Raw genomic sequence first — 144,179 nt, 5'->3', positions numbered from 1 at the left:
AAAAAGATTTCATCTTGAATGTTTGTTTTTTTTTTCTGAAATGGCGTCCTTCCGGTGTATAAAATTCGAACCACATCAAGCGCGTTCAGTCAGTGTGAAGTCATTTTGATGTAATGTTGCAAGCAGTTTCAGAAATATTTTCTTGTGGTTGAAAACATATTTTGTAACATATAGTCAACAAAACAATAGGGTTTTGTGTTGCTACTAATGTTAGAACAAGCGTCAGAAAATGATGCAGTTTGAATATTTCCAAACTAAACTTACATGATTGCACTTTGTTTAGTGTTCTATAAGTGCTTAGAAATTATTCTGTTTTGTGAACTGATGTATTTTTTTCTTCATAATAAACATCTAGTTGAATAATTTCACAATGGTGAAAGGTATAATCACTTGAGATAATGCGATTATATCAGAAAACAATAGTCCAGCCGGAGACTTCTCTGCAATCGTCGATGAAAAGGTAAAGCAATAGACACAAAAAGGAAATTGAACAAAAGCGTATTGTGCTGCGTCATTGGGTTCCCCAATATCCTAGCAAGCAATAATGCGACGAAAAATACTGCGAGTGATCAAATTAACACTTTGCTCCTCAAAGGGAGGGCAGATTTGCCCCCCCCCCTCATATTTCCTTTGATTACTTGGAGCACAGTAACGCCATGAACTTGGTTTTTCTTGACTTTTCCTAAAATTGCCAAGCGGATCTGATGATATTAACTTTGATGCTGAAAGTTGTGTAGTTTTCTTGTAAATTCAAAATTTTAGTGAATTTTTGCTGTTTCTAGCTAACTTCCAGCAAAGCGTGAAATGGATTACATTGCGATAACAAGCCATAAGCTCATAATTGCTTCGTGCATCGATATGCGCGAGCAGAGAGAAACATCCTCTTGTTTTCCATTGTTTGGTTTGACCTCAATAACACAAAGCGCGTTATTTCTTATGCTACAAAAGAAAATCCAGTGATCACAAAGTTGTTAATTAGAAACAATAACAGCAAACGTTTTTTGCGTTATCAGCTCTACGAAGAATAGCAATCCACGATCAAAATAGTATGCTATGTAGGCCACAAACTATTCAAAACAGTTGTTTCAACCAGCAAATATCCATTGACGAATAAAAAACTACAATAAGAAATCTTCCCTTAGGTAATGACACGAAAAACCTGGTTTCGAAATAAACGTTCTATGGAAATGCTCTCATTGACAAAACTTGCAATTGAGGAAATGTATTACTGCAAATGCTTTGAGAAGAAGCTGAAGAAATGGCGTTTTTGCAAACAGTAATTGTGAGATACTGTATACTCAAAATCATGAGATCATGTAGCAGCTTACTCGATGACTACATGTCCCTTAGCTGCTTTATGTCGCCTACTTGTTGTTATGTCCTGCATTTTTGTTTCACGGTGCACTGTGTGTTGTTCCAAAGAGCGCAAAATAAAGATGATAATGCCTCGTCTTCACACAAAATATTATTGCGTAATGTAGATGAGGCATAATGTTCGGCGTCACATAAGACAAACAACAAATCCGCTTTCTTGATCATTGATTCAACATCTGAATACGTTGCGCCAATGTATAAGAGGCCGGCTATTGTGAAGACCCGCCATTTATAAACGATCCGATTATATCAAAAGTGGGATAAACTAATGGATCAAAGAATGAATACACAATGCTGAGAAAACTAAATCTAAGTGACGAACAATACCGAATGTCTTCATTTATCTTGGAAAAATGCTGCCTAAACTTATCAACAAAAAATACCATCAATAACGCAGGGATCCCGAAAGCAGAATTTGCTCGACTTTGGCATGAATTTAGTCAGACATCTAATAAATCCACACATACAATAACGGCCACTCAACGGCTATAATCTTTATAATCATCCTGGTTCTGGACGGTTTGTGTAACAGTTCAGGGGAAGACACTACTTGAAATGATGCACCACACAAAAGATTTTCAATGAAGACTGAGTCTAAAAAGCGATGTGGATTGTGGAGCACAGTGACTTCAAGTTTAGGACAGAAAAGGCACAAAAATATCACGATAAAAACAAAGACCTTGTGGGAAATTTGCGGGAATCATAACACGATGCAAATGCCATAAACGCGTAGTTTGCATGCTGCTCCAAGCTGGCCGGCAACCACAAAGGTAGACAACAAAGGCAGTTTATAACTCGATAACAGCGCAATAAACATTATAAATACGTAACCCGACAGTTTTCTTATACAAACGTTTTACGTCTAACAGTAAAGTCTCTGCAAACAATTTTTGTGAAGCGTTTACAAACCATGGTTATGTGAAATTATTCATCATTATTATTTTTTACTTTTCAGATGTTGTAAAACGTCTTCAGAAAAATTCACAAAAAAACATTTCATTATTTCAATGTAGTAGGCCTAAGAATTTTTTGTAGAATTGTAGCCACGTTTTTTCAACCAAGAAGCCATTTTTAGGCAATATAAAGTTATAGAAAATAATTTGCAATCCTGCAAATGTTTGAAAAGAATCTAGGAAGTCTTCTTACAATCTGGCACAAAATGATTATGTTTATTGTATCTCTGCAATATTTTTTACGACAAATTTTGAAGCTTCGTTGTAATCATTTTTATCTTTGAAGTGAAAAGTTAATTTTTCTTGGCCAGAAACATAATCGCTGCCTTGCTTTTGTATCGCTTTGTCGCCTTTACGCGTATTTTTTATGTTTCAAACAATAACGACCCAGTCAGCAATTCAGTCCTTTTACATTGATTCAACATTTGTAAACATTAAATTAATGTAGGTTTGCTGACTGCGGGTTTATTTCACATTTCTTTTGTTTGCCCATGTTCCTCACTTCGCTGTTGCAAAGTTTCGACGCTGGCGGACTAAAAATGCATTTTCAAATTGATTGACACAATCTTCAATAAAAAGTGAGCTTCGCACTTAGCTTTGTTGATGTAAATGCTGTATTTTTAGTGGATGTAATTCATGAGTCATGTTTATAAACACCGGTAAGCAAAATGTCTTATGATGTAGCCTGCATGATATTTGTGATGCGACTTGACACAAATCTACAATTCCAAAAGTACCTAATTTGAACTTAGAAATTTCAGATAATTTCAACAGCTTGTTCAATTGTCTTTTCTCTACTAAAAATATTCATACTACAAACTCAATATTGTAGACCTAAAATACACAAACGAAGATGTAAACAGCTATTGAAGTAGGCTAAGGTGTTACTTATGAGAAGTTTGGTTCCATAAAACTAGAAGCTGGCCATGAGTTTCGGAAAGCATTAGTTTAGGACAAAAATTTAAAACAACAAACGCAGTTTTGTTTTTTTCAAATTCGTGTAACAATATTACTCTGATTGTAACTATTTTAGAATTAATGAGTAGCCTACAATAAGATTTGCTCGCAAGTCGTAAATCTTTATCAATGCAATGAGTATGCACACAGCACACACACTTCGTGCGGCTGATCAAGCTCTTTGTTCTACAGAACTTTGCATGAAATCGGATTAGCACGGTAATTGAACAGCGGCAAGATAAATCAAAATTGTCGTTTTTGGGTACCTTTGCAAAAGTTGAAATATCAAGTTTAACATATAAAATTTTAGAATAATGACTTTTCAAACTTATAGACAAATGATTTGTTTTCACACCAGTGCAACTTCTGTTGAAATAGACTCAGCGGATCACACGTAACAGCTGATTGAATTTGATCCAAAAACGCCCCCCCTTGAGTAGTTAACTTCCAAAAAAAGGTTGAAAAGCAAAGGGTTAAATAAGCAGAGTAAGGAGAGTTTCGAAAAATTAATTACGCACTTAACGGGTTAAGAGGCGCTCACTCAATAGGCTTCCGTATTTTTATAAATTTATGTGGTAAAATGAAATCGGAGTTTAAAACCCTTTTATAGCATTGTGAAGTGAAGTGGCTTTCAAAAGTCAAAGCTTTAAAAGGGCTATTAATGTTGAAAAATTAAGTCGTGATTTTTCCAACGAAATAAAATTCAGACTTGGTACACCATTTTTGCAATGACATCTGGTTTTTGAAATTATGCCAAATGTCAAATTTGTTTGAAAAACTAAACGAGTTTAATTTGTCCGTCCTAGGAGATAATGTCAATGTATTTACGTTATGTCGATGATATTTTTGCCATTTTTGATGATGATGAATCGTGCTCAAAATTTTTAAACCTCTTAAACTCGCAGCATAAAAATATCGAATTTACACTTGAAAAATCTAATGATACCATCGCTTTTCTTGATGTTGAAATTGAAATTAAACACAATTCTTTTGACACCTGGATTTGGCGAAAACCTACCAACACTGGCTTGCTTTTAAATTATAACGCTCTAAGCCCTAACAAATGGAAATCTGGTTTAATTTTGTGTCTGTTGTCTCGTGCTCGTTTGGTGTGTTCTGATAATCAGTTGTTTCAGAAAGAAATCAAGAAATTAAAAAAATATGTTTTATTTAAATGGATATCCCTCCCACTTTTTCAATAAAGTCTTAAACTCCTTCATGGCTGATGAACCAAATGACACGCCTGAAGAAGTAGATTTTAGTTATTTTATTAGTATACCCTTTTTAGGAAAAGATTCAACAAGCTTTGCAAAAAACCTTGCTAAACTTATAAAAAAGAAATTTTCATGTGACATTCATCCTGTGTATAAAACATTTAAAGTGCATCAATATTTTCAACTGAAGTCGCCTAACCCCTTTGCTCTTTCTTCGAATGTTGTGTATAAATTTAGTTGTTTGCGTGACGCAAACCAGACATACATTGGTATGTCAACCAGACATTTGTTGACAAGGGCCGGGGAGCACTTAAACCCAAACTTAACAACCAAAAGTGCAATTAAAGAGCACATCGCCTCTTGTGAAACGTGCACTGACAATGTCTCGATCGACCAATTTGAAATCATCTCTCGAGGCAGATCTGAATTTCAGACTAAGATCATGGAAGCCTTAAAAATCAAACGTAATAATCCGTCTCTCAACCGGCAGTTATTCGCCTGTGGCTCATCGTTCCTCTTGTGTGTGTTCTAATTGTTTTGTCAAATGCCTGTAGTTTACACCTCATGTGATCTGTTTTCCACCGTATAATTTACTTGTAATCATTCCTGTGTCACTCGTTCAGTTTGTGCTTTTCAGTCTGGAGTGTCGTTAGTATACAGTTACAGTTATAGTGCAAAGTCAAATTTACCTTACATTTTTCATTTTATGTATATTGCAGATATGTAATTCCTGATGAGGACACACGTACGTGTCGAAAACGTTAGAGTTTATTTTTAATTATGTTATATTTGTGTATGTAATACATCATGTTAAACCCGCTGAAGTTACTTTGTTTTATTTGTCTATGGTTCAACAAAGCAAACTCTCTACCAAATTTTTACTCATTAAATCTAAAATAGTTACAATCAGAGCAATATTGTTACACGAATTTGAAAAAAAAACTACGTTTGTTGTTATATTTTTGTCCTAAACTAATGCTTTCCGAAACTCATGGCTAGCTTCTAGTTTTATGGAACCAAACTTCTCATAAGTAACACCTCAGCCTACTTCAATAGCTGTTTATATCTTCGTTTGTGTATTTTAGGTCTACAATTAAGTTTGTAGTATGAACAATTGAACAAGCTGTTGAAATTATCTGAAATTTCTAAGTTCAAATTAGGTACTTTTGAAATTGTGGATTAGTATCAAGTCGCATCACAAATATCATGCAGGCTACATCATAAGTCATTTGGCTTACGGGTGTTTATAAACATGACTCATGAATTACATCAACAAAGCTAAGTTCGAAGCTCACTTTTTATTGAAGATTGTGTCAATCAATTTGAAAATACATTTTTAGTCCGCCAGCGTCGAAACTTTGCAACAGCGAAGTGAGGAACATGGGTTAACAGAGGAAATGTGAAATAACCCACAGTCAGCAAATCTACATTAATTTAACGTTTACAAATGTCGAATCAACGTAAAAGGACTGAATTGCTGACTGGGTCCTTACTGTATTGTTTGAAACATAAAAAATACCGGTAAAGGCGACAAAGCGATCAGCAAGGCAGCGATTATGTTTCTGGTCAAAAAAAAAATTAGCTTTTTACTTCAAAGATAAAAATGATTATAACGAAGCTTCAAAGTTTGTCGTAAAATATATTGCAGAGATACAATAAACATAATCATTTTGTGCCAGATTGTGAGAAGACTTCCTGGATTCTTTCCAAACATTTGCAGGATTGCAAATTATTTTCTATAACTTTATATTGCCTAAAAATGGCTTCTTTGTTGAAACGTGGCTACAATTCTATAAAAAATTCTTAGGCCTACTACATTGAAATAATGAAATGTTTTTTTGTGATTTTTTCTGATAACGTTTTACAACATCCAAAAAGTAAAAAATAATAATGATGAATTATTTTACAAAACCGTGGTTTGTAAACGCTTCACAAAAAATTGTTGGGGAAAATTTACTATTAGACGTAAAACGTTTGTAAAAGAAAATTATCGGTTTACGTATTTATAATGTTTACTGCGCTGTTATCGAGTTATAAACTGCCTTTATTGTCTACCTTTGTGGTTGCCGGCCAGCTTGGAGCAGCATGCAAACTACGCGTTTATGGCATGCGCATCACGTTATGGTTCTTGTAAATTTCCTACAAGGTCTTTGTTTTTATCGTGATATTTTTTTTGTTTTTTTGTTTTATTATCTTTATCCTGCATTGCGGGAAAGCGGACTTGACCGCTATGCATCGGTGTACGCCTTCCGACGTACACCTGACCCACGCTGCAGCCGACTGCAATGTCTGTTTCCGGTTGTCTACTCTACTTATGACTTAAATTTGGTACTACCCATTACTCGAAATCGATCACTGGGTAGAGGCAATTATCGTAAAGTTTCTTGCCCAGAGAAACAACAGCAAGTGCGGGTGGCTGGAGTCGAACATGCAGGCTCTCGACTGCGAGCCCAACGCGCTAACCACTCGGCCACTGCTGCCGACGTTTCAACATTTTTGTTCCTTTTCTGTCCTAAACTTGAAGTCACTGTGCAGCACAATCGACATCGCTTTTTGGACTCAGTCTTCATTGAAAATCTTTTGTGTGGTGCATCATTTCAAGTAGTGTCTTCCCCTGAACTGTTACACAAACCGCCCAGAACCAGGTTGATTATGTATATTACAGCCGTTGAGTGGCCGTTATTGTACAGTATGAGTTTAGGCAGCATTTTTCCAAGATAAATAAAGACATCGGTATTGTTCGTCACTTAGATTTAGTTTTCTTATCATTGTTTATTCATTCTTTGATCCATTGGTTTGTCCCACTTTTGGTATAATCGGATCGTTGATAAATGACGGGTCTTCACAATAGCCGGCCTCTTATACATTGGCGCAACGTATTCAGATGTTGAATCAATGATCAAGAAAACTGATTTGTTGTTTGTCTTATGTGACGCCGAACATTATGCCTCGTCTACACTACAAAATATTTTGTGTGTAGACGAGGCATGCTCTCTTTGGAACAACACACAGTGCACCGTGAAACAAAAATGCAAGACATAACAACAAGTAGGCGAAATAAAGCAGCGAAAGGACATGTAGTCATTGACTTAGCTGCTACGTGTAAATGGAGCTTATCTCATAATTTTGAGTATACAGTATCTCACAATTACTGTTTGCAAAAACCCCATTCCTTCAGCTTCTTCCAAAAGCATTTGCAGTAATACATTTCCTCAATTGCAAGTTTTGTCAATAAAAGCATTTCCATAGAACGTTTATTTCGAAACCAGGTTTTTCGTGTCATTACCTCAGGGAAGATTTCTTATTGTAACGTTTTTTATTCGTCAATGGATATTTTCTGGTTGAAACAACTGTTTTGAATAGTTTGTGGCCAACATACTATTTTGTTCGTGGATTGCTATTCTTCGTTGAGCTGATCACGCAAAAAACGTTTGCTGTTATTGTTTCTAATTAACAACTTTGTGATCACTGGATTTTCTCTTGTAGCATAAGAAATAACGCGCTTTGTGTTATTGAGGTCAAACCAAACAATGGAAAACTAGAGGATGCATGCTCGTCTCTTCTCGCGCATATCGATGCACGAAGCAATTATGAGCTTATGGCTTGTTATCGCAATGTAATCACGCTTTGCTGGAAGTTAGCTAGAAATAGCAAAAATTCATCAAAATCTTGAATTTACAAGAAATCTACACAACTTTTAGCATCAAATTTAATATCATCAGATCTGCCTGGCAATTTTGGGAAAAGTCAAGAAAAACCAAGTTCATGGCGTTACTGTGCTCCAAGTAATCAAAGGAAATATGAGGGGGGGGGCAAATCTGGACCCCTATGTGGAGCAAAGTGATAAACCCTTTAACCGGTTAATGGGCAATTAATGTTTTGCAACTCTATTTTACTGTGCGTATTTAATTTGGCGACTCCCAGCCTTTTTCATTGCATTGTTAGGTACTGTAGAGTGTTGGGACTGTTGGGAAGTACTCAGCAGGAAGCACAATAAGCTTTTGTTTTCATTTTGTTTTGTAATTTTTGCTTCATTTTGTCTTTTCTATTATTCTGCAGAAGTCAAAGTTGGGCTATTGTTCTCTGATGTAATCACATTATTTCTGTAAGACTACAATTGTCATTTGAAACAATGTTTCTCGGTTTCCTCACACGCTGTGATAGTGCTGTCCAGATAAACATGAAAAGCAAGAAAAAAATTTAAAAATGTCACGAAAAGCCAGGGTATACCAAAATCGACTATTGTTGTGTTGCCCACAGTGAAAACGACTAGATCGAACGACAATTTCTGTTCTGCTTTCATAGTAGTCAATAGGCGATTGCAATGATTAAACCAGTTTTGTCTACATGAGTAACACTCACAATTTTGTATCGCCACAATTATTATTTTTGTGGCTGATTGAAAACAGTCTGTAACACACTTATATGAGTCCTTTACCAAAAGTGTCAAGCGTTCTTTTTAACTAGTTTTTAAATAGAAAAAGTTTTTAGTGGTGGTTCATAGCATCAGCACGCTGGTTCTTATTGTTCGAGCGTATTTCAAAGTTGTTAAGCAAAGATGCAACATCTTTAGCTGCACTTTCATCACTTGATATTTTTTTGTATATAGCGAAACAGTGCTTTTTGGTATTGATCCAAAGCATTAGTAGGCTATGCTTTCTCATGTTGATCAGACATATTTCAATGTGGTAAAACGGGTTTGCAGCTTTTTCGTTTGAATTTTCATCACTTGATATTGTTTTGCATCTAGCGAGTTAAAACTTTTTGATATTGATCTGCAGCAACAACCTGGTAGTATATGTCAATTAAGTACCAATTCTGCTAAATGGTTGCATCATGCTCTGCTGCCGTCAATGGAAGATGTTTCGGACATAGCAAGTGCTTGTTGATGTCGAGCCAAAGCATCAGCATGCTTGTACATCGTGGTCAAGCATGATCCAAAGCTATTTATGAAATTTGCAACATATTTATCTGCACATCCATCACTTGATATTATTTTGTATTTAGCAAGTGCTTTTTGATGTTCATTCAAAGCATTAGCATGCTTGTTTATTTTGGTCAAGCATGAACCAATGCTGAAAAGTGAAATTGCAACATCTTTATCTGCATTTTCATCACTTACTACTGTTTTGCAAATCTTCTTCTTTCTTTGTCCCACTTGATTCCAAGCTTTGATTGCCTCTTACATGAAAAGTTTCTGAGATTCTCTGTTTATTAGGTATATGTTGGTGTTGGTTTTGTCGGTTTGTTGGTTTAAGTACATTGTATATAGCAAGTGTTTTTTAATGATCATCCAAAGCATCAGTATGCTTGTTCATGTTGGACAACCATGTTCCTATGCTGAAAAGTGAAATTGCAACATTTTTGTCTGCACTTTTATCACTTGATATTGTTTTATATATAGCAAGTGCCATTTTGATAATGATCCAAAGCATCAGGATGCTTGTTCATGTTGGTGAAACATTTTCCAATCATGTAAAGCGAATTTGCAACATCTTTATCTGCACTTTCATCACTTGATATTGTTTTGTATATAGCAAGTGATTTTTAATGTTGATCCAAAGCATCAGCATGCTGGTTCATGTTGGTCAAACATTTTCCAATCTTGTAAAGCGAATTTGCAACATCTTTATCTGCACTTTCATCACTTGATATTGTTTTGTATATAGAAAGTGCTTTTTGATGTTGATCCAAAGCATCAGCATGCTTGTTCATATTAGTCAAACATATTCCAATCCTGTTTACCAAAATAGTAATATCTTTATCTGCACTTTCATCATTTGATATTGTTTTGTATATAGCAAGTGCTTTTTCATATTGATCCAAAGCATCAGCATGCTTGTTCATGTTGGTGAAACATTTTCCAATCTTGTAAAGCAAATTTGCAATATCTTTATCTGCACTTTCATCACTTGATATTGTTTTGTATATATCAAGTGCTTTTTGATGTTGATCCAAAGCATCAGCATGTTGGTTCATGTTGGTGAAACATTTTCCAATTCTGTTTAGCGAAATAGCAACATCTTCATCTGCACTTTCATCGCTTGATAGTGTTTTGTATATAGCAAGTGCTTTTTGAAAATGATCCAAAGCATCAGCATGCTTGTTCATGTTGGTGAAACATTTTCCAATCCTCTTTAGCGAAATTGCAACATCTTCATCTGCACTTTCATCGCTTGATATTGTTTTGTATATAGCAAGTGACCTTTGATATCGATTCAAAGCATCAGCATGCTTGTTCATGTTGGTCAAGCATATTCCAATCCAGTAAAGCGAATTTGCAACATCTTTATCTGCACTTTCATCACTTGATATTGTTTTGTATATATCAAGTGCTTTTTGATATTGATCCAAAGCATCAATATGGTTGTTCATTTTAGTCAAGCATAATCCAATCTTATAAAATAAATATGCAAGACGTTCATCTGCACTATCCTCATTTGATATTGTTTTGTATATAGCAAGTGCTTTTTGAAAATGATCCAAAGCATCAGCATGCTTGTTCATGTTGGTGAAACATTTTCCAATCCTGTTTAGCGAAATTGCAACATCTTCATCTGCACTTTCATCACTTGATATTGTTTTGTATATAGCAAGTGCTTTTTGATGTTGATCCAAAGCATCAGCATGTTGGTTCATGTTAGTGAAACATTTTCCAATCTTGTTTAGCGAAATTGCAACATCTTCATCTGCACTTTCATCGCTTGATATTGTTTTGTATATAGCAAGTGCATTTTGATATCGATTCAAAGCATCAGCATGCTTGTTCATATTGGTCAAGCATATTCCAATCCAGTAAAGCGAGTCAGCAACATCTTTATCTGCACTTTCATCACTTGATATTGTTTTGTATATACCAAGTCCTTTTTGTAGTTGATCCAAAGCATCAGAATATTTTTTGACTTGGAACAATGTTTGTCCAATTTTACTGAATAATTTTCCCATTTGTAGATCAGTAATGCTTTCTGTGCCATCCTCATAGTTTTCGTGCCATGTATTGGATGCAGATTTTACAATTGATATTTCGTTTTCCAAATACCTCAGCTCACCATCAAATGTTTTGAACAAAATTGGGAAACTTTGCGGATAATTGGCCAACTTTTTAATCAATGTCATAGCATCACTTTCTCTTTGAATGAAGTAAAGTATGTTGATATTAGTCAAAGTTGGTGTTGTGTAGCAATGGTGATCTTCAATTTGCAAGGTATGCATGAGCATTCTTTGTAAACAAGATGCAATTTGAAAATAACTGACAATTGTGCTTTCTCCAATTGCTTCAGAAATTTCATGAGCATGTTTCCGAAACAAAGATTTATGTATCCAATCGTCTTGCCTTTGTTGCTTCTGGTATATTCTCAGTCGAACCTCACAAGCAACAGCAACAGCAAACATCAACTTGTTTCTCGTTGCTTTATTGATTAAATTGTTTTCCATTAATTTTTCCACAATATCAAAACAAGAATTCGCATCAAGTTTATTAAGTTTTCCTAATGCTGAAATAAACAGAGTTGAGCTTCTATAAATCATTCTTTTAAAATTGAATTCCTCGTAGGGTTTCAATTGAGCAAAACTTGATTTTGTTCCATAATTGTTTAAATCTTCTTTCACTTCTTTTTTGATTTGAGTTAACATCTCTTCTTGGTCTTGACTTTTAAGTATTGATTGCACTCCATTTTGAAACTGGTCACATATTTCCTTGCTGCCAGAAACAAAACACGTTTTTGTCAGTATATCACTTAAATGATAACCATTCTTCAGGTTTTCATCTGAGTATAAATATTTAAGCATCTCATTGATTGGCTGAATGAGTTCCGTGGTGAAATGTTTAGCTGAAGTTTCTTTCATTCTTCCCAATGGAAATTTTGATGCATGCGGCATCATTCCATCAAACGAAATTCCACGTGGTGTGACAAAATCTTTAAACCAACTTTCTTGAGTTTTTGGATTGGTTAAACTTGGTATACAAACACTTGGAATTATGGTTTCTCCAAGGTTAATAATGATCACATGAAAGATGACCGAGAACCACCGGAAATATTCTTTGATTTGATGGTAGTTGGGATCGTTCTGACAACCTTCCTCCAAAACAATGACATGCTCGAAATCGGAGTAAGGAGTGATTTCTCTCCTAGCGAGGGATCCCATTCCGACAAGAGAATATTGACAAGGTGGTTTTTTCATTGTTTCTTCACAAAAAGTACATATGCTAGCCATGATTTCAGTATAGGTTTTTGCAATGTGATCTTGTATCATTTGAATTGAAATAACTTTCAGTTGCTCTTGTTTGAATACATCATGCTTACTCAAAATGTCTTCTGGAATTTTATCAATTCCTTGCAATAGTGCGTCAACATCCTCACGAAGTTCAGTTATTTCATTTTTTATTTCTCGAGCATAATTTGTTAAATCAACAGTTTGATTCTTTGCTTCTGCTTTAATAAGAATATGTTCACAAAGTTGCTTCAAATCAGTTTCAATGCTTTTCACATTATCAGGATTTCTCACAATGGCTGCATTCAGCAATGCTGCACTTTGCAGCAAAGATATTTTTTCAGGAGATTTTTCTTTGTAAATCAAACCCAATTGGTAAAAAACTTTCGCGGTTGCATTTAAATCTTTTTCCTTGCCATTTTTGTAACAAATATTTTTCAACTTTTTTTCAAGCAACTGTTCGTTTTGAAGGGTTTCAGGAATTTCCATTTCTTGTCGAAATTATTGGTAAGCCTAATCAATTAAACGCATGAGACAATGCTATCGCAAGAAGTAATTGTGCAGTAGGGTGGCTCGTTTTTGAACTTTTTTTTTAAATTCTCTCGGGGTAGTGGAGAAATGGTGCCAATGAGTGAGAAAACACTCATGACAAAATTTGAGATTCGTAAAAAATTGTCTTCAGCCTCCTCATGGGGCCCAAAAATCGAAAAATGGGGTCAAAAACGCATTTTTTTTCAAAAATATTTTTAGTTTGGGTAGATACAACATTGTTTAGATACATCTAATTAGTCTAAGAAAAAAACTGGAGTCATTTGAACTATTCCTTCAGCTTCCTCACAGCTTCTGAAAATTTCCATTTTGCTGAAAATTTTGCATTTTTGTGGGTGGTTACATGATACATAATTGCGTTAGACATTTTACCAGCTATAAAACGTCATTGTATTTCTCTTTATAGACCTGCCCTGAGCTGTTGCGTCATTTTTTAATGAAATTGGGTTAATTGGGTAGGAAAAAGTGACGTCTTTTATTTGAATTTACGTCACTGACGAAGTTTGTAGTTATGTAACCACAAATAAAAATGCGAAATTTTCAGCAAAATGAAAATTTTCAAAAGCTGTGAGGAAGCTGAAGGAATAGTTCAAATGACTTCAATCTTTTTTTAGGTTATTTAGATATATCTAAACAATATTGTAACTACCCAAACTAAAAATATTTTTGAAAAAACTTGCGTTTTTGACCCTATTTTTCGATTTTTGGGCCCCATGAGGAGGCTGAAGACAATTTGTTACGAATCTCAAATTTTGTCATGATTGTTTTCTCACTCATTGGCACCATTTCCCCACTACCCCGAGAGAATTTAAAAAAAAGTTCAAAAACGAGCCACCCTATTGTGCAGTATTATGTGATATAAAATCTATACACATTTATCCTATAAAAAATATTACTAACTATACGAAAAGAGTGCTCAATGTCAAGCAAAATTCCAAGCTGAGCAAATTGAAACGAAAACGTTTTCTCTTTTTCTACACTTTTATTTTTTTAACTTTGAGTTTGTTTCAACTGTGGTGGAATATTCAAAACGTTCTTAAACAGAATCTATTTGAAGTATTTTATATCGAAACATTACTTTTGAAGAATTGTAAATTTTTTTATGTGAATAAGGACATCTTGAAGATCCCACCAAAGTAAAAAAGCTGGTAAATAAAAATTAACAAAATAAGTGGTAATAACTTATCGTCAAAATAACTGGTATTCTTATCGTAGCACCTGAGACAATATTGCCGTAGGAAATATGCTCATTGTCTGCTTCCAGATCGACATATAATCCACATGATCATAGAACTTGACAGGAATCGAAGCTTCTTAATCGGTAACTCACGTCGAAGCAGAATGAGACGCCAGACACATGGTTCCCACAAAGATTGATCGTGGCTCCACTTTTTTTCAACATCGACACCCATGACCTGCCAAGCACGGTCGCAAAAAACGCATACAGAATGACTTGGAAATTCTCCACTCCATAAAGTCGTGTAAAGTCTGCTCAGATGGCTCAGTTGGTTAGCGCGTGACTTCGTAAACAAAGAAGCTTCAAGATCAAGCTGCGCTAGTTCGACTCTCGGGGTGTGCGCTTGAGCAACGCATTCTAAGGACTGCTCTCCATTCAGCTGCACCTAATGGATGGAATAATTCCTCGGCAACAACACTTCAACAATAGCAAAACTTGACTCTGGCAATTTAGGTAATCGGCCCTGCGTCAAAAGCCTCTAAAAGTATGCGAAACTACTAGGAATCCCCTATCAAGGCTTTGTCAGTTCGAGGATAAAGATTCAAAACCTAAACTACACCTTAAACCAGGACATGAAAACCTTTTCAGTTTATCCAGAAATGGAGAATAAATCTCAACAAAACCAAAACTGTGGCAGCAGCTATTATCTGCGCTGTAGAGAAGCTGATCGTGAGCTAAGTGTCCAGAACAACAGAAAATCTTTGTCCTTCTGTCACGAACCAAATTACTTTGAGGTGACATTAGACAGATCGCTTACGTACCGGCACCATTTGGTTTCACTGCGAAAGAAACTGCCATCGAGCGCTACTCAAGCGCCTGGCAGGCTCCAGCTAGGTAGCGAGGGCTGACACTTCGCGTATAGCAGCCCTAGTCCTTGTCTACTCTTCAGCAGAATACTGTGCACCTGTTTGGTGACGCAGTGCTCCCTGCCACAACTACAACACTGCCATTAACAGCGACCGGTGCACACTGCACAGTGACCGGGTGACTGCGCCTCACATCATTAGACAATTTCGCCATTCTTGCTGGCATCTAACCTGTTGAGCTTCGTCGCGAAGAAGCCTACTAAAAACATGCCAGCCACCAGCGAAAAACATACCGGTAATTCAAGCAGGTGGTCAGTCCGGGTCCTGTAACCTAATTTTCTTCAAGCAGTCCTACTAGGCTTTGAACAACAAAAGCAAACAAGACGTTTAGAAATTTTGATACCAGCTGCTCAATTTTTTTTACGTTTCATTCCATTGCAGATAATCTCTTGGCTATTGCTATTTTACAACAAAATACGTGTTCACTGAACTCGATCTACACGTAAACTATGGTCCGCTCCTATACCTCAGTTGGTTAGCGCGTGACTTTGTGAACGAAAAATTTCAAGATCAAGCCGCGCTGGTTCGACTCTCGAGGTGTGCGCTTGAGCAACGCATTCTAAACATTTAACAATATGGTCATGGCTTATGGTCGTGTTTTGACTTAAATAAATTCTGCTTAGCAATAACCTCAGAATCCAAGCAAATCTAGTCGTCCAGAATTCTTGAAATGATCTGACATCTAAGTTAAGTCTCTTGGGAGACCACATTAAATCTAATTTCATAAGTTACACTCTGTAAATAACCCTGCTGAAAAAAAAAGAACACTGTAGATCGAACTGGAAATGTGTGCAACCACTTAGTTAGCGCTAGTGTTAGTGATGAAATAATAATGTTAGTGATGCATTGGTTGCACTTTCTTAAGGTGATATAAAGTGCGCGTCAAATCATTTGGCGTGCTATGAAAAATCATCTCACGTGCCACAAGTAGCACAAAATCATCAAGCGGCACGCGTGCCAGGAGTTGCCGACCCCTGGTCTACAGCATAAGAATGTAAAAAAATGCAACAATAATTCGTTTGATGAAACCGCGCATTTTTTCGAATTTAAATAAACAGCATTAAACAAAAATTCCTTACTGAACTGAAGTTTTCTATTACTTTTTGATTAAAATCTTTCGTGTTAGCTATATTATCTTTTCTTGAATAGATAGTTTGACATATATTGAAATTTTATATTTTAATGACCTCTATTTAATGGTTTAAAAAACGAACGCTCTGTCTTCATTACGAAGATATTTTGGTAGTTAGGCAGTTTGTTTGACACAAGCTTTTCTCGCTTTCTCTCCTTCACAGCAACGCGCTCTCTAGCAACGCTCTAGGCGTCAACGACAACGCCTGCGGTCAAATCTAAGTAAACAGTTTTGCGAGAAAGATGAAAAAAGATTCTTGCTGTGAAGCCATGAAAGCTGAAACAAAGCATTTCTCAACAGTTGAAGGTAAAGAAGAAATTGCTTTGAAACAGCGTTGCCAAAACACTTCTAAAAAGTTATTTAAACCTACACACAAAAAGTTTTAAATTTTTATAATTTTCTTATCTATTTACCCTCAAATATAACGACTTTCACCAATGCAAGGCTGACTACAATCTTTTCAGCCTATTTGGACATTTTCGTAAATGCAGTCAGGACGACATTTCACACCGAACAAACCTAAGAAGGAAGACGTCGAGTTCCTTTGTGTATTCAAAGAAGAGATTTTCCAAAAGGCAGAAACGCTCACAAAGGACGAAAAGCAGCTATGGCACTGCGCACAGTAGCGTAGCGTCTAAGGACACGTGCAGTGCTGTTGTAAGCCCTTTGTGGGCTCTGTTTTAGCCAAAGTAAGTTTGGACCCTTACCGGCAAGAAGACCTATGGTAGGCCTAATCATAGATTGGCATCCGCTACTTTAAAAGCACCGTCACACGGAGTAGGCTCTTTTAACATAGGACAGTGTTCCTTGCGAATTTCAGTCATGTGACTCAGCACGTCATATTCTTACCGCTACTTCTCTCGCTACTTTTGTCTTAACCTAAACTGAGACAAGAAGCACTTCAAAATGGATTGGAAAACGAATATCATTCGTTTACACTGCAATTTGAAAGTCGTTATAGAAAACACGTCCTAGGTGAAATTTATTACGCATTATTCAATTCTTTATTGTTTAGTTTTTGCAGCAAACTCAGACATTTTCTGAGAGATTTATTTTCTAAAACAAAACATTTCATCACTTCACTACTCAATCAAATATAAATTTCAAATTAAAGACCAGAAAGTGGAAGAATACAAAGGAAAACTTCAAGAGCTGTTTGATAATTTTAAAGCTAGGTTGAAAGATTGCAAATGCTAAAACTATGTTTTTCTTTCTTGTAAACCCGTTTAAGTTTGATATAATCACCAATGGATGTCTAATTCTGAACGATCTGTATCTGAACCATCTGTTGAGAAAATAGAAGTGTTAAAACTGCAGGAAGATCTCGCTTTGAAAATGGTCCATAAATCTTTGACTACAGTTGAGTTCTGGAAACAAGACTGAAAAGCAAAATATTCGAACCTAGAGAACAGGTATCCGACTGATTTATATTTTTTGCACAACATACTCTTGTGAGTCAAGTATTTGCCAATAAAATTTGTCAAGTTAAAACACCGTTCAGTTTTGACAAACCAACACTTGCAGGAACTACTTTGAACTTTTTTGACATCATAACAGCCTAATTTCAAACATCTCTCAGCCCAGGTCGAGGCTCAAAGAAGGCCTATCACCACGCAGCATTATTTTATTTATAGCCTACAATTCACTGTGAGTGAATAGATTCGTATTTTTTGTGTTGCGGCTAGAGATATAAAAAAACGTTTTTTTTTGTTTTTAAAAAAAACGAGCTGTTTTTTTTGTTTTTATCGTTTTTTTTGTATTTTATTCGTTTTTTTGTTTTTTTTACCTATTTTGACATTAAATGTCACAATATGCAGCAATTAGGGTAAACTCATTGCAATAGCGTCTCTTTCAACAAAGAAACAGTCTCATAACTCGTATAACTTATTTCAAATCCGACTATATGTCTGGTATATTGTTTCATTGCAATTTTGTAAATCTCAAGTCTCAACACACGAGCCATAAAGATTTCTCATCATCTCAAATAGTAGTAACAGTGTCCTATAGTTGGCACATCTCAAGTATTGTCTGTAATTTGGTTCAGCCACTTGTTAAATGCAGTACCACACTCGTGTACAGTTTCGAAGCCACCTGGGATTTTGGTTAATGGGCATGTTAGGACCAGGTGGTCAGTGTCCTGTTTCTCTGCTTCACAAAGGCACTTTTGACCAGCACACCACATCTTTTCCAGTACAACGTCAAGAGTTGTTCCAGTTGATGTGCATTTGGTGCAAACTTGATGAAAACCATCACAAGCGGTTCTCGAGTTTTAAGTGAAATAACCTTAGCCACTAGGTGGCTTCATAAATAAGGAGCAATAGAAAAACGGCAATATCTCAAGAACCGCTCAACATATTTGGATATTATAATTTTTAGCTCTACCCCCATGTTTTCTGGGTGGGCTATCTGTTTATAAACATTAAAACAAGTTTTGGCTACTACTTTTTGAGATAAAAAGAAATTAACCTCTTGTCGTTACGCACCGATAAAACCACGATGCGTAACTTAAAAAAAAAAAAAAAAATTATTGTTGGGTAGAGGAAAGATTGATGAAAAGTTTGGCAAAAGCAGTGTAGTGCTAAAGTCCCAACTTTTAGCCCAAATCACATTAAAATGTAGTGAAAGATGGAAACATTTTGATGTTTTTATTTTCCCTGAAGAGGTTCCATAGGCCTACTCCTTTGTGATGTCATAGTCATGTTTGTTTTCTTTTAATCACACTATTGTGCTGTCATAGACATGTTTAAAAGAAATATGGTTGCACTCAATCCATCCAATTTGAACTAGTTTGCAGGACTTTGAGACTTTAGCACTTTTCTCTTTTATGCCAAACTTTTCGTCAATCTTTCCTCTACCCAATAAAAAAAAAAAATTTGGTAAGTTATGCATCATGGTTTTATTGGTGCATAACGACAAGAGGTCAATTTCTTTTTATCTCAAAAAGTAATTGGCCTAGTTCCCAAATAAAATAAGTTTTCATCTTTGATGTTTGTTTTGTATTTTTATCCTACATTGCGGGAATATGGGTAAAACTTTATACTTGTCAGGAAAAGTATTATGAAGCATTTATTCACTATGTGAACACTGAGCAGTGATGAAAAACTCCACTTTACAGGGAAAATTTCTTCATTCAGGGTTGGTAGTTACCAGCAATAGTCAACTTGGGTGGTGGGCATTTGAAAGGAACATTAACCTAAACCTTTTCTGACAAATGCACTTACTTTTGACTGCTAAAAATATCAGTGATAAGATCTCTTGCATTATGTCACAAATGATCTGCAAGAAGCATCAATGACAAAGTGTCTGACCTTACAAGTTACAACACACGAAAAGAATACTTCTGTTTCAACATTTATAAAGCATAGGCCTATAGCCTACATCGTTGTTAAGCTATCTGTTAAAAAACATGTTTAAACAAGCTATTGGCAATATAGTGCAGGCCCTTAGGGGCAAAAATGAGCATCTTTAGGCTAAACGTGTTACACGTTGTTTTTTTGCATTTTTTTGTAGTTGATGAATCTAACTTCAATTTTAGTGGGTGCCGCAACTTTTTGGGTCACGTGATCACCCCCAAATCGGGGATTCCCCCCAAGTCAATTTTGAGCCCTTTTCACGGCATTTTTATGCAATTAAATACGTTATTTTTTTACATTTGGACTGACTGCCACTACAAAATACACGAGATAAAAATGACACAAAATTATGTTATTAATGACGTCATTGTGACGTCATGTATTAATTTTTTGCTTGTTTTTTTCTTATTGTAGTCGCTTGTTTGTTGTTGGTGTTACTTTTTTGGTTACAATAAGTTACCAATGGTTTTTCAACTGATTTGATTAGTATTGAGTGTCAGTACTAACATATTCAAAATTTTTAGGAATCCAACTTCCGGAAAGTGGTTATTTTCAAGATAGCTTCCAAGATGGCCGCCAAACCATTGAACAAAACAGTAAATTGACCATAACTTGGTCATCATATGACCAAAACATGTAGTTTTGGTGTCTATATCTAGGTTTTTATACCCTGTGAAGTCAATGAGACTATTCTCAGAATTGTTGAATTATCTGATAGCCTATAATTTCAATATGGTCATCCAAGATGGCCGCCAAACCATTAAAATAACATAGTAAATTGACCATAACTAGGTCATCCTATGACCAAAGCTTGTAGTTTTGGTGTCTATATCTAGGTTTTTATACCCTGTAAAGTCAATGAGACCATTCTCAGAATTGTTAAATCATCTGATAGCCTATAAATTCAATATGGCAATCCAAGATGGCCGCTAAACCATTAAAATAACATAGTAAATTGACCATAACTAGGTCATCATATGACCAAAACATGTAGTTTTGGTGTCTATATCTAGGTTTTTATACCCTGTGAAGTCAATGAGACTATTCTCAGAATTGTTGAATTATCTGATAGCCTATTAATTCAATATGGCAAACCAAGATGGCCGCCAAACCATTAAAATAACATAGTAAATTGACCATAACTAGGTTATCATATGACCAAAACGTGTAATTTTGGTGTCTATATCTAGGTTTTTATACCTTGTGAAGTCAATGAGACCATTCTCAGAATTGTTAAATTATCTGATAGCCTATAAATTCAATATGGCAATCTAAGATGGCTGCCAAAACAATTAAAAATGTATATACAATAACAATGTATTGTTTATTAAAAAACCCAGTAAATTTCTATCACAGGGATTTCTATTTATATTTGGGTTAAATGAGCAGGCATAAAGAGCTCATACGATGTGGTCATGTAGACTCTTGACATAATCAGCGTAAAGAAAGCAAATGGATCAAGTATTACTAATGCTCATCGCTGTCACTGTCGATGTCATCGTCTGTAATTATGTGATTGCTGTATGGACACATGAACCACCAGCATGGTATGGTAGCACATATCTCCGGCAACTACAGTGAGGTGAACACGATTCGCAATTGCAGTGATCATTTTCATTAGGTTGTCCGGGGCAGCTTTCATGTCCGTCATGATTGGAACCATCTGATTATTGTCTACTTTCCATCCCCAGTCTAGAGCATCCATACCATCGTCAGTAGCCTACCCATCCTGACCATAATCTGGTAGTAAACTCTGAGGCAGTGGAATTTGGTAAAGGATGATGTAGGTGGCAAACGTTCAGGGTGAACAAAGGATTTGGCTGTTTTAATTTTCTTGACCAATGTATTGTATCGCTGTGTTTCTAGGTTACTACTGCCATCGTTGCCAAACGTAACGGTCATAGCTTTGTTTCCAAGATGATGTGGTCTGTCTGATTTGGGAAAATAAAGCAATTTGCACATTCTTTGATTATATTGGTTGACTTTTCACTAGTTTCTTGAAAGCGTCTTCTTTCCGATACCAAATATCCTTGATGTTGAATCACAACCGGTGAATGCATGAATGAAGAGGAGTTGTGAGCATAATTATGTCTGGTCTGATGATTGCTTTAAGTTTGTTGATGTCGTGTATCTTGGTTGCGTAAGCCTTTTCGGAGCGGAAGTAGAGGTCTTTAATGTCTGGGTCAGTGTCAGCATAGCGTAGTATTAATATTAAAAGGTCCGTGTCTTCACCAATTAAAGTCGTACTATGTCGATGAGGGCTGTCCATCTGCCGTCTTGACGATGTCAACATCTGCATCACCTGGAGCGTTCCTCACATTGCAGCTTCTATTCCTCAGTTGAGCAGAAGTTAATCCTTCCTTGTTGGAAGCTCGAGGCAAGAACTGCTCCTTCGTTCCAATGAACTTGGTGTCTACAGTAAAGTGAACAACCGGGTGGACGTTCATGCCGCGTCTTTGATGGGTATTGTCTTTGATAGACGGACCACACCATATGCATCAAAGACCACCGTTGCTAAGCGATAATGACGAATGGTAAAATCTGCATACGACTGTGCAATAGACCCATAACTGTCTCCAGTTTCAATGGCACTCAATGCAACAAGAACCCTCCATCAAGGACGTAGTGATCGGTTTTCGAGGCAGATTCTTTCACTACTTCATAATCGGCTGACATCACACTGCTGGCATGTTCTGTGATGGCAGTAGCTATTTGAGGCTTAACTTCTGCAAGAAACAGGGTCTGGATGTTACGTGGCTGTCACAAGTAATACTCGTCTTCCTCTCAACTGGTCTGAGTTTTTGGGAAATGACAGCAACAAAACTGCGTTATATCAACTGGTTCAACAAGCTGTGATAACTTCAGTCGATCCAAACTTGTTTACGATTGTTGTAACATCGTTAGATACAGCTCTTAACAATCAAACATTGGACATGTCTGAGGTTTCCCCATGTGATCACGAAGAGGCAGACACCCGTATGTTTCTCCATGTGAAACATGGAAAATCCGATGCCATAGTCAAAACAGTAAATACTATTGTGGTAATTATTGCAATTTCGTGTTTTGATAAGTTAGAAATCTTTAAACTATGGGTTGAATTTGGAGTTGGAGAAAAAACTTGCTTCATTCCAATCCATGATATTGTTTCATTTTTACCTCAATCTCCGATGATTTGCGCTTCTTTACCTTTGTTTTATGCTATCACAATCTGTGATACTGTTTCGTCTTTGGAAAAAAAGGCTTGGGATTGTTGGATGCTTAATCTTACCGGCCGCAATGTGTGGCTTATTTAACTCTACTGAATTTCTCAAGCTCACCTAGTTCTATAAATGACATACAAAAGTATGTCATAGCTCTTTATGGCAATGGTCCTACTATCACGGATGTAGACGAATGCCGTTATATGATGTTTACCAATGGTTGCACTATTGAAAAGCTGCCACCAACGTTAGCTGCTCTGGTGCAACATACACGCAGAGCGATACATCAAGCTGAAATACGGAAATCAAGCCTCGTAAATGTTCAGCAACTACCTTCTCCTTTAGCTTGGGGTTGGAAACATAATGATGCAAATCAGCTTGTTCCGTTTTGTCAGTCTACTTGTGGCTCTCGATGTTCCTGTAAGAAAAAATCCATAAAATGCACAATTAAGTCTTTGTTCATGCGAGTACAAAACATGCAATTCGACTTCAAAATATCCAATCCTCTCTGATGTTTCATCTTCAATCCACATTGACGTTTCATCTCCAATCCACACTGATCATTCAAGAAATGCTTTTGACTTTCTAAACTCTATCTTGTAACTTGAAAAAACTTGTCGTACACGAATTTTTTTAACATCAAATTACGCATGGTAGGAATTTAACATCGAAAACCGCTAGTTTTTTCATCTTGAATTAACAGTGTTAAGACTCTGACATTGCATCATCTGGGGTCGTGTATTAATTTGATTTGTAGATCATAATTAGGCCTACATAGGCTATTATTTTAAATTTTAAAGTGGCATGACCAAAAGGGAAATTCACCCCTGGTAGCTGCTCTTCTGGTTATTCCCTTGATGACGTCGTTATTGCGTCATACTGTACTGGAATTATTGTTATTGCTTGCAATTGTAAAATTTTAAGCATTTGCAAAACTTATAATGAGAGTATTTGATCGCTTTTTTCGGAATAAACTTACCTTTGGTTCCTGAATTTGAAGTTGTCTAGTTTTAATAATGTAATGATGACGTCATAAAAGATGCAATCATGACGAAACTACTTTTAGGAATTGTGAAATGGTTTAGTAACCGGTACTCCAACTAAAACCAACAGCAAACGACCAAAATAGGTTAAAAAAGCAAAAAAATATATGTGATGACGTCACAATGACGTCATCAATCAAATTATTTTGTGTTTATTTTGTCTCACTTATTTGTATGTGCTTTTTAAGTTAAAATATACAAAAATCAAATATGTAATTGCACAAAAATGACGTAAAAAGAGCTGAAACGTGATTTCTGGGGAAATCCCCGATTTGGGGGTGATCACGTGACCCAAAAAGTTGCGGCACCCACTAAAATCAAAGTTGGGTTGATCAACTGCAAAAATATGCAAAAAAACAACGTGTAACACGTTTAGCCTAAAGATTCCCCTAAGGGCCTGCACTAAATAGCTTACATTAGTAAATTACCACAAACAAGGTAATGTGTGTTCTGAATACTGCCATCTTGTTTTTGCCAAAATTTCGTCAACCCATTGAGTGTGTACAAGAATAACCAGTCCCGGTATCAGTGCTGTGTTAAGCCCTTGGTGGGCCCCGGGGCCAAAATAATTTTGGGCCCCTTATCGGCAAGCAGACTTATGATAATATAGTGTGTGTGTATGTTAACTGCACTGATATGGAAAGGTGGTTCATTTCACTAGACTTTCTCACCAGTTGAGAAAACAATACAAATGTAAATAAGAGCAAACACAGGTCCATCAAGTCATAGCTACACCTTTGCTTGCAATGAAAGCCAAAAGTGTTAACGATTTCGAAACATACTGGCAACGGTCATGAAGCGTAGGGGTCATTCAACCCAGATCTTATATCAGTATATATCACACAGTAGAAGTTAGCATAAAAATTTGACATGCTTATCACATTGAGTTCATACAATTTTTTATATCGGACAAGAATTGACAAAATTATGAGAATTTTAAATTGGTTAGTTACATTTGAAAGCAATTTTTTCCAAAAATTACAATTGGCATCTGAAATTTCACTAACTTATTATTTTTAAATGTATAGCCATAACATAGCAAAACAGTTTAGAAGTGCAAAAAATAAAGTGAATTCACAGATGCTTTAACAAACAACATTTTAACACTTTCACCAAGTGGTAATTATGTTTTGCCTTATAGGATCACTGGGGTGGAGGCTGACTTGGTGACCTCATAAGGTCTTTCGCTTCCTTCCTCTCTCACTTTTATGTAATGTACCAGTGCATTTGGTGTAATATTTTGTGAAAAAACATAAACCAGTGATTGATTGATTAAACCACTCACCATTACAATACTTTCAAAAAGCTACCCAAGTACCCATTCAAAATGCTAACATGAAAACTCAAGTGTACTCAAAACTCAAATGTGCATAATCAGGAACTTTAGTTTGATAAAAACAGTAGTTACCAATCTAGTGATATACTTTCAATTCACAACAGAACAGTGGTAATTTATAACAGCACAGAATGGCGTACATGGTTTATTAACTAGGCCTACTCACACAAGATACACTATCATTAGAAACCTGTTGTTAATCATGCTATATTTCACTAAAACATTTTTTTTATTAATTGCTTTATTTTTGGAACATTGTGGTTGTTGAATTTAAGAAGCACAATTATTATGAGCAGCAGTTGCTGTAATCTAACTGTTGCATTAACTTTACTACATGTAATTATTTTTTTCATATGCAAACACCATTGGTCATGCTAAAAACAGCTGTTATTGGAATGGTGCATGGGCATGAATGCTGACTTATGTAGATGAAGTTTAATAACTTCATCACATGTTGCAACTACTTCACAGGAATCACAGCATACATAAGAAAATTACTATGAACTTTAACAAAACGGAGCAATATTTACAGTGCAACACTAGTTGAGGTTTCTAGGTAAGGTCTAACAGCTTCATTACTCACTGACAACTTTGCAGTACTCAGAAAGCCTTCATAGGTTACTGGTGCTTAATGAAATGTTGTAATGCTTACTGCACAATAACTACTACCTAGTTAAACTTTTATAACTTCATAAACAACCATCAACCCAGCAGTGCACAGAACACAGCAGAAATATAATTTATAGTAAACACAGGTCTATCAAGTTATACCTTCATATCTTTGCTTGGAATGAAAGAAATGAAATATAAAGCAGCAACGATTTGAAATCACAAACAAAATCCTGGCAACTGTCATAAAATACTTATTATACTGGTATCTAAATGTATGCTGGTTACACTTGCCGATAGCTACCTCTATAAAGTCAGGGATATTTATAATTACAGGATTGTAAATGCTAAAAATGAAATGCTAATTAATCTATGAGAAATGCTATTTTGTTTACTGTTTACAATTTTTTAGCAGTAAACAAAATATGACTGCAGAAATGGAATAGGCTACAAATAAGACAAACATTTTTATGGCCTACATCTAAAGGCAGGTGAATTGAAAATTACACTACTCAATGTCCGCTTATTACTTGCTGACCTTTGAGGTCAGTTTTTGAATTGTTTGCCTTACTTTTGGTGGTTGTTCTTCAGCTTGTGGCCTGCTGGTCACTTTATCTGGTTCTTACCACAGCAATTAAAGACATGGGTAAAGATCGCATTAAATGCTTCATGGTTTCTGGTACATTCAAGGTTTAACATTTGGCTCAACTTAACTTGTGAAAAAAAAAACTATGCAAAGAGCTTTGAGAAAAACATTCCCTTGTTTGGAACATCTGCAAAACTTTTGCAGCACGTCTGCACCATTGGTAATCATAGTAAACGAATATACTTCAATGGCAATAATGGCAAAGCAAAGTTTGCTTGGTTCTGACAAACCTCCATGGTCAGCCATTTCAAAGAATTCCTCTTTGAGAGTTTTGTTTATAAATCTGAAATGTTCAAAGCAAGAATGTCGCTAGTTCAAACAAGACATCTTCTTTATGAAATGCTGAATGAAATCTTGGTACATAGCAATGTTAGGTGCTCTTGCACAAGACGCCCTGTTGGTCAACCGGAAAAAATGATGACGTCACACATATTGGAATAGACTATTATGAAAGAGGAAGAGCGGGGTGGAAATGCACTGAAACACACCGGAAAGAAATTGTCTCCCATTTATTGATTTGTTGTTCAATTTCAACAAATTTGCTATCGTAGGAAAGCACAAGCATAGATCTAACCAACTAAGTTAATACCAAGTCCCAAAATACTACTAGCTCCATCTAGTGGTCACCTAAACTTGACCATCAAAACTTCAACCAAAACTTCACCAAAACTTCATTTTAAATCATAAACAATCTAAATCAAATCCAATTAAAAGAACATGTTACTGTGTATTGAAGTACTAACTTTCATTTTTATATCTTATTTAATATGCGAGCAATCGTTGTTCGAAGACAGCCCCCCAACGAAGCTTTTGCCCAATGCATTTCAATGACGAATCGATCGTCTTTCAGTTCACGCCCTATGTGATCACGATAATTAATTGTCTCCCATTTATTCATTTCTTGCTCAATTTCAACAGATTTGCTATCGTTGAAAAGCAGAAGCATAGATCTAACCAACTAAGTTAATACCAAGTCCCAAAATACTTCTAGCTTCATCTAGTGGCCACCTAAACTTGACCAAATTCAAACCATTATCAAAAGTTTATTTGCAATGATAAAAACATTTTAACGACAACCAATTAAAAGAACATATTACTGTTTATTGAAGGGCTAACTTTCATTTTTATATCTTATTCAATATGCGAGCAATCGTTGTTCGAAGACAGCCCCCCAACGAAGCTTTTGCCCAATGCATTTCAATGGCGAATCGATCGTCTTTCAGTTCACGCCCTGCGTGTTCACGATAATTAATTGTCTCCCATTTATTCATTTCTTGCTCAATTGCAACAGATTTGCTATCGTTGAAAAGCACAAGCATAGATCTAACCAACTAAGTTAATATCAAGTCCCAAAATACTACTAGCTCTATCTAGTGGCCACCTAAACTTGACCAAATGCAAACCATCACCAAAACTTCATTTTAAATCATAAACAATCTAAATCAAATCCAATTAAAAGAACATGTCACTGTTTATTGAAGGGCTAACTTTCATTTTTATATCTTATTTAATATAGGAGCAATCGTTGTTCGAAGACAGCCCCCCAACGAAGCTTTTTCCCAATGCATTTCAATGGCGAATCGATCGTCTTTCAGTTCACGGCCTGCGTGTTCACGATAATTAATTGTCTCCCATTTGTTCATTTCTTGCTCAATTTCAACAGATTTGCTATCGTTGAAAAGCACAAGCATAGATCTAACTAACTAAGTTAATATCAAGTCCCAAAATACTACTAGCTCCATCTAGTGGCTACCTAAACTTGACCAAATTCAAACCATTATCAAAAGTTTATTTGCAATGATAAAAACATTTAACGACAACCAATTAAAAGAACATATTACTGTTTATTGAAGTGTTAACTTTCATTTATATATCTTATTTAATATGCGAGCAATCGTTGTTCGAAGACAGCCCCCCAACGAAGCTTTTGCCCAATGCATTTCAATGGCGAATCGATCGTCTTTCAGTTCACGCCCTGCGTGTTCACGATAATTAATTGTCTCCCATTTATTCATTTCTTGCTCAATTTCAACAGATTTGCTATCGTTGAAAAGCACAGGCATATATCTAACTAACTAAGTTAATATCAAGTCCCAAAATACTACTAGCTCCATCTAGTGGCTACCTAAACTTGACCAAATTCAAACCAATATCAAAAGTTTATTTGCAATGATAAAAACATTTAACGACAACCAATTAAAAGAACATATTACTGTTTATTGAAGTGTTAACTTTCATTTATATATCTTATTTAATATGCGAGCAATCGTTGTTCGAAGACAGCCCCCCAACGAAGCTTTTGCCCAATGCATTTCAATGGCGAATCGATCGTCTTTCAGTTCACGCCCTGCGTGTTCACGATAATTAATTGTCTCCCATTTATTCATTTCTTGCTCAATTTTAACAGATTTGCTATCGTTGAAAAGCACAAGCATATATCTAACTAACTAAGTTAATATCAAGTCCCAAAATACTACTAGCTCCATCTAGTGGCCACCTAAACTTGACCAAATTCAAACCATTATCAAAAGTTTATTTGCAATGATAAAAACATTTAACGACAACCAATTAAAAGAACATATTACTGTTTATTGAAGTGTTAACTTTCATTTTTATATCTTATTTAATATGCGAGCAATCGTTGTTCGAAGACAGCCCCCCAACGAAGCTTTTGCCCAATGCATTTCAATGGCGAATCGATCGTCTTTCAGTTCACGCCCTGCGTGTTCACGATAATTAATTGTCTCCCATTTATTCATTTCTTGCTCAATTTCAACAGATTTGCTATCGTTGAAAAGCACAAGTATAGATCTAACCAACTAAGTTAATATCAAGTCCCAAAATACTACTAGCTCCATCTAGTGGCCACCTAAACTTGACCAAATTCAAACCATTATCAAAAGTTTATTTGCAATGATAAAAACATTTAACGACAACCAATTAAAAGAACATATTACTGTTTATTGAAGTATTAACTTTCATTTTTATGAAAGTCCACGACCTCACAAAAGATCAAAGTTCTACACCGCTCTAGAGCACACATCGCTTTCCTATTTATCAGTGTTTGTTACATTACTGGATTCGGACAAGCCATTACACCACCAATTAGGCTATTTGTGTGCCTGATCCTAATCCTTTCTATGACTTTAGCATTTTTTCAATATAAATGGGAGACAATTAATTATCGTGAACACGCAATGCGAATCCAAAAGGACGATCGATTCGTCATTGAAATGCATTGTGCAAAAGCTTCGTTGGGAGGCTGTCTTCGAACAACGACTGCTCATATATTAAATAAGATATAAAAATGAAGGTTAGCCCTTCAATAAACAGTAACATATTCTTTTAAATGGTTGTCGTTTAATGTTTTTATCATTGCAAATAAATTTTTGATAATGGTTTGAATTTGGTCAAGTTTAGTTGGCCACTAGATAAAGCTAGTAGTATTTTGGGACTTGGTATTAACTTAGTTTGTTAGATCTATGCTTGTGCTTTTCAACGATAGCAAATCTGTTGAAATTGAGCAAGAAATGAATAAATGGGAGACAATTAATTATCGTGAACAAGCAGGGCGTGAACTGAAAGACGATCGATTCGCCATTGAAATGCATTGGGCAAAAGCTTCGTTTGGGGGCTGTCTTCGAACAACGATTGCTTGCATATTAAATAAGATATAAAATTGAAAGTTAGCCCTTCAATAAACAGTAATATTTTCTTTTAATTGGTTGTCGTTAAATGTTTTTATCATTGCAAATAAACTTTTGATAATGGGTTGAATTTGGTCAAGTTTAGTTGGCCACTAGATGGAGCTAGTAGTATTTTGGGACTTGATATTAACTTAGTTGGTTAGATCTATACTTGTGCTTTTCAACGATAGCAAATCTGTTGAAATTGAGCAAGAAATGAATAAATGGGAGACAATTAATTATCGTGAACAAGCAGGGCGTGAACTGAAAGACGATCGATTCGCCATTGAAATGCATTGGGCAAAAGCTTCGTTGGGGGGCTGTCTTCGAACAACGATTGCTCATATATTAAATAAGATATAAAAATGAAGGTTAGCCCTTCAATAAACAGTGACATGTTCTTTCAATTGGATTTGATTTAGATTGTTTATCATTTAAAATGAAGTTTTGGTGATGGTTTGCATTTGGTCAAGTTTAGGTGGCCACTAGATGGAGCTAGTAGTATTTTGGGACTTGATATTAACTTAGTTGGTTAGATCTATGCTTGTGCTTTTCAACGATAGCAAATCTGTTGAAATTGAGCAAGAAATGAATAAATGGGAGACAATTAATTATCGTGAACACGCAGGGCGTGAACTGAAAGACGATCGATTCGCCATTGAAATGCATTGGGAAAAAGCTTCGTTGGGGGGCTGTCTTCGAACAACGATTGCTCGCATATTAAATAAGAATTAAATAAGATATAAAAATGAAAGTTAACACTTCAATAAACAGTAATATGTTCTTTTAATTGGTTGTCGTTAAATGTTTTTATCATTGCAAATAAACTTTTGATAATGGTTTGAATTTGGTCAAGTTTAGGTGGCCACTAGATGGAGCTAGTAGTATTTTGGGACTTGATATTAACTTAGTTAGTTAGATATATGCTTGTGCTTTTCAACGATAGCAAATCTGTTGAAATTGAGCAAGAAATGAATAAATGGGAGACAATTAATTATCGTGAACACGCAGGGCGTGAACTGAAAGATGATCGATTCGCCATTGAAATGCATTGGGCAAAAGCTTCGTTGGGGGGCTGTCTTCGAACAACGATTGCTCGCATATTAAATAAGATATAATAATGAAAGTTAACACTTCAATAAACAGTAATATGTTCTTTTAATTGGTTGTCGTTAAATGTTTTTATCATTGCAAATAAACTTTTGATAATGGTTTGAATTTGGTCAAGTTTAGTTGGCCACTAGATGGAGCTAGTAGTATTTTGGGACTTGATATTAACTTAGTTAGTTAGATATATGCTTGTGCTTTTCAACGATAGCAAATCTGTTGAAATTGAGCAAGAAATGAACAAATGGGAGACAATTAATTATCGTGAACACGCAGGGCGTGAACTGAAAGACGATCGATTCGCCATTGAAATGCATTGGGCAAAAGCTTCGTTGGGGGGCTGTCTTCGAACAACGATTGCTCCTATATTAAATAAGATATAAAAATGAAGGTTAGCCCTTCAATAAACAGTGACATGTTCTTTTAATTGGATTTGATTTAGATTGTTTATCATTTAAAATGAAGTTTTGGTGATGGTTTGCATTTGGTCAAGTTTAGGTGGCCACTAGATGGAGCTAGTAGTATTTTGGGACTTGATATTAACTTAGTTGGTTAGATCTATGCTTGTGCTTTTCAACGATAGCAAATCTGTTGCAATTGAGCAAGAAATGAATAAATGGAAGACAATTAATTATCGTGAACAAGCAGGGCGTGAACTGAAAGACGATCGATTCGCCATTGAAATGCATTGGGCAAAAGCTTCGTTGGGGGGCTGTCTTCGAACAACGATTGCTCGCATATTAAATAAGAATTAAATAAGATATAAAAATGAAAGTTAGCCCTTCAATAAACAGTGACATGTTCTTTTAATTGGATTTGATTTAGATTGTTTATGATTTAAAATGAAGTTTTGGTGAAGTTTTGGTTGAAGTTTTGATGGTCAAGTTTAGGTGACCACTAGATAGAGCTAGTAGTATTTTGGGACTTGGTATTAACTTAGTTGGTTAGATCTATGCTTGTGCTTTCCTACGATAGCAAATTTGTTGAAATTGAACAACAAATCAATAAATGGGAGACAATTTCTTTCCGGTGTGTTTCAGTGCATTTCCACCCCGCTCTTCCTCTTTCATAATAGTCTATTCCAATATGTGTGACGTCATCATTTTTTCCGGTTGACCAACAGGGCGTCTTGTGCAAGAGCACCCAATGTTACACCATTCTAGAACTAGACTACCAGTTGTAAACCAGTAACATTCACTTTGAAGTTAAGCTTAAGAAAACAAAACACCCTGTAAAACCAAAACGTTAAGCTAAAAGTGCAACAGCCTTAATGCAGCTTATGACACTTCAAAAAAGACTTTTACCTTGCAAGTTATACCAGTAGATCTAGAAAAATACTTTATTGTTAAAAGGAATATCAATAGACCAACCAAACTTTCAGCTAGTCCAGTATTACAAAAAGTATTTTATGTGTCTTGTTTACTTATTGGCAGACTTCAAAATCAATCGTACCTCACTCTTAAAGTTTATGCTAAAGAGAAGCTAACCTACAAAACATGAACGCTTTCACCTTACCCGGTATGCTAAAGAAAGGTTTCAATCTATGCTTTTGCAAAATTTAGACAAGGCATTGCAATAAAGTTATGCAAATGTCTTACATAATTTTCCGATTTATGACAATCAATTTAAAATGAGCTGTCTACATCGTGGTTTAACAGTAGCTTACAAAGTATGGTGATCCTACCAGTGTATAAAGTGGTTTCAGTTCAACAGTTGCTAATTCCAAAGTTCTACCACAAAATACGAAAAAATAAACAACCAAAATAATTAAAACACATTTATCTTAAACACACCTTTGTGGGAATTGGGCCCGTCTTGACTTCAAGTATTCAATTGCAACCAACCTGTTTTATTTCAAATACAGGTAATTTTACTATTGTTGTCATATTTTAATTTTTCTTTAAGATAATGTGGTGTTTTTAGAGATGTTTTGGTATAAGGGCCCAGCATCTCATTGGTACCGGGCCTAAATTATCTTCTTAATGGACAAGTAGGCTACACGCAGTAAACTTTAACAACTAAAAAAACACATTGTTACTGAAACGCAAAAGTCTGTTACCTGTGGGCCCCCTGAAATTCCATCACAAAATAACTACAACACATTTATTTTAAACACACCCTTGTGGGAATTGGGCCCTTCTTGATTTCAAGTATTCAATTGCAACCAACCTGTTTTGTTTCAAATACAAATGATTTTACTAATGTTGTCGCAGCCTATTTTAACTTTGATTCAAGATAATATGGTGATTTTTGAGATATTTTGGTACAAGGGCCCAGGCCCGGCATCTCATTGGTATCGGACCTAAATTATCTTCTCAATGGAAGTACACGCAGTAAACTTTAGCAGCTAAAAAACATGACACTGACGCGCAAAAGTCTATTACTTGTGGGCCCCCTGAGATGGTGGGCCCGGGGGCCGGGCCCCCTTTGGCTCCCCTTTGACACAGCACTGCCCGGTATACTAACATCGTAGGCTAACTTCCATAAAAGGAAAAAGAAATTAACTCATCTACATTATGTCATGTATCAAATTGCATTAATTCAATGTTTGTCAGGTCTACTGCCACAAACATGCCTGAGAATGAAGAAGAAAGCGAAACAACGTAAGACTATGCAAAAAACATATGCTGCTGCCAAGCACAAACACTTAGGAATTTCAGCACAACCATAAAACCATTTTTACTAGTTTAACCCTATCTGGTATTCGTTTCAAAGACACGCGAAAAGCACGAGACGTGGCCGTTTGGCCACGCCCTGATTAATGGCTTATAACTCAGCCGTTAAATATCGCACATTTGAGAAAATTGGCAAGCACATAGTCAAATAAGCTAATAAGTTGTACTGAAGAGGGTTTAATACCCGAAATCGCGATCTGCAACAGAAGAATTTCAATTTGGACTTTGTCATGAACATTTAATTTCCACCCAACATTTTCTATTTCTGTTTGAACTACATGTACTTTAAAAGGTCGTCAATATTACTGCATTCAATTTTTTTCACTAAATTAGATGCTTTTGTATCTGCTTTACGCGAATCCTCTATTGACTTTACGTTAATCAGGGTTTAAAGTGTCGAAACTCTCTTTTTTTCACATAGTCAAATGCTTTTATTTTATATTGTAATTATTTGTTTTCGAAATAAATGCTTAGTTTTTGTTTTCTGAAAACATATGTTGCAAAAAAGCTCTAAAAACGCGAATTTTGCTGGCATTTAGTCATTTTATGTCCGATTTTCTTCGTTCGAATTTTAATTTTGATGATTTATGAACATTCAAAAAAATACTTTGAAACAAATTATTTTTTCCTATAATAAAGCAGTATTTTTCATATTCATACTACATCAAGCGGTTTTGAGGTTATTGTGATGAATTGCTTCTCCGCAGGTGGTCATGGCTGCTTAGCATCGTAGTATCTCTCATGACAAATCAAGATTAATGAAAGCATAAAATAGCTGTAGCGATCCCAGCCAGCAAATCATTTTTTTCACATTGATTCAACGTTGGCAGATTGATTTTCTGGTTGAAAGAACTCTAGTTTATCACATTCTTTCCCAGCCAGCAAAATTGAATCCTTTTTACATTTATTTAACGTCTGCAGACGCGGAATCATTGTTGAAAGTGGTTGATGTACTGCCTGGGTTAGAAGTATAGGTAACACGATTTCCAGTCAGCTGTTTTGTCAGGCGTTTCATTTCATAAAGTGTAGCTTTCATTTCAACCTGCCACATTTTTTAGAACCAGAAGAAAAAAAAAAATTTTTTGATACTTTTCAATGTAGCTAAACGTTGCAACAATATAAAAGCCAACTTTTCTGCCTGGGCTGCCTGCTTTTTGCTAAATTTCCCAGACAGCAAAACCCGTTATTTTTTAGACGTTGAATCAATGTAAAAATGACGGGTTTGTCTGACTGGGTTGTTTAACTTGAGTCTGGCAATGTCGATACAATGTAAGAAAAGTTAATTTTACTTTTCAAGATTCAAAATGAAATGTACCACATTTCTGGATCAACACACACAAATGATCGTGGAGTTATGAAAAATTAAGTTTAGCGAAACACAATGCTCGCTGTTCTGTCGTGAGCAGTCAGGTAGTGCTGATGCCAGGAAGATCGCTCTTTCTCAACTGTACATGTCATGAATGGCAATAACATACATAGCTTCAACATGTGCTTTGTGCAAAAAGGCATGTTGCATTTGAGGCAACGATGAGGAACTTTGCCGAGATTATTTCTTTTTTTGGAATAACCTGTTCCTCTGATGTCGTCTACACATATGCTACAAAACGCTTTGTGGATGGCTGTGGTTGATGATTCGGTTGTGATTAGCTCTGTTTTTCTTTTCAGAAGTAGCAAAGTGTAAATACTAAACTAAAGTAACGGATCATTCCTAGTTGCCAAAGTTTGCTTTTCATGTTATGAACACGTCCTATCTTCGTAAAAACTGGTCAACTTCACTTGCCTTGCAATGACACAACAAAAACTGCCTGGATTGAGATAAAACGATAAATTGTACTATGAGTCCCATTGCGTTTCATTCAAGTTTTAATGTGTGATTGATAACTTGACTCGCGGTTGACTGCGGCCACTGTGTATACAATAGCAGAAGCGATGAGTCATTTCGATGCCGATTGCCAAATCTAGGAATTTAGACAAAACTTCTGAACAACCTGTGACAAAATGCTTATTGTGAACCACATAGTATTCCAAATATAACCAAATTAGGTTTAAACGATGCTCAAATGATAAAAAGTAAAAGTCAAGAAATATCAGCGTTTTAGGAAAATTCCTTCTATATAAAATTTCAAAACTAGTGAAGGGCGTGGCCATTTGACCACGTCTGATAACAGGTCAAGTTAACGTTTTTCAAGAGCACTGTAATGAAACTAAACTGCAAATTGTAAAAAATTTGCAACTTTTCCAGAAAAATATGAAAAAAAACAAAAAACCCAAAATGTGTTGTGTAGTAGACAGTCGCCACCGTGTAATGTTTTCTTTGGTTGTTCTCTTTCTACAACGATAAAAATTTAATTCTGATTCAATTGCTTCCCAAAATCAGAGATCAAGAGCTCTGGGGCATTAACTAATGGTGATAGCCTAAGCGTGCCGCTGTTATCGTATCGCTGTTGTAAGTTTTTGCTACACTCAGCTGCCGAGAAGCCTTTTTCGAGTTCATGAGATAGCGGCGTCAATCCCACGCTAGGGCAACGTGAGCGTTTGGTCCAAGGTTGACAAGTAATTGGGGAAACGAGCGCCAAAGTTTGGATAACCTTAAAACAAGAAAAATTGCTATGAATTGCGACGACACTCTCACGATGAATCAACGAAAGCGTTTGGTAGTAAGTTGGCAAATGGCTGGAAAAAATTGGTCAAGAGTGCACCAACGTGAGGTCCACGTTTCGCCAACCAATCATTTGCTGAAAATCACCCCCACATTAACACGTTGCTGGTCATAAAAACTATTTACTTTAACGTTTCTTTGTAGTATCGTGTCGAAACAAAGCCTTGTAATACACAAATGCATGCATGCAAGCGATGTAAAATTTGTTTTGTATTTACAGCTAGTTTCTTATTGCACTAAAAGCATTTCTGAAGTGTCCCACTGCTCCCTTCGGTTAGGTATGAGTGGGACACTTTAGTGCGGCACTTAAAAATAAACCTCAAAATATTAAATTTGTTTGTTGAAATGTTTTGAAGATATGAGCGAAAGGTGAAACTTTATTAAAAATGTGGTTTGGTACACATTGTTTGTAAATTATTAAAGAAAAAGCTATTTGTGTCCCACTGGTCCGTGACCTCCCCTAAATGTAGGCCTATTATTATCTAAATGATGTGAAATTTCTGTATTGTTATGGTGCCTTCGTGTTATTTGAGTGCTACCAGTAGTCGATAAATTACATTTAGCCTACAGTATCTACCAGACTATTGAGAGCAGTGTAGAAATTTTAATCAGGTGGTCTATGTTTTGTCGCAAAACGTATTTGGCCGCATTTAATTATACTTCAACAAGAATATTTTCGCACCCTCAGAAACTAACTTTCCCCTACGACTATTGGCCGTAGGAGAACGTGCAATCTAGAGGCCTGAGTAAAAGCGGATATAATTTCTATTTACTTTATATCTCTTTGAAATGATAGTTTTGACAATTAAAATTGCCAAGGTGTGATCGCTGAATCTCAAATCACCAACTCTTAATTTTATGTTGAAAAAACAAACCTTTCCCAATTCCCTGACGTTTTTTGGGATTTCTAGCGCAAGTGCCAAAATCTAGTAAGCTACTAGAATTATAACAATGGCACTAAAGTAACTCAAAACTATATTAACTAACACTCATACTATCAACTTATTCTAGCAATTTTGGCTACTATTTAAACAGATCGGCCTCATCAGTCAAATTTTAAGCTGCATGTCATGGTCTGTGTATAAAGGTCGCCATGCCTGCCTACCAAAGATATGAATGAAGTTGTATCGGATTGTGCATTGTACTACAATTACATAGTAAATTTACAAAATATACTTAACTCTAAACAAGTGGTTCTCAACCGGGGGTGTGTGAAACTTTCCGAGTTTTTAGCAATATTGATAAATTAGTAAGTTTAAAAATTGGTTGTGATTTATTTATTACAGTGATTCTCAAACCGTTAAACAACACATTGCAAACATTCCATACGCTTCTTATAAATCTACTAGGTAGGTCTATGCAGTTACCATGGGCTTAGTAGGCATATACTGAGCACAAATGTACATTGATCTTCATCTAGCAGAAGCAAATTTGTCGTGAGGAAAATATCGTCACGCCTTCTGAATATAGCGCCCCTCGAGTATTTCCGCTCCTCTAAAAGCCAACAACGCCCAGGTTAAGAACTATTGTCTTAACCCAACCACTGCATTGTCAAGGCTGCGACGAATTTACCAACAAACAAACTTGGTAACACCACTTGTGACGTTGTCATGGTTATCACTATCAAACCAAACCTACCTCACATTGCTAATATTCGACTCATAAACTCCAGACTCAGGTTGACATTTATTGCGCCGAGGAATGGAGTTGGAATGGAGTTCAATCAATGACAAGCCAATTTGAATTAAAAAAGCAACGAATCCAATGACATACCACGAATGTTTTGAGCAAATGCCATGAGCAAAGCACGGGAGCTACAGAATCTGTAGGAACGGCAAAAATACATTTGGCAAAACCAGTCTGGTCATTCTGCACCATTGGCTTGGTTGGCCATCGCGTAGCAAAAGAACAAGAACAATTTCATGCTGCAGCTGAATAAGCTGGATTCACAAACAGCCCCATCATGTGGCCAGTTGCTGTTGTATCGTTGTGGCCAACGCCATCAATTGAAGGTACTCGTTAGCGCCATTTGTTAAGCATTTGTCCGCAATCTGCAAAAAAAAATTGCACCACTCAAGACGAATTAATTCTTAATAACAATAGTCAACTACAGGCTAACGTCCGGTTTATCGTTACACAACAAGAGCATCACCGCACAGATAGCAACTTACTGCGATCTTCTCCACAATGCTGCACTTCTGTTCATCAGCGAGCGCAGGCATGACTACAACCTCGTCATGAACTTGGTTAATGATCTGAGAAGCTGCAAAAGTTGAAGTGTTGTTATGAAGCAACTTTCGATTTGAACGGAGCAACTGCAGCATGTTGCAGTTGTAAATTTAATATGATAATTTAATATAAAATACCTTATACAAATAAAATATTAATGATAATTGTAACATTATTACAACATTATATTAACAATAAATTTAACATTATGTTGTAGTTGTAGCGTTGCCAAGTTTGATAGCCTAAGCTCAACATGTCAAATGGTACAACGTTAAACGGTGGGGCAGAACCGGATATCAGCAGTAGTAGGTACCAATCATGACATGAATCGGAAGTTTTTGTGCGTGTTTTAAAGACATAAATTGAATGCAGAAACTTGGCTTTATGTTTGTAAACGTATCTTTTACCAAAGCTCTGTTGAACTACATAAAACTGTCAACAAATCGTTAAATTTATCAAATTTCACAAGAACCGACGTGCATAGGTATTAGGTAAGTCGCGGTAAAAGATAACGATGATTCCCATACTTGATTCCAAGTGTCGGTTATGAGAAGATAAGGTTCTCATTGTGCTAAGTCTTCAGTACTAAGGAGAGTAGGGTGGCCAGTTCCTTTCTCTCGGCCGCCTTAACTTCAGCAATTACGCCGACCCAATTTATTACACCCTAGGTAGAGGTGAGCAGTGTTTTCAACAACCAGCTGAAGCCGGGAGTCGAACCAGGATCGCAACCCATGTCTGCGTCATCCTGTTACAGTGCACGACCAAAACAGAACAACGTGTTCGTATCTAACAACCGTCCACTGATGGATCACTCACCAGGGTATCCGTCGGCTATAATATTGTTGACGATGTTTTGAATATTTTCGTAAGAATTCGATTTGGTACTTTTCAAAAATTCAGCAATGACGTCATCTGGAATGACCTGATAACACAGTTTACAATTTTCGTCATTGAGCAGGAAAAGTAGAAGTTTGATAAATGATTGACAGCTCATATTGTAAATTTGACGTCACTAGACGGAGTGGTTAAATGAGTTGATACACTCCGAAAAAAAATGAGCAACTGTCAGTTTAACAACAGACAGTCGTGTCTGACCAGACACATAAGATTGGATTCCTTGCGCCTCAACAGACTTACGCAAATTTTCAACCATCAAGCAAACGTGTGGCCACAACAAGCCACCAGGTATAGTCCGCACACAAACGAAGGAAAGCTGCTAACATCGCAAACCAACCTACCCCGGTTATGTCCAGAACATCTTTCCTATCAATACCATCCTCCCCTTTCAAGTTGTGCGCGGTTTGGAGGTAGGTTACCGACTTCCTAAGGTCGCCACCGGAGCACAGAACGAGGCTTTCCATGGCCTGTTGCCAAATAAATTATTGAGTTGGTGAAAATCTATTTTCAAGACGGTGAAAGTTACACTGTGCAGTTCTAGTAAAAATAAACTAACTATGTTCAATAAAGCGAACATTTTCATTATCATTCTTTAGTTTCTTACTTCCTCAGATATCTTTACACCTTCTTGCTCACAAATGAAGAGCAATCTTTTCTTCTGATCTTCTTTTGAGAGCGGCTTGAACCTGAATTGGGAGCATCTCGAAGTGATGGGGGCAATGATTCTGTGGATGAATAACTCATTACGAAGGAGCTGGTGAAACAACGGGAATGGCCCGTTTCGGTGAGTCCGATTCGGTGAGTCCGATCCCTTAACGGGGGATTTTTTCAATTTTTTTTTTTAAATTATTGGGTACCGCAGCCTAATTATCATTGCCGTTTTAGGGTTAGGGGGTTGGGGTTAGGGGTTAGAGGTTAGGAACTCACCGAATCAGACTCACCGAATCGGACTCACCGAATCGGACTCACCGAATAGTAGCAGACCCTGAAACAACTGGTGCTGTATGAAAGTATATGCCCATTGACTAACGCCATTTTAATAAAATCACGAATTAGGGATTGGTCAAATACATATTGCTGCAAATACTAAACTATGCAGTGCCACAATTACAGCCCCACCTGCTCACATAGTTGCAAATAAGACAGAAACGAGTCGTCTTCGTCTGCTTCTCCATCGTTCTTCTCAAAGCTTCTTGTGCAGCCTTCGTCATTGAATCGGCTTCATCCAATATAATTATTTTATAAGGAGGGCATTTCTTACCACTGCAAGTACGATGGTGGTTTTTAAATTGCGAATGGTTAAGCCTATGTAGCAATGCACCAAATACAAACCACTCACAAGCAATCAGCAGCAAGTATGTTTGAACGCACAATTACACTCAAATGATGGCTGAGAAAATCCAGTCACCGGTACACTAATTAAGCTTTCTTTTATTTTTCTACAAAATGTAGAAAAGTAAAACTTAGTTCTGGGAAACTAATTAAAATCAAAGTTGTATGAATACAAGCTTAAACAACATGGGACTCGAACCATCGACTTGCAAAAGATAGGCCAGACGCCATCTGAAAAAACATACGCAGAAATTTCACAACTGCTGGTACAGCATATCGTGTACATTGTATGCATGGGACAATATAAAGTACATATACTGAACGTTAAAAAATTGATGGATAAATAGTTGAACTGTCTGCATTAGGCTGATTCGGCTATGAAAATGATTCCACTACAAAGTAAAGAAAACGTCCAGATAAGAACCCTCTACAACAGGGGTTCTTAAACTTTTTGAGCCGCGCCCCCCTTTGACGTGCCATCCAAACTTGCGCCCCACCAAACTACAAAATTAGCAAACATTAAAGTGTAATGACTACAGGAATTTATATTTAGCTTTCATCAATGTAAGGGATGTAATTGTTTTTCGGAAACCAAAAGTTTAATTCGAGGCTTTGTAGCTGATAATGCACACCTCAGATCGGCTTCACAATCAATAAGTTTGTTTCGATGTTTTGTTTTTATGTTCAAAAGTGTAGAAAAGCCACTTTCGCACAGATAAGTGGACGAAAACGGAAGAAGTGTGCGTATCGCCACGCTACCCACTCCCTTGTATATGTGCAAATATTTAACCCAAAAATCAGTTAGTGGCATTGCTTCATAATCGTCTTTTGCAGTGGAGTTACACTTTATTTCCAAGAATTCCTCTTGCAAACCGTCGGGAAGAATGTCCTCGTTAACACGAAAGGGATTTCTTGTCATCTTCCATTCTGGAAGGTCGGTGTCACCCAAGTCTGGGAAATAGCGTTCGAATTCTTGTTTCAAAAGCTGAAGGTGAGCCTCCACTTCAGCCTTAAGCTCACCTTCCAGTTCAAGTTGCTTTTTGTCAAGTGCAGTATCTAGATTGGGAAATGAAGCTGCATTTCCTACTTGTTTTCGGCGGTGCCACAACCCCAGCTTTGCCACAAATGCTCAAATGGAATCATATCTATTAATCCGGTTAGTATTTCTGCCCTGCAAGAGCAGATTTAAGTTATTGAGGGCCTCGAAAATGTCCACGAGGTATGCCAACTCCAGCTTAAACTTCTCTGATGAAAATGGCAGAAGGAGATCTTGCTTCCCATGAGCTTCCAAAAATAGCATCAGTTCATCTCTCATTTCATACACGCGGGCTAACATATTACCTTTCGATAACCAACGAACAGATGTATGGAAGAGGAGAGTCTCATGGTTCGAATCCATATCCTTGCACAGCTTGGTAAACAGTCTCGTATTGACGGCACTGGTTTTGACGAAGTTGACGGCTCGTATGATTACTGTAAGCTTATCTTTCATTGCAGCTGGTAGAGTCCTGGTGGCCAGAGCCTCACGCAGTGAGATCCAATGGCATTGGGACTTTTTTGCTTTATCCTGGCAATAAATCCACTTCTAGATCCAATCATTGCTGGAGCACCGTCAGTGCAGACACCCACAAGTTTATCCCATTTCAGACCATTGTTGTCAAAAATGTGGTGACAACTTGGAATATGTCTTCTGCTTTAGTAGTCGTTTCGAGAGGTCTGCAAAACAGCATTTCCTGTTCAATTGACATCATGGCAAGACTACAACCTACCGACACTAGACTAAATTAAACTATTTCATCACGACCCCAAAATTTCATTACGCGACGTTTAGTCACATAGTTTGACATTGCTCGCGCCCCCCTTGTGAACCTTTCGCGCCCCCCAGTTTAAGAACCGCTGCTCTACAACAATAAGTAAACTGCACCATCTTGGTTCGGTGAAGCTATGTCCGTGACTAAATACAACAACTTTCTTTTGTGATGTGACTCTCAAAATGTGGGCTTTGTTCTAGATGCAGCTCCAATTTGACCACCACTGCATTGCTTCTTTAAAGCTACATAGCATAAGATAGTGTACCAATACGCATGTGAAGGACTTTAAGAAACAAATAATACGACAACTCAAAGAAATTAAAGAATGGCTCACTTTCGGGTTGAAAAGCAGTGTCCTAGTTTTTGAATCATAAACATGAATTTTGAAATGTTAAAATGTTACAGAAAAAAATGTTGGAAGTCAGCTCATGCGATCATGTTACAAACAAATATTTGTTGACGTTATGTCTGATATGTAGAAGAGCTGAGTAGAATATGTACTCTGGCATGATCATATTTTCAAAGATATAAGTGAAAGCATACGCGCCGACTTCCGGGGGGGCCGGGGGGCGGCGCCCCCCGTAAATTTATGGTTGAGGGGCAACAAAAATGATTATTACAAGTGGTGTTTCGAAGATAAAACACTTCGCGAAAGAGATTTAGATAATTTAAACGGACTTAAAGAATGCCGAAAGCAAAAAAACAGCCTACTTTGCTCTTTCCCGCAAAACAGCAGCTGATCGCATGGCTTTCTCATACGGTATGGAAATTTCAAAGTAGATCGTAGAGTAACTTACGCTGCTGGAATAGTCACGTAACTATTCATTGCAATATTAAGTTAACCAGCTAAATTAGACGTGGTATTTTCAACGAGGTCTTCCCGCTGTGAGATCAATTATGATTCAACAGAACGCATTGTTTAGTTCGCAATATGTGAGAATTAAATCCAAAAGCGATATAAGAAAAGGTGTTTAATGGTCTTGGTCGCAGATATTGCCTGCATTAACGACGTCTCCTACCGCTATTATCACCTAGCCAACCTGACATCATTGTTTTATGCGGCCGCTAAGGTTTGCCATCGACTTCAACGATCATGGAATGTTACGTAATAAGAACGATTACAACCTTCACGCAAAAATTAAAATATGATCTCTTAAAACAGCTTTTTCTGCTGTTTTGTCTCGTGAGCTTTGCGTATTGCTCAACAAATGTATAAAGTTTAGAATTGACAAGAAATCTTTAAATTTGAAAATTAAGTTTGAATCACTGCAAATAAACGTATTCAAAACTTTTAGTGAGGCCGACGCGATTTCACACTCCGTAATCTACGTCGACAATGATTTTAAGTGCGTTCATTTTGAAAACTGCCGAGCTGGAGACAACAGCTTGTCCTGTGTTAGTTGAACTTGTCTTTTTGAGGTGGAAATCACTTGTGAACACCTCGACCTATACTCGAGTATAGCCTACTGCAGGGGTGTGCAACCTTTATTACAGGAGGGCCAGATATATATATTTGGGTAAAACTGCGGGTCGCACGTTTATTTAACATATACTGTAATTTCTAGTAGTTGCAGGCACAAAAAAGTATATATTTTTTAATTTTTCATGTTATTCTTGTGACATTATTAGCGGTTATCTCTTTGCAGATATAATAAGTCAAGACGCATAAATTTCTGAAGAAAACTGCTATTCAAATTTATTCACACCGACTTTATACGAGTTCAGTGAGAAATTTGCAGCTGGCTTCTTTTCCTGACTGCTTTTTCCCAATTTACTTTAATAGAAGTGCTCGCAATTCGAAGTCCATTTTCGAAGTGTTCGTTTGTTTGTCATATCTTTACCCTGCATTGCGGGAATGCGGACTTGAGCGCTATGCGTCGGTGTACGCCTTCCAACGTACACCTGTCCCACGCTGCAGCCAATGGCAATGTCTGTTTCCAGTTGTCTACTCTACTTATGACTTAAATTTGGTACTACCCATCACTCGAAATCGATCACTGGGTAGAGACAATTATACGTTGAGCCAAAAAAAGCCATTATTGAAGCCATGAGTTTTTTTCAAATGTGGAAAGTTATCTTGGTTGAGATGTTTTCAGTAAAAATCGCCAAGATTCATTTCTAAATACTTTGCTTTCTAATCCGTTTTCTCTTGAAGATCAATCAGTCCAAGTTGGATATCAGATGGTGCTTTGTCGATGTCTGTGTTGAATGGCGAAGAGCATGACAAATGTTCATGAGATTTAAAGTCCTTGAAACGAGCCAAAAATTCATACAACAATTTTTCAAGTTGGTCAGCAAATTCAGTTTTCTTCTCAGGATGCATTCCATAGTCTCTCAAAGTTGGAAAATGGAAAATATTTTCTGTCTGTATGTGAGCTTTCCAAAGTCGTAATTTGTTCATAAAGCCTTGTATGTGGCCATAGGCTACATTTTTACGTTCCAAATGATTAAATACAATGGATTTGCGGTGGCCGGTGGGAGATTTCTAAAATGGTTAACAGAACGTGCAAAATCTACAGAACAATGATCCACTCCACAATGAATTGTTCACACGTAGGCCTACCAGACTAAACTAAATTATATAAACACATTTTGCAGCCGTGCACAATTCAAAATTAGCATCTTTGCGGGCCACACAATTTTTCTTCGCGGGCCGCATTTGGCCGCGGGCCGCACGTTGCACACCCCTGGCCTACTGTATTCAATAAAAGCCTATAAAGACTTTCGATAAAAAACAGAAGAGAAAACACTTCGCCGTTGTTAACGCTTTGAAGGTAGGTAATTAGCAAAACGAGGTTAATAAAACTGATAGCGAGTTTTCACTCTGCTTGAGATCATGATTTTTTGCGTTTTATTTCGATAACTTCACTGTCTTGATCGTTGTTATTCACTCGCAGGAAAAGGAAATGAATCGGCTTGTTTTCCAAGTGTTACAATTATGAGCTAACAATATCAAAATTTTTACGACTAGGCGTTTTACATGCGTAAAACTAATCGTTTCAAGCAGCTGTTCTAATAAATTCGGTTTGCGACCTGGGTGTCGATATAAACAAGACACTAAGCTTAATCAAAGACTATTTTAATTGAGCAAAAATAGCGTTATGGTTATGACGTCATCACCCTTCTCGCCCCCAAGGTTTTTTGAAAAGTCGGCGCCTATGAGTGAAAGGTCTTATAGATATGAGGAAAACAACTAGTGGACAGGGTTGTAGTGGGTGGCTAACCGGTAGGCTGTTTTTTTTTTTTGAAAGGACGAGGCTAGAATGCTAGATCTACAAAACTAGATGAGGAATTTTGCTCCAATTTGAGAACACTTAAAAGCTGTTCAAGAAAAAAATTATAGCAACAGCTGTGACGGAACAAAGGTTTTTCTAAAAATTTGCAAAGTGTTATTTTCAACAACTAATCAAATAAATACTGCAAAGTTTGGATGCTTATTGGGATTGTAATCTTTTCTAGCATTACAGTATCATAGAGAAATAAAACAGAGTAACTTTAGCGGGTTTAACATGATGTATTACATACACAAATATAACATATATAACTAAAATAAACTCAAATGTTTTCGACACGTACATGTGTCCTTATCAGGAATTACTGCAATATACATAAAATGAAAATTGTAAGGTAAATTTGACTTTGCACTATAACTGTATACTAACGACACTCCAAACTGAAAAGCACAAACCGAACAAGTGATACAAGAATGATTAAGAGTAAATTATACGGTGGGAAACTACAGACATTGGACAAACAATTAGAACTCACACAAAAGGAACGGTGAGCTACAGGCGAATAACTGCCGGTTGAGAGATGGATTGTTACGTTTGATTCTTAAGGCTTTCATGATCTTAGTCTGAAATTCAGATCTGCCTCGAGAGATACACGAACACCTGTAACTCTTATAATCGACCAACGTACTTCACTCGCAGCTTCTCATACAATTCTAATCTAACCACAGCTTATAATAGCAACAACTCTCATCTACTCGTATTCAGTAATTTCAACTTCAATTTAATCATCTCAGTCATAATTACGCCACTATTTATAGCCGGTTTGTTTTGAGCTGCAGGATATACTTTGAGCAGCCTCAACAAGACACCAGCAGCATTCAGGTCTTACGGTATAAAATAGAGTCATTCATACTCGCAGGCATAAGGACTTGCTACACTACAAAGATGCCAAAACAAAAACTGTGGAAAAACAACACCGTCATGGGTTGGACCTGACCAGTACAAAAGCAGAATAATTAATAACACTGGTCAACACAACGTTTCTTGCATGGAGTTTTTCAATGGATTTAGGGTAATTTTGGGGTGCTGAATCCGAATCTGACCTCAGATTTATCCTATCACGTCAGGTTTGTGAGATATGATAACAGCAAATTGTTACTTTTGTCAAAAGTGGAAGATTTGACGTTGCGTTTATTGCACATACACATTGTGCTATATCTAGAAATCCAGGCCATGTAGTACATAAGTAGCTGAAATACACCCACCAACTATAATTTTGATACCAATTTGTTTTCTCAGCAACATTATTAACCATGCAGTAGTAACAAGCTAAAAGGGAGGCTAAATGTATAACTGACCCCCACCCCCGTCAATGTTTTGCATGAAACAACAAAGATTTAAACAGGCCTATAGCAATGCTTGTTCAGTAACCTTATTTAAGCTGTTTTGGCCTGTCTAACACTAACCTTTCGTTATAGCACTGCATATTTGGTGGTAAACGCAACGTCAAATCTTCCACTTTTGACAAAAGTAGCAGTTTGCTGTTATCATATCTCACAAACCTGACGTGATAGGACAAATCTGAGGTCAGATTCGGATTCAGCACCACAAAGTTACCCTAAATCAGTTCTCAAAGCCCATGCAAGTAAAAAAAATTTTTTTTTGTTGACCAGTGTAATTGACCTTTAAAGCAGTGCTTTTGTGTAAAAGATGAACTTACTCTTCACGTAGTGCGTTTGCGGTTAATTGAGCAAACTGTTTAACTTTTTCTCGAACAACATTTATCCCGCGCTCATCTGATGCATTCAACTCCAAGACTCGGTCTAAATGGTCGAAAACAAATGCAATTAGTCAAAGGAATCTGTTGATCTATTTAACAATATTATGCTGTAGTAGTCATGCTCAGTGTTGTGTGCACATTGTTCATGTCAACATCAATATAAAAACATTTATTGTTCTATCTTTACTACCACAGCAATTGTATGTGGTTACTTTTTACCATCATAGGTCAGCAACCACTGGATCAAGGTACAATACAGGAATTACCGAAATGCACAGAAAGAATTGACAGTTAGTGCATATTGCTCATGTAAGAAGTATATTTTGTGCAGTTGTATTTACTGCATCACTTTTAGAATTATTTTTTCTGCCATTCTTTGATGACAAGTCCATGGAGGTAATTATGCCAACCTTGAATCAGATCAAAGTAGATAAAAAGTCTCTTGTTTCAAATCATATCTATATCATTGCATAGTGTATACATAGGCGTCGAAATTGGGTGGGCCGGGTGAGCGGCGCCCACCCTGCTGTGAAACGAGGGTGGGCAAAATATGTTTCGCCCACCCTGTTTTCATGACACTTATAAAGTGTTCGTTACAATTATTTCCGTTTTTGTTAAACGCTGAATTATCCAACCAACTGCAGCGCAACTTCTTGTTTTGCGCTATGTCTCTCGCTTGCATTGAAAAAAATCGTTTGGGTACGATTTGATCTTTTCTCCGAATGATCTCACTTTCGTTACGTCACAATCAAACTTCACAAATCAAACTTTTTCTGTTCAGGACTACTTTACAACTGAACTCGTGCTGCGTGATTGAATGACCACATTTGTTTTTGTTGACGGCGGACAAACGTGTCCGGTCTGAGCAGCTATCTCGGCGGACAAATTAAGTCTTACGGCGGACACACCAGTTTTAGCGTCGATCGTCATACTTAATCACTTTATCTTGATAATTCTTCGCCATTTGAGAACTATAGCCTAACTATAATTTAGAAGGCTTTTTAGAATTTCAAGAGTCAAATGCGCCTCTTAACTGATTAACTTCCACCGAACGAGTTCGTTTGGCTTCTTGTGTCACAATGCTCTGGGCACGAGTCGGAAAACTTTTACACTGACGTTACTATTTTCTGCTGTGCAAAGTTTTACTAGGCTTTTTTCTTTGGGTTTATTTTTGCGTGTCATGTGAGCGAAAGTGAATTTTCCCTGGGCCTTTTCTTCCTTACTGTAACATCAAAACTTAACAAATTTTGTTGCATCTTGCTGTAATAGCCTATTCGTATAATCTAATTTTATAACCAACCTTGCCATCAAACAATATTACTCGGAGATCAAAGCCAGACATTGTGACGAAAGACTTGAACTTAGTTGCGCGTGATCAGTGTCGAAGTACCCGTCCCGTACCCCAATCGCTTTTTAGCGAAGAATTCACCTTTGTTACGCTAATTCAATGTCACCAATCATTGAAGCAATGTAAAAATTGAAAGTTTTTCTGCTTCAACGGAAGCTAAGAGAGACAGTATTTATATTTTCTAGATGCGTGCTAGAATGCGCGGGAGATTATATTCTTGCAACAAATGTTCGTGCTATGCAATGACGATTTATATCGCCATTTCTCGGCGGACAAATATGACCGATCACCGATTTAGATGGTACTTCCGGCGGACACCACATGCTGTGACGGCGGACATGTCAGCCGTGAATTTCGAGGCCTGTTGTACATAAGCTTGGCACGGTACAAAACCGCAATATCCGCACAGTCAGCAGTCACCTGTCCGAACATTTTGCGGCAAATCCGATTATCCGAAGGCGCCACTTTAAAGATAACAGGTCACGAGTCACGCGCTTTTTAGGTTGCAGAGGAAAACACATTTTAAGAAGTTTGTTTAGTTTAGCTGCGCTCATAAGATCGCAAGGCGCAATAAACCAAACATCAAACCTATTAAAGCTTAATTGCTGCACCGACGCTAAACGCAGTCTTTGTTAGAAAGACTAACCATTGCGAATTTGCGAACACACACATTCAATGAAATCTGCTTGAAAACTCTCGCCCACCCAGAATTCCTCTCTTCTAAAAAAAAATCGATGCCTATGAGTGTTATACTACCTTGCATTAATGCGGTCCCATACAATTCATGGCACAAAGCAAGAATAGTTGAGGTTTTTCCAGTTCCTGGGGGTCCATAAAATAACAAATTTGGAAGCTGTGATATAACAATAAAATTATACTAATCTTGTCAAGAAAGCTATCACAGGCATTATCACACATCGCAGATTCTAAAAAACTTCTAAAAAATGTTCAGTTCAACAAAATTTGTATACAACGATCATGTAATGTTGCAAAAGAACAATTTATTGTTCATGCAAAAATAAAACACTGATTTAGCTACAGCCAAGAAAACTTTGGTGGAGCGCTCCAATAATGAAGGGTATTCCTTGCTTGCATGGATGCACAATCAAATCAGATCCACATCTTGATATTTCAACCCGAGTGTTGTCGTTTGAAAGTTTGATCGAGTATATATACTCTAAAATTCTATGGCAGAGGCACTCCTGGTTTATCCAGTCATTTAAAATGCAACTCATTGGACATGAGATTAAAACCTACACAAAATGGCATCTTTGCTACCGTTTATCTGAATTCAAAAATTGTTAATCTGCCCAGTAGCCTACTTGCACTTTGCAGCATGTGGGCAGTGGGGGGTACTGAAATTGTTGACACGAGAAATGATTTTAGGTAGTTGGACCACTCGGCATATGACCACTCAGCAAGTGATTCAACTCTGCAAGTACATTTCAGCTACTGGCAATTCAGCAAATGAGATTTACTTGCCCAGTTCGGACTTGCTTGGTCATTGCTTGCTAAACTGAATTTGCTGACATTTTAAATGCCAAGTATCAGCTTGGTCAGTTTTACTTGCTTAGGTTCATCATTTACAGGTTCAGCCACTTGCTGAAATGGGGTCCACGTCTTTTAGGCGCTGACAGTTAGGCGCTGGTCTAATAGGCGCGCACACTGTGGCGTCTGGATATTTAGGTGCGGAGCACTGTGGCGCCCGTTCATTTAGGTGCTATTCCTAGTAAACTCTGTAGATGGCTTCAGTGAGTGAAGTTGCCTAAGCTGGCAATGCCTTTTCACACAAAATGTTATATTACACAGAAAAATATATGGGTGAAGCTGCTTGAACCGGAAATGCTTTTCACACAAAATGTTATATTGAACAGAAAAATATGTTATGGCTTCCGTGAGTGAAGCTGCTTAAACCGGCAATGATTTTCACATAAAATGTTATATTGAACAGAAAAATATGTTTTTTTAATGCGCGTGTTCAGCATTTATTTGTTGTTAGTCCAGGTTTGCGCCGGCGAAAGCTTTATCAATAAATTATTCAAGTTTCCGAACATGTATGAGTTCACTTTTAGTCAGGTCAAATAATAACTAAACATCAGTAAAAAATGTACCGTAGGCTGTACTCAAGCGGGCGGTAGGCTTGAGTGAAGAGTAACTTAGTTTTCCGTCAAAACCCGGACTAGGTTTAATAACGAGCGAAGTCTCACCATTATGCTTGCAACTTGTAACCAAGGTGTAGCCTATATGCCCTGTAGAAATGTATTCGTGTGAACAGTAGTAGAGCGTCTTACGCGTTCTCGTCACATGGCCAATCCATCCCGAACAGAAGTAATTTATATTTAATCTAAATTACCGGACATTTTTCACACAAATCTGTTGTATTTACGCGGTAAAAACATGTCATGTGATCGACGTAGACGCACAATCTTGACATCAAATGAAAGCATACATCTTCAGCTATCCGAAGATGCAAAGCTTTGCAATAAAATTTAAAACACTTTATGTACAACTAGCAATTTTCCAAAAGGTATTTTTTCTAATTTTTTAAAAAATTAAAAATTGGCAGAAAAGTGTACTTCATTATAATTTTTACTACCCAAGCATGATACAATAATATAAAAATATATGTAGTTTAATCGAATGCCAAAACAATTCTGCACATTGGAAAAAATTTACTTCGTTTCTGCGCGCAATGCTTTAGGAAGTACAGCAGAATGATTATGGAGAAATTTGGAAAATTTTAAGCAAAAAGTTTACGTAATTTAGCCTACAGTCTTTTTGATCTAGAAATTCCAAAGTCAGGGGTTGCCTAGCCAGTTTTGACTGCCAATTCCAATGAGTGAAAGAAAAAAAATCCACTGTGTCCCCATCTTTAAGAAGTCCTCATCTGATAACTGCACCGCCAAAATATTTTTTTTTAATTAGCCAAAAAAGGACAGGCAAAGACTATGGATCTGCCATCATTTACATTATTTTTTTGCTTGAAATAGGCTACCTTTTAACCTTGGACGTAGGGATACTTCCTTGGTCATCATGGCAAAAATCCCAAGACGTGTGTATACGTCCGTGGTCGCCAAAGAGTTAACTAAAAATGAACTCAATAATGTTCGGAAGCTTGAATAATTTATTGATAAAGCTTTCACCAAAGCAAACCTGGACTAATAACAAATAAAACAATAATAAATCAATAAAACAACAATATATTTTTCTGTTCAATGTAACATTTTGTGTGAAAAGCATTGCCGGTTTTAGCAGCTTCACTCACTGAAGCCATGATATAATTTTCTGGCAAGCTGCCAAGCTAATACAATCTACAGACTTTACTAGGAATAGCACCTAAATGACCGGGCGCCACAGTGCTCCGCACCTAAATATCCAGACGCCACAGTGTGCGCGCCTATTAGACCAGCGCCTAACTGTCAGCGCCTAAAAGACTTGCTCCCCTGAAATGTTGCTAGCTCAATAAGCTTAGTTGTCACTTGCTCAACTGCAACATACTGAGTTGTAGCAGACTCATAATTTTAATTGTTGCATGATTGGTACCGTACGTAATCTTTTAATATTAATGCAATGATTTCTCAATCTAATTATAAATCGAAACATTTACAAACGCTTCATGACCCAACTCAAGTAGCTTTGTGACTCACATCACTGGTTAGGAAGCACTAAATTAAACTATAAAAACTAAATCTTTAAAATAACAGGAAGGTATACTTACATCTGCTCCAGAGATTGATTTCCGTAAAACTGAAACAACCTCATCTTGATGAGCAACATCATCAACAGATTTTGGTCGACTGCAATTAAACAAATCTTCATTCAATTATATACAATGTAGTGGTATAAGTTAAACATAAACAACAAAGTGCACATTCATCTTAAGTAGTTGAACTTCTTTGCGAGACTGAACTTTGCTTATTATCAGGACATTCAATCTTATATAAGCAGAAGGCCTATATCTGAACAACAAATTTAAGGAGAAAGAGTTTTTGTTTATAACATTTTTGTTGATTCCTTTGGCTGTACAGTACTTACAATTTTTCAACCCATGGTCTGTGTTTACTGGCTCCCTTTTTACTTTTTTGTTTGTCCGAAGTTGTGCCAATCTTTCCACCTACTTTTAGAAAGGCTTGCATTTTTCAATAAAATACCTAGAATATTTACTTTGCAAATGTCTTGTTAAAAAAACAGTAAAGTTAGATGGACCCTTTACCAGCACCGTGGTTTAGGATAACTTAATTATCAAAGACAAAAAATCTTGCCATTACTGCTCGATTTCTAAGGGTCTGTTGATACAAAATTAGGCTATTAATTCTGAAAGTGTGCATAGCTGTTAGCATAAGCTGTGATGAGTATAGCTTACTACTATACCATACATATTATCAACAAATTATTAAATGGTAGTTGAACTTTCTCAGATTTTTCAATCATTAAGATGCATATGAAATTGGCAATGGGTTAATGTGCTGTTATAAAGGCTACAAAAAAAGTTTTTTTTTAAGTTTTGGTCTTCAATCCTGTTAGACATATTCGGTTTAACATAACAGCTCAGTCATTAGCCGGTCAGCTGATTTTGTTAACTGAAAACAGCGAGAGCCGAAAAGCATCTGACCAAGAAAGGAAATAATATACCTTACCGGTACTGTTTTATTTTTCAGAGCAGGAAGAAATTTGATCATCTCTTTGGAGGGTTGCCAGATGTTTTTAAAATTTTCAGCCCAAAAGCAATTTCAAACGAGCCCAAAATAGCCCAATATTGTTGCTTGTATAAACTATCCCAAAATTAGAAGAATTCGTTCACAAAATCAGTCCAAATTGACGAAACACAATCAATCATCAAAGATCTTATTTCTCACACTTAAAAAAACACCTAAACAGCAAGGCACAGTCCTAAATGTGCAATAATGCAAGATACAATAAGGATTTAAAATTAATTGTATCAAGAAACAACAAAAACGTTGCCCAAAAAAAACAATGATGAAGAGAACATTGAAACTATTTTTTCATTCTGTTTACTTCTGCCTAATTGCTTATACCACTAAATGATTGTTCAACAGATTAGTTGCTGGAATATTATGTTGTTTGATGCTACCTTCGAGTCTTCGACCTTTGTATTAAATACTGTAAAAGTACACATAAATGCAACGATTTACACTCAAACTAACACATTAAATTGTTACACTTTGGAAATCACATCAGCAGTTCAAAAACAGTGTCTGCATTAGTTTCTAAATCACTAGTGTTAGCTTGGGAGTCGCTTTCAATGGTGTACATATCCGAGGTAAACAAACAATACATGGCTCGTGTCGGTTGAAATTTGTTGCAACAAACACCACAACGAGCCATGTAACCCCAAATACCCCAATGCGTTCCACTGCTGCATTGCTGAAGGGCAATGGAAGCAGGGAGAGAACAAATTGTGCCACTCTGGTAGTAGACAGTAAGACAGAGCACTGGGATCAGGTAATAATTAATAGATCAAACAAGCAGCCATACCATTCCTCCTTCACAGTGCCGGATTAACTATAGTAGCAGATGTAACAGGTGCTACGGGCCCCGCGCTTCACAAGGCCCGCGCTTGGTGAGCAAAACATTTTTTTTTGCAAAAAAGCTGTCGAACATAGTTGGTAAGTAATTTTTGGCTTGCAAACTGGAATGGCATGGGAGAATATTATAGTTGTAGGATTAAATTACTTAGTCCCAACGTCTTATCCCTTCCTAATTATTGTAAACTTTAAAAACTGGTAATTTCCGCTGGAGGCAACTGCCTGTTCTGATCAACCTTCTATACAACATGTAACTACAGTATTTCACTTCGATTAAAGAAAACAACATTGACACCACGTTTCCTAACTGACAATTTGTTATGCATTTATCTATGTATGATGGTATACTAATTGTAGGCTACAGGAAAGAGATCATTTTCAAAATTGAAGTTGATTAAAAACTAGCCTACCGGTATCTGTTCAGTTCAGTTTATTTTTTATCTTTATCTGCAAAACACGATGGGGCAAGAGCGGCTACACTATAATCAAAAAGTATCAAATCTATAAAATATTCAATTACTTCCCAGTCATTATCTGTACATCAAATCAATCTGCTACAGGCCCGGCACTTGTTTAATCCGGCACTGCTCCTTTACGTGACGTTTTCGTCACTTTTCCGCTAAGGCGCTACGTAATCCAGTTTAACAGAAAAAAGTTCACCTAAAATTCACTCTGATTCATTCACTGTAAAGCGAAATTTATAGAATTTTATTGAAAACTGTTGTGATTTTTTGCTATTTTATGCTTAATATTGCTCCAAAAACAAGCCCAAAAACCCGCAGTAAAAAAAACAAAAACAAGCCCAAAAACCCGCAACCCGCGACTACTCAATTTTTCCCGCAACTCTTCAACCAAACTAGCCCAATTCCGCGGGAAAACCGCGGACCTGGCAACCTTGCTTTGGATGTCATTTTTGGTGTCTTTCGCGCGAAATGGCAACAGGAGTTTCCAATTATAAAACTACAAACTACATTGGAAGTTGGAACACTAATTACAGGACTGCGGAGTCGGGAGAAGAGTTGCCAGATTGATAAAACAAAAAAGGCTAAATGCATCCCCAAAAAAGGCCAAATTATAGAAAAAAAGGCCAAACCTGAGGTTCTGTTCTCTTTGTTGAAATCAGTGGTGTTTTTGCACTTACTTTTAACAACAAATTAGATAATATTTACCCAGTTTCTATTGTTCTACATGTTATCTGTTAAAGAAGAATTGCTTAGTAAAATTCCTGAAAAAATGCAATCCATAAAATACAAACAGATAGGTATGGAAACAATTACAAAACAACTGAAATATGTATATAACATTAGGCTAAGCATCATCCTGTAGACTAAAAAGCCATTAACGTCCACCAGTGAGACCCTGGTGACTAGTGAACAGAGGAAAAAGGAGTTAATATTGGCATATCACTTAATGCAATATGAAATAGTATTATATATATACAATATTTATACCCAATACAATTACTTGTTGTAGGCTACATTAAACACCCAACACTGCAAAATCAGAGAAATCAATTGCATTTATGTCGAACATCCTTCCACAATGAACACTCCTTATTCTAGGAATGCTAGCGCTTCTGCCATTTCGTTACTGCTAGTTTCACCATAAACAATATCAGATGTGAAACGCCTTAGGCTATCATTATGGCACTGGCATCAAAGTTTGTGCAACATTTTCCATTCAGCAGCCTGTCCGTTCGTATTCGCAAAATCGCTTTCAAAAGCTCAGTCTGCATTTTGTTTCGTGGTATTGTTTTCACTGCAGTAAGTAATGAAAAAATCCTCCATACTACTGCATTACTGACAGGGATGCAGAGACATGAGCATAGCTAGCAAGGTCTTTGAAATGGGCATGATGCAAAACGCTACACCAAAACTTTTTACTGTTGCTAGGAATAACCAAAAGAACTATGAAAACCAAAAAAAAAGGCCAAAGAAATGCCAATCGGGAAACTTAAAAAGGCCAAAAAAAGGCCAAGCGGCCAAACAAAAATTGTCCGGCCAAACACTTTTCAAAAAGGCCAAATTTCTGAAACTTGGCGCTAAAAAGGCCAATCTGGCAACTCTGGTCGGGAGCGAAATATGGTAAGGCAGGGGTCACCAAATGGCGGCCCGCGGGCCGCATGCGGCCCGCCACGCTGTATCGCTGCGCCCGCGGAAGGTATCAGCGTACAAGTATAACCAAAAATACTTTTCTTGAGGAGTTAAAGAGCACGAAGGCAAAAAATACTTTCTGGGAAGCATATTTTCGCTTTGCATACGATTCCACCGACCGATCAATCAGATTATAGTTCTAGATGGGGGTTGCTTAAAGTTATTCCAATGCGATGTCCAGCCACATTGTCCCAGTGGTTGATAAAAACGTCTGTTTTCGAATTTCTGTGAGCATAGGTTTGCTTATTTTAAGTTTGCAAATATCATGTAAACACTAGTGTGCGTTTCACCGTTATTGTGTTTCACGAGCAGTATTCTCTTTATGCAAGTTTTTGTTGGCAAAATAGGTCGGTGTGCCAACTCAATTTATAATAAATTGGCAAAATATGGAACGCTTCACGATTTTGCGTGTCATCCTTGCGCAGGGACCATGCTAATCTTCTCTGTATCGTTCCAATTTTAGTATATGTACTGCCGAAGCAAGTACTGCAAAATGTTGTTAATCAACAAATTCTTGCCACGCTGATAAGCATCGCAAGTGACATTTGTCTAATAATGAATCAAAGAAAGACGGATTTATAGACTCTCACAAAAAGATGAAAAACCAACTCATTGCTTTTTTAGAGGGAAGACTGTTCATGAATTACGATAAAATTACGATTTTTCGGTGATTTCCACAAGCGTTTGTTTCATGACGCCTGGTGTCTTTTTCCCTGTTATTGGAGCCTATTTTTCGCTGATATGTTTGCAGGTCACTATTGTTGCCTGTATTGCGATGTGTCAAACATTTCCTTGTTTGCTGAAATTGTTAATTGCAAGATATCATTTGTGAAGCGAAGTGACAACACCACTCTTGCTTGACGATGAATATTCTGATGAAACCACTCGCCTCGCTATAAGTGCGCAAAACAAGTGGCCTCGTTTACTAGACATTGTTAAAGAAGTCAAAAGTGTTGTTAACGAAGCTTGGCCTGGCAGTAGCGTTGTTCAGTTCAGTTCAGTTGTTTTTTTATTTCTGACCATCATATCAAAACAATACACGTCAACATAGCAAAGGTCAAGAAAAAGGTAGAAGCGACAAAACGCGAACGTTAAAACGTGCTTGTGACCGAAGTAAGTTATTGAGTTGAAAAAAATTTGGCACGGTCGCAACACCTTCAGAAAAATTTAAGATATAAAGGGAAAATAAAAAAATAAAAAATGTTACAAAACAAATAAACATATATAGGCTATAACTTTATTAGCCTACATAACTTTAGCTGATATATTGAAGATTTGTATGGACAGTTGCTATGAAGATCGGCTATAGTGCGTTATCAAGAGTGCTGATGGTCGTAAGGGGAACACGTCTTGATGCGTTTAGCTCATAGCAAAGAGCAAGGCAGGCAAAGAAAACCCCACAAAGAAATCCTACCACGGGCAAAGCCATTTCAAGCGCAACGCACCAGGCCTTGCACGACTAATTGTGTTGCTGCGGTATTCTAAGACAAATATTAACAACATGTAACGCTGGATACTGGGTACGAAATTCGTTCTTTTCTAGCATAAGAGTCAACCTACCTAAAATTTTATTAGTGCGGCCCGCTACAGCTCTCCTTAGTGCTAAAGTGGCCCACATGCAAAAAAAGGTGGTGACCTCTGTGGTAAGGTATAATCATCTCTGGTTTAAATAACACATCTCCAAACATAACAATTAGAAGCATTAGCATAAGGAAGAAACTAATGTAGTTAACAAAAATGAGAGAATTGAAAGTGATTGCTGAATCAAAAACCCGTCATGGGAAAGAATAAGTAAAATCTCAATTCAGTTTTCAAATTAAATGTATCGGTAATTTCGTTTGCTGTTGGTCGATTCTCTGTTTGACTTTGGTTTTGCTTTGAATCTTTATTCAGTATTCGAAACTACCAAGGATAACTTACTAAGGCTTTGTCAGTCCGAACATAAAGCTTCTGCTTCAAAAACCGAACCAAGCAATTGTTGCCATTCTAATATTGGACAAGATTTGACAACTGTGTTGGCAACACTGGAAGCAAGAAAATGTGTGATTTTTTAAGCTTGGTTTGGATTGGTTTTGGATCTTTATCCTCGGACTGACAAAGCCTTGATTGGTTATTCTTGGTAGTTTCCCATATTTGTAGAGGCTGTTGGCGCAGAGTCGGTTACCGAGATTGGCAGAGTGAAGTTTTCCGCTTGTTGAAGTAAGTTAAACCAGAGATGAGATCAGTAAAGTCATTTAATGTATGATCAAACCAGGAGAGGAGTTCAAAATTACATCAATGTACATTGTGCAATCTTTCATTGTTGGTTTGTATCTTAACCCTTTGCTTTTCAACGTTTTTTTGGAAGTTAACTGCTCAAGGGGGGGCCGTTTTTGGATCAAATTCAATCAGCTGTTACGTGTTATCCGCTGATGCTATTTGAACAGAAGTTGCACTGGTGTGAAAGCAAATCATTTGTATATAAGTTTGAAAAGTCATTATTTTAAAATTTTATATGTTAAACTTGATATTTCAATTTTTGCAAAGGTACCCAAAAACGACAATTTTGATTTAACTTGCCGCTATTTAATTACCGTGCTAATCCGATTTCATGCAAACTTCTGAATAACAAAGAGCTCGATCGAACGCACGAAGTGTGTGTGCGGTGTGCCGAATCATTGCATTGATTAGAATTTACGACTTGCGAGCAAATCTTATTGTAAGCTACTCACTGATTCTAAAATAGTTACAATCAAAGTAACATTGTTACACGAATTTGAAAAAAAAAAAAAACTGCGTTTGTTGTCTTACATTTTTATCCTAAACTAATGCATTCCCAAACTCATGGCTAGCTTCTAGTTTTATGGAACCAAATTTCTCATAAGTAACACCTTAGCCTGCTTGAATAGCTGTTTACATCTTCGTTTGTGTATTTAGGTCTACAATTGAGTTTGTAGTATGAATATTTTTAGTAGAGAGAAGACAGTTGAACAAGTTGTTGAAATTATCTGAAATTTCTAAGTTCAAATTAGGTGCTTTTGAAATTGTGGATTTGTGTCAAGTCGCATCACAAATATCATGCAGGCCACATCATAAGTCATTTCGCTTACGGGTGTTTATAAACATGACTCATAAATTACATCCACAAAAAATACAGCATTTATATCAACAAAGCTAAGTTCGAAGCTCACTTTTTATTGAAGATTGTGTCAATCAATTCGAAATAATGCAACAGCGAATTGCCGCCAGCGTCGAAATAATGCAACAGCGAATTGAGGAACGTGCGTAAACAAAGGAAATGTGAAATAACCCACAGTCAGCAAATCTACATAAATTTAACGTTTACAAATGTTGAATCAATGTAAAAGGACTGGATTGCTGACTGGGTCCTTATTGTTTGAAGCACTAAAAATACGCGTAATATCGACAACATCAGCAAGGCAGTGATTATGTTTCTGGCCAAAAAAAAAAAAATAACTTTTGACTTCAAAGATAAAAATGATTATAACGAAGCTTCAAAGTTTGTCGTAAAACATTTTACAGAGATACAATAAACATAATCATTTTGTGCCAGATTGTGAGAAGACTTCCTAGATTCTTTCCAACCATTTGCATGATTGCAAATTATTTTCTATAACTCTATATTGCTAAAAAATGGCTTCTTTGTTGAAACAACGTGGCTACAATTCTATAAGAAATTCTTAGGCCTACTACATTGAAGTAATGAAATTTTTTTTGTGATTTTGCTGATGACGTTTTACAATATCCGAGAAGTAAAAAATAATAATGATGAATTATTTTATAAAACCGTGGTTTGCAAGTGCTTCACAAAAAATTGTTGAGGGAAAATTTACTATTAGACGTAAAACGTTTGTAAAAGAAAATTGTCGGTTTACGTATTTATAATGTTTATTGCGCTGTTATCGAATTATAAACTGCCTGTATTGTCTACCTTTGTGGTTGCCGGCCAGCTTAGAGCAGCATGCAAACCATGCGTTTTTGGTATTTGCATCGTGTTATGATTCTCGAAAATCTCCCACAAGGTCTTTATTTTTATCGTGATATTTTTGTGCCTTGTCTGTCCTGAACTTGAAGTCATTGTGCAGCACAATCCACATCGGTTTTTAGACTCAGTCTTCATTGAAAATCTTTTGTGTGGTGCATCATTTCAAGTAGTGTCTTCCCCTAAACTGTTACACAAATCGCCCAGAACCAGAACCATCGTGTTATCTTACAGCAGTTGAGAGCCCGTTATTGTATGTGTGGAATTATTACTGTAGATGTCTGACTAAATTCATGCCAAAGTTGAGCAAATTCTGCTTTCGGGATCCTTGCCGTTATTTACGGTATTTTTTGTTGATAAGTTTGGGCAGCATTTTTCCAAGATAAATGAAGACATCGGTATTGTTCGTCACTTAGATTTAGTTTTCTCAGCATTGTTTATTCATTCTTTGATCCACTAGTTTGTCCCACTTTTGGTATAATCGGATCGTTTATAGCCTAAATGGCGGGTCTTCACAATAGCCGGCCTCTTATACATTGGCGCAACGTATTCAGATGTTGAATCAATGATGAAGAAAGCTGATTTGTTGTTTGTCTTATGTGACGCCTAACTTTATGCCTCGTCTACAGTACAAAATATTTTGTAATGTACATTGTGTACATTGTACATTTTGTTTGTAGGCCTACATTACAAAATATTTTGTAATGTAGATGAAGCATTATCATCTTTATTTTGCGCTCTTTGGAACAAAACACAGTGCACTGTGAAACAAAAATACAGGACATAACAACAAGTAGGCGACATAAATCAGTGAAGGGACGCCATCGAGTTAGCTGCTACGTGTAAATGAAGCCTATCTCATAATTTTGAGTATCTCACAATTACTGTTTGCAAAAACGCTATTTCTCCGGCTTCTCCCAAAAGCATTTGCAGTGATACATTTCCTCAATTGCAAGTTTTGTCAATGAGAGCATTTCCATAGAACGTTTATTTCGAAACCAAGTTTTCGTGTCTTTATCCAAGAGAAGATTTCTTATTGTAACGTTTTTTATTCGTCAATGAATATTATCTGCTTGAAACAACTGTTTTGAATAGTTTGTGGCCTCCATAGTCTACTATTTTGATCGTGGATTGCTATTCTTCTTTGTAGAGCTGATAACGCAAAAAACGTTTGCTATTATTGTTTCTAATTAACAGCTTTGCGATCACTGGCTTTTCTTTGTAGCATAAGAAATAACGCGCTTTGTATTATTGAGGTCAAACCAAACAAAAGAAAGCAAGAGAATGCTTCTCTCTGCTCGCGCATATCGATGCACGAAGCAATTATGAGCTTATGGCTTGTCATCGCAATGTAATCCATTTCACGCTTTGCTGGAAGTTAGCTAGAAATAGCAAAAATTCACCAAAATCTTGAATTTACAAGAAAACTACACAACTTTTAGCATCAAATTTAATATCATCAGATCCGCCTGGCAATTTTAGGAAAAGTCAAGAAAAACCAAGTGCATGGCGTTACTGTGCTTCAAATAATTAAAGGAAATATGAGGGGGGGGCCAAATCCGGCCTCCCTTTGAGGAGCAAAGTGTTAACAAGGCTTCTGTATGTAGGTCATTATAGCCACTGCCCATTGATTTGTTACAACATGCTTTGGCTAAGCCTTTTTTTTCTGCATAATTTTAAAGCTTATACATAAATACCGGTACCAATGGTAGGCAAACTGTGATGCGTAGAGTAGACGTGTTTTTTGTGGCTCTGCTTGCTGAATAGCAATATCCCAAATTAAATTTGATATCGAGACTAGAAAAGGTAGCATTTAAGTAATATTTTTGTTTTAGCTTTGTGAATAGCATATTCTAAACTCTTTTCATGGGTGAGGACGCATTCAAAGACCAGTTAGCTTGGAGTGACGTGTGTTCCAAATATTGTGCACGTTGTGTTCTTCGGTATTTGTGTCATGACTGGAAAGTAATAGCAAAGAGTGAAAACAAAATCAGGTTGTATTTGAAAACAAAGTATGGTCTACAGTCACTATGGAAAGAAGATGAACCCCCATTAAAGAAGCGTAAAATAGATTTGAGCGCCTTTCTTTGTTTAGGTTGCTTTGGAATATTGCAATCCTCACTACTTGACAAATGTGTGAAGTCGGTCAATGAAGCTATTTCTTCAGAGTCGTATCAATTCAAATGTTTTCAAAATAACTTTCATCTTCCTTTGCCTTTGATGGTTTCAGAACATGTGGCTATATCTTATTTCAAGGAGTTGTTTGGAGAAGAAAATATAGAAAAAGAACCACATAGTGTTAAAGACGTTTTGAAGGTGAACACTTTTGATAATTTCTAGATATTTTGATGTCAAATATGTGTTTCTATCAGGCAATATGATTACATCAGACTAAAACATCTTTTTTGAAAAACAAAATATTAATATTTTTCAATGGGATAGTAATCATCACCAGTCCTCGAAATTAGCGGCGGCACTCGGCAATTGCCGTGGTAAATGCCGCCGTAAACGTCATAATGGCCATTCTGCTACGGCAATAAAAATGCCGCCGCAAAATGAGCACTTAATTAGAACAAAACTTGTTCAAAATTTCTTCCTGTGTTATTTACTCGCAGCGGGAGTTTAATCAGCAGAAACATCGCACCAAGACCTCACCTCGGACTATTTTAGTTGCTGTGAACACTCACGCAGTCTTCAAAAATATTATATTTTATAGCATATTTTTACTTGGCAAGAACTTTGCCGAGGCCAAACGGCAAAAGTTGAAATTGCGTCGGCAATTGCTCTGAACGTTTATTACGAAACAATTGTACCAAAACATGTGAAACGAGAAGGAAAAAGTATACTAGAGTAGTCTATCACGACCGCATCGTTTGATTTGTTGTGATGTAATAATACTTAAAGTAGCGATAAAGCGAGCAACGCAATACGCACGCTGTTACGTTAATTCACGTAAAATAGCTCAGGGGAAAAGTAAGTTAATTTTGGGTTGATTCAACGTTCGAGTCCGCACAAATCGATTTACAATTTTCCCGGCGGGTTATATTGCGCACCCAGACAGCAAAACCATCATTTCTACATCGATTCAATGTCTACAGACGCAAAATCAATGCAAAAATAACGAATTATGCTGCCTGGGTAACAACAATGCCCAATACGAAATTTACGTTTGTTTTTCGACATCTAGCGACGTTGAACCATCATAAAATAACGTTAATTGCTCAAACAGGTACCGGTAACAAATTAATAGCTCCCTGCGAGAAGATTGGCTCGATTTATGTTTATCCTAACATAATTTCGGCACAATTGGGATACTGCGTGCGAGCAACACAAAGTCTGTTGGATAAAGAACTAGTCGGATATCATATATAAATCGGAATCATCAGATGCTGTATCGGAGGATGAGGTTGTCGCGTCGTCACTGGAATACTTGAAGACGCAAAACTGCCCGTTCGTGAACGCGCAATGCCATATGATCGGAAGCATTATTTTACTGCCGAAGAACCATTTATCCAATTTTGTTCTACTCTTTTAGCTTGACCCCTTAGCTTTTCTAATTCCGATTTGTTTCCGTCATAAAATTCTTTATAAATTTTGTAAAATACCACACTAACTTTTTCCTTCTGTTCCCTCTGTTTGATAACCTATAGCAGGTAAATTCTACTTTTCAACTGTATCCTTCACCATGATTTATATTCGCAACGACACCGGTAAACAATAAGCATTCGATGTAACAATAACTTTTTCGTAACAATTAAGCCAGTATTTACAAGGTTGCAAACTTTTTACAGTTTACAATAGCATTGTCAGCGCGTAAAATAGCTTGCGTGATGCTCTCCGCTACCGCCGTATGAAACACGAAGAATGAACGATTAAAATTTTGTTTGTTTAAACTTTAAAGCATACGGCAATTGCCGCCGCAATCCAAGGTTTGCTGATTTGGCGACGGCAATGTTTTTGCCGTCGTAGATGGAAGCTAATTTCGAGGGCTGCATCACTCTGATCAGTTTTGCAACTTTAATAAACACAATCTAATCCATAATCTCCTGGCAATATATCTGTGTAAGGACGGTTATTATAATAAGTTTTTTTGTGCCAAAGTCCCACATGCAATTCCCTTTTAACATCGTTGTTAGAAAAAGGCTTTACACTGTTATAAACAATTTTAAACAAGCGGTTGAGTTTGAGTTTTAAAATATTTAAAACTACTTTTTTAATACTTGTGACTAAAACTACTTACTTGTGTAAGCACTAAGCAAGTTAATGTATATTCCTGATGTAAAAACATACTTGGTGGCAAAGACACCAGTCAGTACCAAGTTGAATGCATCGCGTCTTGTGATTACATCTTCTGCTTCAATGTTGCATTGTAACAGTGTAACACAGTAGATTACCACAACAGAGATAAAATAAAAACTGATTACCGTATTTTATGAACCTTAAGGCACAATTTAAATTCTTTTTTTTCCTCATAAATTGATCGTGCGCCTTATAAGCCGGTGCGCCTAATGTATGGAACAAGTAGTGCTTTATCGCCTACACTCAAAACCAGTACCGATACTATTATTATATAAATAAACCACCGTCTTACACAATAAACTACGGTAAAAGCAACTAGCAACTGTGATATTCACTAGGCCCATTTTTTCTTTTTCTCATTGTACTATTGTGACTTGCTTACATTTATTACGCAACAAGTAAACTGTGATATTCACTAGGCCCATTTTTTCTTTTGCTCATTGTACTATTGTGACTTGCTTACATTTATTACGCAACAAGTAAACTGTGATATTCACTAGGCCCATTTTTTCTTTTGCTCATTGTACTATTGTGACTTGCTTACATTTATTACGCAACAAGTAAACTGTGATATTCACTAGGCCCATTTTTTCTTTTGCTCATTGTACTATTGTGACTTGCTTACATTTATTACGCAACAAGTAAACTGTGATATTCACTAAGCCCATTTTTTCTTTTGCTCATTGTACTATTGTGACTTGCTTACATTTATTACGCAACAAGTAAACTGTGATATTCACTAGGCCCATTTTTTCTTTTGCTCATTGTTCTATAGCCCGGTGTGCCTTATGTATGAACAAAAACTAATCAAAGCAGTTTAATGACAGTGCACTAATCGGGTGCGCTTTATGGTCCGTAAAATACGGTAATTAAAAATAAATCACCGGTATTGCATTAAATTGATGGTATGTGAACTTATTAAGTTATGTTGTTTTATGTTCCATTCCAGACGTTGCTGGAGCCTCTCATCAGCAGTGAGCTTGGGGTGGAGCGAGAGATTGACGGCAGTTTTGAAATATGTCTCCACATCTCCCATGCACAAGCAGAACAGGAAGTTCTTGAACAGTTGAAGAAAAAATCACCAAAATCATTTCAAAATGATAAAAAAAGATTCCGCAAGTAAATGTTGGTTCAAAAACCTTTCTCATCATTAATTTTACCAACTTTTTATTGTTGCTTGAGCAATATTCATGTTATATAAATGAACTTTTTGTTTAACTTCACAAAATGTGTTTATGTTCAACAAATATTTCATATAGAAATATGTTTACATTATGTTTGGTGAAAAATGTTGTTACTGCATTAGTACATATGTTTATGGCAGTGTCTATTTGTTGTTTTTCTTAAAAACACTAATTTGTCTAGCCTAGTACTGTCCTTGTTGAAGGTAAACACCTTGGCTTAGACAGTTGAAGAAAATGAAAGATGTCTTAATGATACAAACTTTGTTGAAGGAAAGTTCCCCTTAGCGAGGAACCATTCACCAGTGCTAAAGTTGGCAGAGCCATTACTGCTGTGAGCAGTGGAGAGTTGAGGGAATTGATTTCCAAAGTGACATCATCATGTGAACTCCAAATAAAGTTGTTTCACACTCCTGTATTTGTTGGCGGGAGGTATTGTGCTTATGATTTAAGTTTGTTAACGGTTAACCTGTTACAGTTCTGTCTTTCAATCTTGGCATTGGAATACTACTTTTCTGATGTTGTTGGGCCCATTTTCATTTCGATCTTGTTCATAAAATAACCGTAGTTGCTGCCCATTTACTTGACTCAGCTGTTTTGTGTCGCTTGGTAGAATGAGAGATTTTGTGTGGTAGATTTCTTTTTGAGTGAGGAGTACGGCTGTTGTGGTTTGAAGTTACACTCCCATACATTTTTGTATAGTTGACTTGAACTTGACCTTTAACCTAAAAGTTTGGTGTAACATTAACTCTCCAGGTACAACAAATATACTCGTTCGCTACCGCAAACGCCATGGATTTTGGACGGAGAAAGAAAAATGGAAAACTCTGTAGAGGTAATTCATAGTATAGATCTATTGCTATTGGAATATGATTTCTGGAAGAGCATGTTGACACATCACACCAACTTTTCACATAACAACGATAACATTCTCCAATCAGCAAATTTAGGTTGTCTGTGGCAACCCTGACACTGCAATTTCAATGTTCCAAATACAACTCAGTGTGCATGCTCATGAACAACCGCTTGTCATCAACCACATGCTAGTGATTCAAAGCACACTGCAGACTAAAAACAGCTTTTCTAGCTTATATATGACATTAAGCTTGTTCCGGCTTGAGAGCGTTCAAGACCGGGTTCATGTAGTTGATGTTTTATGAGTGACGTTGTGTAAAGTGCATTTGTACTCTTTAGGAATATTTAGCGAAATTAATCCAGAAAGCTTTCAAAGCTGATGATTATAACTTCTCATCCTCCGGAAGAGAAGACGTGGATGTCCGGATGTTGGGAAACGGAAGACCCTTCCTCATTGAATTGATCAATCCGAGGGTGGAGACACTTTCTGATGCAGATATGAAGACGATCGAGAGCGAAATTAACAATCAAACTTCTGATGTTTCGGCTTCATGTCTACAGGTTCCAACATTTACTTTGATTGTGTGGCGTGATCGCAAGCTTCGTGGTGACGGTGCGGGTCATGCTTATGCCGTAATAGTGGGATGTTTGTATCATGTAACACTTGACTATAGCTACGCTTTCGCTATAACTAAAACTGCTTTTTTGTGATCAGATTGTCGACAAAGCCGATTGCAAGGTTTTGAAGCAAGGAGAAGCGGAAAAGACGAAATCTTATTCTGCCACTTGTTATTTCCTACGTCCGCCAACCGAGGATCAGTTGGATAAGCTTTCCGGCTTATCCAAGTTGACTGACATTGAAATTAAGCAACAAACACCCATACGAGTCTTACATCGGCGCCCGGTCGCCATCAGACCTCGACTGATTCATAGCATCAGCGCTGAGAGGATTCAGAATGGTGATCAAAGACTTTTTAAGCTAAATCTCTCCACGCAAGCTGGGACTTATGTTAAAGAATTCGTCCACGGCGATTTCGCCAGAACGTCTCCAAGTTTGAAGGATTTAGTCGACGCCGATGTTAACATCATAGACTTGGACGTCATGTCGGTGGACATCCAGTGGCCTTCAAGTTCAGCTCAGAATAGCTGTGACCATGAGAATAACAGTCTCAATGTTTAGTGTGGACGGTGCCTACAATTACTGAATCGTGTTATAAGCGTTGCTTGAAAGCTCGGCTTACACTCGGTTAATGGCAAGTAATTGTGCTGGTCGGTTGATCAAGTTTTAAGATACACAATAAGTCATTCAATCATCTTGATTGATTTAATGTTTAAGCTAAACCAATCATGAAGATTGCCTCGCCGACTCTAACGAGTCATCAGTTTCATTCATGCGGCCTTTCGGTAATAAAAGTTAATCATGATGAATTTTCTGTTTACACATGAAGCAAGGTATAAACAGAATGAATCATTGCAATATGTTCCCGCGCCCCACCAACTCTGCTCAACCAATATCTTGACGTTAGCGCCAGTGATTGTAAGGGTGATCTATTCTAATCTGTAACGTTAATCGGTTTAACATATTTTCGTTAACGCTAAAAAATATAGCCTACGGACATAATAGACTATAAACAAACAAGCAAAACACTTTACAATCATGTCTTTTTAAGATATATGTATCTATAATACGATTTAACGATCTTGCTCCCCTTGCTGATGGCATTTCTCGATGCCACCCGGTCCTGAGGTCGACCAAAGAAAGTTATTCCCGGATGTAGAGCTGGGCGATATTGGTAAAATAATTTCGATACGATATTACCAAAAATAAAACGATATTATCTAAGTTTCGATATTTTATGGCGAATCGCAAAGCACGACTTTCTATAACTGCATGAAAAACACACTGAGCACTGGTACTGAAATGAACAACATTTATTGCAAACAATGCTGCGATTTAACTGTCGCAAACTAAAGATTTTTGGACAAAAATGTCAGCATGTTGACATTGCAAGGTTTTAGGCACGATCTCTTCTTGGAAACAATTGAGCCACTAAGTGAAAACATCTTTTCACTAGGTACTAACACTGGTGGCTTGAATGCACAGAAGTTTTCTTGCAACTTTTGCAAGTGTAGGAAAAGTGCATTAGCTCGTCACCATGTACAGATGCAGCTATCCTTGTTGATAGTTTTTGATGCAAAATAGAGATGCAGCTGTGAGTAGCAAAACAAAATAAAGTAACTACCTAGCTGTAGCTACGGCCGCTACACTATGCTACGGCCGCTACGCTATGCTACGTAAATTCCGTCAGCTTGCAAGTTTCCTATCGTATTTACCGGACTTCATCTTTTGCAACAACGCAACACGTGAGAATCAATAAGCAGGATTGCGTAATCACAAAGACTGCTTGTAATGCGTAAACAATGCACACACGCTTGAGGGTTGTCTGCGCATGCGATGTCAGACTGCTCGCAATGTGTAAACAATGCACACACACTGGGTTGTCTACGCATGCGATGTCTGTGTCCACTGCACATGCGAAAATGTTGCTATAATTTCAGTACATTTATAAACGATAATATCGGAGCTTTGTGAATAAATATCGCTGCCGAAAAAATATCGTATCGTAATATCGCCCAGCTCTACCCGGATGTCAAGCCAACGCTTCTAGCGAGTTATTTCCATGGATGTCAGAGGGCTAGATTTTCCTCAGCCACGTGACTTCCTTTATACGTTGCACAATGCACATGTTTACAAATAATTTGCCTAAATAATTACATCTGCAAGATATAAATAAAAAAAATAAAGTGACTATTAGAAGTTTAATTTTTCATGTAGCCTACTAACCACAAACGATAGTTCAGAACAGCAGAAACTCGACTGGTGGGCGGTGGCACAAGAATAATAAGTAAAACCCCGCGAGAAACATATCACATAAGGTGTGACGTAGGCCTACAAGCACGGGAAGCGAATGATTAAAAATCGCACAGAAAAAGGACTGTTCAGAGATTAGACGGATCATCGCATTTGATAGGCTGTTGAGGCTGGTATTCAGATCTTCCTTCGGAGATTTTTTCTCATGAACAAACTGAGAATATGTTGAACCCATTGAGGTTACTTAGTTTTAAGTGTCTGGTTCAACAAGTTGGTCTGTGGTCTGCCTCATCTCAAGAATAGCTATTAGTTTTCCTACCTGATTTTTACCCCACACATGCTCTAACCATTGCCTTTTCCGTTCTTTTTAAAATTTGCAGTTCGCTCTTTCTTAGTAGGCCTATTCATGTCTCGCTACCGTAAGCCAACAATATTGCAGGCTGCAAACAACTCCGATAGACTTTTTCCTTTATTTTAACGAAGATTTTCTTCCATATAGCATTTCTCTACATTCCCTGAACTTTTCCCAAGCCAGCCTTGCCCTTCTTGTCACAGCTGCTTCGCATCCACCGCTTGTGTGGTAAAGTTGAGGTGGGAGAAGAAGACTGAAAAAGTAATAGGTATGCTAGAGATGGGGGAGCTGGCCATCTAATCACCCAAATAACAGAAATATGTTACAGTTTCAACTCTATAACTGAAGCTCTCATCGCGATCCTTGGCTAAATCCCTTTATTACATTTTCCACGAACAAAACACTTTGCCAATCTTGTTATACCTCCCCTCGTATTGACACATCTTGCGTGTACCCACTGACTTAGGAATTGTCCATAAAATTGTAAAAAAATTACCCCTCCTCCACCCTGTCCGTGTGGGCAACGTTATCAATATCCCCGAAGTGTAAGTAGCTATGTTAACCGTATTCGGACCAAGCTATTTTTGGCAGCTAATGAATAGGCTAATGGCCTGACGTGTGGACTTATTCCGTCACACTTTCATTTTCTAATAGCTTTTGATATAAAAACGGTACGAGGTTGCTTTTTACGCAAAGTTAGAGCAAAGTCATTGACAAACTGGTTAAAATTTTAAGTGGACACACATAGGCTACTATAGGCTACCAGTTTTTTGCTAAAAGTGGTCAATTTTTTTAAAACTTGTCTGATGTTTCCGCCATACTCTCCTTGAAATTGCTAATCTCTTCGTTAAAGGCACGCACGATCCAGTCATAGGCTACTATCCGTGGATCAGTCGGGGACTGCTAAAATCAATTAAAACGAAAAATTCCATGTTTAAGCGTCTACATAAAAAATTTGAGCATGCAATGCATGAACGATATAAAACTTACCGTAATCTACTAAACCGTACTATCGAGGCTGCTAAACGTAAATATTATCACAACACCCTAACAGAAAACAAAAACGATTCCAACAAAATATGGAAAAGTATTTATGAATTATCCAGTATCAAAAAGAAAAAAACAACAATGCCCTCTAAAGTAATTACTACAAATGGCAAACCTCTGACGTCTCCAAAAGACATAGCAGAGGAACTAAATAATTTTTTTGTTAACATCGGGCCAAACATGGCAAAAACAATTAAACAATCAAAAGACCAGCGTAATATAACTTCGTCTCCAGACAGTGTCAAAAACTCTCTTTTTCTTGATCCCGCAAGTCCAGAAGAAATATATAAGTTAATCTCTAATTTGAAAGACAAAAAGTCAACAAAGAAATCTGACTGTGAAACTAAATTTATAAAATATGCCAGCCCTGTGATCTCTTTCTTCCTAAGTAAACTATTTAATTTGTGCGTCACTACTGGAGTGTTCCCTGATGCCTTAAAAATTGCTGAGGTTATTCCGGTTTATAAAAAAGGTGATCCTCATAATTCCTCCAACTATCGACCAATATCACTGCTATCTCCATTTAGTAAAATATTTGAAAAGCTTCTTCACACTAGAATTTACACATATCTAGAAAAATTCCACCTTTTGAGTGCTCAACAATTTGGATTTCGTCAAAATACATCCACTGCAATGGCAATAAGCACGCTGTATGACGATCTGTTAAACAATGTGAACAAAAATTTCTATACCTGTTGCATATTCCTTGACTTGTCAAAGGCATTTGATACAGTTGATCACAACATACTGACAAATAAACTTCAACATTGCTACGGAATACGTGGCACTGCTCTTGAGCTGATGAAAAGTTATCTTACTAATCGATACCAATATACCAAAGTGTCTAATTCTGCTTCAAGCTTGCAAAAAATCCTTTGTGGAGTCCCTCAGGGTTCAACATTGGGACCCCTTCTCTTCCTAATGTATATTAACGATCTTCCTTTAATGTCTAAATTTTCTACCGTGCTTTTTGCGGATGACACATATCTAGCTTTACGTGGTGAAGACTTGGAATCTTTACAAACAGAAACCAATACTGAACTACAAAAAATTGATGCTTGGCTACGAAGAAACAAACTCTCTTTAAACTACTCTAAAACAAGCTACATTTTAATAAACAAAGTACCTAAGCGTACTGTTGAAACTAATTTCAGGTTGTGTATAAACCAAACAGTGATTGAAAGAATGAAAACAGTTAAGTACCTGGGAATCCATGTCGATGAAAATCTAACCTGGTCGTCACACACTAAACATTTGTCGCTGCAGTTGGCTCGATATTCCGGAATTTTTTATCGCCTTCGTAACTATGTGTTAGAGGAAACATTGCTTATGTTATATTATAGTCTAGTATATAGTCGTGTTCAATACGGTATTACTATATGGGGTACTGCAGGTAAAACACTAATCAAGGAAGTTGACGTAAGACACAATAATATTATTCGCGCAATCACTAGAAGTACAAAATTCAGTCACGTCACTAGCTTATACAAATCTTTGAATATTTTACAACGTGAAGATATTTACAAACTCGAAATTGCAAAATTTATGCATAAAGTTTCCAATAATAATCTACCGCCTGTATTGCAAGATCGTTTTATAAAACTTGATAATATTCACTCGCACAACACTCGACAACTAAATAAAATGAAGTATTTTCTTCCACAAATAAACAAATCCGTGGCACACAATCTTCTGACACATCGGGGTACTAAATTGTGGAGTGAATTGGATGAATGTATTAAAAGCAAACACCTTGCTTTGTTTAAAAAACTTTATAAAATTACCCTGTTAAGTTCTTATTAAATCGTTAAAATCGTTCAGTTAAATTATTTTATCTCATGTAACCTCGTATTTGTGTTCTTAAACGATATGATTCATTATATGCTCATGTTTTCCCAGCTGGTCTTGATTCAATATTCTACAAAACCTTATATATTCAATTCGATTTCGAAGCTACTGTTCCATCCATCATTATGTTTTATTGATACAGTTATAATGTCTGATGCTGCAATGTAAGATGACTGATGACAGGCAGCACCTTGACTGGTTAACCGCAAGGTTGTTCGGTGCTGCCAGACCTTTCTATTGCCATATTTTGAATTGTATGTAATTGTGTTTCTTTATATCGAGTCGTATTAGAAAGGCAAATAAACAATATCTCTCTCTCTCTCTCTCTACTTTCTTGACATAACCTACTTTCTTCCAACAACTGCTGACGCAAAATCCAGCGGTGGAGTTAATCCCTTTTCAATTCCACGCTGATTAATTTTTTACTAGTTTTGCAGACAATTTTGGAAGTAATGTGTCAAAAACTGCTAACTAAAAAACTATAGGCCTACTACATAAAAATGTCATTTTATTACTAAACCAAAGATGAGTAGGGGAGAACCTCCATCATTGGGACGATTCTACAATGGGACACTTGGTCTCCCACGCTTGGTTGATCAAGCGAGCACAACGTACATGACGAATTTCAATTCGCCATGTAGTCTTTCGCTTGTACCAACAGTGGGATCCTTCAATTTGCATGCATGACTGGTTTGTTAAAGAAAGTGTGTTTTTTGATACCCAAAGTAAAAAAAGATAGGTCACTTGTCTTGAAGATATTTTTGTACATACTTGGCGAAGCAGGTTGAAAACGCATGGTAGCATAGTCTATATGTCTGGTAGTTCTTAGGACAAAACGTTGTTGTCAGTGAGGTAGTCTTTAAGAATCTAGCTGATTTTTTTTGCATTTGCGGACGGCATCTTACAATGGGACAGCAGGTCTTGCCCATCAATGGGACACTGTATATCAACTCGACTCATTCGTAAAAAGGGAAACAAGATCCTTTAACTATGAAAACTGTAGTTGAAAAAGCAATACAAACCGGAAAAAATAGACCTGTAGCAAGAGAATTTGACATACCAAGATAAACATTGAAAAACTGGATTGACACATATACAAAAAAGCCCAAGTAAATAATGATCAAGGCAATCTACGTTTTCAACCTCATTGTGGTGTGAAAAAGATTTTTAATGATGAAGATAAGAAAAATGTAGAAAACTTTAATAATACACTACAGTAATATAATCAATAACAAAGTGAATATCAAGTTTATAATATGCATTTACACAGATTATAAATTTTGTCCCATTGTTAGAAATTGCCTGTCCCAATGGTGGAGCCAGATTCAACAATGGGACGTTTTGAGTAACCTTAAAAAACTGTGCGTTATTTCTAAACCACTGGAGATAATGAAATCAAACTAAGTGTTATTTGAAAAAAAAATGCATTGGCCAAAGTGTTGCAAAAAAAAAACCACTGCATTTCTTTACAAAATTAAAAAAATTAGCAAAACGCAAAATTTGTCCCATTGATGGAGGTTCTCCCCTAATTTTTAGGAAAAGCCACAAAACTTCAGTTAATTTGAGCCAGTAGCTTTTATGCAATCGATGAAAGTTTTAGGTATGGACGGAACCCGTCCACCCGTCAGTCCGAATAGGGTTAAAAGATCTTTGGTATGACCGATGTGGAATCAAACCCACGTCGACCGACGCAGTGGAGAGCATTAGAACCACAAGTCCATTGTGCCGGTTGCTGTTGTTACAAAATGAAATTTCTTTCGCGTTTCTTAAATTATAAGGCCTCTTTACTGAAAGCAGTGGCGAATAAAGTAAGTCAGAGTTGAATTTAGATCATTTCATTACGACTTAAGCTATCGACTTAAACATCAGCTTAGTTGCACAATTTTATTGAATACATCCTTGTTACATTGTTATTTCACAAAGAGAGAAAACAAATAGCTGCAAACAAACTTATTTTGGCTTGTGCGGATGAAATTTTTGCGAAATAAATAAGTGCGTAGCTACCGTTGTTTTAAAGGTTACAAACCACTGCTTCACATGAATAATTTCTACCACGGCCGATGCGATTCCTTTTTGTGGCATGAATTCAAATTGCATGGCATTCAATTCTTTAAATAAATTTATTCACATATGAACAATGAGCATTGTACCGCATAATGTAAGTCATAGATGAAAACAATGAACAATTGTTGTCAACACATCGCTTTATGATGATCAACTGATACATGAGATACTAAAAACAAACTTGAGTTAGCCAACAGAGCAATTGAGTACGTTCGAATAACAACAAAAACAAGTTAAAATTTTATCAAAATAATCCTGAGTTGAAAGTAATGGGGCAACAACTAAAAAACTATCACAAGCAATTTCATGAAAAAAGTTTTAGCAAAACAAACTTTGTTCAAACAATTCAAAAGTGCATTTAAAAATTGAAAGAACAGATCATCAAACTTGTGATTGCACATTAAATTGGAATTTTGCATGATCAGCAGGGGTGCTTCAGATTTTTACTATTTTCGATTTTTTTACACGTTTAAAAAGAAAAAAAATGTGGATTTTCTAAAACTACTAGTTTTGTGAGCAACTATCTTTTCTAGCAACTATCTTTTCTTTTCATCAAAGGCCGCATCGGCTATGATACTGTTGATGATGATCTTTTCTGCTGCCGATACGTCTTTTATCTCTTCGAAGTGGTCACAGAAAATCGTCTCTTCCACACATTATAACAACAATTTTGTCGCTCAACGAAAAATGATTTCCAAAACAATTCCTTATTAGAAGTTTGATTGGTAGTACGGTAACCACATCTTATGACACCACAACGAGTTGAAAATATAGGTGTCGAAATATCACCCAAAACCCCACATCAGACATCAGGCGTTTTAAAATCGAAAATGTGAAAATATGAAATACCCTAAGACGAGTGGTCGATTGCAGGCCCTTGGAACCAGCAAAACCAGTACAGGGCTCACAGCATCATTATTGACAGCTACCAAGCCTTAAATAAAAGTTGTTATTGCCACATTTTTATGACTAGTCTCCCAATAATATCACGACACTGGCAAGTGATCACTCATCCATGACGTGGAAAGGTATTCACATTCCCAGATTTGCCATGGTAACCGAGTATACTTAGTATAAATGTAATTCAAACATATAGGCATGGCAATATATGACGTATACTAGTTTCATCAGTACATAGCAGATATGCGATTGAAGCTGACATACTTACAAAACCACCAGTATTGATACATGAGCAACACCCAACAAGGAATAAAAATTAAAATCGTTTGGAGACTGGAAAATCATTGCCGCTCCGCAGTTAAAATGGAACCAACGCGAATATATGCAACTGATAATTTCAAAGTTAAAAACGTTTTACAGTATAAAAAAAGGTATAAAACTGCTTTTGATCTGAAAGTTTAGGATGAAAAAAAATTGACAAAGAAAGCGGCCAATTAGTTTTCTCACTTCTCTGCGCCTTAGTGACGTCACTGCTTGCAATATCAGGGTCACTTAGTGGTGTGTTATCTAAGTTATTGTGTTATTGCGTTATCTAAGCACATCCTCACCAACTGCCCCCTTAGCCCTTCATGTGATGACAACGACCTCAAAAAAATCACAAACAATGCTCTTACCTGGCTCCGACACTGGCGTGACAAGCTATGAATGAACTTAGTGGTGTCAAGAGCATGGTGACGCAGAGGAACAAGACGTGAGAATGTGGTTACCTAGAGAGGACGCGCCTTCAGCATCAAGCGTGAAATACATAGATATTGAGACAGTACAGCATCTTAGCAAAGCTGACACCCACGGAGTAAACGGCACAAATGATAAAAATTCATAAAACTACTCAATAACAATGATTGAACTGATAACCTGGCTTCTACAAAATAACCTATTGTATACTAATCAGAGACCAATTGTACATGACGTTACATATACGTGTCGTGACAAGAGCTTGGCTTAGTGTTCGTGGCAAGATGGCGGACGAGGGGACATTAAATTGAATTAAATTATCCGTTGAAAGGCAGTGAAGGTTTCGGGCAAGAACTATAGACGTATCAAAGATGATTGTGAACGCAATAATAACGCAATAACAATTTGCAACAATAACAACGGCCCTCAGAGGGTGGGCTGCATGACCTAGAGCTTTATCTTCCCACTATCGATTTCCCCAACAACGTCTTCATCCAAAGAAATGTAAGTCTTCATAGAGCGATCGAAGAAGTACAACCGGTCACCTTTCATCCTGGCCAGTTCATAACCATCCTGCTTCAGTCCTATCTTGACCTGCTTCATGGTACCAGTGTGCTCCAGAAACTTCCTGATTCTAAAATATAAATACTCAATACAGTAGAGATTCTTGTACTAAGGAACAAAAGCATGATCCTTGTTTCTCTCAGAGTTGAGTTCGAAAGTTGAACTGCGGCAGTTTGGTACCGAACCATGTCGACCAAGGTCTGATCAGTTCGAAACGAAGGTTACGCAGTGGCAGAAGTTCATGATTACACACTTCAGAGTACAATGCTCGGGGTAGGTAAAATTATTGCGTTTCTAAGAATAATAGTGTTAATCAGATTTTCACGTATGCAATGCATACGTGAAAAAACTTACTTTGCAACCGGGTAACATCCCAGCAAGCAAAATCTCTCCTTTTTATATTGATTCAATGTATGCAAACAATGAACAAATAAAAAAGAATGAAATCTGCTTGTTGGGACAGTTTCGTGTCTTGATTGTCAAAGTGATAATCACCTGAGGAAGATGGGCATGGCGTACTTGGGAAGCGCCTCGCTGCAATGGTTGCAGAAGGATTGCAGATCAACCGTCATCTCATCATCGAGAGACAACGCGGCCATCCCAGCACGGCCCTCCTGACCTGTCGAGTGCATTGTGAAGTCAGAGGATTTCGTGGAAGTGGGTTTCGGATAATTCCGAAAAAAAATCTCAAAAAAACAAAACGATATCAAAAAGCCATTTTATTCAGGCATTGATTCAAACTTAAAAATCTAGTTGATGTTTTGTTTTGCAGCTACGAAATAACTAACGAACAATAATTGAAGAGCACAGCTGGCACACTTCATCTGCGCATGCGAGCACTTCGTAGCAGCTACAGTAACATCTTCGAATGAATTGCCAATGCACAAACTTTTGCAAAACCCTAAACCGACACCTCCTACTTAATCTAATTATCAGCAACGCACCTTTGACTTCAACGCCATACACGGTTGCTTCTTGGACGCCGGGAAACGCCGCGATAACGTCACTCACTTCAGTGGTGGAAACATTCTCTCCCTTCCACCGGAAGGTGTCGCCAATGCGGTCACAGAAGTGCATGCCGTAGTTTCCATCTCTCATCATGAGGTCGCCCGAGTTGAAGTACATGTCGCCATCCTGAAAGCGATCAGATGAGGTCACAATAAGAAAACATTCTAAAGATTGTTGTTTGAGACTCAGAAAAGGAACGCAGTCATTTAATATAATGAAAAACAATAAAATGTACTGTTGCTGATGCAATTGTTTAGTTGATCAAAACTAATAGAAAACCACGTTTTCTTAAAGTTGCAAGACCTCAAATAAAGCTCACCTTGAACACGTTTCGTACAATCTTCTTATCAGTCATCCTCTTATCTCCTCTATACTCCGCAGTCTTAGTCATTTGTGTGATCTTCCCCATGATGAGACCAGGCTCATCGAAGCCAACCTCCACGCACCTGGACACAAGAATAACATCCTGTCACCTCCACTGCAGTGCAATGCTGTCTGGGAACGATCAATGACTGGTTGAAAATATTGTCAATCTGGGGTAGTGAAAACATAAATTCTCACTCCCAGAGATGCTCTCAATAAAAGTTGGAAAATTAAACCTAATACTTTTCATTTACATTATACAGGGAAGTCTTTGAGGCGAAATTTAATGCTAGCTGAGACAAAGAAATGTAATGCCTTAAGCGATAGACAAAACAGACACGTGATCTTACCTGCCATTCTTATTCCGGTAAGGTTCTTCTGTGTCGTCGTTGTACCTCACAATGGCGATGTTTGACAAGGCCTACTGGTAACACAATCAATCTAAAGTTAACGTCTTCATACCAGTATGACTTGCAACCAAGATCAATTATGATGAAATTTCCATCATAATAATACCAATTTGTGTCAGATAAATTTATCTGATAAATTGTCAGATAAGTGTCAGATAAATTGACACCAATAACTGGTTGCAAAGTAGAGTTAATGAAAAGTTTCTATCATTAGAATTTTCAGCCAATTCTCTAAGTTCTGGGCAGTGTCCAAGGATAAAGATTCAAATTAACCAACCAATTTGGGTTTCGATGCAAAAATTTTCAGTAAAATTACGTTGCTCCGACTTTAAGTAATTGGATAACTAACACATGACGTCACCTTCATCAAAGGAGATAGTGTCCCGATGGTCCCCACCCTATCGTGGGCGTTCATCAGAAAAATATTCCCTTCCGTGGCTGCATAGAACTCGCGCACACGAATGTCAGGGCCGAACCTGTCCAGGAAGGTCGCCCACACATCAGGGCGGACCCCATTGCCGTACGCCCATCGGATTTTGTTGTTCCTGTCTTCAGGTGACTGCAAGAAACATTTCAACTGTTCATCGTATTTTCTAAAGTATATAAGACTTAGAACAGGCTACGTGAACATCGTTGTCGTGTGAGCCTCTGGGGCTGAAAGTCTATCCTTTTACCACCCCAGATTCACGATGTTCCCGGACTACATTGGAAGGCTACTAAGAGCAGCCAGTGTTTGGTTTCATCATACCCATAAAGCCCGATACCCGTACGAAGACGGTTGAGGCGCACCCACGCCTGTCTCTGTATTGTTGGGCCGATGGGACGGGTGTCGGGGTCGGGATTAACGAATGGAGTCTGGTGGTGCTTGGAACTTTCACTGAAAGTTCCATTTAATAAACGTGTTCCATTCGTAGAGATGCTTCAACCAAAGTAACCCACATACAAAATGGCGGACACGGTAGCTAATTCCCCCCACAATCTTTAACAATCGCACATAATTTAAACAGCCACATACTAATCATTGAAGTTTTAATGAACCCTGCATGATCCAACCCACCGATGGCTGCAGGCAAACATATCGCAACGTCTCCCCAATGTACTGGACGACAGTGACGTTGTACTTCTGACAGTCGCTTAAGAAATTCGACGCAGAAAATCGTTTCCGGACAGCCAAGGTTAGACCTGGGAAAATATTGCTATTCGTTGGAAGCTTTCAATAATTGTTAAAGATTTCGACGGATTAGTTACGCCAGGGTATTGCCAGCAATACTATAACTCGCTTACAAGTATTAAGATTGATTGATATACCGGAAAACAATTACTCTATAATGCAGACAAATGCAGCAATGAACAACAAGCAAATATGCAACTTTTTCATTTGTGAAGCTTCAGAATCAGATAACCCTACCCATTTCCCAACGTTGAAGATTAAAAACTATAAAAGATGTAGCACAACAGGCTACCAGCGCAATTCTTTTTTCATCAATGTGAAGCCTTGAGAAGTGAACACTTTAAATAAAACAATTAAGCAATACATGATTGTTATTGGCAGTGACTGAACCTTCTCACCGCAATGTATAGTGGCCGACACCCCGCACATGCACCCGGCCATGTGATAGAAGGGTAAGGCGCAGTACAAGATGTCATCATCCCTGTATCCGCACAGGATGGGCGCGCTGCCACCTGACGTCACCTTGGCGTGGGATATTCTCACTGCTTTGGGCTTCCCTGAAGTGGTGAAGACCATTTGTTAAGATTTGTAGCCGTGGTGACAGAAACAACAGGGTATAGTTTTTTAACAGTTTGCTGAGCATGAGTTTGTTGGGTTCTTCATTTTTCACCAAGATCAACCAAGCACTTCAACCATCGAACTATTATGTTCTCTAGCAGCACAGCTATGGTTGATACATGTTTATGTATATATTAAAAATTACGACTAGATATTGGCATGGTGACTAGTACCTGGTAAGTCTCTTCATAGTATGACAAATTGTAATGAAAGTTGGATGGGTTATACAAAATCTTAAAGAGTTCAACCATAACTACTCTTACAACTTAGTGAATTTGTTTATAAACGACCTCAAACAGTCATATGTACATAGGTGCTGCTGTCATGCTTAGAGATGCATACAGCAGCAAGGTAGGTGTGGAAGCAGAAGAGCTGACAAACAAGCCCAACGATGAAGACAGTCACCAGTTGTTCCGGACGTGTATATGTAGCATGCCGTGGTGGAGAGAGGGAAGCGCGGTCTCAGATCCTTCTCCAAGTCGTGCGGTGATTGTTCGTCTGTGAACAATTCGTAAGTTCAGATTGCGGTTTAACCTGGTTCATCAAAACATTGAATCCAGTGACATTGACCAAGCTAATGGTAATAAATATAAACTCAACGAAACCAAAAAAGAACAGAAGAAGAATGGATACAAGATACGTATATGGCATCAGAGTGTATTGACACGTATGTCTACAAAAGGTTTCCTTTGATAATAATTAATCATCTTCGTGGTTTCAGTTCAGTTGCAAGGTTCTCTCAAACTCCAGATCCCGGTATCGAAGCCTAATTTCGACCTTTTCCCACAACATTGGATGTCAGGGCACGGTGGCAAACTGCTGATGTTGTAAGCGTGAAGGCTCAGCAGGGCCGACCTTGAATCGTCTACGATGTTTTGTCATTAAGATTGTATGAATGTATATTAACCCCAACGTTTGGACAAGCTGCGCCTTGCATGGGCAAAGAAACTTATTATCTGTATGTATAGATTCACTCCCTCCGCAACCTATGTGTTGAGGATTCATGCATACGTCTGCAATTCTTGGTATTAGCTCACAGAGATATGATGAGTCATTTCACGTCATCAATAAAATAGCAGCGTTGAACATTGAAAATTGCTTTACTCTATCACACAAATACTTGTTGTGGTGAACTCACCTATGATGGACTTCAAAGTTTGGCAACCATCACTCTTACCGTCGTACTTTATGACCAGCATATCAATGTCGTCGCGTATTTCATCGACTGCCTAGTGACAAGTACTGCTTATAAATATTCTCAAGTTGTCGGAACTTTAAAATAATGGTTTGAAAATAAATTATTTACTGAATTTGTGAACAAATTTGCAAAACTCTACGAAAACAACTCAATAACCAAGTCAGACAATCAATATTCGGATACTTTGTCGTTATGTTATACTACGAGTTACAGGGTAGCCTGTCAACGCTTAAAAGAATGCCGGTTCACCTCCCACTTAGAGCGCAAGGCTGTATATTGACAAGATACTAAGTGACGTAGATGGAGGTGGGAACTGAGATTGCCTCGATTTTAATTTGATTCAAATTGTCAACCACACAACATGATCCTAAATACAAGATAAGTTACCTTTTCCAACACTTCTTCTCCTCCGAGTATCAACAGTTTAGCTTCGCTAACCTTCAAACTGTGGATCAAAACCTTCAACCTTAAGTTGTAGTTGATCAGACTGATCTCTGCACCGAGTCGCATGCTGGCGAGTAGGACAGCCACGTACGCCGGCTCGTTGCTCATCATCAGGGCTATCTGAGGCAAGTCAGTCATTATGTTACGTCGATTCAACCTAACAAAAGTATTCCTTTGTGGTAGAAAAGTTGTCTTCTTCACAAATTGGCAAAAGCACAAAACGAGTAAAACATTGCAGCCGTGATGATTGAACCATAGAAGGCGGCACAAACTTTAACAAGTTCACAAAATAATCAAGATTTATTTTCTCAGAAGCACTGAAACTTATACATACGACAAAATATTGTGTAAAACCAGACGGAAACACATAATTTGTATTAGCACCAGTCATGCCTAACGCAAACAAGCCACTAACGTAGGTAACCTGCTAGAATAACGACTTTACAACTATATACAGGGTGGGCCAAAAGTAGGCTTACAGTTATAAAGAGTAGGGTTTGGGTCTAAAAGTAAATTTATTGTTTTCATGTGGGTACTTTTAAATTTAACCAGATAATTTGAAGCAAGCTTCATCTGACCGGATGATTTTGTCCAACATTTCAACTTGTTCTCCAACAAATTGGTCAAAGTTTAATAACTGTAAGCCTACTTTTGGCCTACCCTGTTATATTCAGTATGCATGCATTGTTATATTACCGTCCAAACAATCGCACCTCATATATGCATACCTGATCTCCCTGCTTCACACCGAGTTGGTGAAGCGCTCGCGTGGCCTTGTTGCCCCATTCGTCCATCTGTCTGTAAGTCCACACTTCATCCAGGTACAGTATGCACGGCTTGTCAGGTGTGGTCTTGGCAAATGAATGCAGGCTAGAGATGAAAACCTCACGGTTAGGTATATAAAGTGACGCAACACTAACTGACGTCACTTCTACTGGTTCTCTTCTACTTTTCAATTTCTCTAAAATTTGAAAGGCATATTCACACCAATCCTTTTCAGAAGGCACAAAAATGATATTGAAAAGGCACGCCTATGCCAATCTTGCCAAAAGTGCCAACGAAATGAAAGTTGTCCTTCGCCAACTTAACTTGCTCGGTCTATATCTTCGTCGGTGAGAATGTCCACAATATTTGTCCATGCAGTCAACAATTTCAATGAAGTTAACTTACAATACGCCGCGATACTCCTCTCATGGAGGGCCACATTTACACAACGAAAAAATAAGTAGTTTCTTGGCTGATAAGTCTGAGACAATTAGCCCATGAAAAAATGAAACATGACGAAAGCGCCATACTCTTCAGCATATAACTGCGATTAATTACATCCAACAAACCCAAAATAAACCTGAATAAAACGCTTACATCACCTCTCTGGCAAAGTCATGCCTTGCTCGATTCTGGCTTGGATTGTTTTTGTGAAAGTTTTGAGGCGTTTGAGATAATCCAAGTCTTCAGGTAACCATGGTAACATAAACTTCACCACCTGCCAGCCTAAGAAGGCGGTAGTCAGGGCAGATGTTACGGTTAATAACAAATTGTTCATTTTAACTACCATCCTGCAATTAATTGTTCGAATTAGTAGGTAAGTTTGATGCAGCATTCTTTGGAGTGTCAAAGCAATTTTAAGGTAAAACCAGGTTAGGGTTAGGACATTTAATAAACTGTTAGAAAACATTTCAGGTTCAATGCCATTAAAAAGATCATGTGGCGTGTTAAGACAATTTGTTGTGCGGTGTTCATGCTACTGGCTTACTACATCCTGGTACAATACATGCGCAGATTGGTTGATAAAGGATTAAAACATTGTCATCATATAACTCTAGACATTAGCACCTCAACTAATAAGTGCCGTCATACGTTGAGTGACGTATTGTTATTAGACGGCTGATCTATTTTGATACAACACGCAAAGAAACATTCCGGAAATTGTAATTTCAAACCAAAACTAAGCTTCGACAATTACAAATTGTTTTATAATGAAGAAAAAATCATCTAAAGAGCATAACAAGTAAATTATTAATAAACTCTCATAATAACGTTGGCTATTATAACTTATCAAAGCATATTACACCACAAACGAGGGATTGAAAGAACTAAACAATGGCAAAGTTTAGAGCATGAGGTGTACAGAAGTTAAATGGTCGGTTAAAAATGTGAGAAGTTTTTCACCATGGAATGTTTGCATGATCGAACAAAGGTGTAACTCACAACGAACATTTAAAAATTTTAATCTCTACGACTACCAAGAATCTAAACAGTAGTGTACGATGTTGCATACGCAAATATCAAATATATCGAACTGAGTCACAAGCATTGAGATGTGAACTTATCGGTTGCACAGAATCAATAAAGTTCAAAAGTCAAATTGAAAACGGCTTCTGAGAACTAAAACAAGGTTTGTCAACCACGATTAGCGATTAGTTGGAACAAAGCGTCCGATTTACCTTCTAAGCTGGTTTGTAAGATTACAAATTCGGCCTTAGAGCCCAGTCTGAACAGTGATGACAGAATTGCAAGTGGGAATTAAACTATGGAAGCAAAGCCCGGAACCAGCTCTAGACCGAAATTGTATCTGAAGCCAGACATTAGCACAAACATTTTATGATGAATCATATCAGCAATGACAAGCAAGCCTTTGTGAGAGTCTACAAACTATATAAAACGAAGGATCGGATCTGATGTGGAAAGCCTGACGTACAATTCTGCACCATACACGTCCTGCAAATAGATTGATTGGCAGAGCGAGATGCAGTGAAACCAGAATGGACCGTTGGTCGTTGGTGCATAGAAATATAAGCACAATACAGACGTGCAGTTACCCAGTGGCGCAAGTCAATACAACATCAGCACGAAGCAAGCCTGCAATAAAACCAAGTGGCAACTTACAGCTTTTTAAAATATAAAATAGAATCAACTTGCTAAGCGTGAATGTTGTCAGGAAGATTATTAACAATAATTCACTAAATCTTCATCCACTGACAGTTGGCATGGACAGTATGGACACTACAAAAATTCATTAACATACATTGTATACGAAATAAGAAAAAAGCTTTATTAAAATTCTTATCTATTTACGAAAAACCATTAAACGATTATTTTACTGTTCGTTTAAGTCTGATAGGATTGTTCACTTTGTGAGTTTTTCATCTGCCTGCATTGCATTGAAGCTACATGTGTATGACCACTGAATACCATTCAATTTGCTTCAATATAATTGCAATAATATGCAAATATTCATATTGGACATCGGGGCGATAACCGCTTCCGTTCATCTCATGTGATATTGTTCAGCAACTCTCCTCAAATATGACATCATACTTTGTAAATTCAGGTGTTCTTGCAGGCCTACAACACGTATTAGCTTTGCGTTTATGACGTTAGGCTTAAGCTTTTCATTGGATTAAAACAACAGAGTTTCATTTGAAGTCAGACCAGCAAAGAAACCCTCGCAACAAGATCGAGCATTGCAGATGACACCAATGCACGAGATCTTAATGACAAGCAGTTATTGGTACATGCGTTATGACGTCATCAACACAGTATTGATCAATTCAGTGAAATAAAAATGTGGGGTTGAAGGAAACGACCCAGGGCGGTGATCACCGACCATGCCTCCAGTCCACAAGTTATCAAGACCACATGGGAGGATGATCAATTCCTGGTTAAGACGCAAACGAGATCGATTTGAGTTTACCCGAAACAACTCAGCCCCAATTTGTGGAGATTTACAACATACAACTGATTTTTGTTTTTTCAATCGTAACTGTAACAACAATAATAATTCTACAATAAGGTATATAGCCTGCTCAGCAATGAGGTTTCATCTACAAACATGGGTAAAAAACATACCATAATTACAATTGCTGGAACCAATAGGTTATAATAATTGATCTAATAAAAAAGCTGAGTACTCCTTAAACCCTGATCACTCCACTGTCCACGTCCTTCTGCAAGGCTTCCGTCAGTTGTATATAGGACTTCAGCTTGTGCTCGAGGAAATACACGCGATCAGTGCCGACTGTGGATAAGTTGTATCCTTCCTTTTGCAGATTCACTTTCCGTTGCTTCACTGTCCCAGTCACCTCCATCTCATGGAGGACCCTGTGCAATGTGCATGACAAGGAAACGTTTGCGGTGATATAATCATTGAGAGACAAGGTATGCTTAAAGATGACAACGCGGGTGCTAACTGCGTAGGAATGCCACTTCAAAGGATAATTCACGGCCAGTACGCATATTTGTAAAAGCTTTGAACTAGCAACGATCAACCAGGTTAGGCCTAAAGCTAAAAGTCGGCTTCCTCATCTTCCCGCCGGCTGAATGTAAATCTCCAATCACCGAACTAGGATAGTTCTAACATTATTTCAAACCCAATAAACATGAGCTTGTTCCAACTGAACCAATCGCACGGTTTCAACACTACATTGTCCACTTGTAGATTATGTGGAATGTAGATCAAAATGATGGTCGTTACCTCACAAAGATGGGTCTCGCGTAGGAAGGCAGTGCATCGCAAATGTGGCTGTACAAGCGCTCGAGGTCCAACTCGACATCATCCTCCAACACCACAGACACCATGCCAGCGCGACCGTCACAATCTGTTCCATTAATCATAAACTATCAGTGATGGAGATGAGAGCAACCGTAATTTAACATTTCATATCACTGGTCCACACATTCTGCGCATGCAAGGTGAAGGGTAAATAAACAACGACTTACTCGGGATTTGAATCCCGTATGCGTTGGCTTGCTTGATTCCGGGAGCTTGAGCGACAGTATCCCCAACCTCATTGGTGGAAACATTCTCTCCTTTCCACCTGAAAGTGTCGCCTATGCGGTCACAGAACTGGACGTGGTAGTCGGGTGTAATCTTGACAAGGTCGCCAGTGTTGAAGTATTTGTCGCCCGTCTAGTGAGAGAACTAACCAATGAGTTTGCAGGTTAGAACGAAAAATAATAAACACAAAAAATTAACAAGAAAAGAGTGAGATTCTGATAAAGTCAGATGAGATTTCGACTCAAGTTGAAGAAATCCAACAAAAGATAGACAAACAACTTGGTGCACCCAACAGATATTGCTTGACAACATGATCAACGAAACAAATCCACGAGGCAAAGAAAAGCTTTGAAACTACGAATATTGGGCAAATCTATTGGAGCATAATTAAATTGATTTGTTTAAACGTAAAACTACAAACAAAACTGAAAGCTAACCCATGTAACAAACTGAACCAGAACAGCAAAGCATTTTAAACGAACTGACAACACGTGTTGTGTTCGTGATAGAAAAAGTAGCGTAGACGGTTGGGAGGTTTGCTCAGTTGTCATGAAATTGCTTTCTACTGTTGGGGTTGGCGTGCTTGACGCTTTTAATTTCCGGAAGTTATCCTTCATGCAAACCGGAACACAGCGGATTGGCGCAGAACGGTTTTATTGAAAATATATCATCGCTGATAACATATCATCGCTATCTTCTTTTTAAGGAGCCACGCAAACTAGAGGGAAATGAAAACAATCAGATTTCAATATGCAGTAGTTCGTGGGAACCTTAAAGACGTTGTGCAAGATCTTCTTCTCCGTCAAACTCGCCTTTCCTTTGTATTCCGAAATCCGAAAGTCTTTGGTCATTTTACCAAGCAATAACCCTGGCTCATCATTGGCGGCGCGAATCACCCTGAAGAGGCAACACCAACACAACAACTTGTTAATGAATTGTTTGATGAGTTCACATGTATGAAACGGAACAAAAATGTAGAGATAATGGGGGTTGTTGCAGCAATGAGTTCACTAACTTATCGCTGCTAGTACTACACTAAAACTGTAACACGTGCGTTGGTTTAGTGACGTGGCAACATGAATTTGAGTGACGTCACAATTCCAGCATGAACCTCGCAGACAAGAGCTCATCAAAAAGTTATTCAGTTGCATGTTTTCAACGTCACTAAAACAAAGGACACAGTGCAAGTTTTATAGTTATCACCTCGTGAGCAATTAGGTCGCACCGGTGTTTGGTAGATGATTAACATGCAGTATGCCTGGTCAGGTCAATGTCGGTTGAAATAATATCATTGAACGTTAATGTACGGAAGTTCGGACTCATCCTTGGGTGCAGAGAAGAGTCAAATGGCAGAGTAGCAACCAGTAAAACGCTACAGATGAATGATTCGCGACATCCCGTTACGTAGGAATCTCGTACAAAGGTAACAGCATAGCTATACATTCTTACATCCTTGTGTATATTAATTGATTCAAAAAAACAATATCATATATATAATTATATATATCAATATCAACAACAATCGTTTATTCGCATAATTTTTCATTATCTTTCACATTTCAACACGAACTGTGACCACCTTTAGTCTTTTATTGTCCATCACCTATAAAACTCGCTTGGGCATAGAGTCGATTAAATTTTCGCATTTTTCCTGTATTTGTTCGTTGTGGTACCAGAGCTGAATTATGGCTTCTGTCAGCTTGGTTTTGGTTGTACAATCTTTTTTGCGGAGACGAGTTTTTACGATTGACCATAAAGTTTTCGACAAGATTTAAATCTGGTGAGTTTCCAGGCCAGTCTGACACTCTTATCTTGATACTGAAAAGTTTGGGTGTTTATCAGGACAATCGTTTCTAGCACTAGTTGTAACGTTCACCTGATGAAAGTGAAAGTAAAAGCAACAATAAACAGGATGGTTTATTTCTTCACTGACGTTTCGTGCACCATGAAAATGCGCATCCTCAGAGCGAATAACATACAAAATAAAGTGTAGAGTGTAATAATAGTGTAATAATAGTGTAGTGTAGTGTAATAATAGTAGAGTGTAATAATAATTACTTTCATTTTTCAAAATTTTTGTTTGAAAAATGATTAGTTAAAGTCGCTTTGAAACCGTTTCGTACCATCGGCAATACTTTATCACTACCAAAAGTCCCAACCCCTTTTCACAATAAATGTGGTGCTGTTTATGAAATTCCGTGTAAGGATTGTGAAGCAATTTGTATTGGCCAAACTAAACGCAGCATAAATTTCCGGGTCAAAGAACATCGCAGAGCTGTGAAAAATATGGAAGATGAAAAGTCAGCCCTTTGTTCACACATGCTGAAAGAAGATCACAAAATTAACTGGTCAGAAACAAAAAATTTGAAAAATGGAAGTAATTATTATCAACGCACCACGGCAGAAAGTTGCTACATTAACATTACATCATAACACTACAACGTACTCAACCGGAACGATGGAAATCTGTTACCCAAAGCTTATAAATCGTTATTGTCTTGACATGCAGGCTTCATGCCTACTTAACATAGTTGGAAACGTTATTGTAATTTAATTTTGTCTCGAATTTCTGTTGGTCTTCACTGCTTCGAATTTATGTTTATTGTTGGAAATTTTTACGTAATGTAACGTGGAAAGTAACCGCTCACACATCATTGACCGATCTTTAAAATGTCGCGTGTTTTATGTTTTCTTGCCTTCAATCGCACTGCAGTATATAACTTTGTAAAATTTTATTTTGTATGTTATTCGCTTTGAAGATGCGCATTGTCATGGTGCACGAAACGTCAGTGAAGCAATAAACCATCCTGTTTATTGTTGCTTTTACTTTCAATTTCATCAGATGAACATTGCAACTAGTGCTAGAAACGACTCTTATCTTGTTTAATTTGAACAAATTGGTCACAATTTTTTATGTATGGCAAGGAGCAAGGGTCTGTTGAACCACCCCGGACCATCTGAAAACGTCTGAAATGACGCAATAATGTGTAATCTCATTAAACTGCTCTTACTAAAGCCTATGAACTAACAGTATTAAACAACATGACTACCATAATCGAAATCGGGATAAGATTGAATGACAGTATCTTCAAAAAACGTGAAAAAACTGTCCTGAGTCAATTAATATACACAAGGGTGTAAGACGAGCAAGGGCGCTTCAATAGCAAACGACTACCTACCTTCCATTGCTGTCTCGAATTATTTCATCCTTGTCGTGGTCGTACTTGGCTACTGCGGCAGAGCCAAGGATCTGAACAGAACAAAGGTTCAATCAGTAGATGATGACGTGTGATATTGCAGCGGGACTGTTGGAATCTATTGGAAAGAATTATATGCTGCCGAAAGTGGGGACAATGTAAGTCAGGATTTCACGACATTGCCCAACAGCATACACTGGTGTGTTGCGAGTATTTTCTTGCAATCTTTGCACTCCGCGAGGACGACTGCAGAAATGTTTCAGATCAACGTCATGTGTGCAACATGCGTCAGATCAGTATCTGCTCCACTCCCTCGGTCACCTTCCCTTCAATAACTACGCCCAACCAATCTATTGCACCAGTGCTGGGTTCAATAATTAGCATAAGTGAGGAGTGAAAGCCGGACCACATCAAGTGAGCGTCATATCCGCTACGTCATTTCAGGTTAATTAGAAGTTGATTAATGTTCTCAATATAAGCAGTTTCATTGCTGAATATAATCTGTGCTTGTTAAAGCTTGGTCGCGATGGAAGTTTCCCCCGCCGCGTATAAGTAAGGTAGTTAGAAAGTAAAGTCTGAACAGATGAGTTTCTTGGCACAAAGACAAACAACCCGGCACTTACCTGCATCAACGGGCTGCACGTTCCAACGCAACCAAACTTGTTGAAATAATTCACGAAGCCGACGTTGCCCTCAGTGGCGGCGTAGAACTCGAACACGTGGATATCTGGTCCGTACCGGTCGATGAAAGTTCGCCACACGTCAGGACGCAAACCGTTGCCGACCACAGCGCGCACTTTGTGGTCGCGATCGTTGGGGGTCTGAGGGGTTGACGACAACCATGAGACAAACCCCGTCGGCCGTGATACATTGCAGAGGTGTCATTGTCTAGTCATTCTAGTGCAATTGCTGTACAATTGTACATATTATCTGTCTGAAGGGGGGTTGTTTCAATTCAACATTTCAATGGCAACTTAGCAGTTTGCCATTTAGTGAAGCTACACTGAGTTGTTAAAGTTTCATAGCAAATTTCCGTTATATTATGATACTTCATTTCATCTACTTGTTCCTTTACGGTACGTTATGTTTTAACAAATAAATGCTTGTTCATCATCAAGCCAGATCAAGTCGGATTAGTCTCACAATATAGCATTGTTATGGCTAGAACGTTCTCAAATCGAAATCAACAAATTTTCAAATAAGATTCTTAAAAACAATTCACAGAACCCAGTAATAACAGGCCGTGTATTATAAAAAAAATGCAAAATGTTTTCGGCAATATTATATCGAGCTAGAGATGTAAAAAAACGTTTTTTTTTTGTTTTTAAAAAAACGAGCTCGTTTTTTTTGTTTTTTATCGTTTTTTTTGTTTTTTATTCGTTTTTTTTGTTTTTTTTACCTATTTTTTTATTAAATGTCACAATATGCAGCAATTAGGGTAAACTCATTGCAATAGCGTCTCTTTCAACAAAAAAATAGTCTCATAACTCGTATAACATCTTTCAAATGAGACAATATGTCTCTCAAGTCTCAACACACGAGCCATAAAGGTTTCTCATCGTCTCAAATAGTAACACAGTGTCCTATGGTTGGCACATCTCAAGTATTGTCTGTAATTTGGTTCAGCCAGTTGTTAAATGCAGTACCACACTCGTGTACAGTTTCGAAGCCACCTGGGATTTTGGTTAATGGGCATGTTACGTTAGGACCAGGTGGTCAGGGTCCTGTTTCTCTACTTCACAAAGGCACTTTTCACCAGCACACCACATCATTACCAGTACAACGTCAAGAGATTGTTCCAGTTGATGTGCATTTGGTGCAAACGTGATGAAAATCACACAAGCGGTTCTCGAGTTATAAGTGAAATAACCTTAGCCACTTAGTGGCTTTATAAATAAGGAGCAATAGAAAAACGGCCATATCTCAAGAACCGCTCAACATATTTACATAAGTTTTAGCTCTACCCCCATGTTTTATGGGGTGGGCTATCTGTTTATGAATATTAAAACAAGTTTTGGCTACTACTTTTTGAGCTAAAAAGAAATTAACCTCTTGTCGTTACGCACCAATAAAACCATGGTGCGTAAATTAAAAAAAAAAATAATTGGGTAGAAGAAAGATTGATGACAAGTTTGGCAAAAGCAGTGTAGTGCTAAATTCCCAACTTTTAGCCCAAATCACATTTAAATGTAGCGAAAGATGGAAACGTTTTGATGTTTTTTTATTTTCCCTGAAGAAATTCAATAATCCTTTGTGACGTCATAGTCATGTTTGTTTTCCCTTAATCACACCATTGTGCTGTCATAGACATGTTTAAAAGAAGTATGGTTATTGGTTGCACTTAATCCATCCAATTTGAACTAGTTTGCAGAACTTTGAGACTTTAGCACTTTTTTTGTTTTTGCCTAACTTTTCGTCAATCTTTCCTCTGCCCAATAAAAAAAATTAAAGTTTGCATCATGGTTTTATTGGTGCGTAACGACAAGAGGTCAATTTCTTTTTATCTCAAAAAACAGTAGGCCTAGTTCTCAAATAAAATAAGTTTTCATCTTTGATGTTTGTTTTGTATCTTTATCCTGCATTGTGGGAATATGGGTAAAACTTTATTCTTGTCAGGAAAAGCATTATAAAGCATTTATTCACTATGTGAACACTGAGCACTGAGCAGTGCTGAAAAACTCCACTTTAAAGGAAAAATTTCTTCATTCAAGGTTGGTAGAATGGTAGTTACTAGCAATAGTCAACATGTAGCTAACTGCTCTTGGCTGATGCTGAGCTTCGTCGGAGTCTGCCTCGCTTTCTGACCTAGTCTTATTCTGAAACGATCCCTGTTCCATATCTAGAAAGCTAAAACCTCAATTGCTAAGGTAACAGGGATCAGTTGTCAGTAGATGTTACAGAAAATATATTTCACACTTATTCAGTGCATCGTCAGTTCTCTGAATAGTCAACATGGGTGGTGGGCATTTGAAAGGAACATTAACCTAAACCTTTTCTGACAAATGCACTAACTTTTGACAGCTAAAAATATCAGTGATAAGGTCTCTTGCATTATATGTCCCAAATAATCTGCAAGAAGCATCAATGACGAAGTGTCCAATCCAAGATCTTACAACACACGAAAAGAATACTTCTGTTTTAACATTTATAAAGCAAAACATGTTTAAACAAGCTATTGGCAATAGCTTGCATTAGTAAATTACCACGTCCACAAACAAGGTAAATGTGTGTACTGAATACTGCCACCTTGTTTTGTCAAAATTTCGTCAACCCATTGAGTGTGTACAAGAATAACCAGTACCACAGTATACTAACATCATAGGCTAACTTCCATAAAAGGAAAAAGAAATTAACTCATCTACATTATGTCATGTATCAAATTTCATTAATTCAATGTTTGTCAGGTCTACTGCCACAAACATGCCAGAGAATGAAGAAGAAAGCGAAACAACATAGGTCCTCATAGGACTATGCAAGAACATATGCTGCCAAACACAAACACTTAGGAATTTCAGCACACCAATAAAACTATTTTTAATAATTTAATGTTTTTCAAGAGCACTATAATGAAACTAAGCTGTAAATTGCAAAAAAATTGCAACTTTTTCAGAAAAATATGAAAAAAAACAAAAAAAAACAAAAAACGAGTGTTTTTTTGGCTCAAGTTTTTTTTGAAAAAAAACACGTTTTTTTTAAAAAAAACGGTTCGTTTTTTTTTGCATTTACATCTCTATATCGAGCCCTCGACAAGTATTAAAAAACTGATTTGAATTATAGAAAATGCGAGAATTAGTTAGGTGACATAAAGCATCAAAACACAACACGCGCGACGGTTAACTAGATACGTTTAAAAACATATTCGTTATATCAAAACATGAGCCACTTAAACGTATTCAATTAACCATCGTGCGTGATTTGTTTGTTAGATCATATCTCCAGCATATTTTATCTCAGTGCAATACAAATCAGTTGAAAACTTTTAGTAATTTTTTTAAAGTCGTGTTGTTGCTGGGTTTGTCTCTGTATGGCTCAACAAAGGAATCTCTGCACCAAAATTGCACCCTTAAAAGCTACACACATTTTGTCCGAAGAAAAACTATAAACCATACCGACCTTTATACATCACTACGCTTTAAAGTGACAAACAAACTCGTGTCGCCGATATGGCTATATACTCACAGCAGGTTGATTGCAAACGTATCGTAACGTTTCACCGACATATTGTGCAATTGTAACTTTGTATTTCCGACAGTCCGACCAAAAATGACTTGCGGAAAACTTCTTTCGAATGACGATAGAACAACCTAAAACAAAAGAACAACTGTCCAATAAACAAAACCATGGGTAGTATCATGATATATTGGTTTAAAGCTACGATTTTTCATCATAAACTGCTGTCTACCCTGCCTGTCACCTGGTCTTTGTATGGAACAATTTTAACAACATAGTCAATACGGTATTATTAGATCAGCAAAACAGTCCATCTCAGTCAGCAGACATTGAACCAATGTCAAAAACGATTGATTTGCTGTCTGGGATTCAGCAGGCCACCAACACAGCAATGCCAACCCAACATTCCGAATCAAACCAGCCGCCACTAATCTCCCTTTCGTTATTTTGTGCGGATTACAACTAGAGATGTACCGATACCGATATTTTGGCCGATACTTTGGTGTTACAAAAAGAAGCAATTTTGGTATTTGCAAGGAATTATATCAAATGCTAAGTTTTACCTTATTTGCATAAAACTATTAAAAAAAGCTTTCAATTGGCATTATTTATTAAAGACTCAAGAACCCAATCTCAACCACATTGTTGTGTCATAATAGTAGGTTTTAGTAATGAAAGGCCACCGTGATTGAGGACTGGGGTATAAGGGAAGAAACATTACATCATAATTGGGGTTTCTGAAAAATTAATAAAGTGTTTGCGCAAACTCTCCAAATAGGCTATCAGCCTATCATACTTAATAATAAGATGTAAAATGTAAACCAAGTGATTTGTGTAGTCGTACAAAAACTATTCGACAAGTAATGTGCAACCTAATGGCGCTTGTCGTTTGGTTGAAAAGCTTTTGCCAGGCCAAGATTACCCAGGTAGCAAAAATGTATAATTTTGCATCGTTTTTACGTTGCTAAACGTTTAAAAAAAACGTGTAACTTGGTTGTTTTTAGTAAGCTGGTTCTATCAGTTTGGGATTTAATTTCTACCTTTCGTTGTAATAAACTCACCAAGCTTAAACAATGTCATGGTAGAATAAGTAGGCTCAAAAGTCAAAATGAAAGCAATGTGACTACGAATCCTCACTAAACTTATCAATAAATGGTCTTGTTGCGCTTAAGATGACAACCTCATTGTGAAGAAAGGAGCGTTCTTTCCGGCTATCAGCACAAGGTTGAGCACTCACTAGTACAGCGAGCAGTTGCGATTTGCTAATCACAACGGTGTAGCTTCCACACTAGCCATTTCAATTCTTGTCGATGCCAATTCTTGCTACAAAACGGCTGCCGAGAAACATATAGTTGATGTTGATTGGATTGTCCAAATGGCTAGCGTGGAAGCTACACCGTTATGGTTAGCGAATCGCAACTGCTCGCTGTATTCTGTGCGTCTCTTTTGCGGTAGCATTGTCCCTGACATAATAATGCATCTCAGTAACACCTCAACTGCGTGCGACTAATCAAATATTTATCCCGGCTTGAACCCGATTAACACCGTTCTTTCAACCTTATTTCAATTGTATTAAAAATCGCGCGAGAACATGTTGCAAAGCTTTATCTTTGCTAAAAGCAACTTCTTGGACGGCAATATGTTGAGCTGTTGCTAGTCATAACACTGCACTTGCATTCGAAAACAACAAATTTGTTAACTTTTACTGGGTCTCCCTATACAATGTTCATAATTGGGAGCAATTTTATTTACTCAAAGCACATCTAAACAGCAATCCCACAAAAGTTAAGCAACGCCTGGCAAAAAGCACCCACCGGACTTGATTGCACCGCCAACAGCCATCAGTGAGGCTGCGCTGTGGTAGAGAGGCATGGCTGTGTAGAAGACATCATCGATCGTTGGTTCGCACATGGCCATCAACTCAGCACCACTCCAACACTTGTAGGTGTCCATCTTGACCGCTTTTGGGAGGCCTGTAAGCAAAACATGTTAGTCATGATGTGTTTTCATATATCGCGCACTTAATGAAGTATTAATTATGCATTAAATGAAGTATTAATTAAATGAAGTATTAATTATGCATTAATTAGAGTGCCTGTATATATGCAGACATTTCTGAATAAATACAGTTTGTTTGCAATGGCTAAAAAACAACAAGTCGAAGAAACGGAAGTCTTCATTTTCCAGCAATCTAATTAGTCCAGTGGTTCCCAACCGGGGGGGAATTCCCCGCTAGGGGGGGAATTTTGCAATTTTCAGGGGGACTTTGGTTTTAGGATTATAAACCTTTTTAACCCTAGTAAGTTGGCCTAGACTAGAGCGAGAGGAAATTATCATTAGATTAACTCCGATTATTTAAGCAACTGTGTACTGACATGGATGCAGGCCATCACGTATAGGCCTACTTCTTTTTCATACAAATACTCGATGGCTTTCAAAAGGAAACGTAACCAAGTGAGTGTTTGAGCTCAAAGACAAGCTTAAATTATTTTTTGACCTTTAAATGAAATTAGAATTTGTTTCATTGCTGAATGGACAGATGGATTAGATTCCTTGTTTATTTGGTTGATATGTTTAATCCATTGAATAAACTAAATCTAAAAATGCAAGGGAAAATCATCAATTTCTGGTATATATTCAATCACCATCTCCGTTCAAAGCAAATTACGCATCAACATGGGTTATCTGTATCCATGAGTCATTGATATACTGATAGCATGTGGATTTACAAACTGTAGGCTACTGCTTCCTTCTGGCTCAAGGTAGGTTGGAAGAGAGTAATTGATTTGTGTCACTGTCATTAGGAGATCGTCTTAAGGTAGGCTAATAGAAAGCTCTGCTGTCCTGGTCACGGGGGGACTACGTTATGTTTGGCCTCTACCTTTCGACCATCCTGGCTTGGGTGGCCCTTCCAGGAGCAGATGCCACTGGCCTACCGCTCAGCATTACTTAAAGATGCTTTGGAAGCTTTCACCAGCAAGCTTGATAATTTAAAGAGAAAAGTTAGAATGAACAATTGAACATGTTACTATGTTTAAAGAATTATCATCGGTGCTGGTTGTTGACCGGCAAAGAACAAGTTCTTCCATAGTTGGAAAAAGAATTGATTTTGCAACATCTCACAGCATTATAACTGGAATTCATTTGATATTTTCCTGAAATTTACGACGATGATCTTGATTTAATACAAAATCCATTCACATTGTTGATGGAAAAACTTTCCCATAAATTGCAGGATGAATTTTTAGAACTCAAAACGGATTCTTGCGCAAGAGACTTATTCAAGAGAAAAATCAATCACTGGATTTTGGCCATTAATGTGTAATTCCTATTCCAAAATGGCAGAGAAGTAGGCTATCCTTCCATTTGCTTCCACTTATCTATGCGAATCAGGGTTTTTAACTTTTGCAAATGAAAACAAAACAGAGAAACAGATTAGACGTGAAGAATGATATTCGTTGTGCTCTTTCCAATACTTTTCCACAACATTTATGAGTTGTCGAAACAAAAAAATCACAAGCTTCACACATACTGATGCATTGACTTCGTTGAATAAAATACTTTTCAGCAATGTTCTTCATTAATCAAATTATTTTAGTTTGAAAAGGAATATTACAGGCTAAAAAGGTTGTTACTTGTGAAAGTTTAGTTTATCTTCCAAGACTTAGATTACAATATTAATGTAAACGAGTTTTTAACAAACAAAATTTATAGGGGGGGGGGGGGGGGATTTGGATTTAAATATCGACTAAAGGGGTGCACCGGATAAAAAAAAGATTGGGAACCACTGAATTAGTCAGACTTGGAGTTTTCTCAATGTTGAGAAGTTTTCTCCGCTTACATGACAGTAAACGGTAGTTTCCTTATATCAAATATTAACGTTATAAGTTCAAGAAATGCATCAGCATTAGCTGTTGATTCGACATTTCAAACCAGGCATCAAGCGCTTATTGTAGCATGTCTAGCCCGAAGCGACATGGTCGGCAAACTTTATCTGTTCTGTATCTTTGCTATGCCAATAAAACTGCAGCGCTTTGAAGGGGAGCAAAAATATATCACTTGCCATCCTACCACCATTTGAGTGCAGATGTACCTGTTGTTCCAGATGTAAATATGTAGCAAAGTATGTCCTCGTATTTGCACTCAGCCTTCCAACTGCCCGGGCACTGCTCGGAAGACTGTTCGTCTGTAGTCAAGAAGTTGTAATTAATTTTTCTGAGTTTGTCTTGCAAAGAACTAATTTTAATGTAATCTATTCATATTGAACGTTTGGAATTTCAAAACAAATGTTGAATTGTAATTTGGAAAACATGACTTAGGCCTAAAAGTTATACCCTAAGTTAAAAATTATGATACTTTAAAAAGCTATGTTGACAAAGCATAAAAAACTGATTGGTTTTACAGTAAAAACATCTAAAACAAGTAATACTCAAAACAGTGGCAGATCCAAGGGAGGGGGCGATTGCCCTGTCCTCCCTTAAAACACAGAAATGTAACTTTATTCACGGTGTATAAGAAGGTCAGATTAATTTAGATCTACACACTATTGTGTGTAAGTCTTACCATTGCTACTAACGAGCTGTTTTAGGCTGATGCTGCTAGTTCGCTGTAGTAGTACTACTAGTAGGCTAGTAACATATCTGCATTTGCGGAGTAAGCAACAACCATGCTGATAAAAGCGAAACTCAATCTATTACATTAGTTCAATAGTTCATCTCTCAAAAGCAATATCTTGGAGTGTGCACTGTGCATAATACAACATAGTAGGCTACTTGATGAGTGAACCGGCAAATAGACAACTGCACAATGTGACACCCTGCAGCAATAATTACAGAAAATATTTGTCATCTGATCAACACTCGGATTTGAAAAAAAAAATAGCAGCAAGATCAAACAGTTCAACTTTCCGGATGTGCGCTTAGCAGCTCATTTTCAGAACAGCCATCTATTCAGCGGCAATCAGTGGATAGAGTAATGCATAGGCATTAGGCAACACCATTTCAAGAAGGAGAAACTTACTCAGTCTATCTCAGTGAGCGAGCCCGCGTGATTCAAAGCCTGTGTAAGTGTGCAAAACTACCAGTTTAAAGTTTAAGTTTTGATTATTTTGTGGTTGTGGATACATTATCGTGGATTCCAACAATCAATTGAACGAATACTAGACCCCAAACAGTTTGTATGTTGGTTAGAAATGTTTCAGTTTCTGGGAAACTGAAACAAATTTTGATTATTCAATTCAATTTATTTTTCTTTGTCGGAAAACAATAGCAATGATAAAGTTACTAATAGTTTACGGGAACAAACCAACAAAAGGAAACGGCGGCAAAACCACAGAAGTTTAAAACGTGCATGCGATGTAAATTAAGCATACGTCGATCGCTGAAATAATTAATTAGTTTACGTCATATGAAATAGTTTTGAAGCGTGGTTAAGTTAGCTACATAATTCTCAATTGCTCATGTTGCGGTGTGCTTAAACACCAATCATTGTATCCATAGGCGCCTAACTATTTTTTTGACCGTGGGGGCGAAAGCGTGTTTCATCAGCAGCAACGTAAATTCAGCAAAATGTCACGCAGATCGATGACGTAATTATGCCGTCACACTAGGATTGCTTTTATTGCCACACTCGGAGTAATCGCTATGTTCGCCCTATCGTTAATTATTATAAACAAAACTCGATCACTTCGTTTAAGCAAACACATGCCATGCGTCTGTTAGGGGTTGATGGACTGCAACTCTTTTAAGCTAAGCACAACATAAAGTTCAGCAACGAACTAGATTTATTAGCATGAAACACGAGAGGAAAAGGTTTACTAAAAGGTATAGCCTGTTGTAGTATTTGCAATAATATGCTGGAAGCACTGCTTGTTGCAATCAGCGCGAGGAATGTCCGATTCTCCAGAAGCTACATTCTTGCGCTGACTGCAACGTGTTTATGTTAAGTTTAATCAGTTCGACTTATGCACTGGTAGAGAGCACACGTGTAATTCTTTTCCCTCAGTTTTCACAAATAAAAGGTATCAAACATAGCCTACTGTACTAATGGAATGACAATGTTTTGAAAATGGAATGCAAATACTAACTTGATCATACGCTTGAAAATATACCTGTTAAAAGTAAAATCATTCATGTTTACATCGATTCAACAGCACGTCACCTTGAATAAATTTAGGAGTTGCTGACATCCGTAAACAGCCCTTGAAAATAGTTACGGAGAGACGTTTGATTAAGTTTTCCACTTGACATTTCTCCCTTTTCACTACAATGTCGCAACTTATGACTAACCTGCTTTCAATTCGCTGTAAAACGCCGGTTTTCGTGTTGTAAATGAAACAAAAGATGCACATACTCCCGCCTTTGATCGGGTTTCTATGGCAACGGCCGTGTGTGCGCAATGTGGTTTGTACCAGTCCTTGTTGCGTTGGTTAATGTTAGTGGTTACCTCGGGCGGAGACTTCAAGTTCATTTTCACAGCGAGCGATTCACTGCAGAGGTTTCGACTTTCGAAAGCGACATCCAGTCTGTTTGCAAGTGCATAAAGCTAAACGCACGCTCCGTGTCTACATAGCAAATTGTGTTGTTTTTGGGTGCGTCTGCAGACGTTAAATCAATGTAAAATGACAGATTTTGTTGTCTGGTGTGGGATTGTAGCATCGCTGCTCGTTCTGGTGATTATTTATCGCGAAGCTGTTGCGGTTTGCATTTAAAAAATGTTTTCCTGCTGCCGATCGCTAGTTTATCTATTGTTTTATGTATCAATACAGCATAAAAGTTGCCCCCACGCAAAAATATGCGTGGGGGCCGGGCCCCCACGCCCCCACGGGTTAGGCGCCTATGATTGTATCGTGGCCTGATAAGTCCAAAGGTTTTCACATTTTAATTAAAAGTGGCATGAGCATTGAGCACTGTAGTGTTTCTCCGGCTTAAATTAGCAAAGCGTGATTCTTGCTGGTCATGCTTGACAGCAGCTCCTAAGTGCAGGGTCTAAAGTCCAGACACTGATTGAAAAATTTCCAGCGATTCAAGTCGATTTCAACAAATGCGTGACATTTTGAAATGTCTTAAAGCCAATCCAGAGTTAATTTCATGACAAAAATAATCATGTTATTTTGAAGCAGATTATTTAAAGTAGTGGCCTGTAACTTTTGTGTGACCCAAAAGCGACCTTTATCTTGCAATTAGTTGGGTGACTTGGTGCTTGTTAAAAAGCTTGAAAACAACATTTTTCATTTTAAAGCTTTGGTAGAGAGTTTGCTTTGTTGAACCATAGAGAAATAAAACATAGTAACTTTAGCGGGTTTAGCATACTTTATTTCACACAAAATATAACATAATTAAATTAAATAAACTCAAACGTTTTCGACACGTACGTGTGTCCTCATCAGGAATTAAATCTGCAATACATAAAATGAAAAACCGTAAGATAAATTTGACTGTGCACTGTAACGACACTCTGGACTGAAAGCACAAACTGAACAAATGATACGAGAATGATTGCGAGTAAATTATGCGGTGGGAAACAGATCACGTGAGGTGTAGACTACAGGCATTGGACAAAACAATTAGAACACACACAAAAGGAACGATGAGCCACAGGCGAATAACTTCCGGTTGAGAGATGGATTGTTACGTTGGACATGTTACAGTTACAGTGCATAGTCAAATTTATCTTACGATTTTTCATTTTATGTATTGCAGATTTAATTCCTGATGAGGACACACGTACGTGTCGAAAACGTTTGAGTTTATTTTATTTAATTATGTTATACTTTGTGTGAAATAAAGTATGCTAAACCCGCTAAAGTTACTATGTTTTATTTCTCTATTTTTCATTTTGTTTCACAATAAATTTCTCAGTATATTTTAGAAATTCACTGGTGCCTCCCATAAAAGTTAATGTAATGAAACTCATCATTGCAATTACTTTTTTACTCCACTCATGTCTACTGCATGATTTCAAAACACAACAGTCTTGTCCTGTGCCATTAAGAAGCAGAAGACTTTTGACAGGAAGTACCTTTCAGTGGCGATAAGCGAAACGATACTTGTCGAATCAAAGCACAATGCAACAAATGTTCAGAAATGTTTGGCAGAAAAATACAAGATGAATTGACAACGATATAACTCTTATCACTAATAAGTCAATTGCTGTGGTTTAAACAAAATAGTGTTCAAGAGTGCAAAGCAGCAAGGGGTAGTTCTTCTTAGCGGCCATCACAGAGCTTGACACTCAGCTACTCGGCTGTATTTGTGAATGCACAGGTTTTGTGTTGACAGAAAGAACTTTTTTATGCTGACATAGGCTCCATTTGGTTTATGGGTGACTGGGTGTTGTTTGATATGTTATTGCAATCAAACAATTTCTACACCAGTGGTGAATGATTTTAGCCTGGGGGGCAAAGTTCAAGTTTAACTTGAGGTTTGTTACCTTCAATAACAATGTGCTACCACGGTTGATCACAACAATCTAGTTTATACAAAAACTACATAACCACATTAATCCATCCCTCCTAACGCCAAGGGCAAGGACACACGCAAACTATAAATGCACACTATCACCTTTTAAGCCAGTGTCACTATTTTTACCGATACTTTAGTCAGTTTAGTGGCACAAGAATGTGTAGTTAATGAGATGCAAACCACACAACAAGTTCCACCACACGAGAGTAGTGGATTTTGATCGCACAAATCTGTTTGAAAAGGCTTCATGTCAGGATGCAGTTGTCATGGTACATTATTACTTTTGAATTGTTTTATCACGTCATAATAGCAACAAAAAAGATGCCATTAAAGAATCAGCAAATTTAGCAAAAGGTACGCGTGACCTTTTTGAATATTTCCATGGAAAGTCACACGACCAATGCACGTGCATTTTTGTTATCATGCAAAAGCACAGAACTAAGTTAGTGTCAAACCGAATGTAGCTTTAAGTTTTTGATCGAAGATTTGTTCAAAGTTCGACCAAACCAATGTCTGTTGAGCAAAAGCGATCTTCCTGGCGTCAACACTACTGGACTACACACTACAGAACAGCGAGCTACTGATGAGCCAGCCTCATGGGCGAAACACGTGTCTATCGCCGTCAATAACACTCGACCGACGAGAAACAAAACCAGAAGTCGTTGACTGAACATTAGTGAACAAAGCCAAATGTTGCGGCCTATCTAAAACCTACTATATAAAGCATATTAATCAGAATGACATCGAACGACAAGGACGTAACAAATCTCCATCACAATCACCGCAAGGCATTGAAAAGTATTTTGGAAGAACATCGTCTCGAGATGTCGACAATTAGAGTGATGATTTTGTGGCGTCTAATGTACAGTAGGGTCAGGGATGTACGAAATAGGGAGCTGTAGCAAGTTTGATGACAAGCAAATCCACCATAACCACAGAGCTTGATCACGTGATTCAAGCAATAGCAGCAAACTGTAAACCTACCAACAAGATCTGAAAAGGATTTAAACTTTGGCGTGGCAGGTCCATTCACAAGAATCTCAATTCCCTTGCTTGTTATTTCATCTTCAACTTGTTCCACAGCCTTAAACAAAATAAAACATTGAACAAACATTCACAACTCACAAAACATACACACATCACTCTAACTCAAGTGTAAGAAATGGAAAGAGCATACTCGTACTATTATCCTCTTAGGAAACTTTAAATTAAGCAAGCCACCTCAAACAAGCGGATGTTTGGTTGTCAGGGCTCAAAACAAACCACAGTGTGGTAGAAAATGTAAAATGTAGACAAATCAACCTTGGAGAATAGGTACCGTATCATATATATTATATACCTTGTTACATACTGATTAAATTGGGTCTGCTACTATTCGGTGAGTCCGATTCGGTGAGAGCCCTATTCGGTGATTTTTTTTTTAATTTTTTTTTTAAAATTATCGGGTACCATAGCCTAATTATCATTGCCGCTTTTACATCGTTTTAACGTCGCTAAACGTTGAGATAAGACCCTAACCCTAACCCGTAACCCCTACTTAACCCTTAATCCCCTAACCCTATAACGGCAATGATAATTAGGCTACGGTATCCAATAATTAAAAAAAAAATCACCAAATAGGGCTCTCACCGAATCGAACTCACCGATACGGGCCATTCCGGATTAAATTATACCATAAATGGCATAACTGCACTATTAATACCACAAACGAGTGCTCGATGCCAAACGCAATGCTAAGCAAAGCCAATTCAAGTAAATTGAATCAATATCACCAAAGTAACCTTTGCAGCCTGTTTTCCCTTTTGGGAGATAGTCAGAAGGTATCATATATACGATTTATACATGTTTACTTATGTATTGTCATAAAGTTAGCTTAAACTCCGATTGTTAAATGATAGATTTCAAAAACATTTGCACCTTTATCAAAGCCTCATCCTTGCCCACAACCAACACCTTGATGTCTGATGTAGTTATGCAATGCATGAGTGACTTGGAGCGTAGGTTGTAGTTGAGGAATGAGGTGGTCAATCCAATTCTTATTGCTCCCATCCAAGTTGTGACAAAACCAGGTTCGTTCATCATCATAAGCCCCACCTGTGGTTGATAGTTTGAAGGGTTATAAACAAGATAAATGTAATGCTGTCACAATATGGCTTCAGGAATGACCTTATACATTATATACCTAATTACCTATGACACACACAAATATGTCAATCTCAATGTCAGTATAATCCCAGAAAACAATTAAAATATCTGATGTAAAAGAAACATAGCAAGTTGTTTTGCACCAGTCCACTACCTTATCTCCATATTTCATGCCAAGCTTTCGCAATGCTCTTGCACATCTGTTACTCCATTTATCCACCTCATCAAAAGACCATTCTTCATCCTCGTAAACAATGAACGTGCGATGACCAAGCTTACGACCATTCTCAGCAACACTAGAAAATATAATGAAAATAAAGCACTAGCAGCAAAGAATGATGTTAACAATTGCTTGTTTTGCAAATATATTTCTATAAACCAGCTCCAACATTTTCTCACTTTAAAGCTTATTGAGACATTTCTTGAATTATTTATTTTCTTAGTTCAACATTCAAACGTTTTCGACTTAACTTAAGTCCTCATCAGGAATCTGTAAATATTTATAAACTACAATAAATTTCACTTCTTGACAGTGACTACCGTAACTAACTAACTAAACAACTAACTAAAAGCATCGAGAAACACGTAACGATTAAAATTGCAATCGTTGCGTGTTTCTCGATACTTTTAGTTAGTTGTTTAGTTAGTTAGTTGTAACGGTAGTCACTGTCAAGAAGTGAAATTTATTGTAGTTTATGAATATTTACAGATTCCTGATGAGGACTTAAGTTAAGTCGAAAACGTTTGAATGTTGAACTATTGTAAATATGTAATATACTGTTGTATTGTTGTAATGCTCAACCCTGTGTTATTATTGTGTCTTGCCTGCCTTTGGTATAAAAATGCTAACTCTCTCCCGAAACTATATTTATTTTCTTGTTTACAAACTAAATGAATGTTTAGTATGTTTCTATAAATGCTTATGTTTTGTTAGCCAAAACAAAAATCCAGGAGCATTTAGGAGCAGACAGTTAGGTGCCTGTCAAATAGGTGTGCGCACTGCGGCATCAGGATATTTAGGTGCAGCGCACTGTGATGCCTGGTTATTTAAGTGCCATTTGGTGTCAAATTACACTCATAAGCCTTTATCAGAAATGCTTGATTATGCGAGAGTTCTCCCCGTTGTGTTACAAAGTGAATTTTAGTTTGAAACGTATCAGTATGCAGTGCTTGACCTTTGCAAACTACCAAAATACAAAATACACAAACAATTTTAAAATTGCAAACATAAGCCACACAGGTTTTCAAGCAATAGACTTCGGTGGTCTTTCACAATTTGCCCTGTTGGTCAACTGGATGATGACGCCATTATACGACACACACGTTAGAATGGACTATTATAAAGGAGGAAGTATAATACAGGGTGGAAATACACTGAGTTAGAGTTATGGTTTAGGGTTAGTAACACAGTACACAATAATATGTTCATTGAATTGGCTGTCGTTTAATGTTTTTATCATTTAAACTAAATTAAACTTTTGATAATGGTTTGAATTTAGTCAAGTTTAGGTGGCCACCAGATGGAGGTAGTACTATTTTGGGACTTGGTATTAATTTAGTTGATTAGATCTATGCTTGTGCTTTCCAACAATAGCCTAGAAAATTCGTTGAAATTGAACAACAAATGAATAAATGGGAGACAATTTCCTTTAGGCGTTTTTCAGTGCATTTCCACCCCGTACTTCCTCCTTTATAATAGTCCATTCCGACATGTGTGATGTATAATGGCGTCATCATCCAGTTGACCAACAGGGCCAATTGTGACAGAGCACCTAGACTTCTATATAAAACGTTATAAAGTCATTAAGACTGTGTGCATGACTATGCATGAGTGCAATCAGGGCTGCGATTTTTGCCTTTTTTGGTGACGAGGTCACTCGACACGCACCATCACTATTCGACAAACGCCGTGCTGTACGGAAAAAAAAAAAACGAAAAAAAAGGAAAATAAAAACGAAAAAAACTGAGAGAGGACCAAACGTCGTCAGGTCGAGGAACAATCGGGGGGGGGTGGTATCATGTGATGCAATCATACAAATGCTGACTTACGTAAACTTTCTTGTGCCAGGTACTTCAAAGCAAGGTCTAAAAGCAACGCTTCACACGAGAAACTTCCAAGGCGTCAGCGCCGCCATTTTGAACACTGCGGGAGAATGCTTTGATCGAAGTTCCAATGCCTGGCATCAAACATTTTGCAACACACGTTTCGTGCTATTCGACACAACGGGTTTCTTTTATAGATGAAATAACCTAGGCTACGTTGAGTTGTCAACGTCTATGCCAGTTTGTATTTTGCCGTTTGTGCCAATTAACAATATTGCTCTGGTAAAATGACTGTTGGATACTTGCTATGAAAGTTTTTCACATGTAGAAAACAGCCTAGTTTCCGACCAGATGTTCAGAAATACAGATAAAAAAAGTCGCTATTTTTATGGAAAGGAGTTCTCTTCCAGAACATTTTAAACACTGCGGGAAAATGCTGTGATCGAAGTTCTAACGCCTGCCATCAAACATTTCGCCACACACATCATCATCATCATAATCCATCGTCGGTTTGTTCCCCACTAGTGGGGGTGGCCGATTTTTTCCGCGCAGCAATTGTTTTAATCCCTTTTCTCCATTTCACCCTGTCCCTTGCATCTTCCTCCTTCAGTCCGACTTTTTTAAATTCATCCTTCACTTGTTGTTTCCACGTTCTTCTTGGACGACCGCGTTTCCTCTTCCCATCCACCTTTAGATCTAGTGCCTTTCTAAGAAAACTTCCTTCCTCCCTCCTTATCACATGTCCATACCATCTTACTCCATTTGCCCTTGCCAGTTGGTCTATGGTCTCTCTCATCTCTAGTATATCCAACAATTCTTCAGTCCTTTTTTCCCTTCTCGTTTTCACCCCACACATTGCTCTCACCATTGACCTTTCCGTTCTTCTCAGGATTGCCAGTTCACTCTCTCTCAATATCCATGTCTCGCTACCATATAGCATTGCAGGCCGCACACAGCTCCGATATACTTTCCCTTTCATCCTTAGTGAGAATTTTCTGCCATACAACATTTCCCCACATTCCCTGAACTTTGCCCAGCCCAATCTTGCCCTTGTTGTCACCGCTGCTTCACATCCACCACTTCCATTTATCCGATCACCCAGATAACAGAAGTCTGTCACTGTTTCGATGCCATGGCAGAACTCATCATCATGGCCTTCCACTTCATCCACACGTTTAGTGCTATTCGACACAACGGGTTTCTTTTATAGATAAAATAACTGAAGTAGGCTACTTTTAGTTGTCAACGTGTTTGCAAGTTTGTATTTATGTCTGACTTATGCACTTGTGGTTCCAAGATTGCAGAAATGTTTTGCAATGTGAATAAAGAATAGTAGACAGATAAACACGGTTGCAACTCGACTTCCTTCCACTAAAAGAGTTTCTGTGATTACGTAATGGGTAATTTTGCACATTCACAAAAGCACACAACCCAGCTAGCAAAACCCGTCATTTTTACATTGATTCAACGTCTGCAGCCGTTGAATCACAATGCATAACATGTATAAACAAGTTTGCTGGCTGGGAAATCTGGACATCTGCAGGAAATTTGTCTCGCACCAGGCGAGATGCCATCCTTTGAAAGATTCACCAATGATGGATTTATGTAGCCAGTGCATGATGACGAAAACAAATTTAAGATTTCCTTTCCGTTATATAACTTAAAGCAGGTGATTGATACTGGAGAAAATGATCGCAGAAGCACACAATAAAAGAACACAATAAAGCCTACTTATTAGGCAAGTTTTTTACATCAAGAAAATAGCCTAGTTTCCGACCAGATGTTCAGAATCAGAAACACAGATAAGAAAGGTCGCTATATATAAGAGTTCGCTTCTAGAAGAATAGTAGGTAGTCACTGGAAGTGGACAAGGCAAGGTAATAGGCAAGTTGCATTATCGTGGTATTGTTCCGTTTTCTTTTATCTGCAGTTCATTTTTTGCTTTATCTTCGCTGTGTTTCTTGGTAACTTGCATGTTTCGCTCCTAACTGTGTTTGCATGCGGGTACGTGCATAATCGTTAACGTACTAAGCGAGACTAAAGAGATTGCCAAAGGAAAAATTCGCCATCACGCAGTAATTCGCGGCCAAACGCTTATAATCTGACTCTTGTGACGTCATACCACTATTCGACAAACAAACGCAGAATTTTTAGTCGTTTGACAAGAAAGAAAAAATCGCAGCCCTGAGTGCAATAAAAACAATATACACACAACTTTTGCATGGAGCAACTATGTTTTCAGCACACAATAAATATATGATATTGATAGGCATTTCTAACACAAAACTTTTTGCATAATAAATTTATTCTTTAGCCTACCTTCTTTCCACGCAAGAAAAAAAATGCGTTGTATGTCAACTCAACAAGTCATGTAGATTACAAGCTACCCATCACACCAAGGGATGAAAAAAAATTGTGTCTTAGATTATAGTAGGCACGCTAAAAATCTACAAGATTTGTAAATTGTTTCATTTCAACAGTTTCAATTGTCATCGGCCTAATTATTGTCAAGAAAAAACCAACTTACTTGTCAGATAAGGAATAGTTTTCTGATTGATAACGTTTCATGTTGTTAAGTACACGAAGCAACCTTTTGATAAACGTAATATCTTCAAGAAGCCATGGAAAATATAATTTTATTAATTGACGTACAAAAATAAAACTAGCAAAAGCAGCAGAAGCATAAACCAATAAAGACTGCATCATGTCAAAGCAATTTCCATGCACAGATTAACTTTCTGCAATAAACACAAGGTTTTTTACATTAAATAAAAACATGGACGACTCAATGCAATCAGGGCACAAAAAAAAAAGAAACCAACTCATAACTTTTTATTTCAAAATAGCTGTCATTTTGCCTTTGTTATACGATATCAATTAATATTTAACACAGTCTGAAAGGTTAAAGAATATAGTACTCACAAGTCCTGGGTTAATCTCTACAATAATGTACAACACAAACTCGATGATCAATTGCCTAGTTTTTGGCTACTGCATGATTATTATAAGAGCTTAGTTTTTGGCTACTGCATGATTATTATAAGAGCTTAGTTTTTGGTTGCTAGTTTTTATCGTATTGACTATGCTTGTACCGTATCATTCTCATAACAGAAAAAAAGATTTTTTCTCTACTTTCCAGACTTAATGTTCAATCCAACTAATAACACAAACAGCATGCAGAAGCAAACTCCTAAAGCGTTCCGTTGTTCAGTGTTCACATTTGATGATTTGCAATTTGCAAACTGCAATTCTGCAAAGCAACCAAATAAAAACAGCGTTGCCATACCCATACAAACTAAGTACCGCGACATATAAAAAATGTTTAATTCCAGTTCGATTGTAGGCTTCTGGTAGCAACTCTAACATGTAAATTCTCACTTTCTTTCAGTAAAATCTGTAATGTCCTACGATGGAAACAAACCTCAAGGAAGTTCACGATCTCACCATGACGGAAATTTCAGGTTACATGGCTCAACAATTCGACCCAAAACGCTTCATCGTGAGAGAGCGATTCCGTTTCTAGAGCGAGATGCACAAGCCCGGTGAAACGGCTCAAGAACTAGTCGTCCGCATACGCCAAGCAGCTGCCTCCTGTGACTTCTCGTCCATTTCTAATCCATTAGACGAAGCTTTACGTACTCGCTTTATTTGTGCAATAGGTAACGAGGCGGTAGCCTGCCGGTACTTAAAGAGTTATTCAAAATCAAAGCTGATGAACTTACTTTCAAACGTGCCGTGGAGGTAGCATCAGAAACCGAAAAGGCAGCCAAGGTGGCCAAAGAAACTGTTTACGGCACTCCACCAGCACCGGTTGCGAAAGTAAGGACCATCAGCAAACCTCCAAAAACTAGGCAGCTTAGGCTACAGGTAGCCTACTATCTTAACTCTTTACTTCTAAAAATATAGAATGCTACAGATGTGGTAACTCCAACCAAAACACCAATGATTGTAGGTTTAAGAAAGCCACCTGCCATTTCTGCAATATTACGGGACCCTTACAAAGTGTTTGCCGAAAGAAAACTAGACAGTTCAAACCTTCCAAAGTAAATTGTATCGAGGAAATTAACATGCTCTCTAGTTCTTGCAGAAAACCTCGAAATTCAAAGTTGGAAGTAGCCTACCGATCTCCATCAATACGGTAACCACACACCTAGAAATGGACACTGCTACAAATAAAAATTTCGTTTCCAGCGACGTCTGGACTCGGGTAGGCGCATCTCAACTGCAAGCACAAGTGTCGCAGTTCCAGTCTGCTACCAAGAATCTAGTAGGCTACCAATCACGGGTTCTTTCACGGCCCAGGTAACTTAATTGTCCTTCCACGGGAAGGTCAGATATTATTCCTTTTGTAGTCACGACAGTCAAAGGACTAAACTTGCTAGGTCGTGATACAGTTTCTTTTTTAGGAATTTCTATCGATAAGTTCCTTCTGTCTAACTATTCTACTTTACAGAGCATCCGCAGTCATGCGACAAGCCTGACGGAGTCTGGCGAAAGCATGCTCCCTCTTATGTGACGAGTTCAAAGATGTTTTTAAGCCTGAACACGAGTGCTCACGAGATTATGAACTAGACATATATTTTAAGTCTAATGCTAAACCTGTTTTCTCAAACTCTACAAACCTAGGCCTGTAGGCCTACCTTTCGTGCTAAAGGTAGCGCAAGCCTATGACTCGGGTACTGCACGAGGTGTATGAACACCAGTTCAGTTTTGCGATAGGGGCACACCGGTTGTTCCAGTCCGTAAGCCTTCAAACTCTTCAGAAGCGAAGGCCAAGTTACGCATATGTGGCGATTATTCAGTCACAACGAACCCTTCCCTGGAGACTCATCGTCACCCGTTACCCTACCAGAAGACTTAATGCACAAGTGGTGTGGTGGGTACAGTGGCATAGCAGCCACTTGGCGGTGCTGGCTCTACGCCAGGAGCGGCAGGCTGCAAGGGGGCGGCAAAATGAGGCTGCACAGTGCACACAGCATGAGAAATGAAGTAGGCTACCGGTAATGCAAAGATAAATAAAAAGTAAAACAAGAAAATGATTTACAAAGAGACAGCTAGCAAGTAAGACGATGCATATTTCAAGCTTTGTACAGATTTAAACTTGAAGCTGAAACTAGGTTTACCGGCATAGGCTACACCACTTGAATGATATGTTGGGATTTTTTAATCCTCACACGCTGCTGCAAAGCGAAAGTCACAATGGATTCACCAACTCTTTTAAAAGCACTTATGACGACGAGGTGGACTTTTTGAAGTTAGCTGTGGAAATTGACAGATTTAAGAGACTGGTGCGAAGCAGTGAAACCACGTTTGATCGTAATGCAACAGCGTTTGATAATTTACAGTGGTTAGCTAAATCACACCTACTTGATTTGACACCATGTTTATGCTTGTGTCTGAAACTTCATCTTACCATTGGTGTTTCAATTGCGAGCTGTGAGAGGAGTTTCTCAACGCTCAAAATGATAAAGTCGTATTTACGTTCTACAGGGCCGTAGCAACAAAGAACGTGGCCCCCTCCGAACATAAGTCCGGGGCCCCTTCCAACGCAGAAACTGGAATGTGGTATTTATTTTACACAACATGCAGGGTTCATACTATATATAGGCCTACACAGTTAATACTCGCTAATATTTAGAAATTTTAGAGGACTCGTTAGCGAAAGTAAATTTATTGGAAATCCGCTGATTTCCTTGTTGAAAGCTAACTTTTACATTAGCTGCGCCCACCACTGTGTACTGTAGGGGAAAGGTGTGTATTTTGAACCCCTTAAAGAAAACTAAGCACAACTCAGCCAACTTCCGGTCAATGTGTATTATTTTTCACCCAGATACAGTCTAGGTAGTCCGGAAGTAACTTGCAAACCAGTGTAACGGAAGTAACTTGCAAACCGGAAGTAACTTGCAAACCTACTTGCAAACCAGTGTAGAAAATATAAATCACATACAATAAAAAAATGTTGAATAATTGAGCAATAAAAAATGTTCAAAAATGGTCCAAATTACACATATGGTGTGTATTTTGGACCATTGGGGTGTGTATTTTGCACCATTGGAGTACCGTATGTAATTTGAACTGAAGTTGCTTGAGGTCTTCGCAATAAAATTTCTGGATGACGGTTCAAGAATCTCTTAAGCCAATCTTTTTCAGCCAGACCCTTTTCACTGTTGAAGCGGGTATTGATATTACTGGCAGACGCAATGTCATATGCAAGCTTTCTTAAGTCTATGGCCCCTAAACCATAAAGTCTTGACTCCATTTCCAAAACATGTTTGACCAGTTGATCTTCAATATTTTCTGGAAGATCAAGTTGTCGACCAATGGTTTTTGACACTTGTGTAGCATATTTATCGGTAGCCTGTTATTGACATGTCTCACTAGCCTACAGCTTTGGGAATTTTGAACTGACGCGATGCTGCATAGGTGAGATGACTGGTCCAAATTACACACTGTCATGCACTGTTAAAAATTACCAACTATGACTTCCACACTTGGTTACAAGTCTTGTAATTGAGCACAACATCTCCTTATAGGTTAAAGATAATACCAACATCATATCTGTCTCAAACGTCATGCCAATAACATCTGAGCGCTAAGCAACCAACTCCCCAAAATAACATCAGCATACCCAAAACCACAAATTCCAATCTCCCGGTCCACGTTTCTAAACCTAATGAGCTGAGTTTTTCACATCCGGGCTATTATTATTTTTTTTGTTTTTTTGTTTGTTTATGTTTATCCTGCATTGCGGGAAAGCGGACTTGAGCGCTATGCATCGGTGTACGCCTTCCGATGTACACCTGACCCACGCTGCAGCCAGGGGCGCCGGAAGCGGGGGGGCAGGGGGGGCGGATGCCCCCCTTGCCCTCAATTTTTCTGTGGATGGGGGGGCAGGGGGGCAATGATGCCCTTTTAAGGTCATGTAAGCTACTGCACATTTTGCAATACGATATAACAATTTCAGCTATTAGCTTTTAGCTTAACTATAACAGGCCTCGAAATTCGTTTTTGTTGATGGGGGACAAACGTGTCCTGTCTGAGCAGCTATCTCGGCGGACAGATTAAGTCTCACGGCGGACACACCAGTTTTAACATCGATCATCATGCTTAATCACTTTATCTTGATAATTTTTCGCCATTCGAGAACTATAGCTACGGCTTAGAAGGCTTTTTTAAATTTCATCGAAGTCACTCTGAAAGGCTTTCATCAGACCAACGACGTGCGCTTGAAGAGTCAAAGCGCCGTGTAGCTGCTTAATACGCCGCATAACTAATTAACTTCCACCTAACGACGTCGTGTGGCTTCTTACTTCACTATGCTCTGGGCACGAGTCGGAAAACTTCTACACTAACGCAACTATTTTCGACTGTCCAAAGTTTCATTAGGCTTTTTTCTTCAGGTTTATTTTTGAGTGTCATGTGAGGGAAAGTGAATTTTCCCTGGGCGTTTTTTTTCATACTGTAGCCTAATACCAAAACTTAACAATTTTTGCTGCATCTTGCTGTAATATAGCCTACTCCTGTAACCAACCGTCACCTCCGAGATAACTCGGAGTCGGAGGTGACGGTTATCTCGGAGGTGACGAACCAACCTTGCCTTATCAATATTACTTGGAGATCAAAGCCAGACATTGTGACGTAAAACTTGAACTAAGTTGAGCGTGATTAGTGTAGAAGTACCAGTATTCCCATCGATTCTTAGCGAAGAATTCACCTTTGTTACGCTGATTCAATGTCATCAATCGTTGAAGCAACGTAAAAATCGAATGTTTTCCTTCTTGAATGGAAGCTAAGGGGTACAGTATTCACATTTTCTAAATGCGAGGGAAATTATATTCTCGCAAGAATCGTTTGTGCTATGCAATGACTATTTGTATCGCTAGTTCCTGTGTTACTCGGCGGACAAATATGACCGATCTAGATGGCATTTCCCGCGGACATCACATGTTACATGTCCGCCGTGAATTTCGAGGCCTGCTATAATCTTTCATTTCTGCCTCAAAATAATATTCACGACACAAAATTCTGCATCACAGTAAGTAATTAGCCTACATCATCATAACATAGCATGATGCCCTCTCGTGCCATTGTTCTTTGTATACCGGACACTTTTATCATTACTCGATGATGAGCTGATGGATGAGCATTATTGCTATATCTTATCTTAAAACTTAAAAAAAGGCCTTTCAGCAATAAAAGTGCCCTTTTTTCATAATCCTGCCCCCCCAGTCAAAAACCGTTCCGGCGCCCCTGGCTGCAGCCGACGGCAATGTCTGTTTCCGGTTGTCTACTCTACTTATGACTTAAATTTGGTTCTACCCATTACTCGATATCGATCACTGGGTAGAGGCAATTATCGCAAAGTTTCTTGCCCAGAGAAACAACAGCAATTGCGGGTGGCTGGAGTCGAACATGCAGGCTCTCGACTGCGAGCCCAACGCGCTAACCACTCGGCCACTGCTGCCGACGCCGACTGCTTTCAAGCTGTTCAAAAATATTGAAAAAACGATTTTTATTTTTTGAGTTAGGGGACTGGTTTACACACTGGTCCAAATTACACACTGGTCCAAGTTACACCACTTTCCCCTATACATACAGTGACAGTGTGCACTGGACATATATTCCATAATTACGCAAAGCGCTTCTTTCGAGCCTTGTTCTTCGCAAATTGTAATGGGTCATAGGTCATAGTCCAGGGATTTGGCAATCTTGTTTTCGATGGTAATTGCAAGAGCAGAAAGCCTGTCATCTGCCATGGTTAAGCGCATGATATTCTTGATCAGTTTCATTCTGCTGATGGTCCTTTCAGCACTGGCGACAATAACTGGTGTGGTCGGTCAGAAGAATTCTGGTGCAAATGCAAAGATTCGGATATATCTCCTGAAGGCTGTTCTTGTACGTTAAAAAAATGCTTGGCGTGACAACTTGACAAGTCCTTTCCCTTTCTCGATGACATAAATACAACGATTCAATTCCATTATTAGTTCGTTGGCACCAATGTCTCCCGTTTTTCATTTAATTTTTTTGCAGTGATTATCCAGTTCCATTGTCCGCCCCATTAGCTCAGTGGTTACGTGCCCGCTCTACACCACGCGGCGCAAGTTCGACTCTCGGGGTGTGCGCTTGAGCAACGCATTTCAGGACTGCTCTCCATTCAGCGGCACCTAGTGAATAGAATAATTTCCTGGCAACAACACTTCAATAATGGGAAAACTTCACTCTGCCAATCTCGGTAACCGGGCCTGTGTCAAGAGCCTCTGCAAGTATGCGAAACTACAGGGAATAACCATTCAAGGCTTTGTCAGTCCGAGGATAAAGATTCAAAACCAGCCATTTTCTCTGAGACACTTCTTCAGGCTGCTAGCGTTGTGCAGAAATTCAAACAACTTGTACCACTCCACGAGTTGGTCAAAGCGCGAAGAAACAGAAGACATGGCCTGATCAGTAAGTAGGCTACAAGAAAAAATTGCGATTTTAATTCTTCTTCAGCAGAAAGACGACTCGAATCATCAGCACATTCGTAACCAAACATTCTCTTCCTACGTCGCACCGTGTTTTTTGAAAAACTCTTGCTCAATACCAATAAGCTCTGCTATTTCGCGTGCGTTTGTGACCACGTGGTTAGCCTATATCCTGTATTTCAATAGTCTTCCAAAAACTTCGGCGAAGGGGCCTTCATTCCTTGCCGGGCCCCCTCCGATCGGAGGATTCGGAGGGCGGTTGCTACGCCTCTGTCGTTCTACCATGAATGATGATCGGCTATCAGCTCTATCGATTCTTTCTATAGAAAGAGACTACGTTCAAACACTTGGTTTTGAAGATATTAACGCTGATTTTGCTTCGGCGAAAGCTCGAGAAGTTCAATTTTGAGGCGGCTATTGATCTTTTATTTGCCTAATAGGCCTACATTTGTTGTCCATTTTTTGTCTTTTATTTTTGGCCTTAACGCTGAGACAGTGAGGCTTCTTTCTCAAGCAATTTAGAACTTCTTAGACGCAGCACATTATTTGTAATTATTTTTATTGAAAAGATTGCTTGAGTATGAAACTATTTCAAAATTTGCTGCAGTCTACTTAGGGCGGCATTTTCAACGAAAGCCCGGGCGGCAGCATATGCTCCTACGCCACTGGGTGGGTATAAATAGTTTCAGCAAGATAGGTTAGGCTGATGCCTAAAATCAGATTAGGCTTGGTCCTGACAGTCCAAAACGACTCACATTAAGCACTCACCGGGGCGTACTTTTACAAAATGTTTTACCTTTTGGCATATCTTCTGCTCCAGGTTATTTCCAGTAGATAATGGACAACCATACAGCCGACCAGTGTTGTACGCGTCATTGAAATATATTGACGGCGTCAGCGTCAGCGCGAATTGCCTAAAAACTTGACGGCGTAAAGTACTGCGCAAGCTCTTAAAGAAATTGACGGCGTCAGCGTCAGCGCTAATTTCTAGCGCTATTTTTTGCCAGCGTCTTATAAAACGGATATAGCTCAACCAAGTTTAGGCTAACAATAGCTATAAATAAAGAGCAGGTAGGCCTATTATGTTTTGAGACTGTATTGTAATTAGCTGCTTAGCTTATTAGTAGGGCCATTTTAATTTGACTTAGCCTAAAAAAAAATTGTTGACTTTATCTTTATCAAATTTTGACTTTATTTTGACCTAACGAAATTGCTTATTTATAGAGGGTACAGTTCTTTCTTGAATTGATACCACTTACCAAAACATAATATTTTGTCGATTTCAGACCCAAACGTAATACTTTGTCGAAAAGTCAAGGTGTTTTATGGATTATAAAAAGTTCGTTGTGTTTTATAGCGATAGGAAAATCTCCACTAATCTAACTTTTGCTGAAGACAGAAGACGATTTAGCTTGTTTAGGCATTTTTGTATTACAGAATGTCAGAGGCTATTCCTAAAATCAAAACTGTTGATCTTCGAAAAGACCATGTTTGTGAAGAAGGAGTGTTTTATAAAAATTATATAACGACGTAACAATGAATAAACAAAGGACAATTTGCGATAAAAGTTACTGCTGATCCGTGGTCATTGTGACATATTTCCTGCTTTTATGGGTTAATATGGTTTAATTGTGCCGCAGTTCCTGATTTGCAATGCTTCCACGAGGATTTTGACAAAATTCCTCTCTAGAAACACAGAATTAAGTTTGTTAAAAGCCATAATTTGACAAATTTTGACTTTATTATCAATTTTGGCTTTATTTTGACCTATAAACTTCTTAGAAACAGTCCCTTAGGTGCTGAAAACAACTTTATTCTTTGATTTGTGGATAAACGAGGTCATTAAAAAAATTTGACTTTATTGACTTTTGCGGGCCCTGCTTATTAGTTATTTCCTTGCAGAAAAACAAGCATTTCAAAACGTTTGTCTGACAATCTGCTGCGTTTGGGACGCATATTGTCCTTTCCAAGTGAAAACATGCGTTCCATAGCAGCGCTGGTTGGTATTGGTGTGTTGTATTTCAAAAACAAGTTGAAAACGTTTAGGCTACTCGGAAAGGTATCACTGTTCCAAGCGTGCTGTGATAGTTTAGCATGTATAAATATTTTAACGAGGTCCACTGCACCAATATCGCTCTTTTCAGGGGCATAGAGCTCTTGAAATAAAGTATCTTCAACGTCCGCGATGCCATTCATGGATTTTTCGCTTTCTGTCTCTGATCCCTCGTTCTCAATACATGGATGATCACCATTTGGCGAACTTCTTCCGCATGTATTCCAGGGAGCCATTCCAACCAACGCAAAAGCCGGTAATTCAGATGAGTCGCGTTGGCCAGAATACATTGTGAAACTCTTATTGTGTAACGAGATTTTCCATGAAAAAAAATGACGCATAGCGCTTGACGCTTAAAATCGGCAAAATAGTTGACGGCGCTATCACTTCCGTCAACTGAAAAATAAATTGACGGCGCTAGCCTCAGCGTCAACAAAAGGTTGACGCCGTCAAATGACACCGTCAAATTGACGGCGTCAACGTACAACACTGCAGCCGACCTTCCAGGGGTCGCAGTCTACTTAGACGACATTCTTGTCAGTGGCAGTAGGCTACTGCTGAGGAGCATTTCTAGAATGTTAGAAGGCTCCTCGATCGACTTCACTCAAAAGGCCTGAGGTGTAGAAAAGACAAGTGTAAGTTTGCACAACCTCAGGTAGAGTACCTCGGATACATTTTGTCCAGGCCAGGCATCTCCAAAGGTCCTAAGGTAAACGCCATACTATGGAGATGTCTGCCCCCACTGACGTATCTTCTCTTCGTTCGTTTTTAGGTTCCTTACAATTTTATTCAAAGTTTTCTACCGTTGTACGCTTCCACGGTAGCAGAACCACTATACCATCTCACGAAAAGGGATATTCCTTGGAGATAGGGAAAACAAGAGGAAAACTCTTTTGTTCAGCTTAAGCATTATCTTTCTACAGATGAGGTTCTTACACATTTCTTACACATGTACCGACTGCTGTCTCGTATTCGTCACCAGCCGGTATTCTGCGGTGCAGTCCAACGTTCTCATAATTCTGTACTGTTTAGCCTACTTTCAAGTTTTAATATTTTTAGCATTGCGTCTGGCAGCACTCGCCAAGGATGACTGATTTCGCCTATAAAACAGACTGGTGTGGTAATCTTCTTCCTTTTCAATCAACACACTTCTGATGGAATGACGTGACGTTTCTGAATCCGCCTTGATCGCTTCACACGTGGCGTAATACAAGATGTACTTCCTGATACCAACAATCTAGTGTCGTTGTCAGCCACCTTTAGTCAGAAGCATTCAACCGGCAATCCCAGTAACGTTACAATGGTGACCCCGAGTAAATTTTCAGAACTCACGACCTGCAATAAAGACATCAACGCCACCTGGTAATGTACCACGTTTTTGCAAAAAATTTTTTAACTTCTGTAATTACCTCCTATTGTAGTCTATATGCATAGTTTCAAACTTCTATTCTCAAGGTACCTTATTCTTGTGGTTGCTATAGAAACTACTGCATGCAAATTTTTTTTTTTAAATGTCTCTAATCATCTAGCAGCCTACTGCAGCCTATATTAATCATTTTTAACCTTTATAACTTCTATTTCATGGTACCTTATTCTTGTGGTTGCTATAGAAACCACTGCATACAAAAAATTTTTTAAGTATCTGTACAGTAATCATCTAGTAGCTTACTGTAGCCTACATTAATCGTTTTCAACCACTTATAAATAATTTCTATTCCATGGTACCTAATCCTTGTAGTTGCTATAGAATCCACTGCATAAAATTTTTTAACTTGTCGCAAGTAACTAGTACGGTAGCCTACAGGTAATTGCCAGCCATACTCATTATCAATCTCCCCATTATGCATCGATTTCCTAACAACTGCAACGTTTATAACACGTCATGATGTCTCTCTGCGCTCACGTCACTTTGTACACTCTTTTACTTAAGCCTACTGCCACCTTGTGTTATACTTAACATCATCTTGCCGCAACTCGTGTTGCTGTTTTGTATTCTATTTTGCCTAAGTAGGCCTATCTAAGCTTACGCCATGACAACGTCATGTACTTTCTGTGTTTACTATGCCACAACAAACTCAACTATATGCCTAACGACTGAATTCTACTGTAATTTACCGTCCTGGGCAAGACGTCAAAACTGCATCCATTCAGTAGCTTACCGTCCTGAGCAAGACGTCAAAACTGCATCCATTCTTTAGTCACTCATTTAACTACAGTCACGTGACGTTGCAACCACTTTTTGTACTCATATTTGTCGCTATTTTTTTAAAGTGACCTTTCATCAGCCGGCGTTTGCCGCCATGACACTGTCATGCTACTTAATTACAACAACTTTTGTAGCTACTTTTTTTAATGTATCTTTTCTCAGCCGGCATTTGCCGCCATGACCACGTCATGCTACGTCATTACAACATTTTTTTATGCTCGTGTTTGTCGCTTTTTTTTAATAGTGCTGAGCCTACCTAGTACCCATGGACTACGACTCTGATAGTTTCATGTCTAGTTTCCTACCTATCATCAGCCGGCATTTGTCGCCATGACCACGTCATGCCTTGCAACTTTAACAACTTGCATGCCCGCATGTATCGCTATTTTTTTGTAATGTGTTGTTGTACTGCTTTCTAGCGGATGCTACTTTGTATCAATTTTATTTCAGACGCGCCCATCAACACGGTTGCTGCGAGACTTGATGCGCGACTTCAAGGGACTTCAATACAGCACCACGATGATGTCACGACAAGCTCACTGATGAGACCACTTCAACATGACACCACAACACCCCATGTTCTCCACGACTTGCACTGAGTTGAACAGTCCCTCATCACATTCCTCAACATGAGATGCCTCCACAGAGATGATTTCAATACGGCTATTCACAGCCGGCGACGCAACCAACATGGTCAACCCCATGTCTGCCGCTACTTCCTGCAACACACCTTCGACGTGCAATTGCTGCATCGTTCATCATTCAAGCCTTCTCTGCGTCAGAAGCACACCGCGACGTCTCAAGCCTTCTCCACGTCAGAAGCACACCGCCGACGCAACCAATAAGGTCAACCCCATGTCTGCTGCTACTCCCTGCGACACACCTTCGACGTGCAATTGCTGCATCGTTCATCATTCAAGCCTTTTCTGCGTCAGAAGCACACCGCGACATTTCAAGCCTTCTTCACGTCAGAAGCACACCGCGACGTCAACCAAACCAGTGCTGCTATTTGCGCCACTTTCGACATGCAATGGCTGCATGTCACACAGCTTGCAACTATTCAAGCTGGCCTCTTTCGTGTCATATTCGGCACACATCAACGGACTCACAACTCAACAGCTGTCGTGCTCGTCATCCATCAATGGACTACTAACTGAACTGCTTATCACCTGCTGTCGTGCTCATCATATATCATCGAACTTCCACATCAACTGCTGTCTCGTCCTCCCTCATCAAAATACTCGAACTAATAGTAGCCTATGACTTTGGAACATCCTGTCTCGCACAATCGCGCGCGCACCGTTAGGCTACATACATTTTTTTTTTACCTTTCTCGTTTGCTTCCATGAGTGTCAGGTCCTATCTCTTCGGAGGCAGGACATGGACAGCCATGGACGCTTACCTGTTTGTATACATGCTTAATTTTTTTCTCCAATGGCTGATTCTACAGTTGCGCCCCAGTATTCAATTTCAGTTTCTAACCCTAAATCATAACTTACTGTTTTCGTCATTCACGACATCTCTCCTACATTTCAATGTCGTTTTGACTGGGGCCAACGTATGTACCGACTGCTGTCTCATATTCGTCACCAGCCGGTATTCTGGGGTGCAGTCCAACGTTCTCATAATTCTGTACTGTTTAGCCTACTTTCAAGTTTTAATATTTTTAGCATTGCGTCTGGCAGCACTCGCCAAGGGTGACTGATTTCGCCTATAAAACAGGGTAGCCACTTTAACAAGTCGAAATTCTGCCACTGCGAATGACTACAATGCAACCGCCAACCAATCAGAACATGTTATAAGAGGCTACCATTTAATTGTGAACCTTCTAGCACTCATCCAGAAAGTTAATGCTTGTTTTGAACTTTATTTGGTAATTACAGAAGAAAAAGAGCAATAGCAGTGGTGGGAATCGAACCTGCGTCAATGAAATGACCACTTTCTAGCCCTAACCCTAACCCCTAAGCCAACCAGCTGACAAAAAATTCATCACTTAATTTGCTTTCTATCATCTTCTTTTCGCCATTTTTTACGTCACTTAAACCGTAGCTTATGATTGGTTGGTGGTTTCATTCTAGTCAAGTTTAGTGGCAGAATTTCGACTTGTTAAAGTGGCTACCATAAAACAGACTGGTGTGGTAATCTTCTTCCTTTTCAATCAACACACTTCTGATGGAATGACGTGACGTTTCTGAATCCGCCTTGATCGCTTCACACGTGGCGTAATACAAGATGTACTTCCTGATACCAACAATCTATTGTCGTTGTCAGTCACCTTTAGTCAGAAGCATTCAACCGGCAATCCCAGTAACGTTACACACATTTCAACACATTAGTTGATTTCAACACACGCACACATTTCAACACAACACATAGTTCTTACACATTTCAAGGCGTCACTTCCGGTAGGTATCGCATGTGATGCTTCTTGTGTGGGCATTGGTAGGCTACGGTACTAGGCCTACTTTGTTTCACCGTCACCCAGATGGCACAGAACGGCCTATAGCAAACGTTTCAAAGGTATTAACAGCCTCTCAGAGAAACTATAGCCAAATTCAAAAAGAGGCTTTGTCACTTATTTTCGCTCTAAAAATTTTGTATCAATATCTCTTTCGTAGATCTTTCATTTTAGTCACTGATCGTAACCCATTGCTTAGTCTTTTTGGCCCGACCAAATCGACACCTTCTTTGGCAGCAAATCGTTTGGCTCGTTGGGCACTCTTTTTGTCGCAATTTACATTCTACATTACATTCAATTTACATTCCCTTTGTCGGCAGCCGTGGCCGAGTGGTTAGCGCGTTGGGCTCGCAGTCGAGAGCCTGCATGTTCGACTCCAGCCACCCACACTTGCTGTTGTTTCTCTGGGCAAGAAACTTAACGATAATTGCCTCTACCTAGTGATCGATTTCGAGTAATGGGTAGTACCAAATTTAAGTCATAAGTATAGTAGACAACCGGAAACAGACATTGCAGTCGGCTGCAGCGTGGGTCAGGTGTATGTCGGAAGGCGTACACCGATGCATAGCGCTCAAGTCCGCTTTCCCGCAATGCAGGATAAAGATAAACAAACAAACAAACAAATTCACTATTGAATATGGGAAGACGACATATCATCAAAACGCTAATGCTTTGAGTCGCTTACCAGCAGGAGGGGATAAAGTCTTCGATGAAGAGGAAAGTGCGGATGACATTGATATCGTCTGTGCTATCGATGCCTTGGTATTGCAGGTCCAGACCCCAAATGCTGCCTCACTACGTAAAAAATCTTTTAAACATCCTATCATTTCCACGGTAATGCGTTTCATTCATGAAGGATGGCCGGCAAAGTCTTCTCCACAAGTGGTCACAACGGTAAACCATAATCTCTTCGTGGGAAAATTGTAACATAAAGTTCCCGGATCCGTTCGTCTGTATACAATGACCAAAAGAAATACTCTTCTGAAAGCGTCTATTCAAGAATTGTATTTCTGTAAAAATAGCCTCAAGACTGTCGAAGAATGGGGGGCAACACCGTACCCACTAAAACTTGTCACTACAATACAAATTACTGAGATAAAGACGGAAATTTTGTCCAGCTGGTAAGCACTAAGCAAAACAGTTAAATATGCGACCAACTTTTCAAGCAACAATTTTAAAATGACGAGAATAGATTGCAATATTCCAAACGCACGTAACTATCTTCTGCGACGTAATAATGGTAAGCATTATGAAGCTATTCAAGCACCTGTTGAATTTGGCTTACACCATATCTCGTAATTCAAGATTTAACGATTATGTAATGTTTCACAGGTGTGACAAAGGTGATGCAATCTTTGCTTATTTTTAGCAACAGTCCATGACGTAAGACGTCAGGTTCAGTAGACAACGGTTTTATGTGACGTTTGATTTGTACAGATATTGTCCGTAACAACAAGACCCGGTCGAACCGTTTCGTAAGTACGCAGACTCTCTTTATACTTGTTACGGAAGTCTACTTTACGACTCCAGAGTGGTCCTCCCGTCCAAACTTCGTCCTCCCGTCCAAACTTCGTTCTTCAGTTGCTTCATGAGGGACATTTCGGCATTGAGAGAAGGAAGCAGTTGGCAAGAACGTCCGTTTACTGGTAGTCACAAGCCACAGCGGTAAACCATATATCTCCGGGGGAAAGTTGTAGGATAAAATTCCCAAATCCTTTGTCTGTATCAGGGACTGTACATTACGGGACGCGCAACTCCGTTGTTCCTTCAACATTAGAAGGGTCAATGGCCAATTTGACATTTTTTACGCTTTACTGCTGGCTTGCTTTCAACTAAAAACCTTAAATTACTTTAAAACCAACTTCACTCTTCTTATATAACCCATAAAAAGAAAAATATTTTGTAAATTACAAAAAAACGTAACCCTTCTAGTGTTGCAGATAAGCCAAAAGCGGATGAAGTTTCGCACCCCTATGATCTACAATCCCTAGTCTGTATGCGATGACCGAAAGATGGCCAATGTTTTTCTCAACAACTACACGACATCAAGAACGATTAAATCCGTTATTCCGCTGTTTTGTCTCAACGAGCAGCTAAGTTTTAATTTTGTTCAACACGTTAATTAGACGGGTAACTTTGATCTGATTGTGACAAAGGCAGGGGCTCCGGACACTTCCTGAGAGTGGGAGGATAATTTAAGCAGGGGTGGGAACAATGTTTTGACATCGACAGAGGGATTATTGGATTATCGCATCACATATGCTTCTGGGAGGTAGGCACTTTAACGTAGTACACTTTTCGAAAATACGTACACGCGAAGCAGCTGACTTCAGTCATGTGACTCAACACGTGATATTCTGATCGTCTTTATCGAAAGATTTTGAAGAAATTTAACTGAATGCATCGCCACAACCAGCGTTTCCTAATGGGTTAGGGCAAAGGAGTAGTAATTTCGATTGGATGGGTTCGATTCCCACCCTCTGCTATTACTATTTTTTCTTCTGCAACTGAACTGAGTGCAAAAAGGATCTTGATGGCTTCAATCAATAGAGTTTATCAGGAAAATTGTGACTAAAACACCAGCAATGTCAGATACGTTGCGTATGATTGCGTTATGAATTCGAAGAGTGTAGTACGTTAAAGTGCCTACCCTTCTGGGAGGTCGCCCCCCAGACCCTCCTTCGCATTACTGAAAGCTTCAGTTTCTTATACAGCGTCAGAGGCGGCATGTTTCGCACCAAAGGCGCAAATTTTTTGCCTTTCAGCACGATTTAAAATCGAAAAATTATTTCAACTAATCTAAAATCGCGAGCAAAAACCCTTTAACATTTGCCAAATTTTTTGAGGTTTTTAGACAGTTTTGACTGGAAAAGGAGAGGTACGCAAAAATTCCTCTCTATTTTCTTCCTTGGGTCAAGTCCTCCACATTTTTGCACTTCAGACGCTGAATGGTTAGATTTAAAAAGTAAAAAGCGTTAAGGTCAAAGCTTTCTATAACTTAATTTGCAATTGCATGAATACAACACGATAATCTGTGCCATAACAGTCGCAGTGAAAGAAAAGGTTTCAGCATTTAGGGTCTAGGCCTACATTCAATTCAGAAAAAAAATAAAATAAAAGCAAAAATGCATTAACTTTTACAACAACCGAAAATATAAAGACATTGTTGGAACAGCGCAATTGTAAAGGTTTCGTTCGTGAGTGGTAAAAGCGAAATTAAACAGTTTGTAGACTGATGCATATATTTTTGACAGGATCCATAGTTTGGCCATAGATGACTTGGCGTGGTCTTGCGAGTCGGAGTTTCCAAGCAAAAACCTCAAAAGTTGTGCAACAAAATAAAAACATGAAAATAAAACACGAAAGAAAAAAATATATTGAAAATGACAGTTTTATCTCTACATTAGTGGGGGGTAATTTTGCATTAGTTACCCCCCACTCCGATTGGTGGGGGGTAATCACCCCCGCGGCCCCCCTCTAACGGAGCCCATGGACAAAGGGAACATAGGCTACCTACAATCATTTAAATCATTTGTCAATTATGTTTCACCCATAGTGTGTTGTATTTAGTAAGTCTCAAGCAAAGATGCCAAACTTTGATTTCATCTTAAACTTTATATAGGCCTAGCTACGGAATGGGTGTTGACTGTTGACAAGCAATCATATTGTCAGTTATTCTGTGCGGCTGCTATTAACAGAAGTAATCTTAGAAAGTACATTTTATTATACTTTGGTAGTTTTTTGCGGCTTATTTTTTTAAGTTTAGTTGAATTATTTCATGGATAAATCTTCTACGTACTTTTCCCTAGTTGCCCAAACTTCAATGAATATTTATTGTGCATTGTAATTTACCCACTAGAACATTTCAATTGAATGAAAGAATTTAAAATAAAAGTGGATTCGGTATTAGCATTAGTTTCAATTAGGGACAGTAGAATATCTACTTCTACCATCCCTAGTTTCAATAAGAGCAGTTTAATTTCAATGCGCTAAAGACGCAATGTCTGTTCAGTTTGTTTTTCTTTACGACCATCAAAACGAAAAACAATAAGTTATATGCCAAACATAAAAGAGGTCTAGAAAAAGGTACAAGCATGGTAGAAGCAAGTAAAGGGAAATTATTGAGTGGTGTGTGACGCAGAAATCCGTTCAATGTTCACAGCGTGTGGGGTGCCGTTGGTGGTTGTTCCAGGCAATTGTTCACCAAATCAAACCTCATGTAAAACCATTCAGGTCTACTGAATCTTAGCGTATTACGTAATGAAATTGTCTATTTCTAAAAAATGAGCAGATTGCACAATCGTTTGCAAGACCTGTAAAACATTGCAGCTGCAGCATAGCATTACATCATCGTTAAATCTTTAATTACGAGAACAGGTGTAAGCCAAACTTGAACAGGTGCTTGAATTGCTTATGGATTATTACGTCACAGTAGCTGCCTACGTGCGTTTGAAATATTGCAAGCTATTCTCGTCATTCTTAAAATTGTTGCTTGAAGAGGTTGGTCGCATATTTAACTGTTTTGCTTAGTGCTTGTCAGCTGAACGAAATTTCCGTCTTTTATCTCAGTAATTTGTATTGTAGTGACAAGTTTCAGTGGCGTACGGTGTTGCGACGCAATTTCGACAGCCTTGGGGCTATTTTTATAGAAATACAGTTCTTGAATAGACGTTTCAGAAGAGTGTTTCTTTTCGGTCATTGCATACAGACGAACGGATCCGGGAATCTTATGTTACAATTTTCCCACGAAGAGATTATGGTTTACCGCTGTGACCAGTGGTGTCTGCTGTACAAATGCAACTGATAAAAATCCAAAAAGGCGTACTTGAAACTTCAAGCATTGCCACTGTGCAACTTAATTTTAACAGCAGGCCCCAGATAGTAGCCTAGGCTACTTAAATACCCAGACTTACTGAGATCAGTAGCTCGTAGCTACCTATGTGTTTGTCTGATCGGTCCTCTTCCACTTTGTGACTCGTCGGAATACTTCTTCGCCAAATAAGTTATTTTAATTGACTGGACTACAGCAATAGGATATGACAGCTGCCTGTTTGATCATGAGTCATGACACAAAAAAACCCTCGAGCTACATTTTCATGAAACAACCGATTGCTAAGAATTGCAGAGTGCAGACGTAGCTAGAAGAGTTTTACATTTTGAGTTTTAGCCCATGATAAAAAATAAAATTCGACTGCGCATGATGCTATAGGCCAGGGCTAGACTAAATATATTTGTTGTAAAATCTTTGAAAACCTAGTACAAGGTCACTTTAAGTTTATTGTATAGGCCTACTGTAAAATTTTAGAGCTTTGCGAGTTGTGAGAATCAAGTATTTTGCGTCATCGAACTGATAAAAAAACGAAATGGTTTGAAACTGTTAACAAAATATACAAATTAACCAACAAACTGAAAATTATTTTTCGTTTCGGGCATTCCAATTGCATATAATGTTTTTCGCGTCTTTTAGCGTCATTTTTGATAAGATATTCTTCAAAAGACCCAAGCACTTAACCTTAAGCTAACGCAGTGATTCCTAAACTTTTTCTATTCGCGTAACATACAGCAGTCTCATAAAGTGTTCTCGTATCACCTCTAATCTCAAAATACACAACAAAACGCAAACAAGTTTAACGAATTGGGTTTGGTGGCCGTGCTTTATAGGTTTGGTGGCTGTGCTTAAATTTACTTTCATCGACGTATATCCTTTTAATTTACATCGCATGCACGTTTTAAACTTCTTTGGTTTTGCCACACCACCTGTACCGTACCACCTGAAAGACTTCCGTGTACCACAGTTTGGGAACCACTGGGCTAATGCATCACATTTACTGTACAACGCATATTGCCCACAAGTGTTTATAGTCAGACTAACCAGTGCTGTATTCGAGGGTATAGGCAGTATACTCTCTGCTTTTTCGAGCAACTATAGTATACCCTCTGGTTTTCCAAAGAGAGTGCCTATGCTATCCTTAGGATTCTGATTGATTCTTGAAAACTTGAAAACTAACTACTTAACCCAAGGACCAATGGTACACGGGACGGGTGTACCATGAACTTAATTCCGTTCTGCGAGTTTTATGCTTGAATGCTTGCTAAACCACCGATCAGCTAAGGATACTATAGATCCCAAATTTGTAAAGAGGATAAAGATGTAGATTCCTCTCGGCAGGCTGTTTGGATTGTATTCATAGAAAATAAACAATTTTGTACCTCTCGACCAATTTTGATGTTGATAATTCATGTTATGGTAGAATAAATGATAGTATTTTGCAAGTTGTGTATTATTCATTTTTTGGCAAATCTGACAATATAATGAAAATTTTATTATGCTTTTTTTACGAATACAGCACTGAGACTAACCATGACCTACTCAACATATTGACAAGTTTGGTTCCTTTAGTTTACATGCTGCAAGCATGTTGTATGAAGTAGCAACAGCTTACAACATTCTATTTTATTGATTTTGCGCCATGGTAGCTTACAATAGCTGATTTGCTGTATTCCTTACTGATACGACAAGGGTGTTTACTGCGATTTCCTTTGCCTATATTGATATTTGCGCATCGCGACATCTTTTCTGAGTACTATTCAAACAAATACGAAGATTGCAGCTAACGCAGGACTCTGCCTCAGAAGTCCACAGGAATTTGGTAACGTTCTTCTTTGGTAACCAAGCTATGGCATTAGAAAAAGGGGTCGGCAAGTAAAACCTTTCTCCACCAACTAAATCAGTGTAGAAACAGAACAACCAAATTTTATGAAGGAAAGGGGTGTTTGGAAAAAATGCGTTAATTTTGTCCGGGTACGCCCCAAACGAATGATGATGATTCAAGCCTTCAAGTGCACTACATTTGAATGTTACTGAAACATGATCACAGCATTCAAAGAATAGCGTGGCATCCGTATTATTATCTATCCATAGCCAGGACGAAATCATAAGAGTTTTAGATTTTGCTTACGTTATATTTTGACACCGTGCTGTGCAAAACTGGATAATTTTTGCAGAAGATATTGTTGACCCGAGCTCGTGATGATTAAGGGCTCGTGGTCTTTCCGAGGGACCCCTGGTACTTGACGAAACCACTTTGTATTTTTTGGATATTGTGCTTTTTTTAGAAAAGTTTTGTTTTGGGGCACAAGGATTTTATTGCTACCGGGCTATAAAAAAATAATCCTCTAAACGGCCCAGTAGACAACATTTGGATTGCGTGTTCTCAACAACAACGTGTTCTCAGGTTGATTTATGAAATATTCCAAGTTTAATTACTAATTAGTGTTTTAGGGCCAGACGTACCCGTAGTAAACTACGTGTCGTTCATCAGGGTTGTAGAATGTAGGCTATGCTGCAGTTAATGGCATTTTCTAAATCTTGAAACACAAAACATGCTGTATTCTTTCACCATTTCCTTTTTATTTTTATTTTTTATTTTTTATTTTCCTGCTTCTTTGTTTTGTGACTAAATGAGTCAGCATGGTCTAGGACCATCGCTTTTCACAGAGAGCGTAAAATGCCCCTCGGCAATTGACGTCAGCAATTCGATCATCGGCCCAACCCATGACGACACAATCCTGTCTCTCTCCTCCATCGGGCCGACCACCTCTCCAAAAGTTAGGCCCACTGGTGGAAAGCAAGCGGCCATTCAGCCATCTGAACACTCCTTCTCGGTCGATGTCAGTCAGTCCAATATGTGCGCCAGCGGTTAAAGACCGAAGGCCAAGAGCTTGAAAGATGATTCTGAGAAAAATAATTTTTATTATTCAACAAACTGAGCAACGTTAGTCGCAACGTCAGTCGCAAAGATAACTGTTAGTAGCCTAATATTTGCTGAAAATGTATAACGTTCTGCTATCCCAGACAGCAAAATTCATCATTTTTAACGTCTGCTGAATCGTCTACGTAACGTAAGTTGAATCAATGTAAAATGGTGGATTTTGGTGATTGGGTATGTAGGATACACTTTACAGGTTGGCTGAATGATAATGAAATTTTTATTTTCGAACTGCCAAATATTTTCTGAAGCTTAATTCTGGCAGTTTTGCATAGCTTGCTGTAGTTGTTGAGGCTTTGAACCACTCTCGTATGCCAGATCGCCTAGGTTGACAAGCTGAAGTTGACAGCAGTGAAAGTATCATGACGTTATTTTATGCAATATATTTTATTAAGTGAGAGTGGCAAAATAGAAACTTATTTATGACATGCGTTTTTCAAAAGCAAACCGGGTAAAGTGAAGCAGCGTTGCCTGATCATGACTTATTATTCTTCTTTTATTATGTCACTAAATATCGGGGCACCTGTCGGTTAATCACTGCCTAGTATCACTGTCAATAGAAACTAGGTCTTCCTTACCATGGGGATTGCGGAGGTCTGTTGGTCTACAGCCGGCAATCCTTGATTATGTGGTTGGTTTAAATCTTTATCCTCGGACTGACAAAGCCTCCAACAGATTATTCCTGTCAGTTTCGCATATTTGTAGAGGCTTTTAACCACTGACGCAGGCCGGTCACCGAGTTTGACAAAGTGAAGTTTCCAATTGTTGAAGTGTTGTTTTCTTTGAATTATTCCATCCACTGGGTGCCGCTGAATGATAAGCAGTCCTTAAATGCTCAAGAGCGCATCCTAAGAGCCGAACCAGCGCCGTTTAATCGTGAGGTTTCTTCGTGAACAAAGTCGGGCGCTTAACTACTGTTAGCTATATGATCCGCCTTCTGTACCTCACCACACTCACAGATAGCACTCTCTTCTAAGCCCCAACGCAACATATTTGCATCATAGCCTCTCACACTTGTGAGTTGTGACCATGCGGTTCCGCTTTGATGAGGCAAGTCTAGAGAGGCCATAAACAAATTGACTCTCATATGGAGTTCCGATCACTTGACGGCGGAGATGTACTGCTGATCATGTTTTACTCCATGCCGCATGACACCACTGTTTGCTGGAGCATCCACTAGAAGTTCACTTGTGCTAGCACCCGATCTTGTGTCAGCACAACGTTCTAAGAATGCAGTGCGAGCTGACACCTTTCCGCGTATGTGTTCTAGATGTTTGCGGTATGTTAAAGATTGATCAAGTCGAACCTAAAGGTGGCCTATGTGAGTATGGCTTTAAAAGGAAGTGTCCGGCCGTTGTTTGGATTTTATTTTTTCTATTTAAGTCTCTATTGCCTGGGTGGAAAGCAGAAGTCAGTGTCTTCGAGTCACTTAGTTTGAGGCGCCATTGAAAGAATAGCCAGGTCGTCTGCATGTGCGTATTTATCGGGGGAAGTAAATTAGCAGGTCATTGTTCCCGACAATGCTTCACCAAATCAACGTCATATAAAAACCGTTCAGGTCTACTGAATCTTAGCGTATTACGTCATGGAATTTTTCCTAAAAATGAGCCAAAATTGCACCATCGTTCGTAAGACTTGTATCACACCTGTTGAGAATTACTTCACAATGTTTTACTATGACGTCACAGTAACTGCGTACGTGAGTTTGAGATATTGCAATCTATTCTGGTCATTTTCGTAAAATGATTGCTTGAAAGTTGGTAGCATATTTAACTGTTTGCTTAGTGCTTGCCGGCTGGACGAAAGTTCCGTCTTTAACTAAGTAGTTTGGATTGTAGTGACAGGTTTTTAGTGGTGTATCGCGTTGCACCCCATTTTCGATAGCCGCGGGCTAATTTTACAGAAATACACTTTTTGAATAGACGTTTCAGAAGAGTGTTTCTTTTTCGGTCATTACATACAGACGAACGGATCCGAGAATCTTATGTTACAATTTTCCCACGAAGAGATTATGGTTTACCGCTGTGACCATAAATAGATATAGATGTTAAAAAGCATTGGGATGACAACATTTCCCTGTGAAACTCTATTTCTTAGACGTCTTCGTTAGCTCTTCCTTCGGTCGCTAGTTTCAAGGATGAAATTACGGTTGGGGATAGTTCGACAACAACAACAACAAGTTCAACAACAAACTTGATCATATGTCGATCTAAGATTATCCACAACAGTTTGTAAGTGAGACCTCTCTGCTAAACATAGTATCGTATGTCGCAGTAAGATAGAGGAAGGCCACTCCTGATTTCAAGTTGGCCTTAAACTCATCTTAGATTTCTTTTTGTGTTTTAAATTCTTTTTGTGTTTTTTACGGTCTTTGCAGTTAAGTTTTTTATAACTTATAATATTTTTTATGTGTTTGTGTAACTTAATTTTTTAATTGTTAAATTTAGCCCCAACAATTTAATATGTCTACACTCGGTGGCGACAGGGACTCGGCCGCCGTCGACTCGACTGAGTTTAAGCCTGATGATGTTCTTTGCGGTTGGGCAGGCCATTCTGGGGAGGGACCCAGTAATGATGAGGCTAAGTCAGTTCGAGAGGCCCGGCATCTTAGAAGGGATATTTTGACTCAAATTGGGGAACTTTCTGTAGCCCTAGGTTCTTTGAGTGATAAGCAGGAACTGTTAAATTTTAGATTTAAGTTCTCTACTTTGGAAGAGGATTTACGGCATTTCCATGCTCTTTTGAGTAAAATTTTTAACTCTGCAGTCTTGGCAGAACTTCGTGATAGGGTAGATCTCGAATTTAACTCGTTAAAAAATAACTTCGAACAAAAAGAAAGTGAGTTCTCAGATATGTTAGATGCTGATATACATCCTGAGGATAGCGCCTCAAATGTAAGCACTACGATGTCTAGGAGCTCGTCACGAACAATTGCACAAATTAACCTACAGCTAAGACGAGAGGAGCTCCAGATACAAGCCGAGGCCGAAGCAAGAGCTGCTGAGGCCGACGCGATAGCTGAGGCCGAAGCGAGAGCTGCTGAGGCCGCCGCCAGAGCTGAGGCCATACGAGCTGAGGCTGCCGCAAGAGCTAAGGCCGACGCGAGAGCTGCTGAGTTTGCACTCAAAGACGCTCAGTTGAGGGCTGAACAACGTAAAGAGGTAGTTTTAGCTGAATATCGTTCAGAGTTGGGCTCCCGGCGTAGTTCTAAGAAGGGCTCTTCTAGCCAATCCAGAAATAAACATCAATCGCAGTTTAATTTACATAACCTTTTCCAGACGCCTGTTCAATCCGTGGGTGGACCAGGGCAATCCACACGTTTTCCAGCTGTTTCAGGAGGTCTCAGGGCCGCGGCTAAGGGTCTTCTGAAGGCTGTAGAGCCAAGGCCTGTGAATTATAACTTAACTCCTCCCCCAGAGCGTACAGGTCACGGGGCCGCCATTAGCAGTAATGTTTTTCCCCTCACAGTTTTCTGCGCCGCTAGTTTTTGATCGCCCAGCTACACGTAATTTGCGTGATTGTGAGAGGCGTATCGCGTCTCCTGATTTTAACGTTTGTGAGGATCGTGATCGGGTTGTGCACATGTGACTGAGCCCCATCAGCCCCTTAAGGGATATAGCTTGTCTTCTCCCGCTAAATCGAGTTCTCAACAGCAGGATTGCTTTTTTGAATACCAAAATAGTAGGACGTTTTTCGATAAGGCGGCCTTGATTGGTTACGATGGTAATAATATGCCATTTGTCTTCTTTAAAATCGTGTTACGGCCTTGATGGCAGCTTCGCCCTTTAAAGGAACTCGTTTGACTTTGTTACAAGCAGCTTGTGTTAGAACAGCTGCTCAAACGATTGCTAATTTGGTTTCCGACACTCCTGGCTTGTCAGAGGAAGACAGGATAGAAATGTCGTTAGCTCGCTTGTCTCAACGTTTTGGAGTTCGTGGAGGTCTTTTTGCCGAACCAGAAATTAAGAAGTACCGCTATGGTAGCAAATTAACTTCGATGTCTTCTAGTGATTTAAAAGAGTTTAAAGATGAATTGTCGCAGTGTCTGCTTTACGCGCAAGCTTATGGTCAGCGTGATAAATTGGAAGGACGTTTTGTTTTGGATTTGGCTAAGCGACTCCCGTTTGACGCTAAGCAGCGTTATCTTGACTTTTTAGGTGATCAGTATGGTAGCACTAATGAGCCTACTTTTCAGAGTTTGTTCGATTTTGTTGTACGGGAGGAAACGCGTAAGTCGACTGATTTTAGCATTATGCTAATGGGCAATTCTGGTGAGTCGCAGCATTTTAAAAAGTTTAGCAAAGGAAAATTGCCTTCATGTCCGGTTAGGTAGACGTCGGTAAAACCCCATGATAATGTAATGTCACGAAGTTCGCAATACTCGACTGCTGTTGGCGCACCGCGCGGTGGTGAGGCCAGACGTAAAGACCTACCGGCGTGTCTTTTTTGTTCGTCACGTGGTCAAGTTGAATATCATTTTTTGTCTAACTGTAAAGAATTTTTGCGCTTGACACCTAAAGATCGGAGAGATGTTATCGTGAAAGCTGGCAAATGCTTGAATTGTTTGCGCCAGCATATGGTTAGAGACTGTAAACATGCAAACAACTGTCGTCAATGTGGGCCTAACAACGATAGGAAACACTATTTTCTTCTGCATGATTTTTATGTGACGTCACGTGATTATCTGGATTCGATCAGCAAAGATGATGCTGGTGCCAGAGTTCCTGTGCGTAGTGTTAAGATTGGAAATGTTAAAGCAGCCTTTAACCGCGTTACTGCTGCTCGTGTTTAGAATCCAATGACTGGCAAATCGAAGTTGGTGTATTGTCAGCATGATCCTGGTTCGCAGTTGACGTTTGTTTCGAGTGATTTGGTGTGTGAACTTGGCCTTAAACCGTATGATAAAGCGTCGTTTAAAATGGATACTCTGACTGGTCAGAAACCTACTTGTGCTAACCTTGTTAAACTCAACATCCAGTCGTTAGAGACGAATGAACTGTTTTGTGATATAACTTCGGTGGTTAACCCAGCTTGGGCTGACGATGTTAAAACTTTACCGCATAAGCAGGATTTAAGTGGTTTCCGTCATTTTCATGACGTGAATATGTTTCATTTGAATGATTGTAGTACTGTAGATGTACTGATTGGCAACGACAACGCTTATTTGATGTGGGCTAAAGAAGAACGTGTTGGTGAGAATCGTAGTGAACCGCATGCTTTACTCACTCCTCTCGGTTGGTTGGCTTGTGGTGGTAAGTCACCCTTAGATGAAAGCGTTGCTAATGTGTGCAGAGTGCAGACGTCTTCAGAGTCGGATGTCATTTTTGGCTTTCAGCGTAAAATTGAGTCTCGTGATATGGAAATAGCAGACCTGAATAAAGTCATTCAGGATTTGACGTTGCAAAATGAAACCTGTGAATTGTCTCGCAATGACATTTTGGCTAGAGAACTTGTTCAACCGAATATTGAGTTGAAAGATGGTCGATTTGAGATACCTGTACCATTGAAGGAAGATATTTATTTACCTAACAATTTTGTGTTGGCGTCAGATAGAGCTGCTGCTTTAAGGAAGAAGGCTTTAAAACAACCTGAACTTCGTGATTTCCTTACTGACACCATGAAGGATCTTAAATCTAATGGTTATATCGAGCGTGCTGGTGAAGCAGAAAATGTCAAGGGATTTGAGTGGTATTCACCATACTTTGCGACGTCACAATTAAAAAAGTGTATTGTTTACGATGGCAAGTCTGAATTTCGAGGAACTTGTGTTAATGATGTAATGTTTTCGTGTCCTGACTTGTTAAACTCTCTGGTAGATGTCTTGGCTAGATTTCGGTTTGGTAGATTTGGTCTCATGGCTGATGTGACTAAATGCTTTTTTCAAATAAAGTTACCTGAGTCGCAGAGGGATTTGTTTTGTATATTGTGGTTTGAAGATGATGACCTTGAAAATGGTAAAATGGTAGCTTACCTTTTCGTTTTTGTGTGCACCCTTGGGGAATAAAGAGTAGCCCATATTTCGCTTGCTAGGCTATAAAGAAAATGATCGAGCAGAATCCCAGCGGTGCTGGTGAACTAACTCTCTGCAATATTGCAAATAATATGTACATGGATGATTTTATATTTTCGGCTGATAGCTTAGAGGAAGCTCAGCAAATCACTCATGAATCTGTCGCTTTGTTTGAAAGCCGTGGATTTAAACTTGTTAAGTGGAGCGTTAACAAGGAGGCTATGATTGTCTTGTCAAATTTGGATAATGAGATGCTCTCACCTTTGATTCGTGATGTTGATTTTCAGACTGAAGATATGACTTTGCCATCAGCGAAGACATTGGGTTGTGTGTGGCAAACCGAGTCTGACGAGATGTGTATCGCATGTTCCTTAAAGCCCTTAGCTAAACACACGCGCCGAAGTATGCTCAGTCAGCTTGGGCAAAATTTTGATCCTCTAGGCTTTGGAGCGCCATTTTTTCTAAACGCACGCCTGATACTTCAACAATTGGCGATAGACAAGTTTGATTGGGACACCGAGGTCCCTGATAGCTTTGTTAAAGAGTGGGAGTCGTGGCTTCGCTCTTTGAACCTGCTTAAGGATTTTTCATTACCGAGATGGTATTTTGCAAACTCTGGTGTGTGTAGTCCGGATGATGTTGCTTTATATCAATTGCATGGGTTTAGTGATGCTTCGAATCAAGCTTTCTCTTCTGTTGTTTACTTACGTAGATTGGTTAACGGAGTTCCGAGTGTGTCTTTCGTTCTGATTAAATCTACCATTGTTGTAAAAAATCAGTTTTCTTGGCCGATAGCTAGGAAAGAGCTTGTTGCCGCTTTGAATACAGCAAGACTCGTGAAGCAGGCCTACGAGGCATTGAAGATGCCTGACTGCATTAAATATTTTTGGTGTGATTCTCGGACTGTGTTGCAGTGGGTTAAAAACCCTGATTTACGTTTGAATAAGTTTATCACGCGTCGAGTTGAGCATATTTTATTGTTGTCTGGAGCCCAGGATTGGCGTTTTTGCCCTACCGGTATGAACCCAGCTGATGTTGGCACAAGGCCAAATCTTATTACAAAGAAAGAATTTCGAGAGTTGTGGTTAAATGGTTCTAGTCTTCTCTACCAGTGTGAGGAAATTCCATTTGTAGAGAATGCCACTTCAGTACCTGTCCATAGCCTATATCTTCGTGACGAAGAGGAGTCGCTTAACGTTGGACAGCGTGGCCTTCACAAATTGATCGAGGCCGCACCTTCTTTGTATGTTATGAAAAAGAGAATCGCTTGTTTGGTCGCCTTTGTTGAATTTTTGTACTGTAAAACGAGAAAGCGTAGCTTTGTGAAGCGAAAACTGGACGCGTCTTATCTTAATAATGCTTTGGAGTTGACTGTGAAGTTTGTTCAGAAGAGCGTGTATGGCGATGTGGTACATTTAATGACCAAACGATCGCCGGATGCCCTTGAAGAAGTGATAAAGCGGGGTAGTGTTGGCGCTTCGCAACGTGAGAAGGAACGCTTGAAAGAATTGCGTTCACTTAATAAGTACAGACCTTGTGTAGATGGAGCTGGTGTAATCCGCATTGAAGGGCGCTTAAGTAATTCTCCCGAGATCTCTCTAGAAGCAAAGCATCCAATCGTTTTGCCTTCGAAACACCCCTTCACTAGGCTCGTTGTACTGTCGCATCATAATCGAAATGCGCACTGTGGAGTAGCCTACAGCACACTTTGTTGTCTACGCGACAGAAGTTTTGGATCGCTAATGGTAATGCCTCCGTGAAGAGGTGTCTTAATGACTGTGGTATATGTGCGATTGAGAAAGCACGGCCTATAAGGCAGCTCATGTCTGATCTACCTTTGTCTCGCATAACTGCGCATAGGAAACCCTTTTTTGATTGCAGCTTAGACTATCTTGGACCTTTAACCTTTGTTGAAGGTAGAAGTCACAAAAAAGCTTGGGGACTCTTGTTCACATGTATGGCATCTCGAGCTATTCATGTTGAGCTGATTACGTCATTGTCGCTGAGTGATTTTTTACTTGCCTTTACTAGGTTTACAGATTTACGTGGGCAGGTTAATGCTATCTATTCCGATAATGGAAGCACCTTTCAGGCAGCATCTAAGAAGTTACTCGAGTTGATAAAATCAACTGAATTTCACAACGTCCTGAGACAGAAGGAGATAAACTGGGAATTTACACCTCCGTATGCTCCAGCGCAAGGTGGCGCTTGGGAGGCAATGGTAAAACAATTTAAAATTGCATTTTTTCACATTTTGGACTCTTCAATTCGTAAGCCCAATTTTATTGAACTGCTTACGTACACAGGCAGTGATGTTCGGATCGTGAACGAACGCCCTTTGGTAACCTTGAGTGACGACCCTAGGGATTTTACTGTCATCACCCCTGCCTCACTGTTGACCCCATACTTGGACCCATACTGTGCTGTTGGGCAACCACATGATCGTGACCAACTAAGAAGGGATTATCGGTTCAATTTGTCACTTTCTCAGCAGTTTTGGAGTAAATGGATCGATTTTTACTTGCCAGGGCTTCAGGGACGGAAAAAATGGTTAAAAATGGCCGAGAATTTGGAGCCTGGTCAACTTGTAGTAGTGGGTTCTCTCTAAGACATTGGTAAACGTGGGAAGTATCAACTTGGGAGGGTGCATGAGGTAGTTCCACAAATTAGGAAAGGGAAGCCTGTGGTTCGTAGAGCTAAAGTTGCCGTCTGCAACTACGATGAGAGTACGGGGAAAGTGAAAGTAGACTACGTGTTGAGGGATATCTCGTGCCTTGCCCCCGTAAAGAACACGTAAGTGTTAGGGTTTGAGCCTGGTTTTTTCTGCGGTGTCCGACCCTTGTCTGAGCCCAGAACAGTCGGTTATTATCGCAACAATTGTATATAACGTCATTTTAGTGTGTACCCATGGTACCAATTTCATGTATCGTCGCGTATTATTCTTATTGTTGTTCATTCTTTGCATGCCCTTTGTATTTGCGTATTAACTTAAACGTGAGTGATTCAAACAATTTGTGTATCGTGAGTTTTTATTCATTGGCTCACAATTGTCGTCAATTCTTTTTTAGTTATGCCATGTCAGACTGTCATAACTAGGGGTCGCCATGTTCCCGACAATGCTTCACCAAATCAACGTCATATAAAAACCGTTCAGGTCTACTGAATCTTAGCGTATTACGTCATGGAATTTTTCCTAAAAATGAGCCAAGATTGCACCATCGTTCGTAAGACTTGTATTACACCTGTTGAGAATTACTTCACAATGTTTTACTATGACGTCACAGTAACTGCGTACGTGAGTTTGAGATATTGCAATCTATTCTGGTCATTTTCGTAAAATGATTGCTTGAAAGTTGGTAGCATATTTAACTGTTTGCTTAGTGCTTGCCGGCTGGACGAAAGTTCCGTCTTTAACTAAGTAGTTTGGATTGTAGTGACAGGTTTTTAGTGGTGTATTGCGTTGCACCCCATTTTCGATAGCCGCGGGCTAATTTTACAGAAATACACTTTTTGAATAGACGTTTCAGAAGAGTGTTTCTTTTTCGGTCATTACATACAGACGAACAGATCCGAGAATCTTATGTTACAATTTTCCCACGAAGAGATTATGGTTTACCGCTGTGACCATAAATAGATATAGATGTTAAAAAGCATTGGGATGACAACATTTCCCTGTGAAACTCTATTTCTTAGACGTCTTCGTTAGCTCTTCCTTCGGTCGCTAGTTTCAAGGATGAAATTACGGTTGGGGATAGTTCGACAACAACAACAACAACAAGTTCAACAACAAACTTGATCATATGTCGATCTAAGATTATCCACAACAGTTTGTAAGTGAGACCTCTCTGCTAACATAGTATCGTAGGTCGCAGTAAGATAAAGGAAGGCCACTCCTGATTTCAAGTTGGCCTTAAACTCATCTTAGATGTTTAGTGTCAGCAAAGTTACGCGATAAACTGTTGATCTTCCTTTCCTGAACCTCGCTTGTTCTTGTGGGAGTTTGGAGTCGATGACTAGTTCAATTCTTCGGTGCAAGAGACGCACCAGAAGCTTATGTTGCACACACAAGAGGGAGATATAGCGGTAACTTTTAAAGTCAGTCACGGATTTGCTTTGCTTAGTGGCTGCAACAACCAATGCTTTTCGCCAGAGTTTAGCGATCTTTAGTGTATGCATGCAGTGAGAGTAAACATTTCGTAACAGATTGATAGTTTTCTTTCCTAAGTTTTGTATAAATTCTGGGTGAATAGTCTGGTCCTGGAGCGTTCCTTGCTTAGGCTACAGCTTCTTTATGGCTTCAATCACTTCTACAGTGGTAAAATCTTCAGTTAGTTTGTTGTTGCGTATGTCAACCATCCACATTTCGGATGTGAGGCTTGAGAGTCCACGTTAAATTTGAGGTCTATATTATGTTGATGCGACATTACGACGTTTTTTTTTGCAAAGTAACTTACTTTTCACTAAGCTGTCAGAACTGGTGACAACATATCTATAACTCAGTTGTTGTGTGAGAACAATGACTTGCTGTATTGTCAAGTACAAAACTAGAGTTTATCTTGGTGTTTTGTCGGCTGCTTGGTCGAGTAATGTGAACGTCTGCATGACGCGTGAAGGGACGTTGGTTCGATACCGCAAAGAAACACGCGACTGCTGCACATAGTAGCGTGGTAAAGTGGGAACGGCTGGCTCTCTATACCAGCTACTTGTTACGTGGTGATTGCAATTTGTTACAGAGTACTGGACATTCAAAACAGTGGACAATTTATTATGGATATTTTTTTGGACAATTTTACAGCAAATCTCAATTTTTTTCTTTTTCCGATAACTGAGAGCTCGGAAATAATTGGGACGTCTGATTCTAAAGTGGCCCAAGTCAAAAAAAGTGGTTTTGAGATAATCGAGTTTAAAGATTCATGCTGTGATAAAAATTGTCACTGAAGGTTTGCAATCTTCATCTTGCATGTGAGAAAACTTGAGTAAGCAAGAAATTGTTTGTGATAATTGGTTGACTGAGTGATGACGTCATCGTAGTTTATTACGTAAGTTTTAACTTGGGCCACTTTTCTATGATTAGATAAGTCAAAACTAGCGACCCAAGTTAACTTGGTACAGATAATAAAAGCTTTTCTTACAACAGAAAAGTGGCCCAAGTCAAAAATTTTGCGTTTTAATAAAATATTTTTGCCTGCTTTTATGTTAGGCTACACGAAAAACAAAGTTCTTAATACCTTTTTATTAAAATATGGAAAAAACACCAAACAACGAAATACTGAAAGAACAAACGATGAACAACATTACAGGCTATAAAAGAAACATAACTCATAACTTTAAAACCAAGGCTGCAGAAGTGGGCAAAAAATATGCGATTCCCACTCGATTTATAGCTTGCTGACTCCGACTTCAGTGTTGCCAGACTTTTTTTTCTTTAATTTCACTTAATTTGTGATCGAAATCGAAATGGCGACTTTCACAAAACTAACAAGAACAAACACATCTATTTGTCGGTAAAGTTGTAGAGCTTAATACGGAAAACAAGAAACAATGTTTTGAAAAAAAATGCAAACAAAAATTTTATTGTTTATCAAGCCGGAGTAGGCCTTTTTTTAACAACTCCATCTCCGGACAAGCCAAATTATGACTAACTCCACAGCTGTTTAAAACTGCAGTACCTGATCAACATTGTTAAGCGCTAAATTACTAACAACTAGTGTGAAGCAGAAGTGCTTCTGAAGCCAGTATATTAACAGGAAGAACACAACGGTAAAGAACACAAACGTGTCTACTCCTTTAAATGTGGCAAGTTCTTGTAGAATGCATGGTATATAGGAGGAATATATGGCAGCAAAGTTATCAAGTCATCGTATTTGGCCTTGCTAATGTTGACATCTTCGGGGTACAAAGGCGACATGTTGTCGGAATGGCTTCTTGTGTCCCTTTGATGTAGTTGGACATGGCGTAGCTCGTCGCTGAAGTTGTATCGGAATGAAAATCCACAAGATCCGCGATGGTAAACCATTTCGTGAATCTTTCTCCAGCTATATTTTTGTCTTTCAGTGTCCATTGCTTTCCCAGGTTTTGAAATTTTGGTGAGTTTTGCAATGTCTGTAAAATCATTTTTCTCCATGTGGTGGACTTCGAATTTGTTTCTTTTTCTTGAATTTGTAATTAAATCATAATAATCCTTCGAGGTGTATAAGGCGGCAATTGATGATTTCTTTTTTTCGATTAAACCAAAGTCACTGTCATTGGGCAAATAAGAATGACCTGACCATAAAAACCGATGTGTGATTTTGTTGAGCCTAATATGAGGATCATTGACCAAATAGATCAAAGCTGAAGTCACATTGTGGTTCCGATTCTGTCCTCCGCAGCAATCGCTCC

The 144,179-nt window shown here is 38.2% G+C and overlaps 5 protein-coding genes and 1 non-coding gene across 10 annotated transcripts in view; 1 reads left to right on the top strand and 5 right to left on the bottom strand.

Moving 5' to 3' along the window:
- Positions 1-38,474: 38,474 nt before the first annotated feature.
- LOC145781927 (replication factor C subunit 4-like) lies at positions 38,475-53,615 on the bottom strand. The gene is made up of 10 exons (XM_082593622.1): positions 53,473-53,615; positions 53,156-53,234; positions 50,194-50,290; positions 48,030-48,132; positions 41,053-41,196; positions 40,538-40,658; positions 40,275-40,400; positions 39,853-39,958; positions 38,979-39,070; positions 38,475-38,858 (listed from the first exon to the last, which is right to left on the bottom strand). The coding sequence occupies exons 1-10, from the start codon at positions 53,571-53,573 to the stop codon at positions 38,769-38,771; spliced, it is 1,059 nt and encodes a 352-aa protein (XP_082449748.1). The 5' UTR covers positions 53,574-53,615; the 3' UTR covers positions 38,475-38,768.
- A 3,901-nt stretch (positions 53,616-57,516) lies between these two features.
- On the bottom strand, positions 57,517-57,623 carry LOC145782630 (U6 spliceosomal RNA). Its single transcript, XR_014290858.1, has one exon. It is a non-coding gene; the product is annotated as a U6 spliceosomal RNA (small nuclear RNA).
- A 4,891-nt stretch (positions 57,624-62,514) lies between these two features.
- On the top strand, positions 62,515-68,870 carry LOC145782269 (tRNA pseudouridine synthase Pus10-like). Its single transcript, XM_082594056.1, has 6 exons — positions 62,515-63,434; positions 66,367-66,536; positions 66,872-67,030; positions 67,355-67,433; positions 67,793-68,014; positions 68,169-68,870. The coding sequence occupies exons 1-6, from the start codon at positions 62,985-62,987 to the stop codon at positions 68,631-68,633; spliced, it is 1,545 nt and encodes a 514-aa protein (XP_082450182.1). The 5' UTR covers positions 62,515-62,984; the 3' UTR covers positions 68,634-68,870.
- A 6,817-nt stretch (positions 68,871-75,687) lies between these two features.
- Positions 75,688-84,599, bottom strand: LOC145781814 (long-chain fatty acid transport protein 2-like). 2 transcript variants are annotated; one of them, XM_082593489.1, is made up of 13 exons: positions 84,415-84,599; positions 83,776-83,917; positions 82,991-83,167; positions 82,544-82,634; positions 81,811-81,903; positions 81,186-81,344; positions 80,674-80,798; positions 79,978-80,175; positions 79,557-79,627; positions 79,163-79,289; positions 78,780-78,969; positions 78,331-78,454; positions 75,688-77,905 (listed from the first exon to the last, which is right to left on the bottom strand). In XM_082593489.1, exons 1-13 carry the CDS (start codon positions 84,588-84,590, stop codon positions 77,719-77,721), a joined length of 1,860 nt encoding a protein of 619 aa, XP_082449615.1. In that variant the 5' UTR covers positions 84,591-84,599; the 3' UTR covers positions 75,688-77,718. The 2 variants fall into 2 exon arrangements, with proteins under 2 accessions (XP_082449615.1, XP_082449616.1); XM_082593490.1 differs by having other exon boundaries at positions 82,991-83,163; positions 84,415-84,549.
- A 4-nt stretch (positions 84,600-84,603) lies between these two features.
- On the bottom strand, positions 84,604-110,577 carry LOC145781813 (long-chain fatty acid transport protein 2-like). Of its 4 annotated transcripts, XM_082593486.1 has the most exons (14): positions 110,369-110,571; positions 105,953-106,094; positions 105,571-105,747; positions 104,638-104,737; positions 99,285-99,377; positions 97,006-97,164; positions 95,201-95,325; positions 91,645-91,842; positions 91,004-91,074; positions 88,595-88,721; positions 87,767-87,956; positions 87,522-87,645; positions 86,959-87,148; positions 84,604-85,906 (listed from the first exon to the last, which is right to left on the bottom strand). In XM_082593486.1, the coding sequence occupies exons 1-13, from the start codon at positions 110,545-110,547 to the stop codon at positions 86,962-86,964; spliced, it is 1,872 nt and encodes a 623-aa protein (XP_082449612.1). In that variant the 5' UTR covers positions 110,548-110,571; the 3' UTR covers positions 84,604-85,906; positions 86,959-86,961. The 4 variants fall into 4 exon arrangements, with proteins under 4 accessions (XP_082449612.1, XP_082449613.1, XP_082449611.1 ...); XM_082593487.1 differs by having other exon boundaries at positions 84,604-87,148; positions 110,494-110,577; XM_082593485.1 differs by having other exon boundaries at positions 84,604-87,148.
- A 20,885-nt stretch (positions 110,578-131,462) lies between these two features.
- The window catches only part of LOC145782603 (CD209 antigen-like protein 2), a 16,761-nt gene continuing 4,044 nt past the window's right edge, over positions 131,463-144,179 (bottom strand). The window contains exon 4 of the mRNA XM_082594413.1: positions 131,463-131,754. Within this exon, the coding sequence (XP_082450539.1) occupies positions 131,496-131,754 (259 nt within the window). The 3' untranslated portion in view covers positions 131,463-131,495. The remainder of the gene's footprint in view (positions 131,755-144,179) is intronic.

This window comes from Aplidium turbinatum, chromosome 13 (assembly GCF_918807975.1).
Source record: "Aplidium turbinatum chromosome 13, kaAplTurb1.1, whole genome shotgun sequence".
Lineage (NCBI taxonomy): Eukaryota > Metazoa > Chordata > Ascidiacea > Aplousobranchia > Polyclinidae > Aplidium > Aplidium turbinatum.
Note: the sequence above shows the minus strand (reverse complement) of the source record. Positions and strands in the feature narration are given on the sequence as shown.

Coding starts and splice junctions, on each gene's coding strand:
- LOC145781927 (XM_082593622.1), bottom strand. CDS start 53,573: ATGCAAGCCTTTCTAAAAGTAGGTGGAAAGATTGGCACAACTTCGGAC. Junction 41,197..48,029: donor GCAAACGCACTACGTGAAGA/GTAAGTTCATCT, acceptor TCGTACTTGCAG/TGGTAAGAAATGCCCTCCTT. Junction 38,859..38,978: donor GCATTGTGGAGAAGATCGCA/GTAAGTTGCTAT, acceptor TTTTTTTTGCAG/ATTGCGGACAAATGCTTAAC.
- LOC145782269 (XM_082594056.1), top strand. CDS start 62,985: ATGGGTGAGGACGCATTCAAAGACCAGTTAGCTTGGAGTGACGTGTGT. Junction 66,537..66,871: donor GATAAAAAAAGATTCCGCAA/GTAAATGTTGGT, acceptor ACTTTGTTGAAG/GAAAGTTCCCCTTAGCGAGG. Junction 67,031..67,354: donor CCTGTATTTGTTGGCGGGAG/GTATTGTGCTTA, acceptor TTAACTCTCCAG/GTACAACAAATATACTCGTT.
- LOC145781814 (XM_082593489.1), bottom strand. CDS start 84,590: ATGAACAATTTGTTATTAACCGTAACATCTGCCCTGACTACCGCCTTC. Junction 78,970..79,162: donor TTGTACGAAACGTGTTCAAG/GTGAGCTTTATT, acceptor GATCGCTTTCAG/GATGGCGACATGTACTTCAA. Junction 77,906..78,330: donor GCCATGCCCATCTTCCTCAG/GTGATTATCACT, acceptor TTTATATTTTAG/AATCAGGAAGTTTCTGGAGC.
- LOC145781813 (XM_082593485.1), bottom strand. CDS start 110,547: ATGATGCAGTCTTTATTGGTTTATGCTTCTGCTGCTTTTGCTAGTTTT. Junction 87,957..88,594: donor TCTTGCACAACGTCTTTAAG/GTTCCCACGAAC, acceptor TTCTCTCACTAG/ACGGGCGACAAATACTTCAA. Junction 87,149..87,521: donor GCGAGACCCATCTTTGTGAG/GTAACGACCATC, acceptor CACATTGCACAG/GGTCCTCCATGAGATGGAGG.